General features: G+C 34.8%; 1 protein-coding gene and 1 long non-coding RNA gene across 4 annotated transcripts; one reads left to right on the forward strand and one right to left on the reverse strand.

The window, feature by feature from the left end:
• Positions 1 to 42,405: 42,405 nt before the first annotated feature.
• On the forward strand, positions 42,406 to 88,513 carry LOC128227183 (protocadherin beta-18-like). 3 transcript variants are annotated; one of them, XM_052937460.1, is made up of 6 exons: positions 42,406 to 42,476; positions 62,410 to 64,519; positions 65,759 to 67,238; positions 85,794 to 85,950; positions 86,265 to 87,026; positions 87,390 to 88,513. In XM_052937460.1, the coding sequence occupies exons 2-5, from the start codon at positions 63,282 to 63,284 to the stop codon at positions 86,594 to 86,596; spliced, it is 3,207 nt and encodes a 1,068-aa protein (XP_052793420.1). In that variant the 5' UTR covers positions 42,406 to 42,476; positions 62,410 to 63,281; the 3' UTR covers positions 86,597 to 87,026; positions 87,390 to 88,513. The 3 variants fall into 3 exon arrangements, with proteins under 3 accessions (XP_052793420.1, XP_052793421.1, XP_052793418.1); XM_052937461.1 differs by lacking the exon at positions 42,406 to 42,476 and adding an exon at positions 51,332 to 51,420; XM_052937458.1 differs by lacking the exon at positions 42,406 to 42,476 and adding an exon at positions 51,894 to 52,053.
• LOC128227184 (uncharacterized) lies at positions 71,680 to 73,456 on the reverse strand. Its single transcript, XR_008259774.1, has 3 exons — positions 73,367 to 73,456; positions 72,232 to 72,328; positions 71,680 to 71,937 (listed from the first exon to the last, which is right to left on the reverse strand). It is a non-coding gene; the product is annotated as an uncharacterized LOC128227184 (long non-coding RNA).
• Positions 88,514 to 122,869: the final 34,356 nt, after the last annotated feature.

Genomic DNA, 122,869 nt, shown 5'->3' on the forward strand with positions numbered 1-122,869 from the left:
GATGAAAAATAATGTCTCTATGTGAAAGCAAGTGTTAAACTTCACTTTGTTTAGTAAAACCAAAATTTATAGATCTTCCTTAGTGTTGGCGTCAAATATCTCTTTTCTAGCCAGCGTGCATGAGCGAGAGGCTTAATAACCCACTGAATAACACCAATGAATGACTAAATGGTATTTTAGGGGTTTTTTTTGTCAAGAGGTTTTCTTAATTATAATTTAAATCAGAATACAGCAATCCCATTGGTTGAGATATTAATTATATGATGTCATATTTTTGTATTCTGTAAAAGATTATTTTCATCTTACTAGTTATTACATCTGCGTAATCTGTTAGATAGTTTATAATAGATTAGTTTAGCCCGTTTGTAAGGACAGCTATAAACTGATATAAAACACTTTTGAGGCTGTTTCCTGAATAGTAGCTTAGTACTAGCTGCCAGTTATCAAGTGTCCTGTTTTGAAAGGTCCAGAAAATGGGCCACATGTAGGCCTCAAACCCTTGACTTGTTTGGTGGGAGGTTGTCAGCATACCACTAGACTGTGTCACATGTGGGCCTCAAACCCTTGACTTGTTTGGTGGGAGGTTGTCAGCATACCACTAGACCGTGTCACATGTGGGCCTCAAACCCTTGACTTGTTTGGTGGGAGGTGGACACCTTACCACTAGACCGTGTCACATGTAGGCCTCAAACTCTTGATTTGTTTCGTGGGAGGTGGACACCTTACCACTAGACCATGTCACATGTAGGCCTCAAACCCTTGAATTGTTTGGTGGGAGGTGGACACCATACCACTAGACCATGTCACATGTAGTCCTCAAACCCTCAACTTGTTTGGTGGGAGGTGGACACCTTACCACTAGACCGTGCCACATGTAGGCCTCCAACCCTCAACTTGTTTGGTGGGAGGTGGACACCTTACCACTAGACCGTGTCACATGTAGGCCTCAAACCCTCAACTTGTTTGGTGGGAGGTGGACACCTTACCACTAGACCGTGTCACATGTAGGCCTCAAACCCTCAACTTATTTGGTGGGAGGTGGACACCTTACCACTAGACCGTGCCACATGTAGGCCTCCAACCCTTGAATTGTTTGGTGGGAGGTGGACACCATACCACTAGACCGTGTCACATGTAGGCCTCAAACCCTCAACTTGTTTGGTGGGAGGTGGACACCTTACCACTAGACCGTGCCACATGTAGGCCTCCAACCCTTGAATTGTTTGGTGGGAGTTGGACACACTAACAATAGACCTCTCTCATCTCTTTAATCTTTTTCATCTTTTTAGCAAGGTCCAGTAGACATGCTGCCAGCCCTAATTGTTGTTCAATGATGTTCCAAGCTGGTAAGGATCCTCTGGTATATTCACCTGTAAACCTGGATGTCGTTCAAATCACATCAGCAAATTCGTTCAAATCACATCAGCAAATTCGGAACATTTGTAGGTAACAATAAAAAGATTAATAGTAAGCAAAATGGTTTCATTTAAAACTAAATAGACTATAAAAAAACTATATACATGTAGGTGTATAAGTGAGTATTGTCATTCTAGATAATCAATGTTTTACAGACATCTGTTTTTCTAAGAAAAATTGTCAGGCTATTGTGATAGCCTTGGTTTAAAATCCCAATTTTGTGTTCATGTTGTGTAACAACTGTTACCTCATAACAATAAATTCAATGAAGATATTCAAATGGAACTTGGTACACATGTTGCCAGAGACAATATGCACATATATGGCAAGGCTTTGATATATATATATATATATATATATATATATATTGAGTTATTTCCCTTGTTTCACTGAAAGAACAAGAACAGACAAACATTTGGTTCACTCCACATCGAAGTTGTCTATTTTCGAAGAAAAAAGTTGAGGTTAAAGTTGAGGTTTATTGCCCTATCTTGCTATCAAAGGTTACGTTGGCATAGGATTCATTCAAATTTTCATAAAAATTTGCTGAATGCACATGTAAAAAATATTAGATAGCTTTGTTAACAAATTTGATTATGAATTGTGCAATATAATGTTTAATTCATTCTTACAGTTTCTATGTGGTATTTCCATAGCGTTACTTTCAGTTTGAATGATGAGTCTATATTTACTGAAGAGTTCATGTCTTCTGATTTCTGATATAGATGTGGTTATATATGTAGGTTTTGGTGAATAAATTTGATCTTTAAACATTGTTTAGAGTCTATGCAGCTTAGATACTTCTTTATAAGGTGAGTTTTACTTAACAAAATTTTGTATAATATTGAAATATACTGAATCTTTTAACTAGAACGCTAGTCATCTCAGTTAAGCTTTTGAATGACTGAACTTTTAGTGCTTGGCATTCAAATCTTTAACAAGTCCTGCGATATAATGTGAAGAATTTGATCAAGCATTGAAAGCATTTTACAAGAGCAGAATTTCCGGGCTTGCAGGCTTGTGGCTTGCATGTTTGCGCTTATTAAAATTTTGACAACTGCAAGAAATACATTTCAGCCATTTTGCATGATATTGTCTTCACAAAAGCATGCATCAATCCTGCTGTTATCAAATCAGATTTGATTTTGCATAAGGATCACATTTTCAAGCAAATGCAAGTGACATTGACAATTTAAGGAAACTCAATACCACATCACAAAGGCTTTTTCTGTAGTAAAACATTAATCAGTACTTGATAGAAGCATTATGTGTTTTCATCAGACCTAGACGAACACTGATGAGACTCGATCATTACGTCTTATCCCCCGCAGGCTTGACCAGAACGTCGTGGATAACAGGAACGACAGATGGAAACCGCTGAGTGGAAGATTGAGCGGAAGTGTTGTTGTCCATATCCTGACTAGAATCGCTGGAATCGGTCTCTGAGAAATGGAGAAGACATTAGTTGTATAATGTCATTTTCGAAGGTTTATCCTTGTTCTTTTTTAATCATTCGCCAAAGAAATCAAGAGCATATTAATAATATGATGTCCTTTTCAAAGGCTTCTCATTAAATTTTGTTGTTCGTTTTTAATCAGCCTTGAAAAGAAATCGAATGCATACGAAGTTGTATGATGTAATTTTTGAATGCTTTTTATTATTTTTGTTCTTTTTTAATCGGTCGGAAAAATAAGCCAAGAGCATATTTTTGTACGGATTCATTTTTCAAAGGGTTTTCATTCATTTGATTGTTCTTTTTTTCAATCAATCGAAAAGAAATAGAGAATACATTTGTTGTAGCATGAATTGTGTTGTTCTTTATTCCGGGGGAAGTGATTGTTAAGTTAAATTGATTCGTCAATAGATTGATGACATTTACTAGGACTCCTAGAAGGAGGTATAAAAGCTAAGCTATTCAAAAGAACATGTAGTTTTTGCACCATTTGATGAAAGGTTTCTATTTAATGAATCTTTTTCTGTTATACAAAGTATTTAAATGTGCATAACTATTAAAAATGTGGTTAAATATAACATGCATATAACCCCAATTCAGGTATATTAGTTATTTCTAATGATTACACTCTTAAGATACATGTTGTCAATCTTGCTCATATTAAAGACATCATAATTTGGAAGGGTGGGGCCTCAAAAACAACATTTCTAATTTTTCATTTTTACAGAACACAGATCTGCCAAACCATCTTGAAAGTGCGTTAGATTAAAAGTCATGATGTCCAACAGTAAGTGGAAATCTATTGAAAAAAAGTAGACAGCAGCTCAAGACTTTTTCAAGACTAATTTTGTAAGAAATCCTAAGTAACTTTCCACTTGAAACAATAATATCATTTTGCTTTTCAAACAATTCTTTCTTAAAATTATATACACATATATCGAATATCTGCCACTGAAAGTTGCAGAGAAAAGTACAAAGTGCATTTTGATGGCTCAATGTGAAAATCATCCCAAGATCTTCTAAATTAAATGTTACGCTAGAATTCTTTGGCTTTCATCCATCAATTCACGAAATTCATTTTCTCCAACAAGCCTTATAAAGTCCAAACATCTTTTCTTGCTCACTTGTCTGAGGCCGATTTTTTTTCATCAACATTGTCTATCTGTTTAGACAAAAACGGAGACAGATGCCTTTTAAGGTTGTGTTATATCTGATTGCCGAAGTATTGTCTTATATATTATCACAATTGATTTACGCAATTCTGTGAAAAATGAGGAAACATTCTGAACATTGTTCTTATCACCATAGTGCAGAAGGAAATTCATTTCTTGATTTGGTATTGTGATGTTTCCTTTAAGTATATATTTTTTTCTGGAAACTTGTGCTGATAGTTCGTAAAATTGTCTTACTAAATTGAAAAATTGTGATAAAAATGAATCTGTACGTGTTTCAAAAATTAAATAGGTGCCCTTTTAAAACCGAAAATTGGGGCTCAGGGGCCCTGCTTTTAAAACGGAAAAGGGGGCCCGAAGGCCCTTCTTAAATGCAAAGTTGGAGCTTGGTTCCTTTTAAAAGGGAAAAATTTGGGCTCATGGGGCTCTCATTAAAGGGGAAATTTGGCTCAGGGGATCTTCTTATAGGGAAAATAGGGCCTAGGCCTCATTTAAAAGGGGAAAATGAGGCTCAGTGGATTTTCTTTTAGGTAAAATTAGGGCTTGGTCTTTTTTGAAAGGAAACATTTTGGCCGGGGCCCATTTTCAAAGGGAAAATCAAGGCTTGGGGTGCTTTAAAAAAGGAAAATTGGGCTGGGGCTCTTTATAAAGGGAACATTGGGACTCATGAGCCCTTTTCAAAGGTAAGATAAAGACTGGGTCTTTTTGAAAGGGAAAATTGAGGCTGGGGCTCTTTTAAATGGAAAGTTGGGACTTGGCATTATGAAAAGGGAAAGATGGGAATGGGTCCCTTTTTTAAAAATGAAAATTGCAGATGGGAAATTTGGGGATGGGGCTTTTCTCGAAGGCCCTTGTAAAATGAGGAATTTGAAAAATTTGAAATATAGATATATTAATAATCTTGAATTATATCTAGTATAATGCTTTGTTGTTTTCTTGTTATGTAAGCTGATAATAGATAGGTATTTTAATAAATTAACTTGATTTTTGTTGGGGAAGTTTCTCTACCTTTGTTGTTTCATGTCCGATTTTGTTCAATTTTTTTTTTTTTATAAACAGGACAAAATAAAGGGGAATTTCAAAACAAAAATGGGGAAAACATATACTGTTTAGGATGGGGGATGGTGCTGAATTTCCACTCCCAATGTAACTAGAAAAGCAGCCCTGGTATTAACCAAAGAACGTTGCTTTGCTAACTTATTATTCACAATTCAATGCTAAGAGCTGTAAGAAATATGAATTTTTTTTTTTTACAAATTTGAGTAATTTTTCACATCAAATTATTTGATATAATTTAAATTGATTGATTTAAATCCAATTAAATAATGACAGTAATAAGGTGGGCTGACGTTGATAATAAAATAAAAGTTCAACTTCCTTATTTATAAAGAAAATATATACGATGAGAGCGAGAATGTGGATTAGTAATAAACGGCTAAAGAGGAGCAATATATTAACGATGTCCCTAGGCTCCAAACTGTTTTGTGATATTATAACATTGTGAATACTGAATGGTCACATTGTTTTTCTACGTAGCTTTTCTTTGTTCATTTAGGGAGGCTGTGAACAACAATATAGTGAGGGAGTATAATATTCTTGGATGGGATTTTGATAGACTCATAGAGTAAGTAAAATTGTACTTTATTCGGATGATGCCGCTAAACTGATGATTAGGAACATTCAAGCAATATATGATAGTTTATTTCTGTCTAACAATTATTTGAAAATTTGAATTTAGGATTGTAATATTTTAGCTATACTAAGCACACTGACTATTCAATTCAATTCAATTCAATTCTATTTAGGTGTAATATCATAAAATATACAATACTATCCATGTGCATATATAAACATGTATTATTATCCAAAAAAATAAAACAAGATTATTATGTAATATTGGTATAAAGGTATTAGGTACATTGGGTTAACATGAAGTGTAAATAATAATCAAATTTTGTACAAGAAAAACTATTTAGCTAATTTGAATGACAAAGATGATAAAAGTCTTTTTATGCCCCCAAATGTGGGCATTTAAATGTCGCACCGTTTGTCAGGTCAACAATTTGTCTGTTCGTCTGTTTCACTTTATCGTGTACAGACTGTAACTTTCTCTTATGTTGACAGATTTTAAAACAACTTGTCACATGTACATGTGTTTGACATACCAAGACAACATGTTGCCTTCAAGTCGGGTGTCCCTACCTCTAAGGTCAAGGTCAGACTTTGTGTTTGTTTACTATGGAATGCTGCATGTAAGGACATAAAGTGTAGTTGGTTGTGTCTGGGCTATATCTCTCTGTATGGACAGATTTTAAAATAACTTGCCACAAGTGTTTAACAAACCAATACAACATAGAAGCGACATGTTGCGTGTACGACCCATGTCCCTACCTCTTATTTATCTAATGTCAATTACAGTGTTGTCAATTGGAACTGACTGCTGGCCGAAATAGATGGTTCAAATGGCAATTGGCCCAGTTCAAAAATTCGCAAAATAATTGAATTTTAAGTAGAATAAGTAGTAGCTGGCCGGTTACTTTACTATTTGAGATGGTTCAACTGAAACTTATTGAGAACCCTGGACTTAGAACCTTTGTGTTTCAATTCTCAATATTAAACTAGCAATTAAAAACACAGATTTTTCCTTTCTAAATTGATTTCTTTCTTTTCAAAAGAAGCAGTCATGATTTTTTTTTTGTCCAAGTTCTAAATTGTGATGCCTATTTGAGGAAACAATTTGACTGACAGTTTTAATGGGTCTATCAGCTATCACTTGATGAATATCTATGTAAATTTAAAAGGGGTTAATTGACATTTAAATGTATAAACCATGTTTTGCGTATTTCAGCCTAGTGAAATCGCCAAAAGCAACTTATTAGTTATTCAAATGTACTGCTTGTAGGAAATGAGTTAAATATATTGATCACAAAATGTGTCTTTATCGGTTTATCTGGAACGGAATTGGTAATATTCAGTGACACAGAAAATTGGATATTTCATAAAAACAACTCAAAATAATATGTCTTCTTTATTGTTCAAATATTGTGTTTCTGTCACATTCATATCGCAAGGCTTTCAAGTGGTCCCTACTTTACCCTCTTAGTTTGTAAGGCTCCTACTTTATTTGACTTTTCTTCAAAAAAACACCTTCTTTCCTTATATTATTGTGATAAGTTTGAGAAATAATAATGTGTTCTAAAATGGCTCCAGAATGATGGAAATGAAGTGCTCATTTTCAAAAGTTTCTTTGGGGATGGAGAGGCAGGGATTGCTTGCCCCTAAACTCCCTAGCTGGCCAGTGACCTTTTGAATTTGTCCAGTGAAAAGAAATAATTTAGGGGTGTATTAATAACCTGCACAACATGTACTTCAAAATTGTTGAAAAGGTTCAGTATTTATTGATTTGCTTTCAATTAGAAGTTAAGTAAAGAACCCTAAATTCCCTTATTTTTACTCTTAATAACCCCAGTTTTGCCCTTAATTTCTGTCTGTACTTTGCCCATAAAATCCCTTTCTTTTGCCCTTAAAATATCTACTTTTGCCTTTTAAACCGAACAAATTCCATGAAGTGAGCTAATGCTTCTTGGGAAATTGGCGAGCGTGCCCTACATCTTTCATACAGCATGATCAACACACGAACAAATGTGATCAATCCTCATATTTTCATTTCAAATAATTATTCACTACAATTAAACATTAGTAAAATCTTCAGCAGCTGAGTATGCATTGTTGTAAATTGGTTAGCCAATACTTGTAGCATCCTTCATAATTGGTTAAATCATGTTACCTGGCTAATCCAGTCAAAGCACAATATTAAAGTTAACAATTACATCAATACAACCGCTGGTGTTATACGTTGGGCCGATTGTTCAGAACGTTGTTAAAGTAAATAATGGGATAAACGAAATCATTGTTTTCTTTTAAACAAGGAATAGCTGATGATCATGTATTTAAATAAAACTAGTACTGCTGAAACAGTTGTCTTAAATTCGTTGTTAGACATACCTACTGCAGATGACAAGTATAGCCATTAGACTTCCAGAGCAGAAGTGATTTAAAAGTTAACAATGATGATCTTAACAACTTTGTTTATTTTGAAAAAAAATCTGAACAATCCCCCCATAATGAATGCGAAGTATTCTCTATATAAAAGAGTAGGCAAATGACCTGCTAAAGGTTTCAAATTACAAAGAACTTTACATTGAGCAAATATGATGCAACCAATAACTTCCAGTTTTGTTACTAACTAATTATAGTATATGGCAGATTAATCATTCAAAACGGTTAAAATTAATCGGCTTAATCTACTTGAGGGTCGGTTGATACTAAATATTAATATTTGCATACTATCGAATACTATATACTTTTGCCGTCGTCAATTTCACGCAGAGCATGGGAAAACTTACTCGGTAGAACATATTTTTAATTGTGAATAACCTGATTTATTTGATCTGTTGGTTTAAAGGAAATTGACTGCATCACAGGTGAATTGGTCAATTGTAAAATTTGTTGACCAGTTGTGGTCATTTTATTGATCTCTTTGACAGAGTTGTGATATTTTCACAATCCTGTATGAGTAAAGGTCTCATTTCTTCTCTAAACTGTAAAGAAAATAATGTATTCCAATGATCGCCAAAATAAACAATCAGTGTTCGTCATTTATTCAGGCCAACTGTTCACTGTTGACTCCCTTTTCGGTAAGGAACGACTGGAATCTTGTCGTAATTCAGTGATGTCATTGTTACACGTCCCTTCGTAAATCTGTATAAATCTGTTTTATGGCTATTGTTTGGCTGTTTATTGGTTTTTTCCAGCCCCCGTTGCGCGTTCACTGCCCATATAGACAGATGCACCGGGTACTCTTTCCTTATAAAATATTCCTTTTATTGAATCAAAGTGTTAGGCAAGTATTTGTTAATCACTTCTGATTCATCTGTTTGGTTTCAGTGTAAGGATTTGATCACATTGTGGCACCGGTGTGGAAGGAGTCTTCTGATTGGAATTTACTTGAATTTAACAAAATTGTTCGAGGTAAAGTAAAATAAGTTTTATTCAGTTGACATGTTTGATTTGTTGGTCCTCCAAACTAATTTGATTGTTTTTAAAAGTGATGTTACATTTTAAATAATTCAATATTATATTTTATACAATAGATTTTCGCCTCTCACACAAGAAGTTGTGAGTCTGAGGCCCACCAGGAATTTCCTCTTGGCGTCTCAGAAAAGAAACCAGTAATGGTTTCTATCCAGAAGATGTTCACTATTATGCTAAAATGAATAAGTAAAAGTAAATTTGTAGTTTGAAAAATGATTAACATTTAAAAGCGGTTGATAATATCAACTTGATATATATGCTGCATAATCTTGATTTTTATGCATAAAGATTTGCCCTTGTTTGTCCGTGCATGCGTCTGTTTGTGATTCCATTCGTAAGTATTCTGCAAACTTGTTTCGCTCAAAACTCATAAACTGTTTCACCTAGAGTCAAGAGACCTTGATGGAATGTAATTAAGGTGATGAAGTTTTGCACTTTGAAGTTTTTTTCACTTCCCACTGCTCTTAGTGAAACCAGAGTTATGGCCTTTGAATTTGCAAGTAATTGCATTTCTGGACTTGTGTCACTCAAAACAACAAAGTTATTTCATTTAGAGTCAAGAAACCTTGGCAGAATTTTTGTTTGCTTAAAATAACTATGGATAACTGCAGTTTAAAAATGTCAGAAAACCTTGAAAGGCCTAAATAACCTTAAGTTAAACAACTCTGCCATCACAAAAAGTGATGAATACGAAAAATATGCCAAGAAAATTACCAGAATTCTCATCTGAGCATGCATCTAGTTGAACAACTTCGTTTAAGTTCTGAAAATTGAAAGTGACACTCTTATTCAAAATCAATGCGTACACATGTTTAACAAACATCATTTTTGACTGTTTAACCTTTAACTACTTACTAAATAATGCATTAATGGAAAATTTTAATTACTGATATTAAACAAGATTGTAACCGTGTATCTAATAGCAGGGAGCACAAAAAATATTAAATGATTGGTGAATGCTTAAAGATTTACTGTGATCAACTCTAGTCTCATTATTAAAGGTAGAAATACCATGTTTTATGCTCATTTCTTTCTAACAAAACACAGTATCCTTCATAAGAACCATTGTTTTCGACATTTATTTATCCTTTTTGGAATATTAATCAATAATATTAAATGTTATAAATCTTATTTTGGAGTAAGAGTGCATATTTCCAAAAAAAATCAAACTTAATTATAAGTTATACTTTCATGAGATCTTTCAGGAAGATATTTGAAGTTATAAGTTGTGGAACTCATAATTTTGAAGCTTGCTGCACATTTATGGAGAAATTAGACGAAATAATGGCCCTTGGGTCTGCATATGGGGTTATCTGTGTCCTTTAAGTACTATTGATCCATTCTAGTTGGCAGTATATCCTAAATTTATATAGACTTTTTGGAGGAAATTTGTTTTATCCAAAATATTTTGTCTGCCATTTAAACAACCCCATTAAAAGGAGGTTAAATACTTTTAGTCCAAAAATTGCATTTATTACTCAGATTTCAAAATTTTACTACATTAAGTTATTTATGTAGAAACTTTGGTAGACTATAAATTCACTTAAAGGAGTTTTGTTTACTATTGATAGCCATATCAAAATTATTGGAGTGCCAGAGTCCTTCAAATATGAAAATAATTGTTTGAAAATAAAAGTCACAAAAACTTAAATTACTTTACGTATAAATCATAGTTAATTTCAAATGACATATCAATCAGTGTTCAAAGTGGATTATCAAATTTCTGGTTATGAAAATATGGGGAGAAATTTTTTTAATCGTCTTTTGATAGTATGATTCATAATGACCTAAAATTGGCCTTTAAACCTTGAATCCAAATTTTAGCAGTAGAAGGGCCATCTAAGGTTGTAAGGTAATTTAATTTGAATATGATCTTTGCTAGATCTTGTTTAATTTGGAAAAAAATGTGGATTAAAACTTAAAGTTTGGATTTACTAAAAGGATGAAATGTATGTTTATTTCAAATGTTGTCTGTTGTTGTATTTTATATCTTATACATTTATAAGAACTGAAATGTTGTTTAAATTTGTAATGCTTTAAAATGGGATTTTTTAAATCAGTGATTAGTCATTTAATTATTTTGCTATCTTATCATTTGATCTGAATGAAGTTCAGTTAAATGTATTATATTTTGATATTTTCCCAATAAACACTCAGTTGTACGCCTGTTGTCTATTGTAGGTGCAGAATCAGTCAGGGATTGTCTGTCGGGCTATTGTGAAAGCCATTGTTGGCTTTAGAATCATTGTTGGCTTTGTCAAAAAACTTGAACCTTTGCTAAAAATTAAAGAATCTTCAAGATGTTCAAATAAAACTAAGTACACCTGTTGCCAGAGGCACTTGGTACACATGTTGCCAGAGGCACTTGGTACACATTTTGCCAGAGAAACTTGGTAAACTTGTTGCTAGAGACACTTGGTACAAAAGTTGTCAGAGACACTTGGTACACATGTTGCCAGAGGTACTTGGTACACATGTTGCCAGAGACATTTGGTACAAAAGTTGTCAGAGGCACTTGGTACACATGTTGCCAGAGGCACTTGGTACACATTTTGCCAGAGAAACTTGGTAAACTTGTTGCTAGAGACACTTGGTACAAAAGTTGTCAGTGACACTTGGTACACATGTTGCCAGAGGTACTTGGTACACATGTTGCCAGAGACATTTGGTACAAAAGTTGTCAGAGGCACTTGGTACACATGTTGCCAGAGGCACTTGGTACACCTGTTGCCAGAGACATTTGGTACAAAAGTTGTCAGAGGCACTTGGTACACATGTTGCCAGAGGCACTTGGTACACATGTTGTCAGAGGCACTTGGTACACATGTTGCCAGAGGCACTTGGTACACATGTTGTCAGAGGCACTTGGTACACATGTTGTCAGAGGCACTTGGTACACATGTTGCCAGAGGCACTTGGTACACCTGTTGCCAGAGACACTTGGTACACATTTTGCCAGATACATTTGGTACAAAAGTTGTCAGAGGCACTTGGTACACATTTTGCCAGAGACATTTGGTACAAAAGTTGTCAGAAGCACTTGGTCCACATGTTGCCTGAGGCACTTGGTACAAAAGTTGTCAGAGGCACTTGGTACACATGTTGCCTGAGACATTTGGTACAAAAGTTGTCAGAGGCACTTGGTACACATGTTGCCAGAGACACTTGGTACACATTTTGCCAGAGACACTTGGTACAAAAGTTGTCAGAGGCACTTGGTACACATGTTGCCAGAGACACTTGGTACACATGTTGCCAGAGACACTTGGTACACATGTTTCCAGAGCCACTTGGTACACATGTTGCCAGAGACACTTGGTACACATGTTGCCAGAGACACTTGGTACACATGTTGCCAGAGACACTTGGTACACAAGTTGCCTGAGTTGCAAGAGACATTTGATTCACATGTTGCCAGAGACACTTGGTACACATTTTGCTAGAGACACTTGGTACACATGTTGCCTGAGACACTTGGTACACATGTTGCTAGAGACACTTGGTACACATGTTGCCTGAGACACTTGGTACACATGTTGCTAGAGACACTTGGTACATCTGTTGCCAGAGATACTTGGTACACATGTTGCCTGAGACACTTGGTACACATGTTGCCAGAGACACTTAGTACACATGTTGCTAGAGACACTTGGTACAAAAGTTGTCAGAGGCACTTGGTACACATTTTGCCAGAGAAACTTGGTAAACATGTTGCTAGAGACACTTGGTACGCATTTTGCCAGAGACACTTGGTAAACATGTTGCTAGAGACACTTGGTACAAAAGTTGTCAGAGACGCTTGGTACACATGTTGCCAGAGACACTTGGTACAAAAGTTGTCAGAGACACTTGGTAAACATGTTGCCAGAGACACTTGGTACAAAAGTTGTCAGAGGCACTTGGTACACATGTTGCCAGAGACACTTGGTACAAACGTTGTCAGAGGCACTTGGTACACATGTTGCCAGAGGCACTTGGTACAAAAGTTGTCAGAGGCACTTGGTACACATGTTGCTAGAGACACTTGGTACAAAAGTTGTCAGAGACACTTGGTACACATTTTGCCAGAGACATTTGGTACACATGTTGCCAGAGACACTTGGTACAAAAGTTGTCAGAGACACTTGGTACACATGTCACCAGAGACACTTGGTACACATGTTGCCAGAGACACTTGGTGCACATGTTACCAGAGACACTTGGTACACATGTTGCCAGAGGCACATGTTGCCAGAGACACTTGGTACACATGTTGCCAGAGGCACTGGGTACACATGTTGCCAGAGACACTTGGTACACATGTTGCCAGAGGCACTTGGTACACATGTTGCCAGAGACACTGGGTACACATGTTACCAGAGACACTTGGTACACATGTTGCCAAAGACACTTGGTACACATGTTGCTAGAGACACTTGGCACACATGTTGCCAGAGACACTTGGTACACATGTTGCCAGAGACACTTGGTACACATGTTGCCAGAGGTACTTGGTACACATGTTGCCAGAGGTACTTGGTACACATGTTGCTAGAGACACTTGGCACACATGTTGCCAGAGACACTTGGTACACATGTTGCCAGAGACACTTGGTACACATTTTGCTAGAGACACTTGGTACACATGTTGTCAGAGACACTTGGTACACATGTTGCTAGAGACACTTGGTACAAAAGTTGTCAGAGGCACTTGGTACACATGTTGCCAGAGACACTTGGTACACATGTTGCCAGAGACACTTGGTACACATGTTGCCAGAGACACTTGGTACAAAAGTTGCCAGAGACACTTGGTACACATGTTGCCTGAGGCACTTGGTACACCTGTTGCCAGAGACACTTGGTACACATGTTGCTAGAGACACTTGGTACAAAAGTTGTCAGAGGCACTTGGTACACATGTTGCCAGAGACACTTGGTACACATGTTGCCTGAGGCACTTGGTACACATGTTGCCAGAGACACTTGGTACACATGTTGCCAGAGACACTTGGTACCCATGTTGCCAGAGACACTTGGTACAAAAGTTGTCAGAGACACTTGGTACACATGTTGCCAGAGGCACTTGGTACACATGTTGCCAGAGACACTTGGTACACATGTTGCCAGAGACACTTGGTTAACATGTTGCCAGAGACACTTGGTACACATGTTGCCTGAGACACTTGGTACACCTGTTGCCAGAGATACTTGGTAAACATGTTGCCTGAGACACTTGGTACACATGTTGCCTGAGACACTTGGTACACATGTTGCCAGAGACACTTGGCACACATGTTGCGAGAGACACTTGGCACACATGTTGCCTGAGTTGCAAGAGACATTTGATTCACATGTTGCCTGAGACGCTTGGTACACATGTTGCCAGAGACACTTGGTACACATGTTGCCAGAGGCACTTGGTACACATGTTGCCTGAGACACTTGGTACACATTTTGCTAGAGACACTTGGTACACATGTTGCCAAAGGCACTTGGTACACATGTTGCCAGAGACACTTGGTACACATGTTGCCTGAGTTGCAAGAGACATTTGATTCACATGTTGCTAGAGACACTTGGTACAAATGAGACCAAGAGACACTTTTCATATGGATAACAAGGTGCAAAACTCTGGCTTAAATAAAATTTGACTTATGCCCTTTTTTGTCCATTTCTTGCTCAGCAGCATTCTTTTTTATTTGAATTATATACATAATTATTTATATAATAATACTGAATAAATCATTCCCGACTGGTACGGCTATGATATATGCATAATGCTTGTAAATAAATACTACCACAAAATGCCTGACCGGTAATCATATGACAAAATATTTATTTAATGCAGTGAATGTGAAATGCCACATCATAGGTAATTTTTACAACTCATACAATAACATAAATCAAAGTCACATTTGGATGACAGGAGAATGGTCGGCAATTCACAAGTCTAGTTGTCATAATTGAAACAATGGGTGACCGCAGGTCATCACTTTGGCCACAATTTGTTAGGGATGCTGTGACTTCGTATGATTATTATTTATGACGTACTCAGTAACTTTCATAAAGCTTATTTTTAGGTGTTCAAATTAATTTTGCACAGAATTTGCCCACACTTGTCCTTGTGTCTTCAACTGTTGTTCTATTTGGATGGATATATTACTCTTGCAGAGTCTTGGTTTCGTGTAAAATATTTTCTTGATTGATTCTTTTTTATATTTAATTAGAGGATATTACATGATTGTGTTAATCAAGTTTAAAATGAGAGTGGTCTTCAAAAAGAAAGTTATTTTGGATCTAAATATGTTTACCTTGGCACCTGTATATTTGAACAAGAGAGCATTGGAGCGAATGCTTAAGCTAATGTTTAGGGGCAATTACCTCAAAAGTTATTTAATCCAAAGTCATGGGCTGTGCTTATAACGTTCTGAAAACATGTGTACCAAGTTTCATATGAATATCTTGATCAGTTTTAGAGTAATGGCCATGGTTAAAGTTTTTGCACAACAATGACATCAAGAACTACAACTAAACACCAAAGCAAAGAAAAAAACATGACCTTTTTTCTTTGAAAAAAAAGACAATCAAAAAACCATGTATTATATAAGCTTGAACCAGTGTTATTAGTGGTCATGTTATAAACTTTGCTTTGCAGGGCTGGTCATTACTGGATTTACTAAGAAGTGAATAGGAAAAATCTCCATCAGCGTCCATCATCTCTCCAGTGGTCTGAGCCTCTGAGGTAGGTGGGAAAAAATCATGCATGCGCTTAATTGCCTTCATGGATGGTCAATAGAAACTGATTTAATTAATTTTGCATACATTCTGCCATAAAAACAAGTGTGGAAGTGATCAGTGGTGTTAATTGAACATTAAGTATTCATTTGGGTACTGTAAACAGTAAAAACAACATGTCCGGTGTCCAACATTTACTGTATTAATAGCAAAATTTGATGGAAAAGAAATACACAGTTATGGCCTGAGGCCATTTATCATAATAAAATTTTCGCTATTCCATTCTACAGTGAGAATAGTCACACTGTTTTTAGTTTCCCTGAGAGGAAAATTACATATAATGAGATGTTTTATTTCTTTTTTGACCTTTGCCTGATCGAGTCTTTTGCCAGGCAGAATTCTGGCAAAGAAATAATTCTTACAAGTTTTATATTTTCTGTTATATTTTCTGCAAAGATGATACTTAAAATGCATGGGCATGCATTTCTTGAGAGATTGAAAAGAATTCTAGAGTCCCAAAAGTGATTCTTCAATTTATCTTTTACCACTCAGATGATACCAAAATTGCATTGGATTGCATTCAACTCAAGGCAGGGAAAAACCGTGAAGTGCCTAAATTCTATTGGTGCTATAATAATTCTTCAATTTGTCAGTGCCATTAGTTTTGCTATGACATGTTTTAATCACTTTTTCAAGTAGCTTGGAGGGAATGCCCTTCTATGGCGACCTTAGCCTTTTTTAGGTTTGAAAAATGTGCTTTAAAACACCTTTTTGACTTATCCAGTCAAGATTGTGACTAGAGGCATTATGATTAGATCAGAATATTTTCGGAGATATTTTCCCCCAAAAAGCTCTGAAGATCAGTAAACTGGGGACGAAAAAAGGGGAAAATCTTGTCAAATACTTGCATTTGTAACAATAAATAATATCTTTATAATTAATCTGGCGGAAACTCTGTGAAAAAAGATTTATGTGAATTGATACGCTAGAACAATTACAGAAACATGCTAACAAACATGATTAAGAAAATCAAATTAATATGGCAGAAAGAGAAAAAATCATATTGAGGTTACAAGTCGAGGATCAAAGAGTGTGCTTGTCAAAATTATCAGTACACACCATACAATAGGGGCAGAAGCAAATGTCTTGCATGTTAGGGGCTAATAAAAGGGCCATCAATTCACAACATGTAAAATTTCTCTGGCCAGACTGTAATTAGAAATCTATCAAACTTGTGCTGGTATGACAAAGTTATGACCATGCTAATTTGATTAGTTAGTGCCAGAATACACAAGGAACCGGCAAAGTTTCTGTGGGGGGGGGGGATATAATGATTCATATTTCTGCTGGTCAATCTCACGCCATGCGGCAGGCATTTCTTTTGTCCAAGATGTTTATGTTTTGTGCTTCCATACGTTTATTAATGTTGGTGATTTTTCTGTCCGAGCTCTATGACATTCCCTGCTGTCTGACTTCTGTTGTTCTGTGTTTGGCCATATTTATTGTCCCCTCTTGGAAAATATGGACTCTATTTGATGGGCATTTCAGACTGATAACGCTTGCATTTCATCAATGATGCAATTTGTATGGTGCATCAAATATAGTAGAATGTGGAAACGTTTTAATGAAATTGTATGAAGTTCATTTGATAATGGTTTTATCAGTTTTCAGCTGCACAAAGTGCTCCAAAAGACAAACAAAAACATATTAAATGATAAAATAGGCAGTTTTGGTTTTATCAAAGTTGCTTTTTGCACAATCATAGAAATGGAAGATCAAGCTGTCTCTGTTTGCAATATATGGTGGTTTTTGAATTATTTTAGACTTTAACTGAAAATGGTCCTATGAGGTTCAAACTCATTGATAGCTATTATTGTATTTCTACATGTGTTTTGAATTCTGACATTCTTGTAACAATGTCAGCTATTTAGTGCAAAAAAGCTGAGTATCCTCTTTAGTCGGCACATTCCATTTTCTGCTGCTTACCTCTAAATCTGGTAGCCACTTCCAGCTTTCATGGCACAAAAGATATTTTGGGTGACACCCCTCAAGGAGGTCCTTGATGTTACAGATTTTCCTCAATATTGATTTTTGTATCGAAGTTTGAAAATTTCAAGAGGCTGTTATAGAAGTCAAAAATGAGCTTAGACGAAATTCAGACGCACTTGAAATCTGAACTTCTATAGAACGCAATTTAAATATTGGTGTAAATGTTTTTGTAAGGCATTATTCAGATCTCTAACCGAAAAATGGCTGACATTTGTGATTTATTTGCTGTTCGTATATAAAATCAATTTCGCTCGATTATCATTTCAAATTGTTGAAAAGCGATAGCCAATACTTAAGTTTATTTTTAATGTGGTCAGATGATCAGGACACTATTATTATGATTTTTGTAAATTATTAATGACTGTTTTAATTCAAATATGGCCCAAGTATTCCATGACAAACAGTGAGTACAAAATATATTATTTTATGTTCTTTGATATTTTCTTAACATGAATAATAAGAGTGACATTTTTACCCAGGGAAGATCAGATCATATTTTATTTACCATTTAATATGGATAATGAATTATGAATATCTACAATTTATGAGGATATTATACATTGACAACAAATAGTTGAAGTCATATGCATTTGATATGTATGATATATAGAAAATATCAAATTAATTTTAAATTTAAGGATTATATTTTCAAACCAAGGTGGTGTAACTTTAGCCCCAAGGTTTTTGAGGAGTATTTATTAGAGAAAAAAATGAATGATGCCTTCTATTATAATATTTTATATAACTTTCAAATGTTATCTGTTGGAAACTTCAAGAGCTTTTGCTTTAAAAAAAAGCTATTCTTACTTATTATTATGACCAGTCATCTCCCAGAGTCAATCAAATGTATCTCTTAAAAGTTCAATGTACATAGGAAGGTTTGACCTTCCATCAAATGGTCCAGCCTGATTTTAGCATCTATCTAGCCCAATTAATTTCTATAATTGATACTTCAGTTTTCTCTCAAAATGGCCAGTGGGCCTTGAAGAGTGGAATCAATCACTTATTATTGCCAACATAAATATTGTCCAGCCCGCCTATTCAACTTATAGTGCTCAACTTTTGATGCTGGAAGAAAAAAACACAATTTGCAAGCCTCTAATGGGATTGATTCCAAGATCCAACCAATAACAATTATAAAATCAAACATGTTTGGTGATTATTTCTGGACGATGACCAAGGGGAAAGGTCAGTGCAAGAGCAAACCTTTGATTTCCAGTTGCAGATTTTCTAAGAATGCCAGGACAAATCTGACATGTTCATTAAAACTTATTGATGGCGCCATTGATCTAAGTTGATTAAATATTGATGAGCACGCCAAAGAGGAATAAATCATCTTCCATACTGTCATTTGTGTACTTACTGTCCAGATTTTTAATAATAAAATTCCAATCAGAGATGGGTCACTCAAAATTTTAAATTCTAATCAGTGTAGTTCAAGTGTTTGGTAAGCATCCTAATGACACCAGATCTTCAGTGTTATGCAAGAGCTTTCAGAATCATTCAGATGACCATGATGAGTACAATATTTGATGTTTGAGTTGAGCCTAACATTTGACAAAGGAAAGAAAGCCATGCTTATAGACATTAAAGAGTTGGTCATTTTCAAGTTTAAATTAATCTAAATTCAATTGTGCGTTACAGACAATTAGCTGCATAACCTCAAAGATAGATCAGAGAAAATTTAAAATGAGGTTTGCTGGTATTTATGTTGAGGGTTTTGGTATCCGAGTAGTGAGTTTATCATTTTAGATCTTGGCCAGAATTTAAAAATCAGGCAAGACAGAGTCGCAGTATCAATGATATGCTTATATTGATTTGCTTCCCGAGCAACTAGAAAAGTTACCAAACGGTAATTATTGTTAAAGGGTCGAATTAATTCTTTTTAGGAGTTAGTGAATCAGATCTGTAAGAGTAGCAGAAATATTTAGATAGTAATTGTAATACATTGACCTTGTATACTCTTTAATTGTAAACCCTGATTTTGTGAGGCTTGCTATTTGGAATTCATCAAGTGTACATATTAATTGTTTACCAATGAGTGTTATAATTGTTTAATAAAGGGGTAAATAATTACATCTATATGGCAGATGGAAGTGTGTGACCCATAAAACTGCCATTAAACTGATAGGGCCTGTCAGGTGGCTCTGATATGGTGGCTGAGTTGACAGGAACTGGACAGTGTGGTCAGTGCAGTGGCCAAATTTTGTTGGAATTTTGAATTCTACAGTAGTTGTTGGCTAGTTAAAGAGAGCAGACTGGGGTATGTTTGTTTTGCATGCCTTTTTAAAAATGAATATATTATGATATTAAACAGTTCATCAAATTCATTAAACTTTGATGATTCAAGTTCATGAACAGTTTCATGGACTTATGTTTTGATGAATTCTGTGCAAGAAAATTATAGTGATTTTATTATAATGGCATAAGGTTCATGAACTTCTTTTGATGAACTTGATGAACAGGTCATGAAATTTCATCAACTTCATGAACTGTTGATGAACTATGTTGAATGTTCATGAAAAGTTCATCAGTTCATAGATTCTCGTAGTTTGGCATACATAAAAGAAACAAAACAAACAACATCCATAGAAATACTCAGTTTAATTGTTGGGTTATTTTTTGAACTACTACAAAAACACTCATGGCATAATATTTTGATGGAGAATTGGTCACATCTGGAAGAGTTTAAATAGTCATGGTAGAAACATTTTGGACAGCATGAATATTGTATTGGCAACATGTGGACTGCAGATTTGCAAGGTTTTGACTACTGAGTTTGTGCCTGTAGTGTCATTTGCAATGTTAGCATGTTGGCGATGTCTGCCCACAAAATTTGTAACCTTGATCATTTTATAAATATATATACTGTCAAACCCCGTTGGCTCGCACTCTTAGGGAAAGGCAAAAATACCTCCAGCCTCGTAAATTTCGAGCCAAGGGGAAATGCTGAGCTTTAGTATACAAAAAGCAGTCCTTTACATCCAGTTCGAGCCAACAAGGAATTTGAGCAAATCAAGTTTAAGTCAACGGGGTTTAACTGTATGTATACTCAAAAAGTGTTCAAAACAATTTCAAATGAATTTTGGTATGTTGCCTGAGACAATTCACATGTAAATAACAATGCTTTAATAAATGTCAAGTATTATTCCCACTGTTCAAGTGAAAAAAACATTTGAGCCTAATAGCATTTAATTGCTCCGCAGTTCTCTTGTTATGTTTTAGCGCATTTTAACATCATTAGTTACAAATGATAGATTTTATGAAAGTGCATTTTCCCATAAAATTTATAAGGTCTTTTACATGATAATTCTAAATTCTCAGAATGCTTGATTTTATGAAAGAATGAAATGAATTTTGATGTCCTGACACAGCCTGTGCTTACAGATTCAGTCCACTCATTTTCAGAATTCCATTATGCTTAAAAGACTTAATTTAATATGCAAATTCATGAGATCATCTAATTAAAAGTGCCTAATGAAATGCAAACTAGCTGTTACATCCTATTTGTGACATTAAAGTGAAAGCATGTTAAATTCTAACTAATTAACGCAAATTTTGTGGAATTAGAGCTTTTGTCAGAACGTTACGACTTTTCGCATTTTTCAATAATGAAAAACAAGACTCGAAGGGTAAATTGATTTTGGAAATGATTCCTTAAAGTTGAGCGAGAAACAAGAACTGGAATTAATTAGAGCCGTGATACAAGAGATCTGTTTAATTATTCATCGCCATTTGCACATTGATCCTTATATTCTGTCTAACAAAAGCAGACTGGTTTTGCATAAAAGTTGAGGCCACAGTGTTATATAACAATGAACTAAATTTAATCATTATTCTATTTTCTACTAGAAAACTAATAATTTGGTATTCATTTGGATATTTAAGTATAATATAACGAAATTATTCCTTTGACAAACTACCATACATATATTTGACCTTTGACATGTGCTGTCCATCGCCAGCACTTAGCAAACAACAGACAGGTGTTGATTCATCATTATTATTGGCGTTCTCCTAGATGGACCAATTCAATAGCATATTTTGAAGCGATTCTAGACTTTGCAAGTGCTCCAAGATGAATGTAAGCATCTTTGAAGGTGTTTCTTAACAAATGCAAGGATCTTCTAGTAAGCATCTTTGCAGGTGCTCCAAGATGAATGTTAGCATCTTTGCAGGTACTCCAAGATGAATGTTAGCATCTTTGAAGGTGTTTATTATCGAATCCAAGCATCTTTGAAGGTTTTTCTTAATGAATGTTAGCATCTTTGCAGGTGCTTAAAGATGAATGTTAGCATCTTTGCAGGTGCTCAAAGATGAATGTTAGCATCTTTGCAGGTGCTCAAAGATGAATGTTAGCATCTTTGAAGGTGTTTCTTTATGAATGTTAAAGGTGCTTCTAGACGAATGTGCATATACAAAGGTGTTCCTAGATGAGTTTTGCACCAATATGAATGTTCACTTGTTTGCATTTGCTTGAAGATGAGTATTTGCTTCTTTGCAGGTGCTTCTAGATGAATTATCCATTTATAAAGGTGCTCCTAGATAAATCTTTGCATATTTGCAGGTACTTTTAGATGACTGTAGCATTGTTGCAGGTGTTCCAAGATGAGTGTTTGCATCACTGCAGGTGTTCCAAGATGAGTGTTTGCATCACTGCAGGTGCTACAAGATGAGTGTTTGCATCACTGCAGGTGCTACTAGATGAGTGTTTGCAGGTGCTACAAGATGAGTGTTTGCAGGTGCTACAAGATGGGGGTTTGCATGTGCTACAAGATGAGTGTTTGCAGGTGCTACAAGATGAGTGTTTGCATCACTGCAGGTGCTACAAGATGAGTGTTTGCATCACTGCAGGTGCTACAAGATGAGTGTTTGCAGGTGCTACAAGATGAGTGTTTGCAGGTGCTACAAGATGAGTGTTTGCAGGTGCTACAAGATGAGTTTTTGCATCACTGCAGGTGCTACAAGATGAGTGTTTGCATCACTGCAGGTGCTACAAGATGAGTGTTTGCAGGTGATACAAAACGAGTGTTTGCAGGTGCTACAAGATGAGTGTTTGCTGGTGCTACAAGATGAGTGTTTGCATCACTGCAGGTGCTTCAAGATGAGTGTTTGCATCTTTGCAGGTGCTCAAATCAGAGTGTTGGTATATTTTGGTAGTCAATCCCAGATGATTGTAAGCAGTCCCTATTGCTGGGCTCCAAGATGAAACTTGTTGGCATCGATTAAAGTTGTCATTGATGAATGTTAGCATATATGTGGTTGCTCCTTGGTGAATGCTGGTTTTTTTAAATTGTTGTTCTGCTTGATAAATGAGTATAATCATTGGGGGAATGCAATCTTTTGCTTTAAACAATGTCTTTGTCAGATAATTACATGTAGTTGCAGATGCTAAGATTTGAGGAGAAATTAAATGCAAAATATTTTACGAACAAAATTACAAAATTATTTCCTTGAAATTAGTTGTCCTACGTGCAACTCCTCTGTTGGTGATTAATCAAAGATGTTGCCCGACCCAATCTATCATCCCAGGTTTACATAATAGCAATTTACAAGATGGTTATTGAGCATTTACCAAATGCATCTTCCATTATCAGGGTAAATAATATTCCATGGGGGTAAATAATATTCCACCAGCCAAGAAAATTAATGTTGGGTGATTAAATATTTAAGCTCGTTTCTTACTTTCTATGTTAAATAATTTGTGCCAGATCATACTATTGCATGTGCGTTAAACGATTAATTGCTGAGATGTGTCTACGATAGCTTGATTTATTTTTGATCTGAAGTCTGTATCTTGCGTGTGTCGTTACATCATCTCATCAATATGATACATATATTTAATGTAAATTTCATCAAGATATGAAATTTTATTTGATTTATCTTTTGTAAACACTTCTATCTAGATTTCAGTTCATGTTTAAATCTGTTTTATGACTGAGTTCTAAATTAAATAATAAGGCTTAAATTCGTAAAACATTATTAGAAGTACATGTTCTTAACTGTATACCCGTACATTACTTGGATAGAAATAAAAAATATATTATATATAACTATTTCTTGGTGATATTTTATATAATGTGATTGATTAAAGTCAATATTACACAATCGAAAGAGAAATGTCATGTCATAATGCTATTCATCAATGTTTAGCCGAGATATTTTTTTATTCCACATTTTAATATTGATAAACAATATGGTCATTTTTTCTTGTCAATTCAAGCTTGTGATAGTAACTGCATTGTGGAGATACTGTCATAGTGACGTGGTTATGGCCAATAAATCGCCTATTAAACTGTCCTTGTTAGGAAAGCCTGCAGAGGATGGGGGCTCATTGTCACAAATTGCCTATATACAGTATGTACAAAGTGGCTTCATTTTTTCTAAATGATGTAGGGAAATTAGCCGGTTTTGGTGTTTTGTTGGCTAAATAGTAATTTGTAGCGGAATATTACATCGGTAATTTTCTTGTAAGTAGGTTTGTAATAATGCTAATTTTCTCCCTAATACAGATTCTATTACATGTTTAGTAAGCTTTACCATAGAAACAGTCTCATTACGCTTCCTTTGTAAATATATGAAGTACTGTATCATTTATTGCAAATGATTAAGTGAGAAATTTTAGTTCTAAAAATTTACATGTTTAGAGCATTTTTTTATTATCAATCAAATTTTAAGTTTTCTAATTCTAATTTTCTTATTACTAAAATGTTGAAAAATGAATCTTAAACCATTAAAAATTCAACATGGGCCTATTGTTTTGAACTTTGTTATAGTTAACAATGTGATTAATGACATAGTTTTTTTTAACTTTTTAACAAAGAATATTTGATGATATGCTCATAGATTTAAATAAAACAAGTACATCAGAATAATGTGTTGCTATTTCAAGATTAATCTTGAAATACTGCCATCACAGGTGAGTCAATCAAGAGCAGTAGAGATTTTAAAGTTTAAACAACAATGTTTGTTTACATCATCAATAACTTAAGCAGAGTCCTGAACATTCAGCTAAATGTCCATCTGACTCAGACTATATTCTGTGTTGAGTTATTTCCCTTGATCATGAACTGAATTGTTGGCACGCTTGCTTGTAAACTATGTACTACTGTGGAAACAAATGTGAGAACCTTTGTGTGTAACAATTCATTATTTAGTAAGATTGTGAAAAGTCCTACCTTGATTCAGATGGCAGCAATACCGTAAGTCTTACGGCAGCTTGATTGACAATTATACGTCTTTGTTTAAATTCATTGCCCCTTACTGTCAGATGAAAGGGATCCTTTATAAAAAAAATCCAATTGCAATTTCCACTTTCGGAGTCTGCTTTTGATGCTAAAGATATGTATTTGATTGTTGCAAAAAAATATCTGTTGTTAAAGAATATAGGCTTATGGACATAAAATTGAGTGGATTCTTTGAATTTTTGGCCAAAAAGTCGGAAACATTTAAACATTTAAATTTTTGGACAACAACAGTTGTGGCATTCAGATTTAATTAATGATATGTCAATTATAGAGAAAAAAAATCTGCCATGAAACGAATGTCAGGACAAAAATCATGTGATGTGATTTTAATTGTTGATTGAAAATACTAGGTGTCTGCATGATGGATGTCAAGTGGGTAAATCACTTCTTAATACAATTCTTGTGTGGTGTTCATTGCTTTAAGTGGATTTAAACGAATGACCAACAAAGATAAGGGGGAAAGAGAGCTTTATTCAGACAAACTAACTAACAGCTCCACTACAAATATATATAAAGCGCGCATAATTAAAAGTAACATTAAACAAGTATTCAAAACATGTAAAAGGCGCGCACATACAAAACATGACATATTTAACACATAATGCAAAACGTGCAAATGACATTAGGATGAATATAAAAGGCATGCGCAATGTATAGCTAGCTGTACACGCTGCCTTTAATTGTTAACAGTATTTCTTCCAAAGTAATACTTTATGAAAAATTTATGTTGAGGATATGTGCAACATTAAAACATGATAAAATTAATAAGATCTAAATATATTCCTAATAATTACCATTTCAATAGCTCTTTCTTTTGCGAAATAGTATCCCTTCAAGCACCGTTGATCTATGATTAGCTAATAGCCTTGTTAATTATCCATCATAAAACTCTTCATTTTTGGAGACAATTAATCAGACTTAACGCCAAAACAGTTGCTGCTAATTGATGATTATGTGATAACATAATAACCTCAATGATATACAAGCACCAGACTTCCTTCTGTTTTTGTGTTTTTTCAACATTCTCCATTTGCTGATAAGCATTAAGGCTGGAGAAATCAGGAATCATGACTTGTTACATAAACCTAGATAAACTTGCCCATCATACTTGCATTCATCATCAGTTTGTTTGAAATATGAAATTGGACACTTAGAGATAAGGTCAAGAAAGCCCTTCATCTTAAACATTAAACAAATATCTACTTTTTATAAACTGTTTCAATACAATGAGTTTAGACTGATATAACTGTTGAATCCGTTTTCCTGAATTGTATCATTTTAAGTATGGTGTCTGATCCTTATTGTTAGAGGCTACTAAAAGATACTCCAGTGAGTCAGGTGGGAACATTGGACCTTTTTGCTGTATACCAGTGTACAGTATTCCACAGCAACACTCTCAGACACTTAAATGGGTGTGGTTGTACCAACAGGGGTGTTTATAAACTGATGCCACTCAATGATGTTTCTGGGCTAAAGATAAAACTTTTGAGGGTTTTTTATAGAGGCCAATTCCGCCAACAATCATAACACATTCTTTAATCTACTCACATTGTTGTTAGATATGTTTGGATTACAACAATGTGTCAGAAATAAAAGAGGCTCTCCGGTTGGGTATATTTATCTGGACCTTTTCAATGAGATGAAGAGTAGAAGACACCTTAAAAATCCCCACTAGGACACCCTAGTGTTTAACATATTTTTGTAGTTAAAGTATTAGTACTGGTTTCCACCCTGCACAGACTCGCTTAGGCCATCATTCCCCATATACAGTTAAAGATCAAACCTAGAACCATTTGGGTGAGAGGCAAACACCTATACCACGAAAAACTCTTCAACTGATATGTCCAGTATGGAGTCGACAGGAATGCGCCCTAAGTCAGCAAGACCAAACCTTGGACCTTTGCAGCAATGAGAGGCAGACATCATTACCATTTGCATAGATACATTTAGTCGAAACAGCTGGTGGTGTCCCCCATTGAGGTAATGAGAAGGCACCATTTCCAAGATCATACCTAAAACCTGAAGGGTGAGCGTGGTCAAGGGGTATATAAGTACCCGCTCACCGAAGAGGTTGTGGGTTCAATCCCAATCAGGGGTACCTTAATTCTGATGGCCTCTCATAATTGACATCAATACTCACTAGGTTTGTAGAAGTAATTAAGGAAATGAGTTTTATAGTGATTCATATCAGTATTAAGAATCAACAATCAAGCTAAGGCCAATATAAAATCATTGCTAGATTTTTGTCCAAGTACTTTTTTTAAATTGGGGGCGAGGGTGATATTATTTATTTTCTGTTTTTTTTTGTTGTTTTTTCTTAGTTGACTGTTGAATATGTGTTCATGCTCTCTCTTATTGCGTAATGGACCATATTATAATGTTATTTAATTAGGTGATTTCATACTGGCCTAGTTATTTGTCTGAGTTTAGCTGTATTTGCCTGAGCCCGAAAGGGCGAAGGCAAATACAGCTGCTGAGGACAAATAACAGGGCCAATATGAAATCACCTAATTAATAAGTATTTTATTAATTAACTATTACAATTTCGGTTAAAAACATTATTATAATTACTTATCTTTAGTTCACATTGAAGCCGTGTCTGCATTTGTAGACTTGACTTTGTTGATTTTGACATGCATCCTTATAGTGTCATTGCACCCAATTATGAACAAAGCACTGTACATTGTAAGGAAGCATGTCTTTTTTTCTTAATTTCATTAATCGTTTGCCAAAAACGTCATTTGTTTCATCTTCGTCATCCATTTTGTCGGTGTACAAAATTATAATAGTTGTAAAATCCACTGGCAAGTTAAATACTACTGTAATATCAAACCGTACAAAGTGGTTCAATCATTCAATAGGTTCAAGTTTTCCAAATAGGTTTATACGAAGCACAAAATTTTCGAAACAGTCGGAAAACGAAAAACAAAATGGCTACCTTTAAAAATAAATTCCAGCATATTTCTCATATTAGGCGAGTTTCAACAGCCAATGAAAATGGCCCATTTCTCAAATCCTATATTAGGCGAGTTCTGTAGCCAATCAAAACGGAGGAAACTCATATTAGTCGTGTTTTGCTGATATTGGCCGAGTTTGGTCGATATTGAGCGAGTTCTGGCATTTATTGTCTTTAATTGTCTGGTATTGGTACCGCAACTGTCTCTGTATCTCGTCAAATAGGTAATAGTTGATTTATAAAATTTGAGACGAACCATGAACATGATCGTAACAATTCTTCTCTTTTGCATTAGAATGTTATACATAGACACCTTAGGTATGAATAAACACCAGACAGTACTGGATCGATGCGCAAATACAGACTCTGGTTCAACTTTTACATTTGAGTCCATAAAATGAAAGGGGCGGCGGAAAAAGTAGGGGGCAGGCAGGGATGAAAATATTGCAATTAATTTATAGTCGCCTTAAATAAATATTTTAGTCTAAACTAGTACAAATTGACATGAGACCACTTAAATGGCATCTACTTAAGCTGCGGAATACACCAAATACACCATTTGTTTTTTCAAATATATCGCTTGATTGTCTAAATCCTTTTGCACATTAAAGATATTAACTCCCATGTTATTTTCTTGCCATTATGATCTTCCACCAGAAAAATGTAAATTATATCACTATGGTGCCAGCAGGTACATTCTAATGTAATTTTTCTCTAATAGTCTGAAAACACATAAACAATATTCTGGAATGGTTCTTTGAAAATGCTTTCAATTTGCGGCTCATACAAAAGTCAGTTTGAATTGATCTCAATGGAAAATAAACTCAAGAAAATGGAATAATTTATGGGACAACAGGTATTTTCAAGATATTATGTATTTTTATTAGTCTGTTTTTTATGTTTTGTTTAGTTTACATAATTATTTTAATATGATTTTGAACATAGAATGGGACTTACCTTTTATTCAGGAGCTTTTGGTTCATGTTTAGTTTGGGAGGCTCTTGTTATTGTTTTGTTTGAGAGGCCCTGGTACATGTTTCGTTTGGGAAGCCCTGGGAGGCCGTAGTTATTGCTTAGTTTGGGAGGCCCTGGTGTATGTTTTTATTTGGGAAGCCCTGGTATATGTTTTGTTTGGGAGGCCCTGGTATATGTTTTGTTTGGGAGGCCCTGGTGTATGTTTTTGTTTGGGAGGCCCTGGTATATGTTTTGTTTGGGAGGCCCTGGTATATGTTTTGTTTGGGAAGCCCTGGTATATGTTTTGTTTGGGAGGCCCTGGTATATGTTTTGTTTGGGAGGCCCTGGTTTATGTTTTGTTTGGGAGGCCCTGGTTTATGTTTTGTTTGGGAAGCCATGGTATATGTTATGTTTGAGAGGCCCTGGTATATGTTTTTTTTCGGAGGCCCTGGTTATTGTTTTGTTTGGGAGGCCCTCATGTATTGTCGTTGTATGATATAATGTAAGATGTATTATAAAATATGTTTGTTTCCAATCAAACTAAAATGACTCCATTTTATGGAACGATACTTTTCTTCGCCATAGGCATTTATATTATAAGGTATTAAAAAAATGCTCAATAAAATAAGATGTCATGACTAAAAAAAGCATTTATATTTGAGAGAAAAATGCTATTCAAACCAGCTTTCTTTTCTGAAAACGTTTTTATAAACAAACAATTTTCTTTTTTTTATATGCGTTTAAAGCTCATTATTGGTTTAGTACCATTTTTTTCCCCCGGTAATGCATCTGAAAGCACTTTATAACTTTTTTACTCTTTAATACCAAAGTTGCAGATAAAAATACACTTAAAGTTTAAAAAATTATTCTGGTTTAAGTGGGTTGGGGCTGATAGTCAAATAGGAAAAATTGACAAACTGACAAAAAAAACCTCGCGCCTACAATGACTCATACATAAAAAAGAGGATAACTTTAACCTTTCAGCATTTTGTTGAATTACATTTCATTATAAACACTATTCAAAATTGTGGACTTCAAAGACAATATTTGAGTCTACATCAACATTTGTTGAAGGGTTCCAGCCGTCAGTATCTTTAAGTGTTAACGCTTATTTTAAATGATTTGCCACACTTTATTTCGTCGAACAAAAAAGTACATTTTACAAAAACTTGAGCGAGTCCTTTCAAAACAATGTTAGTAATGAAAGAATTTTGCATAAAAATCATATATTATTTTGTACAGCATGATTGAAATGCAATCGTTTTTTCCTTGGTTTCTGCTATATTAAATGAAAATAAGTTTGAATTCTCTCAATCATCAGTTTAATGAAAAAATCTCTCAAGCAGTGTTGAAAAAATATTTCAGGTTGCATAAAAAAATTGCTACACTTCAATTTTTAAAGGGCTTATCAGCTAAAATTTCATACCATAAATCTATTTATAGACATTATCAGTGTGTTGATTGGCTTATCTTGTCTATCTTTTTTTAAGGCGATGATGTTATAATTTTGACACAAACAATTTGAGAGATAAAATAATTTTGATTTTATAGTTTGTTAAAATATAACCATGTAATATTTACATAAAAGTTTACACAGTGTAACATTTATATCCGCTTTATGTATTTGATAATTTTTATTCGATGTTTATCACTTCAGAAAAATGAATCCTTTTTTGGTAAAAAAATATATCATTTATTGCAAATTTTAATAGAAGCCCTGAAAAGAAATAAAATAAAAATACTGATGATCAATATATATGGTTGAATTAAAGTTGTAGGGGAGGATAACTGTTTGTTTCAGTGTAAGATCATAATATATTTCACCAACTGAGCACCAAAAGCTACATTTCATGGGTAGCGTATTCATGTGTGAAATATTTTCTTTTGGTGTTCAAGATGTGAAATATATTGCTATCTTACACTGAAACCATTTTTTTTATTTGATAAGACATAAAATGACATTTAATGTTGTAGTTATTAAGAAAGCATGCCAAATCGTTTGGGAACAAAATGTCGTTTAAGAAATGACATCTTTGAAATTGTGTCCCAGCCCTGTGCGCGCTGACATTTTAATTTGGAATTGAAAGCCGGCTAAAATTTCAAAACAGTAAACAATATCAAATTGTTATTCCACTGATAAATCTCTGAAAACGACGGAAAAGCATACCATTTTTTGTTTTACAACAAGGTAGAAAGTAATAATATATATATTTAATTATTGGTTGATGCTTGCGGACATAACTGTAACTAGCAATTTCTTTCAGTAAACAAAAGAAAATAGCTTTCATTCAATACTCTGTGGTAAAAATGCTATAAACAAAGTATTGGAATCCCCACTGATTCATGTCAGGAAATATATGAAAACACTAGATAAGATAGCAAAACAAAAGAAATTGATTGATATTATCAGGAAAAATGATTGGCAGTATCTTTTGGAAACATCAGACATGAAGAGGAGAATGTATTAGGAATAAACAATTTATGGTACCGCTTTGATTGCAGCGACATTGCCGATTGCAGTGATATGGCCGTGCTATTTGCATTACATCTACAGAATCTTTGGAAGCATAAAAAATGTAGGCAAGAATGTATAAGGAATAAACACATAACGTTACTGGCTCGAAGGGCAACAACATGGCTGTGCTGTATGTAACATCTATGGGATGTTTGGAAGCATCAGAAATGCTGTATGCAAGAATGTATAATGGGAATAAACACTCTATGTTACTGGCTCAATGCAACAACATGGCCATGCTGTATGCAACATCTATGGGATGTTTGGAAGCATCAGAAATGTCGTAGGCAAGAATGTATAATGGCAATAAACACTCTATGTTACTGGCTCAATGCAACAACATGGCCATGCTGTATGCAACATCTATGGGATGTTTGGAAGCATCAGAAATGTCGTAGGCAAGAATGTATAATGGGAATAAACACTATGTTACTGGCTCAATGCAACAACATGGCCATGCTGTATGCAAGAATGTATTATGGGAATAAACACTCTATGTTACTGGCTCGATTGTGTCGACATGGCCGTGCTATATACCACATCTACAGTAATTCAGAATTATCAGAATATAGGCAAAATTGCATAAGGGGTAAACACACCCTGCTACCAACTTGATTTCCGCAGCATGGCAGTGCTATATGCGACATTGTGTTTAGGCCTCCATATTATTTATTATTATTATTTTATTATGTTGTAGGCTTTTCAAATTTCACCTTGCCATGCACCCTACATGTCTATGAATCATAAAGCAAACTTTTATTTGTATAAAATGTGAAAATTCCTGCCTTTAGTTCTGCAACAAAAATATGAACACTGCCATGTCTCTGCAATCCCACCAGTATCAGCTAATGTGAGACATTCTTCTCTGAAAGTAGGCATCCATGTTGGTGGCTAGGAGAACACGATGAACTAATTGACAGTTATTTCTTTTCTGTGTTTTATTTGCTCTCTTAACTTTCACTATCTTTAGTGGAATTTGAAAGTCTTGTTATTCAATACCTAGTGAGTCAAGATTTTTACAGATGCACTTAGCTCTTGCTTTTGTGGAATTTGATGGTGTTGTTTTTCAAGGAATTGAGTTTTACTGCAAGTTTGAAATACATCTGCTGAAGAAACTGTTATACCAGTGGGGTTGTAACTGTCAGAAATGAAATATAATTCAAGAGGTACTTTTAAGTTGTTTTACAACAAAATAGCTTACGTATTTGAAATGTTTTAGAAAAATTGTAAACAAATAGTTGAAAATAACTGTAGGTAACACAATACTTCAATCATCTTCACCAAAGTATTGATGTTGAAGGCTTTAAGAGGCTGTTAATGCTTAGCGGAGGAGGGTGGGTTGTCTAATCTTTGCATCTAAAAAAAAATGAATGTTGATCTGGTTACAATGTAATTCTGTAACATTTTAAGTAAATTTCAGGTATAATAATACTCAGATAATGGCTGAAACACAAGTCAATGATGGATTTTATCAAAATATGGGAAGCATCATAGACATCACTTATAGTATCAGACAACATCACAAAGAGGTTAATACAACTGGTTGTAAAGGTTAACTATAAGCCAGATTGTAAATGGAGATTTTATGTAATTGCCGCAATCCAGATTATTTAATTGCACTTGAAGATGGAGATCAGACTGGAACTGTGTAAATATTTGTAGAAGGACATATCAATGATATAATGGAGGTGATTGCTATCTCAATTAGGGCACTTGGATTTGATTTTGGCATTTCGAGGGTTTCCGTCCATAATATTGCTCTATTAACTTCAAAGCAAAGTTGTTTGAATTAAATTATTTAAGAGTAGGTATATCAATTAACACTTAAATACTTAATGGTATCGCCCAATGTACCCTGTAGGTGATTGCAAACTTTGTAGGTATTCAGTTTGAAAGGATCATGAAAACCTTGCAAAACAGCTTTCTACTTTCAACATTTTGGATTTCAGGCTCATTAAGATGATAGCTTGCAATTATTTATAATAAGCAGTTATTTATTTTTGTTTATTTTTCAAAGTTTCATTCCTTACAGTCAAAGATGAAGTAACCTTTTTGCAGATTCTTAGCCTCAAAAGCATTTATAATACCTTGAAAAAAATGATACCTATATGAATATATTGTTTGCCTAATAGTTATGAGGGTTATATCAGTTAAATATCTGTTGATAGAGTTGGATGATAGGGCGTTGATAGGGCGGTCCCACTGGTTAATGTAAGTTATATGGTCTAATCTGCCGGAGCCTCACACAACCCAGGCCCTCTTTGTCTAAAGCTGGTCTAATGAATTTGACATAAAATGTTACCGAGTTGTTTCTATCTTGTTATTTTTGTGGTTTTCGAATATACAACAAATACTTTGAAATACAGAAATATTTTAATCATTGAAAAGAGATTTGAAGTCTGAGAGATTTTCTAGAGAAAGGGGATTAAACTAGTCCCCATGCTCATTAAAGTATTTTTGTGCACATGTGATTTAATCTTTTACAATCAAAATAAATGAAATTAAAAAAAGACATTTTCAATTCATGATGTTATATTGTTTTCTCAGTCCTCAGTCAACTAGGAGACAGAGAATTGTCCAGATTTGGTTTTTATTGTATTTTTCCTTTGGGAGAATAAAAATGAATTTCTTGGACCACAATCGACCAATCAAAATCTCAGCTAATTGCACTCGAAGCAGCCAAAAAGATGTTAAACAAATCTAGGAAAATCCCTGAAATTGCAAGATTGGTATGAAATGCCCTGGACAGAGTTAAGGGAAATGAGAACAACCATACAATGGCCCCTTAATGAGTCCCAAGGGCCCTTATTAATTAGTTGGTCCAATTACAGTAATGCTGCCTGCAGACCCAAGACATGATGTGCAAGAATGGTTGACATCTGTCAAAGATTTGAGGTAATTCTTTAAAGCTGCAGTCTTACAAATTGACCATTTTGACAACATTTTTATTTTTTGTCTTGAAATGAGCCAATTTTTGCATAAATTCTTGAAACCAGTGATATAAGATTGCTGACAAAAGATCAGATTACCTTTTTCATGATTAAATACGTTCTAAATTTAATGTTTTATGGCTTTGAGGGGTTTTACTGACACTTCAAGAAAAATGAGTTTTTCAGCATAAAACATCAATTTTTATAAACATAAATATAAAAACCTGCGATCTGATTGTTTGTCAAAAAATAAAAACAAAGTTGTCACAGTAGTCAATCTGTGAGAGTGCAGCTTTAAAGTAACTGAACTCAGTTGCTTTAAATCCTTGGTACTTATAATGTCTTTATAGAAACCTCAAATGGGCTTCCTTGCAATGATTGAGTTAAACAGTTTTTCAGAATTTTAGATTACCTGCACTAGGAGCTCAAGGCCACAGGAAGATATAATTGAAGATTCTCACAAAGATAATAGACAGGGTAGGAGGGAGGAGGTGGGTTTGAAAGAAGGGAGTTAATTAAAAGTTGTTAATGTCAGGAATTGGCTAAAATAAGTGCATTAATTCCACGATAGAACTGAAATGATTAAATTGATGTTTTGTTTGACTTGATAATTTCAGTATAATTATAAACCATTTTACCTTTTCTGTTTACATTTCATACATGACATCTCTCATTAGACTTAAGTATCTTATTCTGTTTGTTTAAATAACTAAATGGCTGATTGTCATAAAACTGCTCTTACCCAATATTTCCGTTCCGAAACTTGATCATTGGTTTTATTGTTCCATACAATTATAACTATCCCATTTCGTATTTATACAACATTTAACGTTCAAGTGTTGTTTTTGGTCACAATTTGTATATGGTCTGTTTACCAAGGTATTGTATTTTTTGTTTCCGCGAGATTAGTCATTGTTTTGTTAAGAACGTTTAATTAAAGCCTTGTTTACCCATATTATGGTTCTTTGGTTACTGACTCAATGTCACATCTTCTTTTATTGGCAGTCTTATTTGAATAAAGCAAGACAATGTCTTACAAGAATAAAGCAATATGTAAATTTACCCAATGACTAAAGTTGTCAGTGTATTTAGCTTGAGAAAAGAAATACTTGTTAAAAAAGCATCTGAGATGATGCACACCACCAATTTGTTGCTACTGTATGCCAAAAGGAATCATGATAATCTTTCTATAATCTTCTTACTTTAGCATGTCTCATATTTTTGAAGGAAATCAAAATGACATCGTCATTGCTCAGATGGCATTGTCTGCAGAGGCATGTATGCAAACATTTTGATCATATTCTAAAAAAGTTACCATTCTGTACATTTTGTACATTTGCTACAAACTTAGTGTGTATGACTTTGTAAGCAATGGTTATATGCAAATATATGTATAGGAAGGCCCATCACTCTGGCTAAATTTGAGTTACGTCCCTTGGCAAATTTTGAAAAATATATAATTGTTGATTTAATCTCATCCATTTGCATCTGCTCATAATGATGTGTTTACAAATTGTAAATGTTTCACTAAACATTAAAGAACCTTTGTAGACCTTATAACACTACCAATGAAATTTATTGTGTAGCAAGTTCCATCACTCTTGGTAAAATATCTGTTGAGTTGATCACTCTTGGTAAAATATATGTTGAGTTGTTCACTCTTGGTAAAACATCTGTTAAATTGTTCACTCTTGGTAAAATATCTGTTATGTTGTTCACTCTTGGTAAAATATCTGTTAAGTTGTTCACTCTTGGTAATTATCTGTTGAGTTGTTCACTCTTGGTAAAATATCTGTTGAGTTGTTCACTCTTGAAAAAATATCTGTTGAGTTAATCACTCTTGGAAAAATATCTGTTGAGTTGTTCACTCTTGGTAAAATATCTGTTGAGTTAATCACTCTTGGTAAAGTATCTGTTGAGTTGTTCACTCTTGGTAAAATATCTGTTGAGTTAATCACTCTTGGAAAAATATCTGTTGAGTTGTTCACTCTTGGTAAAATATCTGTTGAGTTAATCACTCTTGGTAAAATATCTGTTGAGTTGTTCACTCTTGGTAAAATATCTGTTGAGTTAATCACTCTTGGAAAAATATCTGTTGAGTTGTTCACTCTTGGTAAAATATCTGTTGAGTTGTTCACTCTTGGTACAATATCTGTTGAGTTGTTTAATCTTGGTTAAATATCTGTTGAGTTGTTCACCAATTTATCAAGTTGTGGAACACTGTTCTCATCAAAAGTTATGATCTTTCATGTATATACTATAAATAATGATGTGGTGAAAACACTGCCAATTTTGATTCCTTACAACTGAGGCGCCGATTGGCTTTAATTATCAAAATAAGACTTAGAGGCGTATAAACATGAAAACGATAATTTCATTTACAAAGGAACATCTGTATTTTAGCCTGGTGCCCTAGACAAAGCAAAAGGTTTCTACCCGTTTGATAATTTGATGTCACTTAGAGGTTTTTCGCCTCCAACCCTCATATTATGAATCGCCTGGTGTTTTCTATCAGAAAGAATTATAACACTGATTACATACAACATGAGCAATAAAACGTAAATTTTGTCGTAACTTTTTTTCCCCAAAAAAATTGAACCTTGAGTACAGTATTCAGATAGCAAGATCTATATCATAGGAATTTCAACCAAATTCTATCTCGTTAAAAGTTAATAACCACTGAATAAATGCCAGTAAAAGGAGAAACATTAAGAAGTTGTTATAAGTTTATTTCAATTTGCTTCCAAGCGTTGTCGAATAAATATCTATTAGCATCCATAATATTAAGAGTGTTACTGTTCTTCAGCGATATATGAAAACTGTTGTGTGTTTTCTACAAGGGAATTGTAAAATAATTCCACAGAAACGGCGACTAAAGGTGGCTTTCTAACAAAGTTCTTCAGATAATATAACTAGCATCTCCAGTAGAATTTGCAAAATGCTTGTTTGTTGTTATTTTTTGGTTGATTAAGAGGTATTATAAAGTTGTCTAGCCAGAGTTATGGGCCTTATACACATTTAAGTATCGTCACTGGTATCGTGTAATTGATACTAATTAAGTTTTATGTGGGATAACTGATTTTAAGTAATGGACCTTGTGGGTTCAAACACAATGCATGGTGACTCATGCTTCCAACAACACACATACCTCTTATATTGTTCTTCAGAAAACAGACCATTTAAAAAAGGGTAACTCAGCACGAAGGGGTTTAAATTTGGAGGGGTGAAAAAGAAGACATTGAGCTTGGACAGTGATCCCAGGCCATCTGATGATCTTGATCCACACTTGTGAAATAATGGCAACGCCCATATCACATGACACATCTGTACAAAACTATTATTTATAAGCTGTGGGATATGTTTTTGATGGGACGCTATCTTTTCCATGTAATTAACCCTTAAGGTACAATTCTGATGGAGGGATTTTCGTTCAAGAGTTATTTTGAGTATTACATGCTGATTCCAAATTGATAGCTTTCCTAAGATTATCTACAGTTCTAGTATCTTAAAAGTAACAGGTGTTTTTTGTAGAACTTAATTAAGCAAATGTAGTCTTAATTCAATTTTAAGGCTCATTGCAAAGTTCGCAGACAGAAAATATGGTGGTCGGTAATGAATAGGTACATTTACTTATTTTGTTTGTGCATGTATGCATTCCCTGAGGGATACATTTAGTACAGGAACTGAAGAATTTTAGATAAGGATTAAATGAGTAATCAGTCATTTAAATAAGACTTAATTCACCAAGGGTCCAAACTTCTGCACTAACCACATTGTATAGTGCAGGACTCGCAGCCAACTGTGACTGATTGAGACTGGCGTTGAAATACAGGGTTTTAGCTAGAGGTTTGGAAGGGTGCTGTACCCTGTCCTTTTTTGGTAGCACCCTTCTGCTCTCATATAGACCAGCATTTGCAACCTTCCACCTTCATAAAATTAAATGCTGAAGACTGTCAAACATTTATTTCTTCAATTAAACACAATTGCTAACATTTTCTGTCACTTTCTTTCACAGTCCACTACAATGTGGCCTTTTGACCCTGTCCAATTTTGTGCAGCACCGGCCAGTCCTGGCTAAAACCCTATTGGATCTCTGAAAGGGAAAGGATTCTTAATTTCACTGACATTCAGTAATGAAGGAGAAAGACCCCTTTCGCCTTCACCCCCACAACATGTAAGTGATTTTAATGACTAAACCTGCACCATTCAATAGTCCCAAACCGTTCTGCCATAACTTGACCAGAGTCCTGTCAATATATATAATACCCCTTCCCTGGGTCTCTCATTTTCTCCAGATATAATTCTAGTTTGTTGCCCGAGCCAGCGCCATTATTGACATTGTCTCAGTCGTTATTTGTTATTGGACGCGGATTGTCGCGGTATATCCCGCCACATGAGCTCGAGTGCGACAGTAAGTGCCACTGGATGGGGTTTTCATGCAGATCGGCTTATGTTTTTGTCATACTTTATTGAGAATGTGATGTGAGTCGGGGCATCTTTATTGCCTTCCTATCGTTCAATTTGTCCTTGTATTATTATGTTATAGTTTTTTGTCTGGTTATTTGGGAGCCTTTCAGTAAATCAACTCCACGTCATTGTTTAGATTTATTTTGCCTTTCTGCCATTGCATGATTCTATTGTCAGCTCTCACAGATTATGAATAATTTCTGCATTTGTTAAGATTTTCAATTTGTTTTATGAAACAGATAGTATTCAACTATTTGCCTTCCAAACCCAGTGTTTTCGCTCTTTGACAGGATATCAATGATATAATCGGATTTGATTATATTTCCTAGAAAACTTCTATTTAGTACCAGATGTAATATTTCTAGAATCAAATCTTAATTGAATAAACTAATTTTCCATGATCTGTCAGATATGCTCCCTACTAAACATGCTGCAAATGTTCCAACCATTGAAACATTTGTAATCATGCATTTATCATAGATACCCCACTGAAAGAAATTGGATTTTGAGTATGGTATGTCTATACCAAATATGAATGAAGAGCTCTATATATATATATATAAAGAAATAAATGTTACCCAATTTACAAGCATATATTGCCTCTATATATGCAGCTGATGGAGTACCTTTTATTGGCCTTTTGGTAAGAGACCACTAAATAAATTTCCTATTTATTCTATAGTCAATTAACCAAATTGCACTCAAAATAACACTGATTTTTAATGTTTCACTACCCCCTCAACAACATATATGTGAAATAGGAAGTTCCATTTATGTATACTTAAATTATTAAACAATGTTAATGTTATTTTTCTCATAAGAAAAATAAAATTGGTTGAACATAACCACCATGTATTTGATATAGTAACCACATCTGAATTAGTAGGAGTACAAACAATTTGGTGGAAATATAAGCAAAAAAACTAGATCATGTAGATCCAGAATGTTCAGTGTTTTTTTTTTGAAAATCGCAAACCATTTCTATTAAAACCTAATAGGATGGATAGACTAGCCAAAGAATGGTCTGAGAAGGTATAACCATGGCCATTCATGGTCATATATGCTAAATATAGAGAAAAAAAACAACATTTCAACACTGTAACACTGAGTGAGTCACATCCGAATTGGTGTAATTTAATGCCCTTTATATTTTTCTAAGAAAATGGCAAGATGATATAATGTCGTTATGATTGTCTTCAAAACAATTAATTTCAATTTTCCAGATGGTCACTGTAGCCATTACCATAAGTAACTAGTTGATAAACAAACTACTCTTGTGCTGAAATAATTGGGGATGTGGAGCAGCAAATAAACAGATATGGGTGACAACACCCTCTTCCAATACCTTGTAGGTGTACTCAATGACATAACACATCACTATTTTATCTATTTCCGCATTGGAACTGAGGGTATACTTTTGGGGATCTTGGAACTAGAAATGCTGCATTTATAGTTGGCCATTACCCAGAAACTGTGTAGAAGCCAACAAATTGGAACACTCTCACTGGTAATGGCAATTGCAACATTGCAAGCAAGGCCAATTACTCTGGAATTATCACTTGCCAAGTTTATTGCTCCTTCATAAACTGAGAAAAATGCATTGTAAGTATCCTCCTATGGTGCTGGAATGTTTTACTAGAAAAGAAGTAAATTTTGTAGTGGTGTAAAGTTATCATTGTCCAATGAAACTGCAATTCACCATGAGCACCCAGTAAAATAACACCCAGTCAAATAAAACCTGGAAAAGAGTAAAATAGACCAACAAAATTAATCAGGTGTTCTTGCTTAGGGTGATTTTTATAAGACAGTCAAATACATAAAAAACATGAAAGGTTTTTATACCCCCCAATAGTGTTCACAAAAGAATTACAAATCCTTGGAATAATTGCAATTTTAATGTTTGAGATAGTCCACATAAAACCTGTTTGCTGCAAAAAAAGCACCGTCGGTGCCAGTTTTGAATTGAGGATTTAACAGTCAGCGATAAAAACAAAGAAGTTTGGTGCCTGGTGCCTCGAAAAACAATTCATCTAATCCATTCTATCTTCCACCCAATTCTTTTTCCAAGTCTTATCAATTAAAAACAAGATAGCGTGGTAATTTTACGCCCTGAATTTAATCCCAAATCTTTTCCCCAAAAATTTAATGCTGCAGCTCCTTAATGCAGAAGGCATAAGACTTTGAGAAATTGCCTCAATTCACGGAATTTCCATATGTTTTAGTGCACTCTTTCTAATCAAAATGCATCTCAATGTTATCAAATGCTTTGTAATGGTCCGTCAATGAGAACTTTGGCCTGGTGATGAGCTTCAAAGACAAAAGAGCAGGAAGAATTTGCCATAAGATGTGGTATCAGGTTCACAAGAATGACTGGGATGCTGTTGGACTGCAAGAGTTCTAAGATTCCAAGACCTCCCTGCAATAAACTGATAATAAAGCTAATCAGAACATTCACAACGAGTGTAATGTTCAGGTTTCTGGAGCAAATGAACTAGCTAAAAGGAAGAAGTGTAACCTTCCATGTATTTGAAATTAGCATAAGCCCACAAGCCCTGCACACTGGTAAAATGCTTTCCACTGGCTTTCTAAAATACCAATTTTTATAAAGCAGCTAGGGTATGTTGATGTTTTAATGGCAAGCACCTGAAAGACAATTTGGGCTTGTCCATCCAAAAGTCAAATTTTGATGAAAGCCTTCCATGTGGACAGAGCAAGGCTTACAGGATATTTTTATACATTGTATCATCATGGCATGACAGCATACATTTGTGAAGCTCCAAAACATGGCATGCAAATTGTTTAAGTAAAATGATGAAAAAGTTTTGAAGGTGGCAAACATGGAATGATATTGCACTTCAGTATCATGCAGCATCCTCCCCTTGTCAAAATAAACTCCCACCGCCAGGCAATAAAACACAAGTAGCTCCTTGGTAAATGATAACCATGGGAGTGATGTATTCCATACATATAGCAGCAATGAGGGTGGTGGTTGTGATGGTAGGAAGCAGATCTGAATATTCTGCAGCATGCCATATCCTTGATAGTTTTGGTGACTGATTAAGATTTACAAATTTTGTATCGGAACATTGACTGTTTTGTTTACATGTATTTTTGCGCAAGGTTGCTAACTACGTAAGCTATTGGTTAGTTGCTTTATTTCATTGTGCTATCATCCAATCCATTACTGGTTGGCATGTTTGGCAAATACTATAATAAATTTGAGTTATTCATCAACCTGCCAATAAAATATAGATTGGTAAGGAAAATGTGATGCCACAAGATTGACACAAGAGATGGAGCCAAATGGGATCTGTCCAGTCCCATATAGTCTGGTTTTGGAGTCCCAGATTGGCTGGTCATCTGTTTGTTATTGTTTCTGGTTATGTTGATTTTAACTGTTGTTTGATTGTGTTTAAATTGTTTATCTATATTCAGGTTTGCTGGAATGTTTAAAAGGGCTGATCTTGTTGCTGTTGAAGAGCTGGTGTGAAGAATTATTTATTTTGGTAAATATAGTTAAAAACTATTGTATGTTGCTTTAACTGGTGGTTTGTAGAGTTAAATCAGTAAAATAACAACTTCATCGATGTCATTTTGTCTAATGTAATTTATTGCGCTTTTTTTGAAAACTTGTCATTTTGTATCATTTTAATCCATATGATATTTTTATTTTTTTATTTGTAGTGATGTAAGATCGCAATAGATGAACACAGTCATCTATTGCGATCTTAATCGCTACAACGAAATACTCACAGTGTAATTATTATGAGTGGCTATTTGAGATTTTAAGCCTGCTCTTACTTGCTAATCAAACGTAAGTGCAAATATAGCATTTTGGGCTCCCTTGTTGGAATATAATGCAATCTTACACTGAAACAAACAATTATCCTCTGTTTCAGCAATTTGAAAACAAAAGTCACCATACAATGTACATCGAAAAGCAGGGAAACAAGCCAGCGAACAGGCTTCTTACAATGTACATATTCTATTTAAAAGATAAAATAATTAACAGCTAACTAATATAATTATAAATTTTCAAACAAAATATCATAATGAAAAATTGGTAAATGATCACAATTTGCCTATTCATTAACACCATTATCCAGTACGTCACATGACCTTACCTTGGCAGATCACATGACAAGGTGCAAATTGTTACAAGAAATACAAGGAGTATACACACATCAGGGTCATATGGCACCCTGAATCTCTGCTTGAGGAGGGCACCCTGCCTAGTTGGTATGGCATGTCAGGGATAATTGGACCCTAATTGAAAAACAATCGGGAGTAATGGGGCTGAAAGATGGTCATGATGACAAGCATAATGCCAAATTACTGATATGTTGGTTCAGCTGGCATGGCCCTGTTGTCGGTGATGATGTCTTCTGTGATTGCTTTGACTCACTCAGGTCTGGGGGGATTTGGGAGTTTGGATGTAAGCAAGGAGCGACACTTGGTCCTGCTCTCTTCCTATGTTTTTCAGATTGTCAAAACAAAAACAAAAAATTTTCTGTTTAGAAAGCTTTGTGTTCAAAGCAAAAAACATGGAAACATTGTTTCTGTTCATCCACAGGCACCTTATTTATCATATTACCTTCAAACTTAAATATATATTTTGTATGATCTGTCCATTCACCATGCTTGTGTTACCTTGCACAAGACTGTGTTCTTTTCTGTTCTATTTTATCTTCTTGGATTGCTTCACAGTTGATGTTTGTCTCACGAGTCTGTCTTTTACACATTGGTTTTCCGAGCATGCTATTCAATTTTGAAATTAATTGGGACAGATTGGGAAGCTGTGAAAGCCATTTAACTGCAATGTTCTTAAAAAAAATATCACTTCAATATTTTTTGAAATCCATTGTCAAGAAATTGAGGATGTTTTGAATTTAGAATGAACAGGGCTGGCAAGCCGTCATTAGTGATGGTGCCATTGGCTGACAGGACACTGTAAAACATGCCACCGAAACATGGCATTCCAAATATGTTAAAAATGTTAGTTTTCACAAGCTTGGTTGTGTAAAATGAACGATGATCACAGGGTGGGAGTTGTCTGGTGGTTAAGGTGTATGCCTGTCGCCCAAGAGGTTGTGGGTTTGATATCCATAAGGAAAACTTTCTTAGGTGGCTCAAAATGAACATCAGTTTTGGTTTCCACCCAAGAAAATGACTTGAGTAATTGATTCTATAAGCTCAGATTTTGTCACAGTTGAGTTTAAGGAAATTAGTATAAACTAATAAATGCTAACATCCAAGTAGATTCCTGGATATGAGAGGTCACAAGAATGAAAATTCGGATTGAACCCAGAACCTTTTGCTTGTGGGATGGACTCAATCCCACTAATGTTTATGTAAATAGACTAGGGATGCAAACAAATGGCAAATTGATATTCGAATATTTGGTCATTCTTTTGATCGAATATACGAATATTCGATTACCGAAATACATATTTTGGAAGATGTAGTAAACTTCTATTATTATTTGCTTAAGTAATAGCCGGGGCAATTTTAACCTACTTTGTTTGCTCTTCCTTAGGAAAGACCCTCGCGCGGTCGGACCCTGATTTTCCCCAAATGAGCCTTTGAAATTCCCAAATTTCAGGAGGAAAAAAGCAATACATTATAAACAGACAAAAAACAAAATCGATTAATTTCAATTCCGTTTTGCGCCAATGGAGGGTCTTTCCTAAGGAAGAGCAGCCTCATTCTGAGATTGACCTCTAAATTGACTAAATATAAATATGGAAAACCCAAACAAACTCATCTAGTTTAATAACAAAACGAAAAACATAATGCATTTGACTCATCTATTGTTCAACAATAGAGGAAATATATCCTAAAACTATATACTATACATTTACATTTCAAAGCACGAACATTGTATCGAAACATGGAAAACAGTTTAAAGCACATATATGTAACAACATTATTGTAGCACAGGGCATTCATATCAGAGTTGTAGGCAAAAGGTTTTTTTTATTCTCTTTATAATGAGAATTAGTATTATTACTTATTTTTCGAATATTCGAATACCGATTTTGACATTCGAATACCAAACATTTGATCGAATATTCGTTTGCATCCCTAAAATAGACACACAAAATCTGCATGTTCATATTGCCGCAGCTATTTTTGTTCCAAACAGTTGTAAAAGCCACAATGCTGCAATATTTCTTAAAACCTGAAAGCCTTGCAAATTGCTGGAAATGTCCCTGGAGTTGATCATGCAAAGATTGAGGATGTTTTGAATGTCAAGTTGACAGGGCTGGCAAGCAGTCATTAGCGATGGTGCCATTGGCTGACAGGACACATAAACATGCTACTGAACCTTGGCATTCCATAGCCTAGGTGACAAGTTGTTAAGGAACAGCAGACAGAATATTTGACTGATCCTTGCCATTGCAATTATTTCTTGACAGAATGTTTGGCCAAAATGATGTCATATCCATGCAAATTTCACAGATATTTAGTTTTTTATCTTGTCTGTTTTATAAAGAAAAGAAGTCAAGGTATTGTCATTACCTTGGTGTCATTGACAGGGGCTTCGCTGTCTGCCTCATCTTCGTCGTCGTTGTATAAAAACTTGAACCTTGGCCATAACTCAAAAAGTGTTCAAGATATTCAAATAAAACTTGGTTCACATATTGCCAGAGATAATAATGCACATATAAAGCAAGGCCAATAACTCTGACTGCCCTTTTAATAAAAGGTGATTTGTTTTTTATGAGAATATTAACATGTACAAATTAACAATTCGCAGGTTGTTGCCCTCGGCCATTTTTTCTTCCCAACCCAAGTACCTTCATATAGGTTATTTTCCGTGAATGTTAAATGATATATTCTTACATGGATTGTCTTGGCATAGAAGTTTGTTGACTTGAATAACTTTGACATTGATGTAATTGATGGTAAACTCAATAAACTCTAAGTAAATGGTAAACTTTAAGAATTGTCTTAAAAAGTATGTTCAACTTGTTCTAATTACATCATGTGTCATTTAGTTTTACAACTTGCACTGCAGGTACCCCTATTTGGTATGCAGTATTCATGGGCTTTTTACGGAGTGCTCAGACTGGAGGCTGTATTCAATAACCACAAAGATCAAAATCCAAATGTTTCCATAAGCCTGTAATAATAACTGACCAATGGAATTAACGGAATCTTTGAGGCGTGTCTATTCTAGGACAACGATAAAACCCCTATCGCACCTAGCCGTGTTGCCATTGTGATAGCAAGGCTTTATCAAATGTCCCCATAGCTGGGCTTTTAATGCGATCCCACCACGTTCTCTGGTGATGCCACTGCATTGCTGCTTGTGATTCCACTGCGCTCAGATTGGTACGTGTTCTGGATTTTTTTTGGACACCTCGGGAACATGGCCCTAGTGTGACAGGGGTTTAAGAATCATATTGAATACAGCCCAGCTTGACTCGAGAAAGTGGTATGCAGTACTGCAAATTCTCAATTTGGCATTTATGCAGAATTTGGGCAAAACATGGACTCTGCACATGGGGGTTGGAGAGTTCTGTCACTAAGACAATTAAAGATGAATCTCAACAATATCTTTTTTGCTAGGATTAATTCTAGGTTTACTTGTAAACCATGCAATGGTAAATTCATAATGGCACTAGACCAAAAGGATTTAACTGTCAGATATGAGAAGAATGACTGGAAAATAATTTGATTTTCCTCAACTGAAACAGGGGACTTGGATCAAATTTTCAAAGTATTCAAGCCCTGAAACAGAATTAGTACATATTTTTTTGTATGATTTTGGAAGATTCTGAAATGATAAGTAGTGCTAAAATATAATTGGAATTTAGGATAGGGTACCTGATGATCATATTCTTATATTTTCCATTCTGACAAGTTCCAATACATCTTGTTTCCCTGACAAGGAATCATGGGGAATATATATCGGGTCTAACTCTTTGATTTATCTGCGTCCTCTCGTTGGTTTATGTACGGGGAATATATATAATCCTATCATTATTGCTTTGTCATTTGAGCGAGAAATACTTAAGCATCTTTCATATGAGGAAGTATTAACTATTGGCATAAGGGTATTTTATTAGGAATTCCTGACTTGGGGAAAAATGATTTGAACAGTTTGATGTGGCGCCAACTGTTTGTATATCTGTCATTGACTGGTATAATTATTCAGTGATGTATGTTCTTTTCATTGACATTCGGTAAAATGTAAAAACAAGAGCAAGCTTTGTGGTTTTTCTAAGACTATTGAAGGAGATAGGACATACTTGTACAATCAAAGGGGAAGTCCATCAAAACCTTCTTCATTATCAAAGGCAAATGTCATCTTGGTTTTATAGGGGCTAGGGAAAACATCTTTATGTCAGTTATTCCATTGCTTATACTGTATGATTTTTTGTTTTGTTCTATGACACCACCAGACTATCAATGGGTGTCAGCCCATGGAAAGGCTAATATTAGGGTTGTGAGATATGGTGCACAAACAGGGTGTAACCCTGGTTAGGGATACTCTGGTTCTTTAATGACTGGCAATATAGTGTACAGCAATCCCACAAATGTTGACTCACCTGTAACGTGATGGTTATAGTATTATTATTTCAGTGGTAAGGAGTTGGATTGAACCTGCGTCCCCAGGATTGTCAATCATGAGTTTAACCATTAGGCCACAGATCTACCACTGCCGTTTTTCCTCTGTATTAAGTCATCCTTTACTGTGACACAGAGAGGTCTGCCAGTGATGCTTGGGGTCATGGACTCGATTCTTGCTCATGGTTTCCACATTTCAGATTTGTTTTGTTTAGACATAGCAGTCTTTAACCTCAATGCCAAATTTCAGTCAGAAATGAAGCATTCTTCTTTGTACTGATTCATGTTACAGTTTTAACGAGCGGTTGTCATCCTTTGAGCAATTACTGATGATGCTGAATGTTTTTCTTTGCAATTTACTGCATTTTCTTGTGTATGCCGCCAACCCTGACTAATGGCTTTAGATGACGGATGTATTTGAGCCCTGATAACGCAACCCATGTCAATTGATAGCCACCCATTAATAACTGCAGCGCCTACTTACATCCCGGCAGCCATGTTTACATAATTCCAAAGACAGGGAAAATTGGTCTCCGATAAGATGTTCTGTTGAGATTCGGGAACTGATAATATATCATATGTTTTCTTCAACAGTTTCAGGTCTGCTTTGCATCTGTGAGGAAAGTTAGATCACCCTTGTTGCAAAGAATAATGGCCCGTTAAAAAAAAATTCATCTGAGAATAGAGCAACGGCCTAAAACTGTGAGGGTTAGACAAATTTTGGGGGTGGGGGGATTATATTTTTTTAAGTCATATCAAAACATCAAAGCAAGACATGAATTTCTTACCATGACATTTCAGTATATAGTGGTTTTCATAATAAATACTTAATGTGTTTAATTGTTATCAACGCAAATGATCTAAAAAATTCAGGGTCGAGGGGTTTTGCCAGGTGGGGTAGGGTTGCCCTTTAAACACAGGTAATTTCATTTTTAGGCCTAATGAAATGGAAACTAGATGGACAAGCCAAGCTGCGATGATCCCTGATCACCCCAAAAAAAACACACCCATCTTGTTAGATGACACAAGAATCTAGTACATCAGTATCACCATTCCCTTGTAAACTGTCTAAGAAAATTATTAACAATTGCGGCTTAGAAGAAATGTATATGTATATTGACAATGATATTTTACTTCATATGTAGCAAGTTCCATCGATTCCAGGTTAAAATACCTCAAGTTTAATGCCTTTTATTCAAGTAAAAGAAACTGATGAATGATTTGCATCGGATCCAGTTGCATGTTGTGCATAGGTCATGATCAAGTCCATCAGGGATTATTTCCATCAGGAACTTCATTATTTCTGCATCTAAATACAATGTTTCCATACCTGTTAACAATTCTACATTACCTAGTAATTTCCCAGTAGTATTGCAAACTTTTATCAATGTTAATTCAAGCATTTATGATGTTACAGAATATTTAACGCAGTGGGAAACACCCTTGATCCATAGATCGTCTCAGAGAATATCATGTTAATGTAACTACATTGCCATAAAATCTCATTTTAATGATAATTTTGTAATGAAGACACTACCATATGATATCGAGGGCAGCAACATGTTTTAACAAGAATGTCTACGCAAGTTTGCTGTCGTTGTAAAAGACAAAGAGGTGACAGACTGAAAATATAGTATGATACGATAATGCAGAATATTCGCGTCAGCTGCAGGTTCGCTTCAATTGACATTATAGGTAATTAATGATCTACAGATTTTAATAGGCATCATTGAAGGATTGGATATCGTTTAGATGGCTATTAATACTTTGATAGTTATTTAATACATTTTATTGAATTGAGGCGAAATAAACAGTTACATGAGAGGTTTATATTCTGTGGTAATGAATATCAGGATCAAATTTCCCGTAAATGGATGATGAAAGATGAAATATTGCCTTTCTTTAGGTTGAAATCTTCCCATAGCCTTATTTTTTATGTCTTAGATCACAGTCCCAGGACAAAACTGTGTTCTTATGATAATAATACACTATTAATAATAGCCTTCTTGGGCACATTGTTCACTTTGTTTCGATTTATGGTGCAAGTTTTTAATTATAGCAAATAACGTTCTGTCATGTTTTTAATGGAGTATTACTCAAGAACTGTGGTGGAATTATATTGATTTGTTTTGTCCCATTTGTTTCTTGAGAAATTTTCACATAATTTGAGAAATTACTAAGCCCCGAAAGCACACCCCACTGCCATTAATAAAGACACAACAAGACTTAAGAAAACACGTTTTTCGAAATGCTGGGTTGGAAAAATAAACATATCCTTTCTCTATCAGCAATTTCTCTTAGATGCTGTTACTCTACTCCCATCTATCTGGGATTTAAAATCTGCCATTTTCTAGGGTTTGTAAAAAGTAGATATTGTTAAAGACAGTCTGTGAGAAGAGATTGTGTTTGTAGATAAGGGAGCACCTTGAAAATGTTTGTTTTACGGCTAAATTACAAGCTCTTTATACAGATTTTCTCAGTTAAAAAACATCCTGACAGTTTTGGCACCGATTGTGAAGTCACTGAGGTCAATGAATTAAGAACTTCTGTTCGAGGAAATCATGCGTTTCGTGCATTTAGGTTTTGTAACTGTGTTGTTTAATTGTTTATTGTTAATTGCAGCAACTAAACACGTGCTGCACCTAAAAAACATTTACAAGGCAATGTCAGAGTTATCTCCCAGGAATATCATGTTCAACATTGCTAAGGTAAAAAAATCATTGCTGATGGATCCTTGTCAAGAAATGGATCTGGAATGAAACTTGAGTAAAGAACAGTTCAATATCTCTGAGATTGCATCAGTCTACTAGGGAGTCATCTGAACCCTCACCCAACCTCTGCATTTAAAAAACGCTGAATACCATGTACCAAAATGGGGGTCTTCAGCCTCACATCTGGAGAGCTATAATAGCTCATTTCTACCTAGTATTCAATTAATGTTATGGCATTTTTATACTGCTTGTGCCATAGTCAGTGGGGTTGACAATTCTCATCATTCTGAATAAAACTATAATTCATGGAGTTAGTGCCATTAGGTACTAAAACCTTCTTTATTATAATGGTGCTTGGTTCGTTCAGGCAGTACTATAATTAACCCCACAAATATTATTGTTCTGAGTTATGGCCCTTGTGAAACTGAGAAAAGTGAATAAGTTTTGGCTTCCATTCTTGGGCTCTTGTTTGATATAATATTGATAATTTATGCATTATAAGATAGCAATGAGCTAACTTGATTCATGCTTTTAGATAAAATAACCACCTGACCAGTATAATCAGTAAAATAGGTTGACACCACTGGACTGCTGAAAAACGCTATGAGATGATCTGCTGTCTTTAATTTGGAATGACAAAACATTATCAAGTTTTAATGGCCATTTGTGGACATTGGTTGGGAACCGCCACAGTGAGGATTCTTCCCACATAAAACTAATTAAATGGTATTGAATAAATGACATAAAACAGTCAGAATGTAATCAGACAAAAATGTTTCGCTTCTGTTTTGCACATATTTTCTTGGTAGGATATCAATTGCAAAAGACTGCTTGCAGTTATTTAAATATCTTGTTTCGCCTATAAATGGCGAATGTGACAATGCAGTTTTGGGCGATTTGATACTCCCTTTGGAAATACGGGACCCATTTTAAGCGGAACTTGATCTAACATTGATGCACATTATTCCCCTGCTACCGGGCAATTTGATATTGTTTTACATCACATGATCTGCGCAAGTGATTCTCTTTAATTGTTAAATCGAAAAGATGGATAGATTTATTCTCCTTTCTTAAAAGTTTAAGCCACAACGATTTAATGCTTCTGTCATTGCATTTTATAAATTTCGTTTAAGCTTCGCGATAATTTGATTTGTGATATAATGTAAGTGCTTTTAGTTTTATGAGTTGCAGACAATAATAATACCTGGTAATGCATATGTTAAGCAATAAATACAACAGGAAAATGGAAGTTGTCCAAGCATTATTTTATCATGTGAAATAAATTTTCAAAATATTACAGAACCCATTATGTATTGGGTATTTTTGTTATCAATCAAGTTATCGCAAACTTATTTTTGATGATTTCAGTGGATAACAATGTTCATAAATTCCCCAAAAATAAAAGAAATAAAAATGGTGTTACTACTTTTGCATGGGCAGAAAAGAACATTACCTGTTGTCTCTTATCTTCACTGCACACCTGTAGAAGATTTCTGCCAATCAAATCTCATTAATTGGCCATGCTAGATTCTGATTGGCTGAGAGAGTTGAAAGGAGGCAGTCAATTGGTATCCTGCTTGAATACACCATGCTTGGCGGTAATTAATGAACGGTATCATGAATCGTGAATTTTTACATGTTCTTCACAGTTGGAAACTGAAGATAATGATTTTTTTATTAAAACAGTAGTAATGGGATGCACTTGTGTTCTGGAAGTCTTGGATTTTCATGCATATTTGTGAAAAAGTTGTAAATTTTGCTAAACAAAAAATTGTGATTTTAATTTAACGTTAGGGTAAGTGTTAAATCATTTTGTTGATTTATTTTTGCAATATTTTTCTTTTAGTTGTTTGGATAATTAGAATGAAATAAAAAAATATATTTAATGAAATTTGTCTCAGTCGGATCAAGTGGTTTCAATTCAATATAAATGTAAACTGATAAACTTGTGTATTAGTTTATATTTTCTGCTTGGAAGTCCTAAAGTGATTTCTGTTGAATGCTTTGTTTGTGAGGTATTTTTTTGTGACTACGGCCATGAGTTTTTGATAGATGATTTATGGCCGTATACATTGAAATTTATGGTCATTTATAAACATTAAGGACAGCTGTGGCATGGCTTAATTTGAATAAAATCCACTGGTCACAATATGTTGCTAATGGTCTAATAATAAATGGATGGACAGTCTGTTATGTGCTAAATTTTTTATTGAAGCAATTTTATTTTTTGTCGCAAACATATATATAGAAACAATAAAATGTGCGTTCAAATCTAAAATGTGCTTCATTTCTAACAGAACTCTATGTAATGAAATTAACATTATATCAAGAAAATTTTATCAAGAAAGTATTTTATTAGTCTGTTGTTGCTGCTGCTTGGTGGTTACAGATGCTTTTATTGTAAATATTGTTATTTGTAATGGTAAAGGCAGTGTTGTTGTTGTTGTTGTTGTTGTTTTAGTTGTTTTGGGTGGTGAGGTAGATGCTGCTGTTGTTGTTTCATGTCATGGTAAATGCAGTGTTGTTGATGTTTGTGTTGTTATTGCTTGGGGTGGTGTAGTAGGTGCTGCTGTTGTTGTTCATTGTCATGGTGAAGACAATGATGGTGTTTTTGTTGTTATAATATTGGGCTGTGCTACAAGTGCTACTGTTGTTGCTACTTGTCATGGTAAAGGCAGTGGTGATGTTGTTGTTGTTGTTATTGTTATTGCTATGGTTGGTGTAACAAGTGCTGTGGTTGTTGTTGCAGCCCTTTGAATCGGACACTACTCCTATTATAGTAGCAACTGTTGCGTAATAACCACATCTTACTCTTAGTTACCTAATGTGAAGAAGGAAGTGGGAAGCTGATGTTTCAATCTGAAGCATGTATTTTAATAGTCAAAACAACTGGGATAGTAAAACATTAAGGTTAAAAAAAATAAGGTTTGATCATCATAACGCACCCAGATTATTTAAGCTTTAAGCCGTAAACTTGATTTAGAGTTCCTCAAAGGTTGCAATTACAATACCCACAAAAGGCCTGAAGGCCACATCTATATGGTGTACATGTTTACAATTTAAAATGGACAAGGGTTTATGGATAAATTTTAGATTGTAAGAAAAATTAATAATTTTAAATAACACATTTCTTACAACTTCATTAATCAGCTTTGTAAAGGAACCATTTTAATGTCTCTGAATAGTTTAACAATCAATATATAACTTTTTTTATAAAAAATGCTTAAAACAGCTATAATGATAATCAACAACCTCATTTGCTGCTGTTTTATTTAGACTGGTCGCTGGTCAGATTCAGGAATTACCGTTTTTCCCTCTGACAAGGGAAAGCACAAAGTGCTTAAAAAATTGCTTCAAATTCACCTGCATACCTGCCTAGATTTCAACCTTACATGTACAGAATTTTGTCCACATATCTCCTAAAATTGTCCCACATACATTTACTGCGAAATGGCTAATTGGCTGGTATTTGGATGGTGGGGTGGATTTTTTTATTAAATCTTCAACGCGTTTCTGACAACATGGCGCTCGTGGTTTAATATATCACATATCAATTCATGTCATCCCTGCATATTTCAGTCACTTATTAGAGCGTTTAAACATATGTTTACCCTCATTCGAATTATGATAAAAAAAAATCAACCTATTCAGCCATGTCTCTGATGTCTTGCATCAAAAGTTCTGTCCATAAATGCCACAGAGATCTTGAAATGCATTACTCAGCTGTTTCTTGAGCAGAATTTCATTTCAATCTCGTTGTTTAATGGTGTGTTTTTTTATTAGAATAAAACATGTTTGTGTTTAACTAATTTTACATTTCAAACAAAACATATTGGCATGTTCTTCGGAACATCAATATCATTACCTGACATATCCCTTTGTTTCTGAACAAAACTTTGAGTTAGTGAGTCATTTCTGGCACCTGCAGAATCTTATACAGTCTCTTCTTTTTCTTTTTATTGTTCAAGAGAAAAATCCCCACCCCATGTAGCTATCAATCATGTAGCGGTCAAGCTGACCTGGTCAAGTCCAGGGACAGGAATGCTGCTAACATAAACTATTTTGAAGTAAACTGTCATGGGCCAGAGATATATCTTAAAGCTCCACAGCTGGTGCCCAGGGAATAACAGAGAGAAAGGAGGATGACTCTGTTTATCTCCTTCGGTCTGTCTCATATTTTACTTGTCAGTATAAATCATATCACTGGCCAGTATCGGTAAGTTTGGAAAATGATTTGCACCGTGCTGGACAGAGGTCAGTATCTTGAGATTTGTTTGGATTTGTGATATATTTTTTCAGGAGAAAAGATATTGCTTTCTAACCTGGAGGTGAAGCTGATGGCATTAATATCTGCGAATCTGATCAGATATTCTGTTCATACTGTGTAGGAAATTCCCAAAATTCCATATTTCTGTATGGATAAGAATACCCTTAATCATGCAGTTGGTTCATTTGGTTTTGTCCAGTTCATATCTTAATTGTCATACAATGTCTGATTCTAAAGTTATGGGTGAAAGCGAGCACCATAGCATGAGGCCTAGTGCGCACAAGACTGGGGTCCCTACCTTCATGTTTGCTTGACTGCGAAGGTATTATCAACAGCAAGATTACACATCCATTTTGAGAACCTTTGAGAAAGCTTCCGGGTTTGGGATTTGAACCCTGTCTATATGACGACCGCTGTTGGTGAGAGCTAGTTGGACCCCAATACAAATCTCCCTTCTTGGGGTGTTAAAGAACTTCTCAACTTGATTAACAGCAGTTGATACTTCATCCAACACAAAAAAGATTCCATGCTATCTAAATTCAATTATCAGATTTACTCATGAGTTTTCCTGGAAAAACAATACCTTAAAAACAATATATTTCCCAGGATTGAACACTTTCAAAGTAACAGCTGTAATTACCAAATTCCGAAAGTCAGTTAGTGGAAATTAATGACTTAATACACGTGAACATTTAACATGATTATATGAAGTGCTCAAGATGTCACATTTTACGCCTTTGACCAGCTTAGCTGACTGTTTTTACCCCTTATCTCCCCCCCCCCCCCCCCCCCGCCCTACCCAATCCCATAAACAAATATTGTCTGAGACTTGTATGTCTTCAAATGATGAAGTTTTTTCTTGATATATCCGGCCATGCCCTAATAATTTCCTAAGATAATGCCATGAGTATGCCTAAACAATTAATTAAGGAAGGTCAGGTTCTGTTTAAGGCTTCAATATTGAACTTTAGTTGCTATAGAAACCTAGGGTAGTACAATATGTCAATGATTGGAATTTCACTGTTTGCAAACTTTAATTTACTATGGCAGCAGTCAACTGGAGTGCTGAGATGTTACTATTAAGATTAATGTCAACAAAGTATTTCCGCTTTTGTTAAACAGTAAATAATATTCCTATTGTGTAAAAGGGAACCACTGTTTAACTTAAGGCCAACATGATCTCTTAGTTTTTATTTTTCCATTATTGTGAAGGGTTTCGACAAACTTAGCTCTCCAACAAGGTTTCGACCTCAGAAAGGGCGGGGACCTTGGGGTCAAATTACCCATAAGTCCCTAGTTCGTTTACGATGAATTATATCAAGTATCCGAATCTGATATCATCTTTATGCTACCTGATAATACTTAACCCACAATGCACCGGTTGTCGCACATCTTCATTTGGTAAAAACGACAGGGAAAGTTATTTGTAACTGGCTTTTAAATTGTTATTATGGTTGTGGGATTTGACTTTACCTAACCTTCGCAAGCGTTTCCCATTTTTTTATGAGACAAATAAGGTAATGATATAGTACAACTTTCTTCCGAGCTATTGTTCTGAGGTGAAACTGAATCAGATCATTTTTCTTTCTTCACACTTTTATTGAAAAATATAGACATTGTATATTCATGAAAGTAAACATAGGGAAGAATTTATCGACATAAAGGTATATTTTATTTTATTTTGTGTGTTTAACTTTTGGACATGTTATATAATCCATCAGCACTAAAATCTTGTGTGTCATGCACTAGCTGTTACGAAATCTACACCCTTTGAAGTTGATTTTGCAATGCTGTTCAACACACAAAGTCAATTGTGAAGCTTGTGCCAGAAGTTAAGACCAGAGTTGTGGCCCTTGATTCAGTGTTTACATTTCCATTTTAACCTCAGTATGTGTTATCATTATTTTGATGAATGATTGAGAGGTCTTTTCAGACACATGTTCATTATTCAAATATCCAAGATTTCATCAAGTTTTAATAAGGCATTGATAAATGAACCCTAATGACCATTGAACTGGCTGGGGCCAGCTGTCGGACTAGTAGCTTACTGGCCATTTATAAAAGTAATGATTGTGTCTATACTAGTTCCTAAATAAACTGACCATCATTCAATAATCATAAATTTTATCTCTTATCTTTGATTGTCATCTTGGTGAAATATTTAATTTTGATGTCCCAAGATGTGTAATTAATTACCTAATTATGTCCAACTTTTATACAATGTGTACATGTGTCTTACCCATTTTGCCGTAAGCCTATTTCATATGGTAAAGTGGACTTTTTAGAAAAATATTTAGTTTTTGGACACCCTAAGGGCTTTTTGACCATAGTGTACTGAAAAAACATGAATTTATATTTATTGAAGGGGATGGTCCATTTTTCAGGCTAAACACAATGTTGTTATACTTTGAACCTGATGTTTTCGCAAGTTACTATATAACGTCAATGATATAAAAACAAATCGAGAATTTAGACAAATACATTATTTATGTACATTTGACAAAGGCATTTAAGCATGCTTTATTTATTTAGATATTGCTTATTATTGACATATTAATTAATAATGATCATGTAATTGAAACATTATTCACCTAAACTTGCAACAATGTTTGCTTATCGATGTCAGAATTAAACGTCATTGAATATTGGTAAAACTATAATCAAAAATGAATGAAAAGTTCTTGGACTGAAAAATATATTTTTCTTCTATTACTGGTTGGAATTTTATGCTATAACAAAAAATACCTAATTTTTCATTTCATGTTGTAAGTTAATGATTTGATGTTTTTAAAGGGTATTATTGTTTACATATATATGACTTTTATTATGATTTTAAATTACTTTGGTAATGTAAAGAATCAAGGAATGTAAATAATGTATGTGTCTTTAGTTATTTTAAGGTGACTTTATAACACAAAGACCCAATAAGCCGATTGTTCAGAACTTAATTCGTTAAAGTTTACAATGTTGTGAACCTCATTGATGTTAACTTTCAAATCTGTATATCTCTAGAACTTTAAGATGCACATTTGTGCTCTGTATTATTTCAATTAAAATTTGAGACCACTGTTTCAAGCGTACATGTTTTATTTAAAATATATGAGCATATCATAAATATTTCTCCTTTTTACGTTAACAACAATGCTGTTTACAGCGTTGTAAACTTTCTGTACCCATAATTACTAAAAATATATTAACAACGAGTGAATCACATTCTTTTTCACATGTCATTACGACATATCTACACCCGAGTGTATTTTAAGTTTTGTAACAAGATATACTGTTTTACATGTATTTTAATTAAATACATTTTGCTATAAGTTAAATAAATAATAAAGCACCTTGTTTTGAACACCAATATTGATATTGACAGAGTTCTACTGAACAAGTTGCATTTGTTATATGACATTTGATAACATTCTGTGAAATTCTTTGCCCTGTCATATTGACCTAAGGATTAGAATTGTTGACTGCTACTCTTTTTTGTTAGCAAATTTTCATTATGGGTATAGCAATTCACTGAACAGGTACAAAAATCAACAGATGGCGTTGGCTTCCTTGTAACCATTCCTGTTGACAAGTAAATAATACATACTTGTTAATAGTGCTTTACAGAAATTAATTGGAGTACAAGACCTAGCATTAGACTGGGAATTGGAAAGGTGTAAAGAACAGTTAAAGTGATAATTACCATAAATATTAGCACACAGACTAGAAATACTTGCAATTTGGTGTCACACAGTCTTGGCACAATTTGCGTTTAGCAGTCTTTGCTTTTATAATCAACATAATTAAAAATAATTGTGTATGTTGTTTTTTTGCCCATGTTGTGATTCACAAAGCTTTCAAAACTGTTTCCACTATGTTTTGACATGTACAAAATTTATAACGTGAAAAAAAATGCTTTAAAAACTTCAATGACAAAATAAAAAATCACAACTTCTATTTTAGGAAGCTTTAAAATGTGGGAAATTTCATTTTATGTTATAATTCCCAGAATAGCAATATATTTGTTAATGAACATTTCCTTGCTACATTTTCTTTCTGAAAGTTTCAATTTTAATGATAATCGTCCCTCAGAGGATTTATTTCTATGGTGTTTGCCTTAAATAATGAAATTGTACATGTACACTTTTGTTGCATGGAAATATAGTGACTGTTGAATGATATCATGGAAATTAAAGGGACTTAAGACACCAGGGATGATCTATACATTAGTGGAGAACTAAAAGAAATTTGTCAAAATTTTCATAGAGTTGATATCGTTGTGTACAACGCATTGAGTCTTACTTACTGATGTAACACATTGATTACGACTTGTGTATCTTTCGCGGTTTTTGCATATTTTGCAGTTTGAAATTTTCTGGGTTTGTCTACCAAGTAAATCCCAGTGAATTTAAAAATAGCGGCAGTTTATGTATTTGTACTAATCAGGGGACTTTCACATGCTGAATATACACACTATAAACTGGGTAACCATTATGTGCTTTTTTAAACGAGTAAACTCAGCTGAGAAAGCGACAAAATATTCTTTTAATCCTGTTAAATGATGTATAATTATTATTGACAATTCATACGCTGGTTTGTGGAAATAATGTTGTTTTGCCAAATTTTGGACCATCTGGTGCCAAGCCCCTTTAATTTTGAAATCAATATATCCAGTTTTGGTGGTCATCTTATATATTAGGAGGCTGTAAATTAACATCTTGAAATTTGTTCAATTCCTTGTTTCGACATAACAATATATTAGCTTTTTGCTTTTTTTTATTTCACTTTTTACTTTCTTCAAATAATGCATGATAGCATTATAAAAAAAATAGATAAATGGATCACTCAGTAAGCCCTGTTGGTTTTTGCATAAGATGTGGTCAGCTAGCTGGTCGTCAATGTTCAAAATGGTCATCCAAACACTTCTTATTGAGCACAGTCCACTCTGTGATACAAATATATCCTATTTCCAACCATTAACAACCCATAGATGTACATGTCAATAAATGACCATTACCTTTTGTTCTTACAGGCCCATCCATTAATTTACATGTCAATGGATACACTCAAATGCTCACAGCTAGTGAATATTGCTTTAACATCAAAGATGTTGATGTATTAGATTACGCTTATAGTGACAGAAGTTTACCCTAAATTCAATTTTGTGGGAAAGCATGTGTCTTTGGATGATAAATTAATTTCTAATCAACTTCCCTAGTGTCAGTTGCAAGACAATCGACCACTTCTAATCTGTTACTTATCTGCAAGAAAACCAAAGAAACATTAATATCTCAATCTACCCATGTCTTAAAGTTATATGAACAGATTTAAAAAAAAAATTGTGCTCTTTTTCATTAAAACATATTGCTTGATAATTTGGCCCATTGTATGATTATATGTAATAATACCGGTAGTTATGTTATGATGCACAGCTAAATGCAATTTGCCACAATGTAATGTCATTCCTTCTGTCTTCAGCCCAAGCTGAATGCCATATTCCATATTCAATTGTTGCATTGCCACACATGTACATTCTAATTCATTGGCTACAATTATATATATGCCATTGCCACACTCAAATATGTTCTAATTCATTGGCCACAATGATATGCCAATGCCACACATATACATTCTAATTCATTGGCTACAATTATATGCCATTGCCACACATATACATTATATTTCCTTGGCCACAATGATATGCCAATGCCACACATATACATTCTAATTCCTTGGCCACAATGATATGCCAATGCCACACATATACATTCTAATTCCTTGGCCACAATGATTTGATTTAAACATATTTTATTGCCGTTTTCTTGAACTGTGGTTACTATATAAACAGCAAACTTATAAAAGTACAATACAAAATGCAAATGGAGTTGACACATATTTTGTACAACATTTATAAGTACAGTAAAACTGCAGTGGTGATAATTGATAAGGGCATTTAAGAAGATAGTTATACGTTTGAACAGTTTTGCGAGACAGACAAGATGCGCCAATCATTAATTCTTGATTTTGCGAAACTTAAATCTGACTAATGCCATAATATGTTCTGTCATATTTAAATGTTGCTTGTTTAGAAAATGTGCTTTTTGTAAAAAATAAACATAACTATTTATTTATTTATAATTGTTTTTTCTTTTACATGAGTGATTTTCACAAAGAAACACATATTCGGTGTCGTAGTAAACAGTAGGTTTGACGCCTTCAAACTTAAAATACACTGAAAGATATTTCATCACAGACAGGAACATTGAAACTCAGGTCGTTCGAAACATCGTTTCCCTCAAGGTTTTAGCTCGGACCCCGGTGTCCTCAAGCGATCGCAGTTTTACTGTATTGTCTTTCCCATCGTCTTCCTTACATAAACTTGTTTCTCTTGTTCAGCAGGGCAGCCTCAGATGCCATTTGTTATTTTAGCATGTTTGTTCTGCAACAAGGCTGTCAGCTTCTTTAGTGCTTCCCATGATATGCAATCCTTATGGGATATATTACAAAGCGAATTCTGAAAGCATAAATTGAATAAACAATGGCACTGATGTTCAGTACTGTTGAGGATTGAGAAACGCTAGGGCATTTTGATTGTATTAAATGGTATTAAACAGTCTGTAGGGAAGAATTCCTAGTAGTATTATAGATTGATGACATGATGTAAATTTTATTCTATTAAAGCAACAAAGGAATAAATTTAATATCTTGGCTGTTGGTGGCCTGAAAATTATCCTGAAAAAGCCTTAAAATAAGATACAATAATGTTTCCTCTAATCGATGACCCTATTTTTTCCCCGACCCTACACTTTTGGGTGGGGCTTTCATGCATCCTATTTCTAAATAATTCCAAACAAGTGTGACAGATAGAGGTTCACTTCTTGTCGCAATCATAGGACAAAATAAATGGAATATTTCAGAAAAGCAATGTTGTAAATATTTTCCATGTTCGATTGAGAATTGTTTCGAATTCTTCCTAGAGATATGCTGGCAGTGCCATTTTTGAAACGCTAATTGAATCTATGAGCCCTGTTCGAGTTGGGATAGTCGACACAACATTGATACTTAAACATGCAATTATGTTTCTCTGTAACATTTCCAAACACTCCTTTTTCAGCTTTTATTTCAACGTTTTACCGTCCTTTTCACAGACTATTGGTGAATTTATAGGACAATTTCTCTTCTGTGAAAAGTCGGAAAACTTTCAAATTAGAAGTCGTTACAATGCAATTAATTGTCTGTTTTTTTTCTATTTCTACTTCAGAAAGAATGTGAAATTAAGATCATGTCAAGTTATTTCTCAAAATTGACACGATTTCTACAATGTTATTATCGGATATGAGCTACATGTATTTCTTATGACGTTTCAAACCTTTTAACCCATGGCTAATGCAATAAAAGTTAGTTCTGCATGACAGAAGAAAAATGTAATCAAAATTGTAGCTTTTTATGTAATCCCATGTGACTACTAATTTCTATCAAACACGTAACATAAATCATTAGTTTTTATTTCTAAGATGTCAAACTTCTAGTTTTTCATTAAAAAATAAACATCTTTTTTAATAGAAGTTTCTTCTCTTCAATATTTTTTAAGTAAAGTTACCAGACATGGAATTGTGTCAATTTAAATTCAGTAAGATTTTAGTTTGCTAGTAAACAGGCAAAATTTAATTATAATTACTATGTCTGGAAGAAATATACAAGACTTTTTAATGACTATTATTGTATTTTATTCAGGAAAAGACATAGACTAATGACAAAAAATTATCAGTCTCTAAAATTGACAGTAATATAGAAGAAAACAATTAATTACATGCTGCAGTCAAAGGTTAAAATCTGATTAAATTACCTATAAAGTATTTAAATTCATGTTCTAAAGTTTTTACGATATATTTTCAGCCCTGGGGGTTCATGCAGACAGATAACAGCTAGACTGACCAGCATTAAAGGACCCAAAGACAGCTAAAGGCCCCAAGGAAAAATTAGGGGAAAGGAAGGCAAGTGATCAGAAGGTCTGATCAGTGCACTGTACAGTTTTAGGTGTGAAGTGGACTTGCTGGCTACTAGAAGAAGATATTGGGGAAAAAGAGAACAGAGCAGAAAATCACTGAAGTGGAGAAAATTGCTTGTATTGTTATCTGTGATAAGACCAAGAAGTGTCATAATTACAGAAGCACTTCATTAATGAGGTTGTATTTTTGTTAAATTGGAGTTTTGGAAATTACATTGGCTGCTAAATTTCCTGAATTAAATGAACGTGCATTATTAGTATGGAAAAATCGTTGGACTGTAACTTGTGAATGGGTAAAAGAGATGGATAAATAACCAGATGAATTACTCTGCTTGTATCATTCAGAAGAGTGAATAGTCAATAGAGTTTAACAAGTGGGGTTATAAGTGTGCTGCTATTGGAGTATTTAAGAGAGACTGATGTTATTTGAATTGGGTATTTGAGTGAAAGCGGAATATTCAAACTTGAGTGCACATAGCATTGGATTAAATCTACTGCTGCAGAAAATAGAGAATATTGATAGAATAAGTTTTCGCAAAAGTGGATTTAGCTTTTCTGTAACTTCATTGAGTAAATATGATAGATAAAGGAAAATAATTGATTAAATTAATAGTTGAAAAAGCTACTTAGAACATGTGATGTTTGAACACTGTTGGAGTATGGTTTTGAACTGAAGAATATAGAAAGTGTTCTTTGGAATTGGAGTGAAAAATTATGATGATTAGCAGATTGTTTTAAAAAAATTGAGAAGGAAAAATAAATGATGGCGAATATGAAGTTGCTGTTTGTGATAACCGTTATTTCGTGCTGGATATCGACATTTGCTCAAGACGTGGTATACTACATTGACGAAGAATTACCGAATTCGACCTTCATCGGAAATGTAATGAACGATTCAAACTTGTTTTCGGCAATAGGAGGTGCTGATTCTGCAACTTTGATCTTTTCGACAACAGACAATGAATATGCTCATTATTTTCGAGTGAATGAAAGGACTAGTGATCTTTATACAAACGGTAATATCGACAGGGAAGTTATTTGTGAATTTTCAGAATCGTGCATGCTGAATATTCAAATATTTGCGAAATCAACTCTAGGCAGTTTTTTTCATATTTTGAAAATTAACATTTTTGTCAAAGACATCAACGACCACTCGCCAGTGTTTTCCAATCCTACTCTGAGAATGACGATTTCAGAATCAGTGGTTGTTGGAACTTCGTTTGCAATAAACGGGGCACGGGACAGGGACACATCTACAGATTTTTCACTCAAACACTATTATCTCGAATCGGGAATGGAGTCTGGCAACTTGCCGTTTTCAATACAGTTTGTGAAACATCTTGACGGAAGTTCCACTGTCAGACTTTTTGTCACAGAAGCTTTGGACCGAGAAATTCAGGACTCCTATATTTTTGAAATCATCGCTGCTGATGGTGATCAGCCTTCAAGAAAAGGGAAGTTACTGGTGACCGTTGAAGTTTCCGATGTCAATGATAATACACCAACTTTTAACACTACTTCATATAACTGTACAGTGTCTGAAGAGACAGAAATAAACTCTGTCATTATCAAACTCAACGCAACAGATCCCGATTTTGAAGAAAATGGACTGGTCAAGTACAGGTTTAGTACCCATCAATCTGCAGACATATTCACACATTTCCAAATCAGTGAAAACACAGGCGATATCATATTGAAGCAGAAAGTTGTATACTCACCAGGAAAAATGTACAACATTATAGTCGAAGCTTTCGACAATCCTGCAAATGGACAATCTCTTTCTACACAGACTCTAGTCCGAGTTATTGTGGAAAACAGTGGTAATAACGCCCCATTAATCAAAGTATCAAAGACGAGCAACGAAGTTGCAGAGAACGCAAACATCGGGAAAGTCGTGGCATACGTCGAGGTTCAGGACCACGATTTTGGGAAGGAAGGAATGGCAAGCTGCATCATACAGGCCATCGATTTTGACATGCAGAGAATCGATATGAATCGGTGGGTTTAACATAAATCCATTATTTGAAAATATTTAAGAACAAAACACAATACAGATTGAAGAGACTATATTTCATATTTAATAGTTGGTCAACAATTTGCTTTTCTTTCTTACTAAATTCTTACTTAAGTTTTCACATTTCGTAATTAAGAACTATTTTAAATAAATATGAATTTCATAATGATAATAATTCTTAATAGCAAATGCCAATACATTTCTGATTAGGTTAATAAAGATTGTTTATTTAACTTCTTTGAAATATAGTACTAGTTGAACAAATTGAGTCATTTTCATAATCATAACAGTTAGATTACATTCTTTCATATAACTATTTTTAAAAGTTGAAAAGATCATGTCTAAAGTGCTTTAAGTATGAAATTATTTCATTGAAGTCAATGAAATGTGCATTCAACTGTTTTATTGAACTCCCATGATAAAATCTGCAAATTACACCTAACTCTTGCAACTTATACTTTGCATTATGACCACAGTAATTGTATAAATAGGACTGCAACAGAGTTTTGTTAGTTCTGTCGCATAAATATTTGATTTTCTAATCCACTTACACCTAACTTTTCCATTGGTGTCAATGAAAATTAAGACTGCACTTCTGGTAGACTGAAATCCAGGATGCCCCTATGGGACTGGCTAGGCACATCTGTAAGAAAGTGTTAGTTTTCACTGGTATTTCCTTAGTTTCAGATGAATAATTTAACAGCACGGAAAATGCTGAATCATCTACATAGATTTTTTACTTTTTTGTTGGATTTTCCAAAAAACACCCCCAAAAAACCTTAAAAACATCATACGATACCCTGTGATAGTTAAATGGTCACATTTTTGGAGACTTTTATAAAGATTATACCTCAGTGTTCAATTGTTCAATAAATTCTTAATAACGATTAAGAAATCAGGAAAATATCAATTACTTATATGAAAGTCAAATATCAGATTTTTTATCTGAAAGTTTTTCTTTTGTATATTTGCTTTGGATTATAGAAAGGAAGAAATGTCTGTATTTGTATGTCGCTAGGACATTCTGCATGTTATGCGCCGGTTATGAAATCAAAGCGGCTTATATACAACATACCCCTGTTATACAGTACCTGCCAAATATTATACTTTTTTTGCAATATCACTTTTCCAAATGATAATACATACATGATGTGTATGCCTGTATCACTAAGGTACGCCTCTTGTGTGAGAATAAATTAAAATGATGTTCTGTATTTTTCCAGGTACAAGGTATTTGTCAGCCAGCAGCTTGACTATGAGCGTACGAGGTCACAGGAAGTGACGATCCATTGCCAAGACAACGGAGATCGACCCCTATCGGCTTCAACAACATTTGTCATTAACATTCTCGACTTCAACGACCACTCACCGATTTTCAGCGAGGACTTTTACACTGCCAATGTGCGTGAAGACACGACTCAAGGAAGACTGATCTTCGAGGTCAGCGCGAGTGACGCTGACACAGGGAATAATTCCCTGATTGATTTTCTGGTGGAAAAGAAGTTTCAGCACTTGTTTTACTTTGAGAAGTCAGCTATTAAAGAAAATGCGGCTTATTTGAAACTTGGCGGACCCCTTGATCGGGAGATAAATTCTTCATTTGTGTTTTCAATTTATGCCAAAGACAATGGTGAAACCAGAAAGACCGGCACGGCCACTGTTAGTTTGACGATCACTGATGTCAATGATGAAAGACCAAACTTCACAAAAACACCATTTGAATTCTATGTTCCCGAAAATCTACCCCCAAATTCCGATGTCAATAGGATAACAGCCATTGATAATGACTTGGGAATTAATGCACAAGTTGAGTTCAAAATGCATCCTGACTACATTGGAAAAGTACCTTTTGTCGTTTTTGCAGACGGAAAAATTAAAACTAACCATGACCTTGATCGGGAGCAAAGAGACAGATACGAGTTTAAGGTCATTGGAACAGACAGGGGTGAACCATCGCTTAGCAACACCGGAAATGTCATCGTCCGAGTAACTGATGCCAACGATAATGTTCCAATTATCAAGTTTCCCAAACTCGGAAATAATACTTTGTTTTTAAGTCAGTCCGTAAAAGCTTGGCAAATTATCTCAAGAGTGAATGCCTCAGATATTGATGAAGTGGGCTCCGGAAATAGTAGACTTACATTTAGCATTGAAGGGAGAAATGACTCAAACCTATTCCAAATAAATCCAAATACTGGTGAAATTCAGGTCACAGGGACTTTGCTAGGCAGTGACATCGGTAAAATATTTATGCTCGAGCTGTATGTGACAGATAACGGTAAACCTACAAAACTTGGAGCCGAGACGGTGCTTTACATTAAAGTTAGGTCAGAAAATGCAACCAACGCGGCTGCGTCAACCGACATTCTAAGCAATAAAAATATCCTCATAGCAGTTATTGTGAGTGTTGTGACTGTCGTAGTGTCATTCGGAATTGTGGCAGTTATATGTGTTATAAGGAAAATTGATCGTGAACGTAAATTGGAACAACAGATAAAAAATAACAACCAAATGACAGTGGACCCAGATATTAACAGTAAACAAGTGTTTGATGGAAGCATAACAGTGTTTTCTCTCCCATCGGAAGACAGTCTACTCGAGAAAAAGAAAAAAGAAGTCAGCTTCTCCCTTGAGGACGACGTTTTTTCCGATGATGATTTAATTCAGAAAAATGGTATTGACCACAATCATCGACATTTTAAAGTGAGTAGTAGTGTTGTGGTATTAGTCCCGTATAAAAGTTCAAGTGTATGTATTAATTTGAGTAATATGATATAGCGGGAAAAGTTAATTTATTGCCCAATATTGTGTCATGATATTGCTACATAAGTGCTTTTTTAATTAATTGAACATTTTATGGTAAAAAATAACATCTTATTTTCGTTACAAAAATTTATGAACGTGACAAGTAACAATGGCTTGTATTGTTAATGAGTGAACTCTTGTCGTCATATGGGCTCCAAATCCTGTAGGTGAACCAAATATTTATAAATGTATATGTCAATGTACAGTGTGAGTGTAATAAACTTCATTTGATTTCACCCCTGGGCTTGACAGTAATGAAGGATTCAGGGCTGAAACTTTGATTTTATTACTTTATATTGAATAAATTGTACCATACTGAAATTTCAAATTAGGCTTGTTATAAAACCTAATGGCTATGTACAGTCAATTTTGACAGTTAAGTTTGAAGTCTTGGCTCTAATTAAAGTAAACAACATTTAAGTTAAGGCCAATGGGCACGATTACATTTTGATGTACATACATGATCATAACGAAGATGAAATTGACCAGACCATGTCAATGACAAAGCAGTAATGTAGAACAAGCGAAGAAATATTTTAAGGTATCCTTAATGTATAATAATGTGATATTTCCATCCTCAGTGACCCCCATATCATTTAAGTTTAAGCACTTATATTTTACAATGATTGTGAAGAAAGTTATGGTAACATATATATACAAATTCACTCTCATTGGCATGACGTTGCGCGACACTTGGTCTTGTGAGGGGAAATCAGAGCCCCCGGAGAAAACCCACTAGTCGACCACTCACCAAACTGACATGCGCCCAGGCCGGGAATCGAACCCGAGTCGCCTTGATGAGAAGCAAGTGCACTTCTCAACCGGACAATTATATCATTTTGGTTTCAAGGAAAGAGTGTTTAGAGGAAGAATCCACATATAATCTAAAAAATGAGGAAAAATACAAAATTTCATTACTTAAACTGTAATGTATTTCCTATTATTTATTTTATGTTTAATGTATCAGAAAGTGATACCCTTTCAAATGAGCAAAGGCATCAAACTGTCAGAGAACTTTGTCTCAGATCTGAGTTAGTTTTCTAGTCAAAACCCCTTACATCATTAGCCTGTGAGACTCAAGTAATGGCAGAACTTTGCTAAGTTCCCATTCAAAACCAAATTTCTCAATCTACATAGATTTGTTTCTTGTGCGTTTGAATTGCTTTATGTCTTTTCCTAATTAAGTTTATATCCCCCCTCTAATAAGAAAGTTCTTAGTCTACTTCCGCGGATTGAATCGTTGGAAAAAAGTCAAAAAGTGACTTAACTTGATGTAGACTGGTTCCATAAAATTGTGGTTGCACGTGAAATATTGGCAAAATGTTTGTTTAAGGATTGAGTTATTGCAAATTGATAATTAGTTGGCATGCGCACGTGCATATCTAATGCATCGACACTGTTGCTCGTTGGGTATATAATTCTGAGTTACATTGTAAAAATTACATAAAACCTTCCACTGACATCAGAATATAAATAAAAAGGTACTTAACAGTTCAATAAATATGTTGATTGTGTAAAGTGGGGTATGGTTTATATTTGTACCTGAACAAAAATGAGAAGGTAGATATTCCAGGTAATTTAGTGAATCTTTTATCTTCCGGACTTAAAGCTGCACGCTCACAGATTGACAGATTTGACAACTTTTTATAATTTTGTCGCAGAATTAGCTGATTTTTGCAACAGTGCCTTCAGTTAAAGAAGATAAATTACTATAGAACAGGTCTGTATGGGGAAAAAATGCCAAAGATTTCATATAACTTAAAGCGGTAGTAACGCTTTTAGTCATAAAACATAAATTTTCGAAAGTATACATGTAAAGATGGCATCTGATCTTTTGTCAGCAGTCTATATCACTGGTTTCCAGACATTGAATAAAAAATTGGCTCATTTCAAGACAAAAAATAAAGTAATTGACAAAACAGTCAACCTGTGAGCTGAGACTGCAAGTTTAATGATTTTATTAATGATACATGACTTATTTACAAGGGAATATACTCAAGACTTTGTTACATTATGACAACATGGTTAACTAATGTTGAACCAGTCTTGAACCAAATAGAATTGTTACTTTTGTAGTAATTAGTTATTTTTACTATTAATTATTGCAGTTGGCCATTTTGTATCATACTTATTCAAATATTAGTTTAACTCCGTCAATACTGAAATTGATCCTATTAGTTTGATTTGTAAGTTTTTCTTTCGTGAGCACACAAGCAAATTAAGTAATATTTGTACCGCAAGCTTGCAATTACAACAATTGATTTTTTAATCATTATTTTCCGATTCGTTTTCATTTCGAACTATTGTACCAGTCTAACCCCTGCGAAAATGATGGCCAATAACCATGGACTACCATGGACTACCATGGTAGTTCATGGTCATATGACCATGGACTACCATGGACTACCATGTTACGTCAAATGGCCGCCCCACGGTATCACACCATGGTAGACCATGGTATTATACCATGGTAGACCATGGTCTACCATGGTTTGATACCATGGTAGACCATGGTAGCACACCATGGTAGACCATGGTAGCACACCATGGTAGACCATGGTCATAAACCGTGGGGCGGCCATTTGACGTTACATGGTATACCATGATATATCATGAACTACCATGGTATATGACCATGAACTACCATGGTATATGACCATGAACTACCATGGTAGACCATGAACTACCATGGTAGACCATGGTCACATACCATGGTAGACCATGGTCACATACCATGGTAGACCATGGTCACATAAATAGGATTGACAACAAACTTAACAAAGATCAAAATCAGTGAAATGGAATTGTATTGATTAAAATATGTTTATGGCGTCATCTAGTTTAGCATGCCGAGTACTGTATTCTGTTGATATCCCATTTACATGTATATGAGAAGGAAAAAAAAATGTCTTATTTCTCTGCAATAGCTAACAACTTGTGCCAAACTTTGACAAGAACAAAATTATAGTATATATATATATATATATATATATATATATATATATATATATATATATATATTTAGTATGATATAGGCCTCAAACTGTCCATTATGTAAAATATTGGAGCGTCTTCAATATAGTTCTTAAACTGAAACTGTTACATTTCAAGAACTTGAATTGTTCCTGCACACTTAAAGAGTAGTAAAAGTACAGTTCTTAAAACAGTTCAAGAACAATTCATGCACATTTCTTAAATAGTAGTAAAAGTACAGTTCTTGAACAGTTCAAGAACAATTCATGCACATTTCTTAAAATGTTCTTATCATTTTTCTAGTGGTTCTTGTACACGTTAAGAATAGATCAAGTACGGATCTAGAAATGTTCTTGCATGGATTAAAATCTTGAAATCTACCCAGTACATTCCTGACTAGATGTGATAACAATTGTTAAACGATAACGTTTTAGGAACAAATCTTGAACAATTGTTACATTATAACTTTCTTGTTTAAAATGTCAACCACTATTATGAAAGAAATAGTCAACAAGAAAATTGAAAACACTTTCTTATAAGCTCCAGTTTTAGGTAACCAATTTCAATTCTTCATGAAAAGTAGATTACTTTTCTTAACTGCTTCTGTTTTACCACAATGAACATTTTTTTCATTTATGATTATGTATTAAAGTTACAAGTATTGCTCACATTTTACTGCGCTTATGCTGTATGAACGCAGTAGGGTAAGAAAGCAAATGACCCAAGATGCTCTAACATGCTTTATGAAATTTGCTCACATGCCCTACTGCGCTCTTACAGCATAGACGCAAGTAAAACTGTTATCTCTCCTTAATTATATCATTATATTTTTCAAACATGTACTTTTAACCAATGTGCATAAAAACATGGATAAAAAATTCAAACTAACACAGTTGATAAAGTTATTGTATTTAAGAAACAAAAAGTATGCACCTGTACATTAATGGTTCTTAAAGGTAATTCTGGAGTTTAAATGCATAGTTATTAATGACTTAATTTTTTGCATCAGCGCGCCAAACTCAGTTTTGTATTTACTGATAAAAGTTAGTCATACAGTTGTTATTTTGATTCTAGAACGACAGCGTATTAATTGATTCGCATTTATCATTTTCCATGTATCGAGCTTCTTTAGTCCAGCAAATTACGTCAGTGACGTCAAGCGTTTGATGAGAATAACATGAACTATTCATGAATGACAATTTTGACAAATCATGTTCATGAACTCCCACTAAGTTCATGAACTCCTGCTTAGTAAATGAACTTGACAGTTCATGAACATTATTTTTCCAAAATGTCATTCATGAACTAAATTCATGAATAGTTAATGTCATTCGACACAAGGTGATAATTTCATCATTACTACACATCCATTTATAACAGTTTTAATTTCTTATGACGCATATAAACACAATTAGTAAGAAACCATTGAATTGCTCATTTCAGTCCTTGACATTTACATCTAGTCTCTGTACCCAGGTCCCTTTTCCTTATACACTTGATGATGAAACGCATCTGCGAAAAGATTTTTTGCAGTCATTCTTTGCATGATTGTTTTTGTTGAAGTGGTCTTTTCTTAACTCTGGAAGCCTTTCGTTGTCTAAGACTTTGACATCCATCTTCCAACCTGAAAAATATTTCTTTTATTTATTTGTACTGCCAACATTTTCAAATAACTAACGGCCAGTTGGTTATCAAATCAGTGCGAATTAAGATTTCAATGTTGCAGGTATATAAATTAATGATAGCTTATTTAATTCTTTCGAACCAAAGAACTCAAATTTATTGAGTCTGATTTTTTTTAAAGATTCTCATTAGTGTTTGTCTGTTACATATAAAATCCACTCCACACATCCAACCATATTGTTTTCAAAACCAGAATGAAAATCTTACCATTTGCTTTAAAAAATAGTCTACTCACTGATGGATTTGACAATTTACGGCTTTGAATGTTTTTCTCCTTCACTGGTTGATTCGTTTGAGGACTGATGATTTATTTGTTAGCTCCTTTGGGTTGGCTAAAATAGACGAAACAACATTTCAGACACTTAACCATAATTTGCTTGCATAGTGGTTATTTAAAAGGTCAAGGGTTGGTAGCGATGCAAAAGTCCATTGAAGGACCAAAATTTAAAAATGTTAAAAAAATCAATTTCTTCTTAGTTTTGAGGTTCAATATTTAACAAGCATGATTCATACCCATTTATCCATTGCAACATGAGAAGCTGTAATTAGGATTTGAGCATATTTTATGATATAAGATTTTATCAGATTTCAAATCAAAAAGCTATATTGTCTTTAAACATAAAGAGTATATTTGTGACTGAGTCGAAGTTATTGAAACTGTCCAATCAACAATGTCTTTGTTTTGATTGCAGCTATATTTAAAAAGATATTAACATATTTGTAACCCGGAAATGATCTCTCATCCACTACTTTTCATTATTAACCTAAAGAACTTTTATTTTTTATTTGACAAGATATAATAACGAACTCACAACATTGTTAAATAGGTAGTCTGGAGCATTTTGACATGAAAACAAAGTGATAATGTCAACAGACTTTTTAGAGTAAATGTGAAAGTTTTTTTATAAAAAATATTAATATTCTATTGTAAAATTTGTTAACTCCCTACTAACATGTGACGTCGCCAAAAATATATGTTTCACTCCCCTAAAAGATCGTTCCTCAAAACAATAAAAACTTTTTTAACGGTTTTAGTTTTTGACCTTCCCCACCCACTTTTGCATCGCTGCCGGCCCATTACAATTGATCCTTTTTCTCGACAAAAATAGCTTACCAACGTTAAGAAACAAATTTAAAAGCTGCTTTAATATATATATAAATTAAGTATTAGCTGAACGCTAGCCAAAAACAAGCATTTAACTGTGTTTCTACACAAACGTATTTCGTATGTTTGTCGCGAAAATGTATTACAACAAAACATATTTGCTCATTACTTCAAAATGTTGCTATGTTATTTTAAACAATAATATTAGCGTAAAAGATCGTTATAAACGTTACTGAATTATACTCCTTACATCGCTTGAACTTACCTTAAATAAACGAAACAAGACATATCAGTTTATTTGGCGCATTATTTCGACAAAAATGGCGGGTGTACGAAACTATCTCCGCCAGTGAAGAGCGTTTCGTCTTAAATGCGTAACCGTTAGAATATAGTTATATAGCTACGTTAGAATATGGCTATAGTAATTTGTAAATATTATATTTAACCGGTTTAACAACTAATTAACCAGTGTTGACCACAGGTGCTCGTCACATTGCCTGGATACAGTAATTTTATATAAAATAAAAAAATAATTTTTTTTTTTTTTTTTTTTTTTGACAAGATAGTGAATATATGTCATTTTAAAAAATATTCCACATTTTTCATGAAAAAAAGTTACTAATAACTTGACAAAATCTTGACAAAAAATAAATAAATAAATCTATTAAAAAAAAATATATATATAAAAAATATAAATTACTGTATCCAGGCAAGGTGACCAGCAATCCATGGCACCTTACATGATACATATGATATATGTGGTGCTTTAATTAAAATAAATTTAATTTTAATGTTCATGTAATTTTGATATGGAATTTTCTTTACGTTTGTTATTTTTTATTTATAATCTTTGGGTTATAACTGGGCCAAATGTGTTACACTAAATGCACCAGCCAGTTGTAACCACAGCTACCTCAACTTCCTGCCTGTTGCTGATGCAACTACTTGTTTTTGTACAAGTTTCCTTTCAAAGACATATGCAGAACATTTTAAGAACTTGCCATGTTCATAAGCTGTTCCTATGATGTGCCAAATTGTTTAAAAAGAACATTTCAAGAACATATTAAGAACATAAAAGTTCATAAACTATTCTTTAAATGTGCCAACTTGTCTTTATGAACAGTTCAAGAACATTTTAAGTGCAAACACTATTCATGAACTGTTCTTATATTGTACTTAAGACTTTAATATAGAACAGTATTAGAACAACAATAGTCTTTAAAAAATTCAAGAACTGTTCTTAAAAAGTATTCTTGAACTGTTCAAGTACAACTGTTCTTAAAAGTGATCAGTTACTGTTCTAGTACAGTTTTGCATAGTTCTTGAACAGTAATTAAACACAAGAACATCATTTCACAGAGGAATGGAGCATAGATGCTCATTAATGAGCAAATGCTCTATTTCCCACAAATTGTTTTCAAAGGTTTTCAAATTTGGCATTCTTCCTTTCCAATAGATATTCTTCCTTTCCATCAGATGCTTTCGTTGTGGATGAGTCTAAAATTAGCAGAACAGCTGGTAAAGGGTTAATACTGAAACACAACTTCTGTTGTTGACAAGTTGTGTGTTTACTAAATATCAGTAAAGAATAAGACCACATTTATTAAGTTGCTATTTCTGTTATTTACCAAAATCAACAAATCATTTTTAGACTTATCCAAAGTAAATAATCAGATAAAAAAGGATGATGGTAGACTATGGTAAACTGTCACAGTGGCTGACCATGGTCAACCTTGGTGTACCATGGTAGACCATGGTTGAAATGGTGACTCTCGGAGTAAAACTTTTGTACCATGGTCTACTGTGGGGTTTTTCACGGTACTTGATGGTTGACCTTCAAAAACCATGGTATACCATGGTGATCTTTTTTTGTACCATGGTAGACCATGGTCGACCATGGTCAAACCATGGTATACCATGGTGATATTTTTTTGTACCATGGTAGACCATGGTCGACCACGGTCGACCATGGTAGACCATGGTCGACCATGGTCAACCGTGGTCCAGGCAATGATTTTCCCACGGTACTTGATGGTTAACCATGATAAAACATGGTTGACCGTCAAAAACTGTCAAAAACCGTGGGGACCATGGTCGACCATGGTCATTATTTCGCCGGGGAATTGTCCAAGTTGATGTTCATTGTTGTTTTTTGTGGTTGTTTTTCAGAAGCTATCAATTTGAAATACATAAAATAATCTTTACAAAATATACCATTTCATGTTATTATTTATTTTTGTTGTTTATAACCTTTTACAAGTTTACAATAAAATTATCATTTTTTTGTTGCAATCAGTGCAAATCTAAATTTATCATCAAGCTTAGAACAAAAAATGGTAAAATCAAGATTCAAACTCAATATAGTGAGAGTGGTCTAGTGGTATAGGTGTCTGCCTCTCATCAAAGGTAAATGTGGGGGTCGATCCCCAACATGGGTTACTTTGTCATGATGGCCTCTCAAAAACGGCAGTCCAGTACTGGTTTCTGCCCATTGGAAACAGACACAAGAGTGATTCACTTGGCTTTCAACAAAGATAAATATAAGTATAGTATACTAACTCATTTCAGTTAAATATTAAGTGTGTGTTGCGATTAACTTGAAAGTGAGCTCAATTAGATATCATGACTTATCCAAAATATCATTATCATATCATACAATACAAGCATTGATAAGACGTCCCCTATTGTCTGAAAGTCATTGCTGCATTTCTCTGACTCAGAATGAGTTTATCAAGATGTTATTACGGTAATTAGTTGTTCAATATTACTTCTGTTAGTAATAGTAACGGGTATTAGAATTCTGACCCTATTGATAGTCCTATTTTTACAAGGATTCCTGGTTTGATTGGAAATGCAGCAAAAATGTGTCCGTTTGTTAGGTCCATTTACATTGGCACTCATGTCTGTTGTTCCAGGATATAATCATGATATAACAAGAGTTATACATTACATGGGGTCTGCAATTATACTATAACATTTCATGCATTACTCCGGCTACCAATTTTCCCATTTGCTTAGTTAGAAACTCTGGATTGTTTAAAGGGAAATATCATGATGTTGAAAAAAATTATGAACCGGTTAGCTGCATTTTTCCATTATCTGACTTTCACATTTGAGACTTGTATCCATGAGTAGTTAAAATTTTGGTCCAGATTTTATCCACAAGTCATTCACATGACAAAGTTACAAGTGGCTACATGTATATTAAATTAAGTGTTTGATTTTGAAATAAGTATAACATTCACAAAGAAATTTCATTGGGGCCTAATGGGAAGCACTTTGCAATTTTGAACATGAAACTTGTGAGACTAACAGTAAAAACTTTGACATTGGGTCGATTGTTATGAACTTATATTGTTAAATTTAACAATTTGATTAACAACGTCTTTGTTAACTTTTATATGTGAACAATTTGATGATGTGCTTATACATTTAAACACGGAGAGCTGAAACACTAGTTGTCTATAATCTTGCTAGAAAACCTGCAGATTACAATTAAGTGTATACATTAAACTTCAAGATCAATTAAGAGATTGGAAATATAACAACTATTACATTTACAACATTGTTATAAACATTAACAACATTCTGAACTATCGGCCCATTGTATACGCTGTTTTCATTTTTTATAAAAAAACAACAACAATTTTAGTGATATTTCCCTTTAATACCTGCATGGATGTTAGCACCACAAGGGGTGGTCAGAAGTGTTTCCAGTGGTGCATGATTATAATGAGAGCTGATATTATGTAACGGCCCATTGCTATAGGTGTTCCAAAGGTGGCTAATTTATTGACATCTGTATAATTGTTTTGAGGCTTGGTGCTAAATTTGATGGGTTTTGCAGAAAATTGGTACAAGTTTAAAATAGTGGTTGCAGTAATTCACGGCCATAGGCTTGCCAATTTTGAGTAAGATAGCTAATATATTATTGGATTACATCGCTATTAAATAGCTTTGAAGTTATCATTTGATACCATCTGTTTGTAAAATATTTGAACATAAATCCTCCACTTTAAAAGAAACATTTGCAATTTCAGTTAAAAGTATATTTTAGACAATAATAAATAAGTTTAATGGTAAATACATTCACATTTTGGAAATTAAAATGTACTTCATCTGCATGAGTGTTAATCATTAAAGGGAAGTCATATTAAGTGCTAATATTTACATTTCCAATTACAAGTCGATGCAAATACATATAGAAATTAATATTTTCATAATCAAAGCAGATAGCGTCATTCTTTACAAATCTCGATTGAAAAGCTATAGATTCAAATTTCTCTTGACTCAGGTTAGAAAAACATTGCTAATTCCCTACATATGGTTCCAATATGAAAAATATAATCTTTCCATATCGCACATACATGTACCTTAATAGAACACTGATTCTGAAAAATAGAAGGCTTTTCTTTGAGAATATCTTGAGAAATTTATGGCTATGTAAACAAACAAGAAAATGATTAATTTTAGCCAAGATATGACTTTGTGCCTGAGCCAATCTGCTATAAATATGTCAAAATGTACACTTATATGTTGGATAAATTCAGGAAAAAGCAACATTTTGGCAGAAAATTTGATTAAATTCTACAAAGGAAATGTCAGTTTGGTTGATACTGCATGAAATGGATTAGTTTCCTTTTGAATTTTTAACCAACAATAATTCCTTATCTGGAAAATGTCTGTAGCTGTTTGAGAAATGAAGGCAATTTAATTAGTTTTTTTCCAATTTTCTGCCGCAAGATTTTGGACGTTTTCAAAAGTAACAGTGATTGTCTTTAATCAAACGATAAAATTTGTTTAAGACAGAGGTCTTCGGTGAGGGGGTGGGGGGTAGCACATATCATTTATTATTGTGTTTGAAATCTACTTATTTAATCATTTTTTTTATTTCCATTGTAATAATCATCAAAGACTGAACTTGGAGAAAGTTAAATCATCAAGTTTAAAAAAGATAAAAGAAAATTTGACTTGAACCGAAAAATTATAACAACCGTATAATTCTCATATTGAAACTTAATTAGGGGCAATTAAATTCATCGGTCCATAGATTTCCAACTATTTGGAATGAAAGGAAACATACAGAACGAGCCATTATCACGTTTATTTTAATTGTTCACTTGTGTTCTTCATTGTATATAAATTGACATAAATAAAAATGGATCACATAATTTTGAAAGGGGTTTAATTTCCATCAATACCCCGTTATGTATTGTAATCGGGCGTAGAAAAATTAAACTCTCAATTCGACTCAATCATGCTTTAGTCTTTTTTGAAAAATTTGAAAAGATTTGGGGCAAAAAGATTTGTATGAAAAGCAAATAAATTATTCTGATATGGCGCTAAATAATTATAGGCTTTCATGAAAAAGGCGGTTCAAAGTTTAACTGGTAAATGAACAATGAAATTAGAGCTGTTCTCTATTTCAAAAATAAATAAAAAGTTCAATTTCAGCATGTTTACAAATTTAATGCCCTATTCAAGAATCATGAATACAGAAATGATTGATAATGCTATAGAATTAATATTAGAAAATCTATTGAAGTTGTGTTTTTAAAGTCCCCCACATGATAGAATATACTGATGAAAAAAAGTTTTTATTTACGAATTTAAATTATTTATTTTGATACGTATTATAAATCAAAAAGATAAAAGGGTTGGAATCAAATAGTGTTGAAAGCCAATATTTGCCCATTTGGAGACGTAATACAGCGGACAATTACCAGCAGTTTTGGCAGCATGTCTGCAGTTGTGCCTGCACTGCGTATTTTAAAATGCAAGTTCAGCTCATCTGTTTTTCAAGGAAGTAAATGTTGAGGTATTGTGATAGCCATGCCTATGTAAAAAGACAGACAGACAGATGGCGACGGACGACGGACAATCACCCTATCACAATAGCTCACCCTGAGCACTTTGTGATCTGGTGAACTAAAAACAACTCACTGTCTCTTTCAGAAAATATTTATTGCAAAGCATTTGACTTTCCACTGATGCATCAAAGCTGAACCTTAAATCAGAGCAATCACAATTGTCAGCATCATCACCTCAAACCTTGTTAAACGTTAAGAAACGTTCAAGGTATGGAACGAAATTGTATAACAAGGCCCATAACTCCAGCTTTAAAAAGTGTCAAGTTGTGCCCCTTGTTCGACTTTCAAAAAAAGGATACGCATTGGCGCTCATTCTTCGACACTCTTGCATAATAATATTGACGCTGAAAAAAAGAGCATAGAATTACAAGTATGAGCATTAGATACCTTTTTTTCATATTGTATATCAGCAAGATTTCAGTTCCCATCATTGTTTATAAAGCATGAGAAAATGTGGCTTAGCGTATAATGTTTCCATAATAAGGTAACTATTAATCATTGTTTAAAATCAACATGATCATGTTGAGAGTTGTAAGCGTGTGATACTTTAAATGTTTAATTTTTGTATTATGTTACAACTTATTAAAAAATATTTGTCATATTACTGGTAATGACTAATATTAACATCATTTGCATTAAATCTCAATAGGAAAATAAACAAATTTGGCTGGGAACTAAAACCTAGAGGATCAGATGAAATGGGGTTTTTTACTTAATGTTTAACCCTGATTTTACCTGTTATATAAATTATTCTCTTTTACACACAAACCTCAGACTTTATAATGCAAATTTAATGAAGTCTTCTAATTACAATCGTATTAGCGCTATCCCGCAATAAAGACTCTGAATTTTAGCATTTCTTCATTTTCCCACAATTAAAATTGCAACAGAGTTGACTCAAAGGACAACTAGATTAGAACATGTCGAAAGCCATAGTAGGTGGTAATTAGGTGTTATTTTGATGTAGATTTTATTCCTAATTGAACATAAGTAGTTTTTGATTCCAACTGGATTACTAAATGCCTTTCTTATTTTGATTTATGATGGGATAGAAAAAAATAATAAAGTATGAATAGTTCTAAATAAGCTAAATGGCTCTAAATCTCAAAGATGTATTTATGTACAGATCTAAAATAATGCATTAATTTCATACATGTTCTGAACATTTTACTTATTTGATATTTGCATTTTTATAAAAAAAATTTTATAGTAATATTAGCCCTGGCACATGTTTACGTTTTGGCGTATTTCATTTTAATTATAGAATACATGTTTTTCATATTATATATTTTTTGAACAATTCAAAACTTAGTCACTATGATTTTTATGACACACTAAAGCGTCTTTAGATTGCTTCAGTATACATAAATTGAAAAAGAGTTGTGACGTCTGAGTATACATATATGTAAATATCTGTTGAATATCGGAGACACCAAAACGTTTTTACTTTATTAGCTTCAAACTGCCTGTTTTGGGTGTTAAACCGGACAACAGGGGTGCTTGATTGAGCCAGAGTTGTTGATTGCTTCCTCTGGTCCAGCTGTGCTCCATTCAAACTCCCCAAAAAAGTATGTAAGAAAAAAGATTTTCTTGACTAATTTGGGACATTTAGTTTTCACTGTGCACACAGCCGTTCAGAGACATTGGTAAATATTATGGGGTTGTCTCCTTTTTTGAACTTATCTGTAATAATAAGGAGGTTAAAGCTTTTGCATTATGTTGTCGGCAGCAGCAGCTTCTCAAAAAACTTTAACCTTGGTCATTACTCAAAAAACTGTTCAAGATATTCAAATGAAACTTGGTACACATATTGCCAGAGTCATGGTCCATATTCTGGCTTTAATAATTGTTGAGTTATGCCCCTTGTTGAAATCAACAAGGTACAAGAATTGGCATTTGTTCTGGAGCACTCTCGCTCGAATCTGTTATTCATTGGAAAGGTCAAGATATTACGTAGCCTTGGTGTTGTTCCTGATGTTGTTGTTGTTAGCATTCAAAGTCACAAACTACAGTGAAGGCCAAGTGGCACAAAACATCAAAACTGTTCAAAATAAATACCATTTTTATGAAACTTGGTAAGACAACATTTGAGTTCTAGTATTTCAGGGCCAATAACTTTGGCTGAAATATGTGCTGAGTTGTGTCCCATTGTCGTCTGTTTGAAGTGCCCTTGTTTCTGTCAGAATGACATGCTTTTTTCTTTAAGATACTTCGAAAGAAATAGTCAAGAACAATCTTACCCTACGTTTTTTGTCAGAAAGATAGAGAGTATCAGAACTCTGTGATTAACTGTGAACTCTGTAAAATTCCACTTCAACGGATGTTAAACCTATCACTTTTCCTGCAAACATTAAGCAGAAAATGTCAGGGGCTTTTTTATTTTGGTAATTGAGCATGGAGTTCATGATAATATACAACAATTTTGCATTGTTGATTCTGTAAAAAACTTGATGTACCTTGTAATAATGTTACCTAAGAGGGAGAAAGAAACAAAAATAAAAAAAAAACTGTTGTTTTTCAAAACCTGATATATAGGTTCACGGATCTGTAAAATTGTTTCTGTATGTCTGTTTCATAGAATGTGTTTAATGTGGGGATGGAATTGCAATCATCAACTTGTGGCAGTCATATTCTGGGAAATTTGATGTTCTTTAGTACGACTGGTTTTTACAGAAAAATAGCGCAGTCAATAAAGCATATAAAGAGGCGAACTTGTTATAAGAAATCGGAGAACGGGATAAAAGGAACTCTAATGTGATTTATATCTGGATGGTAATGTGAAATCCCAAATTTCCATGTAAATATTTGCCAAAATTTCACCAAATTGCCACTTATTTGAGTTATGATGGGGCTGCATGTTAAACTAGCCCTGGTCTATACTAGAAGAAATTGATTGGCTCGAGGAGCTGTTGCCATAATTCCATTCATTCAGTGGTCATATGGAGTCTCCGAATTAATCCTAATGGCCGAAAATTGGTCCAGGGGGATGGTGGAGTGAAAATCAGATCATCTGTTTCTATAGGGAACACAATTCATGCAATTTGTGCATGAAACTTGCATTGTTAACGGCACCGCAGTGTGAATAGCGATGACACGCAGACAGGGCAAGTGCCCAAGTGTCGCGGGATTGCTACTTTACCAATTTGTCATGCATTTCCAATTAAGGTAATTAAGGGGCTGTGGTTCAACAAATCGGCCACTCCGGACCTTTGTTCTTGCGTTTTTTTCATTGGGGAATGTAAAGAAATAATAATGAGTCGGAAATGTACAAAGAACGATGCATATGGTTTGCTCATTTGGGAAACTTTTGTTTTCTCTGCATTATTTATTTCATTAAAGACAGAAAAGAATTACCCGCCTTTGTGATTCAGTGCATTGCAACTGACCGAAACTTCTAATGATTTTCTGATTACAAAGGCAGCAGTTAACTCAATCAGTGGCCATAATTGTGCAGACCGTTGGAACACTTCATACACCATTTTTCTTAAGTGCCGCACAAAATGTCTACAATTAACAACACAGTCAGACTTCCTCCGATACTTTGGCTTTTATTGTCAGTAATCTGAAATCTGTAGTGAAATAATTTTTGTCAGTAATGTTAGATTTGAATGAATAACGATAATATAATCAGTAGCATCATTCTAGATTACAATTTCAGATAGGAAGCTAAGATCATTAAAGCGGTATTATCCACCCTTACAATCTGCCGATTTTCATTTTAATGTCATAATTTCATCTTCAGATAGCAGACATTTATTGACATGGCAACAAGTCAACGTTTCCTTAATTTTGATTTGTTTGACAGGCGGCGATATTTTGATGACATGCACCCCCAAGGTGGCCTGTTGCACAAATCATTCCAAATATTTCCGCAAATAAAACCTAGCAATTACACGGCCTGCTCTTCCGTTGGACAAGAAAGATTCGGCATAAAATGACCATTAACTGCATTGAGCCCTGAAATGACCGTGGCTTGAAATACAGGATAAGCCTTGAAATGGTTTCTGATCACAGACCTAAGTCGACGTTTGATGTTTTATTCATAGGTAAAAGAAATATAATGGCAGAATACACATTCAATGTGCATCGTTATTTATTGCATTCAAGGCGAGTCCCATAGGACGATTTTCTATAATTACAAAGTTTATGTCTCCTAAATTATTTACAACACTCTGCAATATTCAATACATGCCCAGTCAAGTGCAAAATTAAATAATCACAAGGAATGCATCTTTCCTTACTCCCATATTGCACAATCAATATTGTCATAATAATCGTTGCTAAGGATGTACTGTGTGTAAATTTTACTACGAAAAATGCAACAATTAAAATTGAAATTTCAAAATTTGACATGTCCATCATAAAATTAAGCTTGCATAATTAATTAATGTAATTACTTTTCTAAATATCAGGCTATGTTTGAAATTCCACACAATTCCGTTATCAAAATAACAATAGCCCATCAATGACCCTGGGGGCGTCATATTGACCATTACCTTTGATGTCTATTAAGGTTATGTCAGGTTGATGTGACCTATTGTACTAATTTATTTAATTGATGCACGATGTCTTTAATTTTCAACAATTATTTACTAAAATAGGACTTTAAGCAATATATGTGCTTACATAAGGGTGTAAGTTGCTGCTTCAGTTAATGTTGTATTATGATATATATTTATGGTGCATTTTTTTAATGAGTTTGGTAAAGGGTATGGTATGTTTCTGTGACAGCCCTTGTTCCATTTTTCCTTGTACCTTTTTGTACGTTTTATCTAAATTTCCCATTATTCCTACTTTTTAGTTAAAATGCTGATATTTTTTAATTTTCCCTTGTTTGTTTTTTGACTGATTGAATTCATGCTAAAATGGCATATCTTTTTATGTATATCAATGTTTTACCAGAAAAGCAAACCTACAAGTGTTTTGTTTTTTGTATAACAATATGTACCAGTAAAGTATCACATTTGCAAAATGGTATAATATCATTATAATTTTTCTTTCAATGTGGGTTGTTCTATTTTTTTTAATGATCGTTTTTTTAATGTTTTCTGAAGGACATCTAGCTCCTTCAAATTGATTTAAAGTTGAAAAAAAGCTCATTTTTGTTCTCGACTGATTAAATTGGCAAATAACTTAAGATTCTGATATTATAATACAGTGACTCCCAGCAGCAACAGGATAGATTTATGGTGGACGTACACCACTAATGTCATTTAAGCCCATATTCTGCTCGACGTCCCGCTGTTCTTGTTTCAATATGTTCGTCCCATTTACAAGATGTATGGGGGCTGCTATGGTTGTAAATTAGTCACATCTTATTATTGAATTGTCACAAGATCGCAACTTTAATAAGGATCGTTGAATAAAGGATCGCAGCGTTGACCCTCGTTCTGCCTTCAGACAATGGAGGCACCCGTGTTTATTATTTTATGTACTAGGTAATGGCCGGTTAATAAAGACTGTGTTCCTCAAGAGACTTGGGTAATAATTGTTTGGCGGATTTAAATGTCCGTGTCAGTTAATTTCAAACAGCATTTGAACTTTTGGAGGTGGACCAGTTTCGCTGCTAAATGGTCACCTGCTGTAAAGATGTATATAAATCCTTCTTGAATTACGCTGAAGTCTTTAATTTTGAGCTCAACTTAAGATGCCTCGTCTTTTGTGATCAGCGTTGAATTGGCAGATGTGATATGGGGATGTTGCTCGTACAGATACATAAAATTGTTTTACGTTGCTGCATTTTAATCTCTAGTTAAATATTAATAATTTTTCTTCAGGATTTTCATAGATAATTGCAAATATGAAAATATTTCCAGGGAACATTTTCTAACAGACAATAGTGGTCTGAAGCAGTATTCAGGACCCATAAATTGAGATGCTCTTCCATTTATTAAGTTACTATACTTTCAGTCTACGTTAAAAATGAAATATTTGACACAAAAAGTCTGCCAGAAATGAAAATGTATGAATAATTGATCAAAAGCTGATTGCTGTCCAATCCATCAAGTTTGTTACATTTTCTGTCATAAAACGGCAATTCAATACAAATGACATTATTTCAACATTTCGGTCTTTCAAATGATATTCGCCAGCTGCAAGATGGAAAATGTTGGGATAAACTTTTTATATCCCCACAGAATCCAATAATACTCCCTTTATTTCTGCCCAAGACAACTTGATTAGGCTTAAAATGTACAGAACGGAAACCATTAAAAGCAACAGTTTTGATGTAATTGTTTAGTTTTATGAGTTAATATGTTTTAGATGGCTCGTTTCATTGGACACAGCTTGAGCATATTTTCATTTATGTGGTAAAAAATTCTATGTTGTAAAGAAATCATTTAGAAAAAAAATGTTTCACAAAATGGTTCAATCAATTATTTTTTTATAAAATATAAACATTTAGCCTTTTTTACCCCATTATTATGCTTAAAATACATACGTACATAATCTTAAATATCCTTATTAAGTACCAGTACAGTCTTCCACAAGAAAGGGAGTTAATAAACAAAAAATACAGGTCTTCACATAAAACAGTCATGAAATAACCTAGTTATCTCCCTTTCCATATATTTTATAAATGCGGAATGGAATATTCTGTAAATGTTATAAGAAATGAAGGCACAAAGAACAAAGATAAGTTATTTGGCATACAAAGATTTCAAACAGGTGTTTCATCGTCGAAGTATGGTCAATATCATTTTAATCTAAAAAAAGAATGGTCAATAATATGTTTACCATACTGTACAAATTATTCTGTATGTACTGGGTATTATAATTTAGATGTATTTCAGATAAAACAATCATGTTTGTATATTTCAGCCATCAAGCCTGGCGTATCTTTCCCCAATTCCTAAGAAGGTTGAGGACAACCACAGTGAGACGTCAGGGGACACTGGGACCAGTGATAGTGGGCGGGGAGGCAGTGATGAGGAGATACATACCAGCATGTCACAGTCCCCACGGGACAAAATGATGGGTGAGTTATAAATTTTATTGAAAAATCGGCAGTTTTGTTTCAGGACACATTATCTTTCAATAAATTGTGTAAAAAGGGATTTTATTTTTATAATGACTGTAAAGCTGGCATCTTAATGATTGTCTCAGTAAAAAAATAAAGCCCCCACACTGTATTTTTCATATGAGTTGGTTTTTATGTTGATGGAAATTCATCTAAACTATTGGATAAAATGCGACGAAACAACAATATGCTTTTCAAACATACAGTATCATACTTGTATCATCTTTTACAGATTTTATACTTTTGTTGAAACTTTGCTTCGTTCATTTCAGATTTTACCAGACCTCTTCCACACATGGCACACCAGGAGATTATTCCATTTTCATTCAAAAAGGGCCTCTCCGCCCCTTATAACAATAGAGACTTCAATAATAGACCTTGTGTGCTCAACAGTGATAGGAAAAACTCTGACATTGAAATGACCTCTCATGACCTTGACTTTAGAAGGTCACCTTTACCCACAATGGCTGTCCATATGCCAGGATCAGACTCGCTGGATAGATCCAGAAGTAAAGTGGTGCTTTTACAACAGACTGATTCTGGTGTTCATAGTGACACAAACTCCAATGAAAGTGATAACACAGTCAGAGATTGTATGGTTTGAGATTATTTTTTGTAATTTTTGTGTACTTTTGGTTTAGAGATTATGAGTTTCTATATTTAGATGTGATCTATTTATAGTATAAAAGTGCAAATGGAGGGAAAAGTTTAAATACTTGTATGTGATCAACAATATGCATTGTTTCAAAGCTTTTAAAGCAAAACCTGTATCAATTATGGACACAATCACTAGACACAATTATAATGCGCTTCCGTTACCACTCATAAACACAATTAAACTGTTGAAATGGCAATAGGATAAGAGGGTGACAATAACAATGGAACTAGAAGAAAGAACTTCTTCTGAGAAATCCTGCAGCGCCTTACCACCTCTCGCTGCAGCCTTCCATCCACTAGACCGGGCTTGACCAAAGCCTCCAAAGCTACTATATCAGACCAGACTATTCCATTTAAGGCTGGAGGACATTTAAATGGTAAGAACTTAAAAAAATTATATGTCCAATGGGAAAAGTTTAAGTTTATAATAATTGTTTATTTATCAATCTCTTGCAACATTTAATACATATATTTTATGCCAGAGTGTTTCTTATATTGTGGAAACTTTTAGAGAAAATCTCATCATTTACCTAGTTCGGTGACATTTAATCAGACTCACATATGCTGAGGGCAGAAATCAAACAAGACGCCAAAAGCAGAAATCAAACAGACGCAAAGAGCTTATTATAGCCCACATTATCTATTATTAATTACAATCATTGCAGTATAGAAATTATGAAAATGAGTATTAATTCATTTATTGTTTATTGATAATAACGCATGAATTTGTCTGTTTTCAGATGTTGAAGGGAGGCAACTTAGACAATAATCAAGGGAGGCTATTGGAAGAATCAAGAAGGGGAACTACCGTAGACAAATGGACAAACCACAATCATTTCTTAAACTTACAATTTAATGTGAAAAATGAAATTTGTATTCTACTTACAATGTAATGCAAAAAATGAAATTTGTATTCTACAAATTTTATTTATTACAAAATAAATTGAATTTTAGGCATTAGTTCTATTATATAAGCATGCACTTTTGATGGACAATTTCAGAATATTGACTGTAAGAATTATCTTAAATTCATGATTTTTTTTGTCAAATTCCCATGGTAAGCTTTGAGAATAACTGAGCTGTCTACACTTTGAGTTATCAATCAGGACAAAAAAAAAAGATTTGATCCTCAACAGAGATTTAAATTTCTCAGTAATATTGCAATGATAAAATCACAGTGACAACTCGTTGACAATCATTCTTTTTAATTGCAAGATTGCACCTAATTTGTCTTCCTCAATTTCTCAATTTTATTAAAGTTTGCTTTTTCCCTTAAGCCTTTCTCTCGTTTGTCACTTAATATAACGTTTTGTCTGCTGCAGAAATGCCATACACGTTTCATAAATTGGATTTCATCGGTTAATGTGTTTGAATGTTTTTTTCCTATGACACAAATCATCAATATATACCAGCTTTTTCAGTATTCTGTCTTGTACACAATCTAGTCTGACTTCATACTTTGAAGTATTCGTACACACATTTACTATTTATTGCATTTTTTTATTATTTTTAGTTTTCCTGAATTTTTGAAATGTCCGTTGGTCTAAAAATGATCGTTTTTGGATTAAATGGAATTTGAAAATGTATCTATTAATTTCAAGGACATATAAACTATGATATATATGTCCCTGATAAAATGCATTTACTAGCAATGTTTGCGTTACATCATTTTTACTATGTTAATTAAATGCAATATAATTAAAAGTAAGAATTTTGGTATTATAATATAAATACTATTGTTATGAGTAGTTTTTGAGTGATTTTGTATATTTATATAAATATTTAATGTGTCTCTTTTTGTGTATATTTTAAATTATTATGTTTCAAAGTATTGTGATATTATCAAAATTCATGTCATGCAATTATAAAATTAAAACTTGATTTATAAAACTCTCTTCCAATACAAAAAAGCGTAGAAAATAATGAATGTGTTTCCAGTTTCATGCCACCCCAAAATTATATGGGAAGGAAGATCAAAAATGTTTTCCTTTTTTATTAGGCAATTGTTTCTTGGGATTTTTCTGTTAACCAAAACTATAAATAAATTCTGATGAACATCTATACAATCAGTATTAGCATCACTGGGATTGTTTAAAAGCAAAAAAACAATAAAAAAATATAATAAGAAAAAAAAATCTCAATGCAATAAGAAGGTTTAGCGTCGGAGAAAAAAAAGAATAGGTTGGGGCGGAAATCGGAATCAAACTAAACATTATTTTACACCTCGCCAAACATTTTTACTGCTAAATTGACAAAAAAACACCAACTATATCATGTGAGGTATAATGATAGGAATAGGAGCAGTGTTGTGCTCATTGAGCCAAAGGGTTGTCAAACAATGTGTTATAAAGTCTGACCATTACTCTGAAACCATGGAAGCCACATGAGACTTTGTAAACGTACTCACACTTCAAATACGACAATATGCGTATGAATTATGAAATAACTCTCATCACTCTTTCCCAACTATTTGCACCGTATCAAGTGAAAGAATCAGAGGGTTGTTGGTATCAACTCTACAACTATTGCTACACATTAAAATGGTGGAACTGTAGTGTAACTGTTCCTTGCGAAACTTGCGTCTTGCAAAGCTTACATATTGCAAAGCTTATGTTTTGCAAAGCTAACACTTCGGCGTCTGGCAAAACTTACGTCTTCCAAACCATACACTTGCGTCTTGTAAAGCTTACACTTGCGTCTTGTAAAGCTTACACTTGCGTCTTGTAAAGCTTACACTTGCGTCTTCAAAAAATTACGTCTAGCAAAGCTTACACTTGTGTCTTGCAAAGCTTATGTTTTCAAATGCATACACTTGCGTCTTGCAAAGCTTACATCTTGAAAAGCTTACACTTGCACATTGCAAAGCTTACGTCTTCCAAAACTTGCGTCTTGCAAAGCTTACACTTGCGTATTGCAAAGCTTACACTTGCGTCTTGCAAATCTTAAGTCTTGCAAAGCTTACGTCTTCCAAAACTTGCGTCTTGCAAAGCTTACACTTGCGTCTTGCAAAGCTTACGTCTTGAAAAGCTTACACTTGCATATTGCAAAGCTTACACTTGCGTCTTGCAAAGCTTACGTCTTGCAAAGCTTACACTTGCGTCTTGAAAAGCTTAAAAATACCTTTCTGAAGGCCATGTTAAAGTCATTTACTATTTTTAACAAAGAATCATTCCAATTACCCCCATTTTCTTGAAATTTAAGACGCCCTGAAGAAAGGGCTGATAAAATTAGGAAACGTGTCCATCAACAACCTGTTTGTAAATGTGATTACACAACCAGACAGCTAATTTGACGCAAAATGCCAAACATCATTGTTTTCTTGTTACGTCTGTTACTTCTTCTTTTCTGGTACAGCTGATAAGCCGCGCCAAACAAATTGCAACGTGCAAATCTCAAATTCGCCGCCATTTTATTTCTTAAAACAATATCTTTATAATTTTATCATTTAAGCTAATAACTTTGACTTTGAATAGTTGCCAATCGAAACACATTATATATATATTTTTTAAAACTTTGCAAACCTTGTACACTAGCAAGATGAAACAACTTTCAAGATAGCATGCCTCGATGCTCTGCTGTTATACCAATATACTTCGTTCCTGCACAAGTCAATTGTAGCCACGCCCCCCTCCCCTCCCCAGGACCGGGGAATAGCAGGAACTGACTTTCGGTCCAGCCAAGCCCTGGTAAAATCCCCGCCAAATGCCCCCGCACCCAAGGGACCCTAGGTAAGGCACATTCTCCGCTTTTTTTGGCACGAACACGAAACCACCACATTCACCGGCACTGCGGGGTCACCTGGAAGGTAAAAACACGACCCATTTCCCCGGCTATCCCCGGTTATACCCCTGGACCTGGGATGCCGTGGTAACAATTGACTGGTGCATTATTAATTAGTATTTTGGTAACGATTACAGTCACCACCAAGCCTTGAAACAACAATTTTATGTATTTTGGTTTCACTACCAAACTTAGTTGAAATGGACACATTTACCGCAAAACTAGTCATGACACGTGGTGTATTTGATGCAACAACAACAACAACAACATAAGAAAGCCACTTATAAGATCATCATCATCGTCGTCTTCATCATCATCATTATCGCCGCCGTCTTAGTACTAGTTTTCTTATTTTAAAATTGTTTTATTACAACAGTAATTATAATCATATACATATAAAGATGGAATTATTGATAAGGTGATGTTTTAAACTGAAAACTGTAAGCCGTCATTATAACGGTGTAATCGTTGGCGTTCCCTTGACATAAATCGAATCCAACAGGATGCACTAGGCGGAGCCCGCTGAAAATCAACAACTTTTCAACATAACCGTCTCCTTCAATACCTACCAGTCTTTTAGTATTCTGTCTAGAACAAAACAGAGTCTGGAAATGCCATCAACGAGCGCTTCACTCAACCAGAACATTGGAGGTAATTTGCGGCACTAGAAAACACGACGTCCCGGCTGCCCGTGCACTGCGGTTTCCATACACCTGGCTAGAAGTGTTGAGTGATGCATTGTAATGAGCTCTACTCGTATTGTCTACAACATGTTTTGCAGTTTATTTCGGTAAATTTATCTCAGAATTTATTTCAAAGAAAAAGGAAGGAGTTTGCCAAAAACATTAAGAAAATATTAATCCAAATTGAAAACCATAAACAAAAGGATAATAAGTACACCACTTCGCCAAGCAATGGAAACCACGTAGTTCTAAGGGATGTCAAACATCCAATATATAGCAAAACACACGGGAAAAAATAGAGACAAGTAATTATTATTATGAAAGATAAAAAAGTAAAAGTTTTCCTTTGATGTATTTAAAACAAACGCATAACGTGAAACACGCCACACTGGATGTACTGTTTGTAAGACAAACTGCATTTTTTACTGTCACAACCCCTTCCATGGAGCAAGGGAATTTGTGAAAATCCCGGAGATCCGAGGTGTTTAAGGGATTTAAGATCCGGCGAGTATTTCCCGAGCGGCTGTCTCACCGACCGGGCCTACCCCTATCGTTAAAACTCGGCCATCTCCGGCAAGCTTCGAGATAGCCAATTATGTTGGATAGTGGCCGATGTGTTCCGATTGGGCCTGTTCATATCCAGCCTGTTGGTTAACATAATGTCCTCCCCTCTCCACTAGCACCATATTTTCTATTCATATTGAGAATAAATAGACAGTACAAAGTGCATGTTTATGAAAAAAAAAGTTTAGATTTATAAGATTATAAGGAGTTTGAACATCCGACGGCAGTGCTCCTCTCCCCTCTTTGGCAAAACCATGATAGGTGCAGCACGGTGCTCTTCTAGTTAGAGGCTATTCAAGTTTGGGTGACTTTGGTATCACAGCAATTATTTCTAAAAAAAAGTTTATTTTATATATTATTTCAGCAATCATTTCTGTAATACATAAAATGCTACGGCTTATTAAAAGGATTAGACGTGGAAAATTTGGCTTAATGGACATTACTTTAAATTAAGTCTTAATTACAGTTATTCAAACCGAACCATCAGACATAAATGTAATACGGAACAGCTGCCTGATACGTTTCCTGAACATTTAAGCGTAACAAAGTCGAACTGGTATTGACAGTTATGTGCCTTGGTGATACATACGTAATGTTGGGTAAAGATAACCGCTTTTTAATGTCTTAGAAAAAGTAAAATCCCAAAAGTTTTGATAACATCGTTTAAAAGGTCAGATACAGCTGAGGACAAAAACGTGTTGATGTATAGAAAATGTAATCAAATATTCAAAAATCTTAGCCAATACCGACAATAATAGAAAAAAAACATTAAGAAGTCACAGAATGTATTTATATTCAAATATGTTCTCTATTAAACAAACAAAGAAGACAAAAGAGGGGAAATGTCAATCGTAACAACTCGGCCATGTCCGGCAAGTTTCGAGATAGACATTTTTGTTGGATTGGTAACTAGTAACTACGATTCTACTTTCCATGCTCCCCGGCTATACGAATAATAGAGAGGTTTCAAAACACAACGTGCACTTGCCCATGTAGCTACCCGGACATGTAGACGTTGCAGTAGGCCATAACGTGTGTCGGTCTTAAGTGCTCTGGTGGACTAACGCTTTCCACGTGTAATGGTAGTAAAACGCGTTTCACGTGTAACGGTAGTCTAACGCTTCCCACGTGTTATGGTAGTAAAACGCGTTTCACGTGTAACGGTAGTCTATCGCTTTCCACGTGTAACGGTAGTTTAACGTTTTCCACGTGTAACGGAAGTTAAACAATTTCCACGTGAACTTGAAGTCTTACGCTTTCCACGTGTAACGATAGCCTCTAAAACTTTTCACATGTAACGTAAGTCTAACGCTTTCCACGTCAACCAGTAGTCTATCGCTTTCCACGTGTAACGGTAGAAAAATGCTTTCCAAGTGAACCGGTAGTCTAACGCTTTCCACGTATAAAGGTAGTAAAACGATTTCCACGTGTAACGGAAGTAAAACAAGTACCCCGTGTAACGGTAGTTTAACGCTTTCCAAGTGTACCGATAGTAAAACAATTTTCACGTGTAACGGAAGTAAAACGCTTTCCATCTGAACCGGTTGTCTAACGCTTTCCACGTGTAAAGGTAGTAAACACTCTCACCGTTAACCGGTATTTTAACGCTTTCCACGTGTAACGGCAGTAAAACGCTTTCCATGCACGTGTAACGGTAGTCTAAAACTTTCCATGTGTTACGGTAGTCTAACGCTTTCCACGTGAACCGGTAGTCTAACGCTTTCCACATGAACCGGTAGTCTAACGCTTTCCACGTGAAACGGTAGTCTAACGCTTTTCACTTATAAGAGTAGTAAAACGCTCACCACGTGAACCGGTAGTCTACCGCTTTCCACGTATAACGGTAGTAAAACGCTTCCCACATGTAACGGTAGTAAAACAGTTTGTTTAATTAAGCTACTTAATTGTATTTAGACAGACTATTGCTGGCGCCCCCTTTTTCACACCTTGTCATGTGACCTCTGAAGGGTTTTCTAGGAGCCAATTCCTCGCCCCATGCTAGTCATTACATGCGCGCTTATCAGACTGGACGCTTGCTTAAATTAGCCTCCCACCCATTCCCAATTTCTAGGTACCATTTTTTCTAAGAAAATTTATTTTAATTTTCTTCGCCTTACGTGTATGACGATTAGTTTATAAACATATGAAATTTTAATTATTGAGTGTTTATATTTTTGTTCACATTGTAATGCGCTTATCACATTATGTAATTGTTTGCCATATTATATTTTGCCTGTGCTTTATATATGAATTGTTCGCGCGCTTCTGTAGTTTGGTTTATGTAATAAAGCTCCCTTAAACCCCTTATGCAGTTGTTTGTTTAACCACGTGTAACGGTAGTCTAACGCTTTCCACGTGTAACGGTAGTCTACCGCTTTCCATGTGTAACGGTAGTTTAACGTTTCCCATGTGTAACGGTAGTCTAAAGCTTTCCACGTGATCCGGTAGTCTAACAGTTTCCACGTGTAACGGTAGTAAAACATTTTCCAAGTGTAACGGTAGTCTAACGCTTTCCACGTGAACCGGTAGTCTAACGCTTTCCACGTGTAACGGTAGTCAAACGCTGTCCATGTGTACCGAGAGTCTAACGCTTTCCATGTGTTACGGTAGTACATGTATAATGTTTTCCACGTGACGTTTAACGGTAGTCTAACGCTTTCCACGTGTTACGGTAGTATAATGCTTTCCAAGTGACGTGTAACGGTAGTCTAACGCTTTCCACGTGTAACGGTAGTATTATGCTTTTTACATGACGTGTAACGCTAGTCTTACGCTTTCCACGTGTAACGGTATTCAAAAGAACGGTTATCAAACGCTTTCCATGTGGGCCGAGAGTCTAACGCTTCCCACGTGTTACGGTAGTATAATGCTTTCCACGTGACGTGTAACGGTAGTCTAACGCTTTTCACGTGTAACGGTAGTATTATGCTTTATACATGACGTGTAACGCTAGTCTTACGCTTTCCACGTGTAACGGTATTCAAAGTAAGGTTATCAAACGCTTTCCATGTGTACCGAGAGTCTAACGCTTTCCACGTGTTACGGTAGTATAATGCTTTCCACGTGACGTGTAACGGTAGTATAACGCTTTTCACGTGTAACGGTACTTAAACGTTTTCCATGTGTACCGAGAGTCTAACGCTTTCCACGCGTTACGGTACTATAATGCTTTCCACGTGACGTGTAACGGAAGTCTAACGCTTCCCAAGTATAACGGAACACTTTCCCCGTGAACCGGTTGTAAAACGCTTTCCACGTGTAACAGTTGTCTAACGCTTTCCACGAGTAGTGGTAGTCTAATGGTTTCCACGTGTAGCGGTATTATAACGCTTTCCACATGTAACGGTTGACTAACTAAGGCATGAAACGCTCGTGACTTTAAAGTCCCCATAAGTATTGTGTTTGAACTAGCCTACTCATATCGGTAAGACGTGCATTATATCACAAAATTTACAATGTACCTTGGCTTTAATAACGCGCACCTGAATAACGTAGCCCACTAGAAGTAGTCCACATATACAATAACACATACAAATAGCATCTTGCAACCTCTATTGGCTGACATTTATTTTTCTTAATTTAATTCTGAATAGGAATGCCACTTATATTAAGAAAGTACGTCATTGCGAAAAATATATATCCTGGATGATCAACACAATAAGCATTGTTTTAGTTGCCTCTTTGTTCAGTATCAAGTTATAATCAAACAAACCATATCCTGTATACGCCCTTATTATCAGTAAACATATCGAATACAAAACTAAATTTAATATTGTTTATTGTTTATTCTTTGTCAGTGATAATTGAAATGTTGAGCCGCGCTGATTATGTTCATTCGAACTTTTGGAAAAAGACGCCATGGAGCCCGTGAAACTGCAACACAAAAAGGCAAAACAAAGAAATTACTTTGCACTATTTACATTATCTCGTGTCATGCTATTGTATTTTGTCTTCACAGTTGTTTGGCAAATCGAGAAAACTGTCGTAGGACAGCGTGCTCGACTATATGCCGCTTTGTCTTAGAAATGAATACAATTATGATGTAGTATGTGCCTGTCGAGATGTTGGAGTGAAAATGCCAACTTGCCCTAAAACTTTATCCGGACGCAGACGCCGACGCCGGCGGCGGGGCGAGTTTACTACGCCTCCTTTTTCTTCGAATAGTCGAGCTAAAAGCACAAACACACACACAAACAACGATGTTAACTAAAAGCACAAGTCATGTAGCCTAAAATTGAATCAAGATCCTCAGTGTTTGAAGACATGAGGACCAAATCAAGCTTGGTAAAGACGTTAAAGACTACATAAATATTCACATAAAACAGTTAAACCAAAAAAAAACATATTCTCTTTCATGCGTTCGTTTATCACTCTGAAGCATTCTATGACGGTAATAAACTTGGAAAGCACATAAAAACGTGCAGAAATGCAGTTTAAAATGTCAATTACACGTGCAATACATTTCAGAAAGAATGAGGAACCCATTTTCCCAGTCATTCTCGTGCAAACGTTCCATCTTCCTTCGCATCCAATCGTCGTCGGAATGGTGGCACTTAATAGCATTCCGGGATATTAGGGAGACATGTCTTCTCCCCATGGGACCCCCCCCCCCCCCCCCCCTCTATAAAAACAGTTCGTGGCATTCTGTCTGTGATACGACGTGTTCTGGTTTTATCCTATACACCAAATATTAATTTAAGTTGTTGTGTTTATCTACACTGGATGTCGACGTTTTCCAGAATGGTGAGTATATTTATACAATATAAAAAATATTCTTTCGAAAAATGATTAACACATTCTGCATTGTTATAGTTGCCACTTCGTTCAGTATGTTGTAATTCAACAAACCATACCCTATATACGCCCATATTATCAGTAAACATATCGAAAACAAAACTAAAACAAAGTTCATGTTTAATATTGTTTATTCTTTGTCAGTGATTATTGCAACGCTGAGACGCCCTGGGGTCGTGTATGTAAATATAAACTACGTCTAAGAAGCAAACTTCAACACAATAAATTCAAAACAAGAATAGTACATTTTGCAACTTATATAAGCTTGCCAAATGTCGTGGAAGTGTGTTTTATTCTTGGTCGGAAACAGTGGCTTCGTGTAAAAGCTATTGTTTGACATGACTAGAAAACCGTATGAAAGAATATGATTTAAACGCACACACATACAAGAACTTTTGAAACTACAGGGTCAAATCCTATAGCCTAAAATTTAACCAAGATTCTCAGTGTTTAACGATGTCAGGACCAAATAAATACTTGGCACCAGACGTTGACGATAGGGGGGAAACAACGATTGCGTAGATCAAGTTCCATGGCTGAAATGTTCACACAAATCGGTAAAAAAAGAAAAAAAATATATTCCCATTTTATTCGTTCGTTTATTACTCCGGAGCATTCTCTGATGTTCATAAATTTGGGGAGCTCATAAAAAGTGCAGAAATACAGATTAGAATGACAATAACATGTGCAATAAATTTAAGGAAGAATGCTGAACCTATTTTCCAAGCCTGTCTATAGCAAACGTTACGTCTTCTCCTGTGTCCAGTCGTCGGGAGGGAGGGTGGCACTTAAAGCATTCCGGGAAATTAGGAAGACACGTCTACGCCCCTCGGGAATTTCTCGGAAATTAATTCCCCCTTCGCGGCTTCTGTCTTCAAGATGACGTGATCTGGTTTCATATGGTGATACCAAGTTGAAGTTGTGCTTATCTAATATATATTAGTTTGAAAAGGTCGCATGGACGTTTTCCAGTTTCAATGTATATTACTATGTTATAAATAATTTAAATTAAAGACAATCGTACTTAATGAATGGCAATTATAGAGTTCATCTATCAATAAATCATTACATTGCAGATTATTAATCATTATCCGAGAGGACCGAAATGTATTCACTGCAAGTTTCAAATCGAAATAACATACATATAAAATCACTTTATTAGTGCTGCTGTTGCTGTTGTTGCTGCTGCTTCTGACGTTGCTTTCATTTTTTCTTTACCAAACCGACCATAAAATGAATTCTAGTAATAGTTGATGTTTCTATGTAACGAAAAAATAACAACGTTGGCTTCTACGTCAAAACCATATTTTCTCATGGTTGAGACTTTGAGAGGTGGGTGGAAGGCGATGAGCGATACATGTACATCCTGACACACTAAAGAACAGGGGCCGTATTCCTGAAGCATCTTTCTAGCTTAAGTCAAGTTCTTATGACTTTCATAGTCAAATTAAAAAAAGCGTATAAATGCTATTTTTTACATTTTAGTATGTTTCTTCAAAAAAGTCGATGAAAATAATGTATTTCAGTCTGACAGAGTTAATTAAGTTTTTTTTATATTATACGACTAATGAGATACTGAAATTTAAAAAAAAATGACTTAAATTAGTAAATGACTTTAGCTGCTTTATGAATGCCAGCCCAGATACACTCCTGGTGGCCGTTTCAATAAAAGATTCAGCCTTAACTTATATTATCTTAAATTTATGTCACACATCACGGGCAATACATCGAAAACAAATATTTCCCAAACTTCGTGTTCACATTCAATTCTGGCTAGAGTTCAATTTACACAAGTATGTAACAAAATAATGAAACTACGGCACTATGAAAATTTCAAATTTACGAATCAAATTGACTAAGATCTTTATTGAAACGTCCCCTGGCTTCCCTTGTATCCTACCCTATCCTTATACGCTGCGTTAGCGTATATTTGCCATCCAGACGGAGCTTTACGCCTCCGTCCCATATACAGACAAAACTCGCTATTTCGAAGTTGTTGAGACCCCAGGAAATACTTCGTGATTCCAATATTGTGACGGGTGCTGTCTTGAGTCTGAAGTTCATACTTCCCTAGGGTCCAACCCAGTTGACATGATGCAATTTACTATGGTAACCAAGACAACATCCAAAATTGCGGCCGTTTTCTGAGACCTTGACTATATTTTTTATAACTATTTAACACAAACAATTATTGACTTTAATGTTTAAAGTAAGTTATGTACATATGTCAAGATTTCTAACAAACTACCCATGAAATTCACCAAAGTTTAAGGTCAAGGTCATTTCAAGGTCGAAGTGTGAAAAAAATTGTTTATATATGAGTTATTTAGTTTAAACTTACTTATTCTGTTCAAGGAAATACAAAAATGAATGCACAATGTACAAATAAATATATTTAAAATCGAAAGATAAGCATAATTGCACAGTGTATTGTTTCTAAGGTGTATTTCCATATGTATATATTTATATAAAATAAAACAAACATCTACAACATTATTTCAAAAACGTGAATGCCCGGACACTTGATCTTCGATAGTATTTTGCACAATGATCTTCCTCAAGCTTCTTTTTTATATTTTATTTAAAATCGGCAAAAAAGTCATGATGCTTTAAAACAAAAATTTATTAGTCACAAGTGTAATAAAAGTAATAAAACATACCCTAAAATGTAAATGAATTGCTCTTCATCACGGAGATCCGTGTCTCAGTTTTAATCGTTTACAGCGTCAAAAACAAATTTCATATGGGTAAGGGTCTGGCGTCAAAAGTCACAAAATTTACGTTCTTTCAATGACACTCAAACTGGTTAAAGGTTAAAGACAAGGGAAATAAATCTTCTATCGAGTTGCCGGCGGTCATTTTGATGACTTCTCTTGCACTGATAACTTTCACTGGGGCGTAACTCGGTATGGGTTGTTTGTATAAAATACAAAGTATGCTCCCCTTAGATGATATTTGGACGAGGAGGTCGCCGATCCGTCTCCGACGAGAACGTTAAACGGGGTCTTACAGTGTTACCACACTTTTGAAGGTTAACGAACCAGAGTAGCTCAAACCAAGGTTACATCCTGTCTGTGCACTTTGACCTTCTTATACTCTCACTGGGTCCGACGCCGATGGATGAAATTTCCTGTGGCGTCGTAAAATAAATGAACATCCCTCTCCCCCAGCCCGGCCCCTTATCAGAGAGTGGGGTCACCATGAAGGAATCATTGGAGAAAGAATCGGTGAGAAGGCGGGAAGGAGTTGTGTACCACTAAAGTCAAGAGTTGTTTAAACGTGATAAATTACGTCTTAATTGGTACGTCGCGGAAGGCAACAGTTTACTTACAATGAAAACTATAAAGAAAAAGATAACTTTTATTTTACTTCACCATTTTAAATAAAACAAAGGGCAGTCTATGCCACTGGCACTGGATTTTCAAACTCAATCATTTTAAAAAAAATATAATAATAAAAAATCTTTTCATTACAAACTTAAAATTATTATACCGAAAATGTGATTAGTATAGTTAGTAAAACATACAGTACAAAGTGCATATTTATAAAAAAATCAAGATTTTTTCACCTTTTCGGTATAATAATTTTTTAGTTTGGAATTATAAGATTTTTTTTTGATCATTTAAAAAAATGATTGAGTTCGAAAATCCGGTACCAGTGGTCTATGCCGCTTAAAGAGACTTGCCTTTGTTTCATTACCGTAGTTTGATTAGGTGATTAGTTTTCTCAAACACTTCGACAAACCTGTTTCCAAAATAATGTTTTGACAGTGCTCCGTCAGGCGGCGGTTTTGTGAAACTGTTTGTCGAAGTGTTTTTACTCAACTATCAATCAAACTCTGGTAAAAGACCGAATGCGGGGCTCTGTAAGCGCAAAAGTCTTCATTCGAAGGAAAATGTTGCCTTCCGACGTAGCAGTTATGACGTAATTTATCACGTGGTATATACACACACTGTTGAATACAATTTCAAAATATCGGTATAATTTTGGCATAAAGATGAATTTGATGAGAACACAGCCCACAACGATGATTTGTTTAATTTTTAAATTTCAGCTTGACCCCCGGGCACTCATGAATATACATGAAGACTAGCCGATGTACATGTAAGATAACACACCGATAATGTTGATCATGATGTGCCTGCATTGTTGCCCAAATGAGATATTTTACGGTGATTAAATTTAATGGTGCGGAAGAATACAAATATGGCAGTTTAACAATCAGGAAACGTTTTGGTAAAACTATGAGATACAAATCACCTTCGAGTCTGACTTTTATCACCATTCAGTTAGATGCTAATTTGCATTATTAATGTTCATAGTAACTAAACATTCATGATGGTTTAAAACAGTTTGCTAAAAACCAGTGACAATTTGTTAAACCATAAACCTCAACCAGTAAAGGGTAGCATGCATGATTTTGACACAAAAGTAGTATTTGCTTTTATATATAGTATTTGTGTTTATAGAATCAAACCCTTTTTACACTCAATGGAACATTTAGCTAGCAATGTAATATGACTAAAACTGACTTAGGCGAATATTAGGTTCCGTTTCCTTATAACAATTTATCATGTCACGATTTCTGTATTGTTAAAACGATCATAAAGTAAAGTGTATTTTCACCATGGGTGTTTTGGTGACATTAAGATTAAACAATGCCAAAATGGACAAAGGCATGTTTTGGGCTTCGCCCGTTCGCAGTACTCATTACGAACTGTGTTAAGTCAAGATAAACAGACGAAATTTCATTCGTTTCTGCTTAATATGGGCTGCACGTTTGCATATGACATTTATCCCCGACAAGAAAATATCTGTCTTGACCGAAGCCTGTAGTTTTCGGGATTATTCTCTGCGTTGTGACATTTTCTCGTACCCAGCACGTGCACCCCTGACACCACTGGACTTTAGGGAATGTCCGATTGACAAATGGTTATCATACTATGTGATTTTGTTGCAGTTTCCTGCAAAAGCTGACTTTATTAATAGAATTAGCATATGTCTTACTAGACTTTTATGTATTTCGATATGTCACAAGTATGTCTATACCGACCGGTATTGCTGGTTTTATTGCATATACTAATTATATTCTTACTTTAAACATTAGCAGATTTCTCCGATATACAGACATTTAAATATGATGATGCTGATGGTGATACGACGTCGACGACGACGTCGATGACAATGATAATGACGATACGATGATGATGATGATGATTTGACTGCATTTAGTGTAGCTGTCGATATACCAAAATACTGCGTATTTATATAAAATTTTAGTTCTTTCACTTTTTTATCAGACGCTCCTCTGCAATAAAAACAAAGAGTCACAGGAATACGCTGATATTTTCTGACTCACCGACTGGAGTCTGACCAACTTTGGTCACTTTGCGTGTCCAGTGCAATGATTATGGCCATTTTCACTTGCAGTTTTATGCCCAATTAAGAGCAGTAAACCGCTTAACACTTCTCGTGCAAACGCCGAAATATTCATCCGCCCCCGTTTGATATAATTAAGAAAATTACATGCTGAGATTCTTTATGTTCTGCCAATTGTTCGCCTATATAATTTTCCTGTTGGGAAAATGCCCATTTCTGCGGGGATTTGCTTTAAGCTATGTTATTGCAAAGGGTCACACGCAGATGCCGAAAGAAAGTAGAAGAGTGTAACGTTTATTTTCACCCGGTCATCACCCGAATGTAGACAACTTCAGGGCTTATTTATGGAAGAAATGGGTGTATCCCGGGGTTGGGATCTTTTGTGGGATCGCGCAAACGGGCTCACAGTCGTCGGTGGGGCTCGCTGATGCGATATTCGAGCACTGTGGCCAAATTTGGGGGTTGTAATTAGTTCATTATTCTATCAAAAGAAGAATTTAGTTTGGCATATTGTGAAGTTTTATGATTTCCTTTCAAGAGGAGGAACAATGGCCCATCATGGAATAAACATCCGGTTTAATGGGAAATTGAGTTGATTGACTAAGTTATTGATAAAAGAACTTAAAATAAGAGGCACGTGGACTTAACAATACACAGAAATAATTCACAGTTGGTTAACGCTGACTTAAGAAGTTAATAATATCATTAATTCAAGTGATCATGTTGGATTGCATGCTGTATAAAACGGTAATGAAGTACACTGACTGAACTTCGTCAGTTATTCCACAAACGTATTTTAAGAACACCGCCCGTCCCCCGGAGCCACACCCTCAACTTCTCCATTTTAAGTTAATGTCGAAGTAAACGTTTGGAAAGAATATACCAAAATGTTCCATGTATTAAATATTTCTTGGAGGATGAAACAACACCTTATATTTATCGGGTCTGGTGAAAGGGACGGACATACAAAATTGTGCCACTGTTCCTAGATTCGCCCAAAACATTGGGTACTAAAAAGTTTCTACCCTGACTAAATTTCCATGCGTATATGAGGATATACTCGTATATATTTCCGACTGGCTATATTCAGCTATATGTTTTTTGCCCAAGAGTCGAACATGTTGCCTGCGTAACTAATTATTCCCACCCACAAGATTGTATGATGTATGCCTGTACAAAGACAAAACGAATGCTTATGTTGGGTCTTTCAGAATCTCCGCCACTTGTTGACCTAGCAACTAATGTGTCAGCATCAGTTCTCACGTATTGTTTATTTCTCCAAAGATTACAAATAATTCATACTAAAACACATGTATCGTGTTTGTTTAGCTTAGAGAATGGCTTATCAGTTGTAACACATTTTTCCTAGCAATGTCGGCATGACAGGACGATTACATGTACAATTGAAATGAGTGAAAACAAACAGGTTATATCTGGTTGTTATAATAATACCCTTTAAAACTTTCTCGCTTCCACCTCTTGATTCCTCGATTAGTTTTTGAGAATTTTTCTCCGCCCGGTTTCTCTTGAACTTTGAAGACCTGGTCAGGTTTCTAATTCTACCAGCTATCTCTATCATCTCTAAATGCCACATTTCTAGCCTTGTTATGATAATTGGAAATATAAACAATACAAGGTGTATGCGAAAATTGAATAAAGTGCCTAGCCAGTATTTTGACGATACAGGATTAACTTCTTGGCTTAGAAGCCGGCTGGCATTCTGACCTTCCATGGTTTTAGCCTGAAATTCTACCCGGATCAAATAGTGTTCCGTGTTACTGTATTTCAATGTTATTTAATTTTATCCAACGTTGGCAAACACGATCGGCCCTACAGAGTTCAGAGAGATTCCTTACAGAAGTAATATCCAATGGCAAACAGATGGATCAGGAGTTCTACGAAAAGTTTATTTCACGCTTTGAAACACAATTCTATTATTTCAATGACAGCTGAAATCGAAAAAAAGGCTTTATTTCAAGTATACCAGTCCTGGGCCATTTTATCAAATGTCATAAGTGGAAGATATATGATTTTAGAAGGACCTTCTAGAGAAGTGATCGTAATCACACCCTCCCCTCTTCTCCGAGGCAGTTCAGAATCATGGTGAACAGAAGAAATATCACGTATCACATATTCGTTCTAAATATCAGCAGAAAATGCATCATCATCATCAAGCTTGTAAATCTTGCTTCTACAAAATCTATTTCACACACAAAAAAGGCGCCAAGTTATGCTAATTGAACGTCGTAAAATCTTGTGAAGCCCGTCTTTGAACAACACCTTTTCCAATTAACCGTCCCTTATTAATTACCTCTACACAGACGTCAGCTATGTTCACTTGACCGTTTTACGGCAGAGAGTGGTCACCAGACACCTCAGGACGTCTGTTATGGTCATCAGTGGCTCTTTTCCAGATATTATATGTTAAACGATGGTTAAACAATATGCGCCGTAAACCAATGTTCAACATGTTAACTTGCCATTGGATATCCTTTATGTGATGTTTATGTGTTTTGGTGAAAGACATGCAGAACGTGTTTTTCACCACGAGTGTGTGTTGCAGAGTCATAAAGCCCTCATTTTGACATGCATTTTGCGTGCTTACATGCAATTTAACATGGTGTTTCTTCAAATATTCTCTTATTTTTGTGTTCCTGACATGTGATTCACAATTTTCCATGCATTTTGAGCTGGTTATTATACATTTTAAGGGGGAAAATATCAAATTTAGTATGAACAATATTAATCGTCTGGAATTCAAGGCTGACGGCTAGTCTTGTTTAATGATCGCAGCCCTGGGCGGTATTCATAAAACATCTAAAGTCATTTCGTAATTTAAGCCAATTTCCAAAAATATACGTACTCGAATTAAACTAAATGTATAACTATTTTTTTTTATAAATAAAAGTATGTTTTTTGAATCCTATAAATAAACTAAAAAACTTCAGATAGTATGAAGATATTATATAATATGATAAGCAAGATACTTAACTTAAGAAACAGACTTAAGGTAGAAAATGACCTAATGCTGTACTCTCACAGATTGAACGTCTTTTTATTTTGCTTTGTTTTGGAAAGGGCCAATTTGTGCGGACATGCATGGAAACCAGTTATATAAGACTGCTGATATAAAATTAGATCGCAGAATTTAAAAATAAGTTCAAACATTAATGCATTAATTTTCAAACGGAAATATGAAAATCTGCGATCTGATCTTTTGTCAGCAATCTTTTATCATTGGGTTGCAGATATTTACGCAAAATATGTTCTATCCAAGACAAAAATAAAATAATAATCGAAAAACGGTTCGTCTGTGAGAGTGCAGCTTTAAAATGGTTTAGGAATACCGGCCCTGTATTGCTATGTTATACTCGCAGACTATATGATATTACATTTTAAAGTATTGGCCATACTTGTTTGATGCGCATTTTGTAAATACAAAGGACCTGACACCCAAGTGTCTGTGAATCTGACACCTTCACGGTCATATTTCTAGCATTAATTAATCAAACAACCATCCATCACTTTCGCGACTGGACATGAAGATAATCTCCCTTTGTTTACCAGTCGCCATTGTGCCCATACAGATGCCATTTTCCAGACATGCGCCTGCATGCAAACTGAAAACATATCTGCAACCATCAGCGTTTAATAAGCCATCCATCATTTTTTTCCTGATGATAAAAAAATAATAATCAATTACTAGTATCCTACTGACTGTTCGTGTTTGTTTAATGATGGATTAAGTCTGGTTCGGCCAGAATACAACTTGTCTGGTGCTGAACTGATAACAGTACTAGAATTATTCAAAATATTTTTCTTTTTATTCAAGACAAACATAAAAAAAATGCACAAAAAGTTGGCGGATGCCCAAAATAATCAATGGCGTTGAAACATTCTTTGATTTCTGGGCAAATTGGTCAGAGAATTATTTCTCTTCCAAAAATACTCTCATATGTTTCTAGCTCTATTTCTGTATTCTCGCTTGCCCTACCAAGAGAAACTTTTGTGATACTATGTATCAATCTGTGTCAAAATCTGCCACTAATTGGCAAAACCAATTAGCAATATTACTGAAAGGCTAAGTTAATATAGATGCATTAATAATTTAAAAGAGTCAAATGCAGATAAATGATGTAAGCTTCCTTCGTCAAGATTCTAGGTGATCTGATTTATTGATCTCTGGAAGAGCTTTTACTTGTTCATGTTTTAATAATGCGGTTTGCAGATATCATACAATAAATGCGATTTGAAGCTATTCATTATTAATGAAAATACAAAACTACAACCGATTAGGAGCTGGTAAAATGAAAGATCCATACACTTAAGCGATTGCCCGATTTGATTAAGTAGTCCACAGAGTTTTTAGAGATAGTTTCGACTACTATCATTTAGGCCATAGTGTTTTCCCCATCAGGCACCATATAAGTAAAACAATATTTTCTTCTACGTTACTTTCACCCACATTCTATTTGAAGTTATGATCATGATCTGACATCATTGTCATCGGCATCATTATCGTCAATGGCAGCAGCAACAGCAGAAGCAACGGCAGAAGTAGCAATAACAGCAGCAGCAGCAACAACAACAACAGCAGCAGCAGCAGCAACAGAAACAACAACAACAAAGCAGCAGCAGCAGAAACAACAGCAGTAGAAGCAGCAGCAGCAGCAGCAGCAGAAACAACAACAACAAAGCAGCAGCAACATCAGAAGCAACAACAGTAGAAGCAACAGTAGCAACAGCAGCAGCAGCACCACCATCCAAAACTCCAAAAATGACAGCAAGAACAACGCCGATGATGATTCTTCAATATGGTGTACCTCATTTACTGCAAACGTTAGTTAACACTAACCACGACGACGGCATCATCAACAGCAACACTAACAACTGATACAAACTTGGAAAATATATGTAGGATTGGAAACATAGGGAACAGACCAAGCGACCTCTTGTGTTACCCAGTTAATTGACTCTGACCGGACAACTGGAATAAATGAGTTTAACGAAATCCGCCAACTGATCGTCCTAGCCAATTTCCAGCAAATGTGGCATAATGGCAGGGTAGGGTGACCATAAGAGTAGTACTTACTGTCCAACCTGGCTGACAGCTTCCAGACAGATGGACGTACTGACGCATTCTGAGGACTAGAACGTTCCCATGGGAAAAACAATATAAGTGTACCCTGTCAGACCTACCGACCTCCCTCATGTCCCTATAGAGGGTGAACATGACTTGGTGCTTTTTTAATCTACTTTTTTCGATTTTTGAAATGAAAAAAAAATGAAGAAAAAAACTGTAAAATGTTGACTGCACACAAAGCCTTCTACATCTAGTATATTGTGTTATAAGGAAAATGTATTTCCTAGTACTCCGATTAATTATGATTTATTTGGAAACAACGATACTTTGATAACGTCAGATACTTCAAATGCACTGCTGAATTTTGTACTACTTTGTGTTAATTAAATTCATAATAAACTAAATATCTTGCAGTGTCAACATAATTTCAAATCATTTAAATTATTTCGTACTATTTTGCCAACCTATAAATCTAGAATTTTGCAGCAGACTAATAATTTATCCGAATGTCAGTTCTATATCATTCTAAGATTATTTCAGGAAGTAAATTCCGCCTAAGTTATGAGTTTTGGGGCAGGGTTGGGTGTTAGGCTGGGCTGATAAGCAGCTGCTTCGCGTCCGCTAGAAGGTCCACAGTGGATTGGAATACTGTGGCTCCCACGCACCCGGCCCTTGGTTTTGCCTACATAGTCTGGAAATGACAAGAATATTGACTGAAATAATAAATGTTCTGTTTTGATGGCCCACAAGTATGATATATTTCAATTTCCCAATTTTTTTAAAAGCTTGATTACTTAATCCATAAATAACAATGAGAAATTCAATGTTTTTGGGGCAAATTTTTCAAACAATTTGTGCGAGAACACATTTTTCATCTTTCATAATGAGGTCTGTAAAAGTGTGGAATAACAAGGGTATATTATCCCGCATATAAAAATAAAACATTTGTTATAAATAATTAAATTCAATTCGCTGTCGTCTTTCTTGCACGTGAACACGAACTGTTGTTTCTAGCAAACGAGGCTGCATGAAGGAAGCCATCTCATAGCAGACTCCTGTAAATACACTGATGTCAAAATGTTCAAGAGATTAAAGAAAAGAAGAAGGAAAAAGAAACTTTAATCCGATTAACTCTGAACAGGCTGTTAATACATGAACACAAAACAATACAGAGGCATATAGACTGGTACAAATAAAAACTATTTATGATATAGATATGCAGGTCAAAACATAGGGGTCCAGTTATATTTATAGTATCTATGTTAAAGCTGCACTCTCACAGATAAACCGTCTTTACAACTATTTTATTTTTTTGTCTTGGAAAGAGCAAAGTTTTGCGTAAATATCTGCAAACCAATGCTAAAAGATTGCTGACAAAAGATCAGATCGCAGATTTGCATAATTCCGTTCGAAAGTTAATGTTTTATGGCCCAAACCGTTACTAACGGTGTAAGAAAAATGCATAAAACATTATTTTTTAAACTCAAATATAAACATCTACGATCTAATTTTTTGTCAGCAGTTTTAAATCACTGGTTTCCTTGCAAAAATTGGCTCGTTCCGAGACAAACAATAAAAAAAAGTTGTCAAAACGTTCAATCTGTGAGAGTGCAGCTATCGGCACCTCTATTTTTATGGTATGAAAACAGAGATGAACTTCTATATTTAGACCTGTATCTCTTAAGGTACACATCTATGATAGACAGAGGCTCTCCTTTGAATTTAAAAGTGCACATTTCTACTAAAAGAAGGCTATTTTTACCCAAATGGTACGTCATATTATTGACCTATATCCATTAGTGCTGTTTAGTACAAGGTTAGCCCAGCGAGAAAACTCAGATGTAAACGTTTATTGTCATAAGATTAATTAGTATCGCAATTAAATTAATGGATAGTTAAGACTCCATTTGTTTTGGTCACTTTATAACTAACTAACGTGGAGTAAAACGCGGCGATATAAATTTGTTTGTAAGAAAAGCGTTAATGGCCGGTCTATATATTAAGCCATCATAACTCATGACACTATCAACTAGACTTGCTACCATGACCAACAGACTGGACGTCTCCGAGGACTAAAGGACAGTTGATAAAAATCGTATAAATATCTAGCAATGTAAATCTTAATTGTGTAACACATGTGTGTGTTTATTCTTTCATTTCTTTTTTTAATCTTTTAAACTCCATATTTTTATTCAGCAGTAATAATAAAGTATCATAAGTCTTTCCCTAACTTAAGTCACTTTTCTTATTTACTTAGCCCACTGATCGTATGCTATAGAAACGTTATAATTTCTCTTTTACATTATTCCGATTGACTTTATTGACTTATTTTTATATTAAAAACACTTATAAATACATTTTTATTGATTATGGAATGTTTGAGAAATCAACTTAGGTTAGTTTGTTTTTTTATGAATTCCGGCCCTAATTAATAAATTGATCACCTATATGTTCACTCTCGTGCACCAGATTGATCACTATCAAACCTCCGATGATTGAGAATGCTATTTTATGTAGACCGTAATGATTATGAGGAATTCCAACTATATTACATGAACAAGCTCCCTTTCGAATCAGTTTGTTCAGCCCCCGTTTAATACAATTTATCGTCTCTTCTGCCGCTATTATTTTTTTCTTATGGTTTTGAGTAATTCAACATATATACAAACTTGAGAAGCTGGGAGGGTTTTATACCTGCAGTGGTGCCAACGGGCTGAGGGCTTTTGTGGTGCCGTTAAATACGATTTTGAATCCCTTTTAATGGATTGACGACAGAGTTGCAGAACTTTCACAATACTATTTATACCAATAATGTTTCATAATATTGTTGTTTAAAAACAACAACAACAACAACACTCTTAGGCTTGGGTAAGCATCAACGTTTAATGTAAAGAACGCGGGAAAACTGCGGCAAGGCTACGTCAAAATATCAAAGGGAAGTGACTCACGGTGACACGGGCGGATAAATCATGTCGACCGGAGTGTGTATAGTATGACAGCCCTTGACAGAAGTCCATTAGCGTAGTGCAAATATATGACCTGCGTGCCACTAATAATTTAAGTTTCATTGTTTTATCTAACACAGATGGGCAAGTTATTATTAAAATAAATTAAAGCTGCCATATTGGTGAAAGTATGCTCCAACTGCGGCATATGTAGCATGTTTGGCAAATTAGGAGGCACGGAAGTCAAACACCGTTGTTATTTTACAGCCGATAAACGATTACCAATTTGCTTACTGGCTAGGCCGGTTGGCGCACTTTCTGTTGCCTTATATTCTGCGTTTTAGCAATATAAATATATGGACAATAAAACGATATGTCTATAGGCATCCTGGGACCAAACAAAACACGAATTTTGCCTAGCTTCTAAACCAGACGACGACATAAATATTTTTGGTACCCATTTGCGCCATTTCTGCGCTTGTAACAACATAATTTGTAAAACATTGTAAGTGCTTGATAAATTGCGTACATGCTTCCGGAGGCATATATGTGTACGCTCATCCTTTTGGGGTCCGGAAATGTTTAATGTAGAATACGCACAATAACGCTATCTTGCATGTTTGGCGTATAAGAAAAGTATCAGCAGACATTGGTCTACGGTACTTACTTGGAGCTTCGCCAGTGGTTTCTAACAAGAGCAATACGCTTCTTTTTATGGAAGTCACCTCGTAATCACTTTTGGTGTCTGTTGATAAGTAGCAGAGACGATCAAAAAGTGCCAGACTAGAACACGATCAGCGGTGTACGTTTACAAATTATCGAACGGGGACAGAAAAAGGAGAGAAGCTAATTTTCTTTTCCCATCATCATAGTTTAATGCTCTTCTCCAAGAGCATCCCAAACAGCGAAATAGCAAAAATGAGCCATTGAGACGATGCTCTATATGTTGGTATGTCATTAGACCAATTGTTGCGGCCTACTTTATTCACAGTTTCTGTATATTTGTCAGGTCAAGCGCAAATCGATCTGTAAAGAAAACGATGTGTTTTTGTATACTGAAAGATGGACAAAATGGTTGAAGCTCCCTGGGGTCCATGGTCAATTTAGGGCAAGCAAGTAGACCCTGTCGCGTGTCAATACATGGGTGACAAATGAGCTTAACATCTCAATTTACGTACCCTACGGTGTGAAAACCAGGTTCAAGCAGGCACTTCACAGCCACTTGAGATTCAGCCGATTGTATCCGAAAGAATATAATTCTCTAACCAGCTTACGTGAACAAGTGCGCGCTAATTTCCCAAGATATCTATCTTGAACAGTTTGAAATAACTTATTACATGCGCTGATACTCGCTGACAAACTACCGGAAAGTAATGAGGGGTTAAAACATTTACAAGATTTCCCTATGATAAATCCATTTTTCTCCGCTTTTTGCCCGCTGTATATACCAAACGAGACCTTCTGTTTTGCTCGGTTTTTGTTCTTTAATGACGTCTCGTTAAGATTTGTTTACTCCTAGAAATGCCGGTAATTTGATAATTGTGTAGAATTTATAGCCTTAACGCTGCAAACAGTAGCGATAAAGCAGACGACATAATAGAAACAGAAACGACGTGACAGGGCGGAATTAGCGCGTGGACTGGGTTATCGCAATGTTTATATGGCGGAGTGGGTGGGGGAGACCCGTGTCTCCGAGGCCGTGTAAAGTTAAAGAGACACTAATGCGGAAGTTATCAGATGCGTCAAAATATAAGTATTCCATGTGCTACTCTTTGAAACTCACAGAATGTCAATGGACAAGAATGCATACCCAAACCAAAAATCATAATGCATCGTTCAGAAGAACATTTATATTTTAATTTTCTAATACTGAATCTAAAAATATGATATCCTAGCTGATGCAGCTTCAGAGAGGATATGCTCAGCATCGAATGTCAAAAACCCCTTCACTTTTGTGATGTGGAAATCAGTCTCAGCCTTTCTGACGACAGAATCCATTTGAAACATCATGTCAAAACGTGCGTAGTTCAGAAAGAGTATAACTACGTACATGGCCCCTAAATGCCAGCGCCACCACTTAACTATGGTCCAAAATAAATGAGCTGTCGACACTTCCGTGGTGCAGCTATGCCCTATGTTTACTTCTTCAAACGTGAATGTGATTTATAATTCATTTGATAATTTTATTAAACGTAAATATTTCGAAAATCGGAGAATGAGGTACCGTGTAAGAACATTTTTTTCTGCAGACTGGCTGCGATTTAGTCTCAATATTGTGCGAATTTTGGTGCCAGGAGGTTCTCTCCCGAGTCGGACCTTTGCATATTTTAAGATCTGCTTGCATTTCAAGTACACTTCGTCGTATACACACACTGTAAGAGCATTCTGGCGTATGTAGATGTAACTGTTATGGTATTTACTTACTACATAACACAAAAAAGTAATAAGCACTTCTTAAAAAGGAAATATGCCCGTAATAATAAAAGTGGTGTCCCTGTTGCTCTAGTGATGGCGCTGTCGAGAATGTTTTGCGCCCCGGAAGTAACATAAAGGTTTTGACTTGTAACACATCTTAATTTGCGAGAATAGTGTTCATAGGAGCTGTATGTCTTTGTGAAAGTCATGCACCGATTTATGCCCGTAACATTTGTGGCATTCCTGAAAATTCATTTAAAATATACGATTTTCCTTAAGGGTGCACATGGGGACATGTATCCCAATTCCCCAGGAAACCGCCAAATAGTCTGTAAATGTATCCAAGGGTTTTATGGGATCCTACCAGAAGACAAACTAGCTATTTTTGGTTTTAAATGGCGCAGTTTGGTGCAAAAACTGGTGCATAATTCCGCGGCCACATTAACATGAAATGTTCACTGCTTCCAGCCACTGAGTTGTCCTCGACATTCATGATAAACATAAGTGGAGCACTTGAGAACATTTCTTTGTCCTTTCGATGTTGTCGGCTGAGGTCATACTGTGTATATTTTTGCCTGAAGAGTTCAGAGCGGTGCTGGACCTAAAAAGGTCTGATACTTGAGGCCCGAGTACAGAAATGCCTATGAACATTTTACTTAAATTTTAGAATGTTCTCAATAACTATAACTCTGCGTAAGTTTTCGCCAGGGTTATTCAGAAAATCGCGATTCAAGCCATAATTTTTAGCGATGTTGGTACTAAACGGTATTATACTGGTGGCCGGAGTACAGAAACGCTTAAGGTCCTTTTTAGTTTAGTTTTAGGATAATTATGAAATTGAAATCGCGATTCGAGCCAAATTTTTTAAAGGATGTGTGTGCTAAAGGTATTATATCGGTGGCCCGAGTACGGAAACGCCTAAGATCCTTTTTAGTTTAGTTTTAGAATGTTTTCAATTCCTCTGTGTAATTTTTCGCCAGAGTAATTCTGAAATTGAAATCGCGGTTCGAGCCAAAAATATTTAAGCGCTGTTGGTGTTAAAATGTCTTACTACTGGAGGCAATATGACAGAAACGCTTCAGATTTTAGCTTAATTGTAGAAATGTTCTCAATAACTATAGCTCATTTTCTTCGGCCTCTGACATTTATGTATGATTATCGAAATTCCATTGTCTCGAAAGAAAAACATAATTCCATTCCGTAACCGCGGGCGCCGTCGAATTGTCAAAACTTCTTGTTAGCCATGAGGCCCCGCCAAATTTATCATATGTTATCGTCTGGTTCCAATTTCACAGCCAACCTCCCAGGCAGGTAAAAAAGTGAAAGTTATATGTGAAATGTATTCGCATTATTGAAATGATGGATGGGATTCAAAAATCAGACAATGACGTAAAACTACCGTAACACTAATCCTTAGTTGACGTCATTCCATAATCGAATCTCCTGAATACTCGATTTCGTTTCTGAAATGACACTTACGATCTAAAAATGTCGCAAAAATAACGAGTAAATAAATCTTAATTCTACCTCTTTAAAGTCGGTACATGTACAGCAGGTGCTCGGGAAAGCAATTTCAAACTTAAAGACGGCAGTCGAGACTATGCCTCTTCTATATTACATGTTTGCCAAAGATACATCTTTTCGTCGTTGATACTATTCGTACTCCTAAACGTTTACCATTGTTAAATCAGAACAGAGCAGTAATGAACAGACCAGGGCAGAACAGAACAGAACATAATATAACAGTTATTTCGTTTTCCTTTACCAAATTAGTTCATCAATCCAGTTTTCTTTCCTGTGTTTTGCTTTTGTTTGGCTTTGAAGACTAATGAACGTAGTTCATTGTAAGAACAGAACAGAACAGAAAAGAATTTAGTAATTTAATCGATGCAGTTTTTGTTTTCTATATTTTGCTTTTGTTTGGTTTTGAACACCTGAACATAGTTCATCGTCAAAACAGAACAGAACAGAATATAAGTTATAGAACAGAATAATAAATAATATTTATTTTGACTTCCTTAATCAAGTCAGTTCATTGATGCAGTTTTTGTTTTCTATTTTTGCCTTGCTTGGTTTGAAGTTATACTCCTTTATCGCCGAGCAGAACAAAGACAGAACATTATATTTGTTTTGACTTCCATTAATGCATTTATTTTCTACAGTCTGCTTATTTTTGGTTTTGAGGACACAAAGCCTACGAGCCAGATGGCACTAAACAGCAAATCAACTTGGTCTTGCCTAAACCTCACAGGACACCAAACAAAATGGAATATAGCTGGTGTTTATAGCGATCTTCATCTTGATGAGTTTCTGATTTCTTCTTTTTGTGTCTTATATTTCATAAACAGATAAATAAACGGGAGTCTAATACTTGCCAATTATCCACATAGGTGGTATTTGTATGCTACTGCGTAAAATAAAGAATTGTAATACAAATGTAGTACGCTATTTTGCTGACCAAGGGTGGGCTGTTTTAAAATATAGGGCTAGTATTTAATGCATCAACTCAAAAACAAGTTATTTTTTTTAAACGATTTGTATTGTGTATTCAAGTTTTTAGTGTACATTTTGACAGTCTTTTTTTCTCTTACTCTTGTGGCCTAATTATATGTGGATATATACCACTTTGGCGTTTTCTTTTATATATGATTTGATTGTCAACATTTTGAAAGTTTGATGAGATTCGTTCATACGACGAGATTTAAATTTTACTCGATTTTCATTGACCCGCAAAAATGCACTATTTTAAAACATGGAATTTATATATATTTATATATATTAATATATTTTTGACATTCTATAGAAATACGAATGCCTAGTTCATGTAGAACGATATAATAAACACTATTCAAAGTTTGTTCAGATACGTAGTATCTCTCATTTGCGTCTGCATTTTTGAGTGGGCCAATGACACTCGATAATTTTTTGTTTATTATTTTTACGTAGAAAACCCCCAAAAAGATAGACGCTGTATTTTATGGACAAATTACACCAATTCGGAAGTGCCTACTCATTGCTACATGCCTTATTTCTTTTATTTGACACACTGCAGTGAACCAACGCATGGTTTTACCATCTTAGACCATTGGCTACCTTCCGTATTTATAGGTCAGTTTGACGCAGAATGGTTTGTAAATGCTTTAAAAAAACAGACTGAACATGTTTGATCTACTTTGAAATGTTAACATTTTCAATGCATTATCTGCCCTCGTACGCTGGATATTGTCATTTTATCGAATACACAGTAGTTACGGTCAACCAATTTTATTTTTCCTAGGAGAATCGTAACTTCTTTTCTTACGCGGTTTAATGTTAAGTACTCACGTGGAGCTTTCTCCCCATTTTTGGTGTTGAAGGTCGTGAAGCACTAGATATCAGTGTAATTTCGAGTGCACGTTGGTCAATTGTCTATAGAATATATAGGTGATTTATCTAGTAGTTTGTGACCTTATACAGATCGTCATATTTGAACCCCGACATAATACGAAGAGTATAGCCCCATATGTTTGCTAACTAGACCGTCTAAACTTTGCCAACATCTGCTATTTTTACGAAATCGGTAATGCTTAAAATATGTCGCACTTTTGAGAACTTGAAATGACTTTTAAATTTTATAAAATGATAAACCATATGTATAATAATCATTTGATAAGACTCGACGTATTTACATAAGATCATAGAGGAATACGGTTAGTTTAGCCCTTAAGAAAATATTAATCCAGGCGCCTTCAGTGAAACAGCACTTTGAAAGGTTGTTCAGACAATATTTGGAGTTACACTGAAGATGTGAAATGGCTCTTAAGTCATGCAGAGTAAATACTTGAACTAATGGAAGGACGAAATATTCGTAAGATATGGTAGATTAGATTTAGCCACTTAAACAATTCCGAAATGAGCTGAGACGATTTGTTGAAATAACCTTATTCATTTCGTTTATTCAAATTTAATCACCGCGGGGTCAAAAGGTTGGACCGTCAAAGCATTGCTATTAAATGAATATGGAATTTTGTCAATGAAAATGATACTACGGATCCAGATTTCTATTATGTATCCGAATAGTTATTGTTACCCTCCGGACACTTGAAATTCGATTGACTCCGAGCAAAACGGTCATTTACATGACTCAAAGTGCAAATAGTATGCTTTTAATTATTGCCCGTGTACTTTGGAGGGTTTCGACCAGTCCCCTATCTCATTTTGCATGGATGTTCTTTGATTTTACCCTTGAGAAATTAAAAATGACTTGATACTGGTTTTGTACCGTTTTGGACTCTATTGTATTCGATATTTGCCAAGCATGCCGAATATGACATCCGCTTCCGGGAATGTTTGTCGAACAGTTCCGAATATGACAAATAAGGATCGACAAAAGCTTTCTTTTGAAACGCTCTTTGACAGCAGAATAATTCCAGATCTTCTAAAATTACAGAGAGTTCTGATTGCTGAGAGCTAAAAGTAAACAAATATCTCCATTCAATTCGAGGGAGTCAGGAAAATCCGTATTAACTATTTATGATAACAAGACAGTTCCAATAAAAGGTCATCAGTTTTGATAATAGAAAAAAGCAATACCCTCCTTTGAACGGGATGCTTTTCGACAAATGTTATTACAACAATATTTATACTGGACTGTACTGTTAGGAAATGAATTAATGGTGTTATAGTATATGTTGGGTTTCGTAACATTTAAGGATCTTGATTATGAGGGACATACCTCTGTGTACAGAAAATATTGCGGGACCAAAATGTAGTATTATGGTAAATATCTACAAAACTAATATGTATTGGTCGAACTTGTTCAAAACATGAACGCAACTGTTTGAAAGAAGTTTCAACTGTAAGTACAAAAAACGCCAAGCTTTTAATAGTGTGACTTGAATATAGACTATCGATGTGTATATACCACGTGATGTCGGAAAGCTGTTTTTTGCTTCGAATGATAACCTAAAACAAAACAAAACTTCTTTTTCTTTTTAATATTATTTTAAATGATACAAATGGCAGTCTATGCCACTCATATTCGGAGTTTAATTAGGTGATTAGTTTCCTCAAACACTACGACAAATCTGTTTCCAACATCATGTTTGACATACAGTGCTCCATTTGGTTGCAGTACATGTATATGAGAAAAGGTTTGTCAAAGTTAATTTTTAAAAAAATAACCTTTTAATCAAACTCTTGTAAAATACCGAAGACGGGCCCGTTAGAGGCCTAGACTGCGGCTTTGTTAGTCAAATTCTATTATTTATTTTATAAGTCTTCATTTGAAGCAAAATATTGTCTTCGACGAAGCAATTATGACGTAATTTATCACGTTGTACACTAGACTATGATAGATCACAGAATCATGAAATATGTGAAACTATATATCCATTTGTGCAACTAGCTATCCATTTGTGATACAAGCTATCCATTTGTGATACAAGCTATCCATTTGTGCAACTAGCTATCCATTTGTGATACTAGCTATCCATTTGTGATACTAGCTATCCATTTGTGCAACTAGCTATCCATTTGTGAAACTAGCTATCCATTTGTGATACTAGCAATCCAATTGTGATACAAGCTATCCATTTGTGATACTAGCTATCCATTTGTGATACTAGCTATTCATTTGTGATACTAGCTATCCATTTGTGATACTAGCTATTCATTTGTGATACTAGCTATTCATTTATGATACTAGCTATTCATTTATGATACTAGCTATCCATTTATGATACTAGCTATTCATTTATGATACTAGCTATTCATTTATGATACTAGCTATCCATTTGTGAAACTAGCTATCCATTTGTGAAAATGCAAACGCTTACATGTTCCACAAATATTGGCATACATGTGTTTGACATTTGAAACATTTCGTCGGTTAAGAAACTAATGCATAGCGAGCTACAGTCATTGTCAACAGGGACCTTCTACCATTGGACATATGCCCCTTTCTTCAATCACCGTCGATTTTATCATTAATTTGCAAACACGGAACAGAAAAAGATAAAAACATTTTCATGTACAAAGGAACCCTATTTGTCTAGCGAAAATCTTGTTGACTCTGTCCCCAGAGCCCATTGTTCCTTTCTAAGTACATGCAAATTTAAGGACACTGGCACGCGATCAGTATTGAGCAAAGCTTTATGTAGACTGGTACTCAACGTTACTTTTCGTTAAAAAACTAACGACCGGTATACGAAAATCCGTATAAAAAGAAAAATAAGGGTACCAGTCTAGGCTTTATCTGTCGAAGTCCCCGAGGAACCATTACGGTGGTTAATATTTGATAAAATATTAGTTCTGCAATACAACATGCCTGATCTGATTTACTGAGCGAATTGAATCATTTATTAAACAATTTATTGGCTATCTCTAATTGTCCGTTTGATATTTTCTTCTCACAATGGCCATACAATGGCCATGAATAATGGACCGAAAAGAAAACACGACCTTGTGGGACTTCTGATGGGCAAATGTTTATATATTCCATTTATCAGTCGCCCATGTGTATATGAGATATAAATTACGTGAACACGTATATTCTGCTATTGTCTATAGAAGAGCCCTCAACCATGTTTTTTCATCAGCGAATTAAAGGCCAATGATAAACAGAACAAAGCAGAACAAAACAATGATCATTTACTAGAAAGGCATGCATATACCAATTTGATCACTGAACCGGCTAGCAACATGGATCGTGACGTTTGTGAAATTAATATTGATGGTATGAGCGGATGGTGATGGTGGTGTTTTGTAGTTGTTGTTGATGGTGGTAATATTGGTTTCAATGCGGATGAAGATGAACATGCTTTCATCAATTTTGTTTGTTACGGTGTTTTCTACGTTTCCCATGGAAATTAGTCAGTTGCATCACACCTATGTTAGGCCCAAAGTTCTGGCAGACAAACTTAATGATATTACAGGATGACATTGATTTAATTTAAGTCCGTCGATAACAACTTTAGAACAAATGAGTTTTTTTATTGATGAATCTATGTAGAGTCTGTAAGAATCTACCGCAACACCGGTATCGTCGATAATCTGCTTGGCTGCACGATCATTACTTACGTTTTTGCTGTTAATATGAATTTTCATTCTTAGTTAAAACTTTTTTTTACAACGATTGTGAAACAAGTTATTACAACAATAGTAGTAATAGTAGTAGTAGTAGTAGTAGTAGTAGTAGTAGTAGTAGTAGTAGTAGTAGTAGTAGTAGTAGTAGTAGTAGTAGTAGTAGTAGTAGTAGTAGTAGTAGTTGTACTAGTAGTATTAGTAGTAGTAGTGGTGGTGGTGGTGGTGGTGGTGGTGGTGGTGGTTGTAGTAGTAGTGGTGGTGGTGGTGGTGGTGGTGGTGGTGGTAGAAGTAGTAGTAGTAGTAGTAGTAATAGTAGTAGTAGTAGTAGTAGTAGTAGTAGTAGTAGTAGTAGTAGTAGTAGTAGTAGTAGTAGTAGTAGTAGTAGTAGTAGTAGTAGTAGTAGTAGTAGTAGTAGAAGTAGTGGTGGTGGTGGTGGTGGTGGTGGTGGTAGCAGTAGTAGTAGTAGCAGTAGCAGTAGCAGCAGTAGCAGCAGCAGCAGCAGCAGTAGCAGCAGTAGCAGCAGCAGCAGTAGTAGCAGTGTTGGTGGTGGTGTTGGTGGTGGTGGTAGCAGCAGCAGTAGCGGTGGCAGTAACAAAAGCAGTAGCAGTAGAAGTAGGATTAGCATTAGCAGTCTTGTAAAATCAATAATGGACTAAGTAGTGATTTCAGTACTATTGCAGAATTAGGCTCAAATGTCATAATTATACTTATTAAAGCATTGTTTTATTTATACGCTTTAAAAAATCATTGTTTGCATTGATAGTTTTATTTATTGCTAATTAACAGGCCACAATGATAACATCTTTCCAATCAGTACCGGTGTAACTGACATGACTAACGCAGTCTTCAGTCCAGTTTTATTAATTATGTCCCCTTAAGGGACTTTTGTCACGATTTAACAATGGTGTTTATTTTTTTAACAATGCATGACACTTATATTTACCTATTTTATGTGCAATGGACCATAAATACGCAAATTTTATTGTGACATGTGGGAGTAAATAACGAAATTAAGTAATTTCAATGGCGTTTATTGTATTTTGTAAATGAATTTGACAGGAATGCTAATGATTTTATACCAAAAGTGTGGATAAAATTATTACTTTACTAGAATAGCCATTTCCGTCACTTTAATTACGAGTAGAGTTTCAATTAATTCCCCGTAGAAATACAAAATTACTGACATTTTAATATCATTAAAGATGCACTCTTACTTTCAAAAAATGATTTACCACAATTAATAATATTGTTTAAATATTCCAAAATGGATGAATAAATGTCAAAGACAATGGTTCTTATTAAGATTTGAAAGAAATGAGCGTAAAACACAGTCTTTCTACCCAATGAGACTATAGTAGGACACAGTAAATCTTTTAGCATTCACCAATCATTTAATATTTTTGCGCTTTCTGCTATTAAATTCACGGTTACAATATTTTTATCAGTAATTAATATTTTCCATAAATGCATTATTAAGTAAGTAGTGTAAGGTTTATCAGTCAAAAGTTATGTTTGTTATACATGTGTATGTATTAATTTTGAATAAGAGTGTCACTTGAACCATAATAACACATATAAAATATGTATGTGTGTAAGTGTGTTTATAATTGCATTAACACATTAAAAGATGTATTAAATACGAACTTTCTTCAAGAGATTATTTCCAGAGCTAAGATTGAATGTGAATTACTTAACGACAATCTTCAAGTTTGCTACGATATTTTCACGGGTATTAAAGTATCATGGAAACCCATAATGGGCTTATGGGCTCCATATTTGTCGAGAGCCGAGCCCCGTAACACCTAAAGCCCAGAGCACACAAGACTTTGCCACTATTTCATTAGTTTATCACAGCGATTTGCCATGCAATTCGCTCTATTGTACTTCAATGATATTGAGGATCACTTAATTGAGATATGAATGAAATGTGTAGGCCTATCAATGGGGGAGAATGAGACTGTGTAATGGCAATGGGTTCCTAATCTCGAGATATCGCTCTGTTCTAGATCAATCACAGTTCCTTTCATCCCGCCGCCGCACGCTTTATTGTTTTGTTTATGATTGATCTGAAATCTATAAGAAAGTGGTGGACATTGATATAAAGATTTACATTGAAAACAAGCAAAAGCAATGGAAGAAATTGTATAACAAATGTTACATACTAGTGGAATAAAGAAAGGCAAAATAGCCCCAGAAATAGATTTTTTAAGACGACTTAATTCTGAAAAATGTCAAAATCTTTCAGGTATGATCTCTGTATCACAATTACATCTATGTCTCAAATAGTTGAGGGAAACATCATGCAAGCATCGAAAAGCTTGACGTTATTTTAGACAAATTTCCTATTAGGCAAAGTTTCTTTTTCCGCTCGTGTAGATAAAAAAGCGTACAAATAATCGTAAAAGCATTACTCCTTGCCATCAAATTGTTTCGCACGTGCAATAAAATATTTAATAACTTATTCTATTTTATATTGCTTTTTATATGCATATATTTATTGATTATTTTAATATGTTTATCATTATGAGTTTTCTGTTTGTTTTACTCTTCAATTAAAACTAGCTGATAAAATGTGTCTTAACTAAAACTGATTTTCGCCAGTTTACAAGTGTTCATTTAAAAATGGAACAGGAATATACAGCCACCTATTTTAAAATTTTAAATTTTAAGCAACGAATTACAATAGTTAAAATACAACGACCCTTTCATGGCCATTCATTTGGCTAAAACTCTTTGTCAATGTTCAGGGAATTACAGTATTATCAAATACTCATTACTTCAAGTATACTTGTTGCCAGTTTCTATTTGTTTTGGCGTGACTCAGGCGCCCAGTGACATCTCATGTTATATGTTTTGGACCAGAACTCCATTGTTGTTTTGTTTGCCCTTGATATTCAAAGCAAATGAGGCAGAAAATGAACAATGAATTAAAGTGATCATGTCGCTCAATGGCACTCTCGGCCGCTACGTGACAACTACTCGCTTGGCTCGAATTCCTCTTTGGCTCGAACTGGATGTAAAGGACCGATTACTTTTAACTGAAGGTAAGCATTCCAACTTGGCTGGAGATTTTCAAGGATCGATGTAATTGCGGGAGTTCGAGCCAACACGGTTCGACTTGCTATTCCAAACAAAAGTCTTGTATAACTGAACATTTGTGAACGCTTGTTGCCCATGAGAATCGTCTGCAGTTATATTACTTAAGAATATGAAATCGTATAGTGGCATAGGTGTGCGCCTGTCACCATAGTGGACATAGGTGTGGTCCCACAAGGGACACTTTCTGGAAGCAGCTTGTACAGTGCAAGGTTCTAAATTGTAACAGATTCAATTATTTAACGATTTTATAACACTCGAGCTAAGAAACGCTGCTATAAACCTACTTTTGATTTCGTCCAAACTAGAAACTTCATCACCCAAAGAATTAATTAAATCACTAACAAACGACAGAGAAATGGATTCCATAGTCATAGAACGTGTAAATGAGGTGTTTGATGTCAGCAGGTTTCTTG

This window comes from Mya arenaria, chromosome 3 (genome assembly GCF_026914265.1).
Source record: "Mya arenaria isolate MELC-2E11 chromosome 3, ASM2691426v1".
NCBI classification, from domain to species: domain Eukaryota; kingdom Metazoa; phylum Mollusca; class Bivalvia; order Myida; family Myidae; genus Mya; species Mya arenaria.

Excerpts from the sequence above, each read along its gene's own strand:
- LOC128227183 (XM_052937460.1), top strand. The coding sequence starts at position 63,282 with ATGATGGCGAATATGAAGTTGCTGTTTGTGATAACCGTTATTTCGTGC. Across the intron at positions 67,239-85,793 it reads ACAATCATCGACATTTTAAA|CCATCAAGCCTGGCGTATCT; the intron begins GTGAGTAGTAGT and ends TGTATATTTCAG. Across the intron at positions 85,951-86,264 it reads CCCACGGGACAAAATGATGG|ATTTTACCAGACCTCTTCCA; the intron begins GTGAGTTATAAA and ends CGTTCATTTCAG.